The 144,179-nt window shown below is 38.9% G+C and overlaps 1 protein-coding gene across 1 annotated transcript; it reads right to left on the reverse strand.

Annotated features, from left to right (window-relative positions):
- Positions 1-29,330: 29,330 nt before the first annotated feature.
- LOC106092022 (homeobox protein araucan) lies at positions 29,331-105,279 on the reverse strand. Its single transcript, XM_013258761.2, has 5 exons — positions 104,828-105,279; positions 60,837-61,412; positions 46,950-47,074; positions 40,684-41,048; positions 29,331-31,030 (listed from the first exon to the last, which is right to left on the reverse strand). The coding sequence occupies exons 1-5, from the start codon at positions 104,885-104,887 to the stop codon at positions 29,985-29,987; spliced, it is 2,172 nt and encodes a 723-aa protein (XP_013114215.2). The 5' UTR covers positions 104,888-105,279; the 3' UTR covers positions 29,331-29,984.
- Between the last annotated feature and the right edge of the window lie 38,900 nt (positions 105,280-144,179).

Consider the following 144,179-nt stretch of genomic DNA (forward strand, 5'->3'; position numbering starts at 1 on the left):
CCCATAAAAGGCGCATTTATAATCCGATTTCACTAAAATTTGATACAGTGACTTATGCAAGGCTTTTCGACATCCATGTCGTATATGGTTCAGATCGTTTTATTTTTAAATATAGCTACTAAAAAGACCAATATTTTGTTATACACAGTTAAACAATGACTTGTACTTATTAGTATTTGGTCCAAATCGGAACATAATTCGATATAACTGCTATGGGACATGAGGTATGCAATTTTCACCGGATTTTGATGAAAGGTGGTTTACATATATACCCCAGGTGGCCGAACTTAATTCCTTTTTACTTGTATATGTTTTGAATATTTCTGTAAAAGAAAATTTTTAATTCTTTAATTTTTTTAGACAAACTTTTGGTTTTATTCCAAAAATTTTTTCTAGAGAAATTTTAAACTAAAAAATAAAAAAACTTATTTTTTTATTTCCCACGTGTACATATAATCATAAGATTGCAGCACGCACTGGATAGCGATATCATGAGTAGAGTCACATAAAAATTTTACAAATGAGCTGGGTACATGAATGTGCATTTGGATGTGTACGTGAGAGTGGTAATAAACTCCTTTGTGACAGAGAGTTCTTTTGCTTTTGTAGGCCTAAGAACATTTGTTTTCTTTTTTTTTTTTTTGGCATAGGGCATTTCATTCTCGTACATGTTCAAGAGCATTTTAAACTGTTATCGCAATGTCGGAATCTCTAACATTTCAAAAACAATCACAGATACGCGCAAAATCCTGCAATAATACAAGTGAACTCACAAGTGAACCAACAACAAAAACGGTATTTGCGGCAGTTGACATTGACCATGATCACATAACGTATCCTTAACATTCAACAATCTTTTCAATCCCCTTCATGTGATCTTACATAATCTCTAAAAGGGCAAGAAATAAGCGTTACAATGTATTAAATTGTTTGGCCAATAGACGAGTCGCGTCGACTTTGTTGTAGGCTACAGAACAGTTTTGTGCTTTAAGAAACAATCATTAAGTCAAAATTTGATATATCTATGAAGTGTTTGCAAAAACAACAGCAAACAAACAATTAGCATAGGCTTCGGCAGCCATACACCAAAATCCCGTTTACACCGCTCTTTAAATCCGGATTTAATGGCTCAAACATCTCTTTTGTCCTCTTATAAAATCAGCTGACGAGAACCTTAAATCCGGATTTAATGAGCAGTGTAAATAGGGTGAAACTGAAAACACAACTTCGCGTATGGCAACACAGAATGAAGCTCGATTTTTTGGTGTTTCTCGAATTTCAGACTCTCTTATACTCGTCTGGCAATCTCAGCTTAAGACCGTTATGGAATCCATCAGACTAGATCCCCAAATCCCCCTAACTCTATTTTGGAGAAACTATGCTAGTCTCATTCCAGCCAAAACAGAACTGTGGCCATACTCATCCTCCTATATATATATATGTTTTTCTGCCCAATGTGCTTAAGTGGCCACCCCAAATATTGTACGCATTAATTTTTGCGCGGAGTAGCTGCAAATGCGGCAGTCAGCGATTTTCGAGAGGAGAGTCTCAGTAAGGAGTCAGGTGGCACTGGCTCTTAATTAAATACTCAAGCCGATGATACTCGAGACGACATGGCGACTTAGTGGTGCCTTCGAATAACCAATGGCCAACATCAGCGTCTGTTCCCAGGTTAGGGGCGGCTGGCTGCAACGAGGGATACATGTGCGATCCCACAAAATCCATGCCGTTGGGGCGCTGGGCCAGTAACCCGCCCCCGGAAAACTATGAGAAACAAAGGAACAATAAAAACGGACCGTCTTATCTTTAACGACCCACGCAAACAAAAAAAGGACCATGATTTGGGGATCTGCACCTGGAATGTCTGCACTCTCTATATGCGATGTAGTAGAGAAGTACAAGGCAAATATAACCGCCTTACAGGAAATGGGATGGGAATGGCGTCACTAGAACACGAAACGGTGACGAACTATACTATAGTTGTCATTACACGAGGCATGAATTTGGCTGTGAATATGTGGTTAGTCGGAGACCGAAACACTTTGTCTCAAGCTTTCCTCCGGTGGATGAGAGTCTAGCCACAATCCGCATAAAAGCCAAATTCTTCAACATCAGCCTTATTTGTGCCCATTCCATGACGGAAGACAAGGACGAGCAGACCAAGGATATTTTCTACGAGTGCCTAGAGAGAGAAAATGACCGCTGCCCCGCCCATGATATTAAAATGATTCTGGGAGATTTTAATGCGAAGTTAGGGAAGGAAGCCATTTTTGGTCCAACAGTCGGAAAGTTTAGCCTCCACAAGATAATGTCCACTAGTAGGTTGAGGCTGATAGATTTCGCCGCGACAAAAAACATGGTAGTTAGTAGCACCAGATTTCAATATAAAAAAAATTCACAAAGCCACATGACTGTCACCCGAAATTGATCATGTTGTGATAGATGGAAGCCATTCATCCAGCGTGTTAGATGTACGATCGATTCGTGGAGTGAATATAGTTTCGTATCATTACCTTGTTGCAGCAAAGGTTCGCACCCGATTGAACATGGCGAGGAAAGTACGATCTGACACTGCGCGGAAGATTGGCATTCAAAAGCTGCAAACACAACAGCTGGCAACTGCATACTCCACTCGACTGACCCAACTGCTTGATAAAATCACTCCTTGTTCCGATGATATAATGGCGCAGTGGCAAACCACTGCTCACTCTATGGAAAATGCCGCGAAATCCATAGTTGGGTACCAGAAGCCACCCCACCACCCCAGCCACCCATGGAACGACCAAGAGTGTCGAGATGCTACTGAAGCCAAGAATGCGGCAAGAACAGAGCAACTCTGCAATCAGTAGCAACTCGCCAGATGAAGGACATCGAGAGAAAATAAGAAAGGGGAAACGTCTATTCTGCAGAAAGAAAAAGGAAATGGAAAGATTTGAGTTGAGTTCTACAGGAGCCAGAATGAAGTCCGGAAATTCTACCAAAGAATTAAACATCCAACCGATAGCTTTGGTGCAGAATGAGACAAAGAAGGTAATCTGGTAACTGACACAGGTACCATGCTGAGGATATGGAAAGAACATTCTACCCAACTGCTAGTGTCCGACGTTGGCGGCGAAGAGGATACCGCAGAACCAATCCCTGATGATGGTATAGAATGTTTACCTCCTAGTCAGAATGAGATCCAAGTAGCAGTGACCCGACTGATGAACAACAAGGCAGCAGGAGCCGACGGGTTACTCGCTGAAATATTTAAGACCGGAGGCGAAGTCTCCTCCCCATCTAGAACAAGATACTCTCCAACGTACTGTGTGCAAAATTAAAACCTACAGTTAATGAGTAAATTTGGCTCTATCAATGTTGCTTTAGACCTGGTAAATCCACCCTAGACCAGATATTTACAGTGCACCAAATTCTTTAAAATACCCGAGAAGGACAAATCAACACCTACCATCTCTTTGTTGACTACAAAACCGTTTTCGATACCCCTTTACGTTCAAAGGTATTTCAAGCCATGTCTGAGTTTGGTATCCCTGGAAAATTAATACGACTCTGAAGGATGACACTTGCTGATATGCGTTCCTCAGTAAGAATAGGATAGAACTCTAGGAACAATTTGATACCAAACGAGGTTTAAGACAAGGAGACAGCCTATCGTGTCATCAATTTAATATCCTACTGGAGAAGATTACGAGTATACGAGATGCAGATGTGAATAGATGTGGCTCACTAATCACAAGACAACAAATGCTATTCGCCTATGTCGACGACATCGACATCATAGATCGGTCACCAGAAGTAGTAACTGCGGCCTTCGAAAGAATTGAAAGAGAGTCATTGAAAATGGGTCTGGCAGTAAATGGAGATAAGACGAACAGATAAAGTAACTGGGGAAAGTCGGGAAACATAACTTTGAGATAGTCAGCAACTTTATCTACCCCGGCACCGCGGTAACCGAAACGAGATAACGCGAAGAATAATACTGGCTAACAGATGCTACTTTGGATTAAGTAAGCAGTTTAAAAACAAGGCCACCTCTCGACAGACGTAGACACTGATTCTAACCGAGTTTTTATATGGTTCTGAGGCATCGGTACTTATGAAAGCAGAAGAGTATTTTAGAGAAAAATTCTGCTTAAAATATATGGCCCAGTTTGCGTTAATGGGGAATATAGGCGTCGTGTGAACCACGAGCTGTATGACATAGCATAGTCACAAGTATCTAAATACAATGGCTGTGTTGGGTAGGTCAAGCTGTCAGAATGGATGGAGAAGCTCCAGCAAAGAAGTCTTTTGAAGGCAAACAGGGTTGTACACGCCAACCGGGACGACCAAAAGCCCGATGGAAAGATCAAGTGGTGGGAGACACCTCGAAACTGCTTGGCATGGTCCACAGTCAGAATGCCTAAAAGCTCGAAAGAGTCCATCATCGACATACAGATCTTCGTCGGCCGTATGGATCGCTGAAGGAATGGAGGTGGGGGATTAGGCTTCATGATACACCATTCCGTGCAGTTTACACCCATCTCGCTTGCGCCTGACGCTAGTGACCCCAACATGGAGTGCATGGGGATAGGTCCGGTACTGTCCAAATAGATTTATACAACATACCACCGGTTGATAGTTGTAACCCAGTTAATCTCCAAGCGTAGACACTGATTCTAACCGAGTTTCTGAGGCATCGGTACTTGTGAAAGCAGAAGAGTATTTTAGAGAAAAATTCTGCTTAAAATATATGGCCCGGTTTGCGTTAATGGGGAATAAAGGCGTCGTGTGAACCACGAGCTGTATGACATAGCATAGTCACAAGTATCTAAATACAATGGCTGTGTTGGGTAGGTCAAGCTGTCAGAATGGATGGAGAAGCTCCAGCAAAGAAGTCTTTTGAAGGCAAACAGGGTTGTACACGCCAACCGGGACGACCGAATGCCCGATTGAAAGATCAAGTAGTGGGAGACATCTCGAAACTGCTTGGCATGGTCCACAGTCAGAATGCCTAAAAGCTCCAAAGAGTCCATCATCGTCATACAGATCTTCGTCGGCCGTATGGATCGCTTAAGGAATGGAGGTGGGGGATTAGCCTTCATGATACACCATTCCGTGCAGTTTAGACCCATCTCGCTTGCGCCTGACGCTAGTGACCCTAACGTGGAGTGCATGGGGATAGGTCCGGTACTGCCCAAATAGATTTATACAACATACCACCGGTTGATAGTTGTAACCCAGTTAATCTCCAAGCTTACAAGCCTGACATAATTGGGCTACTCGTCTGGTTTTAGGAGACATTAATACGCATCACGTTTCATGGCATTCCTCCCTATTTAACGAGGGGGAGGGGCATAGCTTTGGCAGAGCAGATGGAAGGCTCCACTTTATGCACGGTAAATGAGAATGCCCTTACTAGGAATCCGAGGAGGTGTAACAGATCGCCAGACATTTCCATTGCATCCTCTGATCTCCTAAGTGACGAAACCTGACAAGCCGCCAATTCTTTGGGATCAGACCAGTTCTCACCATCGACCGACCGACTTCATAACTTCTCAGCGCCGGGCGTTTATCATTCAATCGAAGGGCGATTGGGCCGGCTTCGCCATTTCAGTCTAGAATGTGCATGTTGCCGATAGGATATTCAGAGACATTATTTACGCAGCAGTAGATCGCTATATACCAGCCGATGAATACCTCAAGTGCGATCCAATTTTCAGGCACACGCAGTGGTACTCGCAGACGAGTGTGAAGGCATTCGTTGCACGGATCCCACTTACCCCAGAATCAGCGAGCTTAATCTAGAAATGAACAGGGTAGTCAACGAACTTAATCGCAATTTGTGGCTGGAACACTTGGAGCAATGCCTAGGTGCCGGTTAAGGCAAGCTGTAGTCTACTATTAAGTCACTCTCGAACCCCGGTAGACGGGACGACAGGACTTCAGCCACTTTTGGCGACGTAACTGTGACTGATCCGAAGAGGTGGGACAAGTTCTTCAACCGTTAATTAATTGTGCATCTCAAGAGTGCCAGCGCTACAATGAGATCCGTACGTAGTATCCCAGCCTTACAACTGTCTTCAACCTCTCTTTGAACACCCCTATAATAACAGAGATGCGCAGAGAGATTCCGCTACTAAGGCCTGGAAAGGACCAGAGTTAGGTTTAGTTTACAGACCGATCTCGCTTGAAGTACTACTCCTCCCGAGCCTCGTTGGAGAATTTCCATTCGCCGAGCATCAGCATGGATTTCGAAGACTGTATAGCACAACATTTCATGACTTCAATCTGCCCAGGGCATGTGATACGACGTTCCTCGTGACACGGAACCTATCGAAGGCATTCGACACGGTCAACCATTCCAAACTATTTGAGGACTACGCCAATACGTCCCTCCAGCCAGGCCTGAAACTCTAGGTCGCGAATTATCTGTGTGGTCGCCAGTCATATGTGAAATTTAGGGATAAGAAATCGAAACACCGTAGAGTGAAACAGGGAGTTCCCTTAAGGCGGGTTGATATCTCCGGCACTGTTTAACCTATACCTTAACCTATGGTCCAGATCAGACTATATTTAGATATAGCTGCCATATAGACCGACCAATCCGCATAAAAAGCGGAACTGTTGCTCGATGTCACTGAAACTGTGACTTGTTGTGCCGGAGTTCTCGGGACCTCAATCAAATATGGTAATGGAGTTGTTATAAAAGAGGATGGTTAATTTATTCATGGTGGTGGTAATCCACGGCCGAGCTAAACTCGCTTTCACTTCACTTTAGTATTCAGAGTTCACAATAAGACGAATACTTAACCTAGTGGATATTGTGGCTATATACATTGCAGCGGCCACTGCTGTGAAGCTAAGGGAACTTTATCGTTGGTCATGTGGCGTCTACACTGTGCTATACGTGATACAATGCCCGTGGATTACACACTTCTTAAGCCGTTTTTTGATAAAAAAAAAAATATTGTGCCACTATACTGATAGAATCTGATGGAACTACAATATCCCGGGTAATAGAAGTCACTTTGATTTCTTTGCGCATGGTTTCAAACTAGACGATCTGGTGGGTTTTGGGGTGTGTACTGAAAAACTTGGATTGGGCATATCGAGAAGGTTACCCAACAACTGTAGTGTCTATCTATCGGAGATCCTTGCAAATAAAGATGTGGTGCAATGGTTAAGGTAAAACTTCATACTGACGATTGCCATAAATATCTTCTCAGGCAGCCATTAAATCTTTGTAGATCACATTTCTGAATTCAAAAGCAACCCTTGACTGTTGCAGACTATCTCTCTCATTGAGATGGCTCAACAGTTCAAAACTCACCTGTTCTGAGTGCTGGGCCACACGATATTCCAGGGAATCGTAGAGCAGACACGCTTGCGATACTAAGAACTATTCCAGGGGAACTGGAATGTGTTGGCACGCCTGTAGCTATATTTAAGCTAGGTCTTCAGGGTCAGACCCGAAGGCGACGAATGACAGATATTCACACAGTGGGGGTTGTGAAGGCTCCATATTATGTGGCTTAATCTAGACTTGAAGAGATCTACCGCTCTGCTGTCTAGAACAGCCGTCCCAGTCGTTGTGTCCGTCAGGGCAATTCACTATCTGAGCGAAAAACATGCTGACTGAAGGTTGCAAGTAACAATTACTGCTGCAGAAAGATGGTTCAACGGTAGGATTTAGAAAGCATATTTCTTCTCCTGTTCCTGTGATTTCAAAAATGACAGACAGCCACTTAAACCTAACCTAAGTCGTGATATTGAGGTCGTCTTCGCAGGGTGTGCCTGTTCTTTTTAAAAAGTTTTATATGCCAAAGGGGTTAACCGCAACTGACTTTTTATCTGATATTGTTCTGAAGACCGAGAAAATAAGCCGTAAGGCACTGTGCGCTTTTTATACCCTCCACCATAAGATGGGGGGTATACTAATTTCGTCATTCTGATTGTAACTGCTCGAAATATTCGTCTGAGACCCCATAAAGTATATATATTCTTGATCGTCGTAAAATTTTATGTCGATCTAGCCATGTCCGTCCGTCTGTCCGTCCGTCCGTCCGTCCGTCCGTCCGTCCGTCCGTCCGTCCGTCCGTCCGTCTGTCTGTCGAAAGCACGCTAACTTCCGAAGGAGTAAAGCTAGCCGCTTGAAATTTTGCACAAATACTTCTTATTAGTGTAGGTCGGTTGGTATTGTAAATGGGCCATATCGGTCCATGTTTTGATATAGCTGCCATATAAACCTATCTTGGGTCTTGACTTCTTGAGCCTCTAGAGTGCGCAATTCTTATCCGATTGGAATGAAATTTTGCACGACGTGTTTTGTTATTATATCCAACAACTGTGATAAGTATGGTTCAAATCGGTCCATAACCTGATATAGCTGCCATATAAACCGATCTTGGGTCTTGACTTCTTGAGCCTCTAGAGTGCGCAATTCTTATCCGATTGAAATGAAATTTTGCACGACGTGTTTTGTTATTATATCCAACAACTGTGCCAAGTATGATTCAAATCGGTTCATAACCTGATATAGCTGCCATATACACCGATCTGGGGTCTTGACTTCTTGAGCCTCTAGAGTGCGCAATTCTTATCCGATTGGAATGAAATTTTGCACGACGTGTTTTGTTATGATATCCAATAACTATGCCAAAAATGGTTCAAATCGGTCTATAACCTGATATAGCTGTCATATAAACCGATCTTGGGTCTTGACTTCTTGAGCCTCTAGACGGCGCAATTCTTATCCGATTTAAATGAATTTTGGCACGACGTGTTTTGTTATGATATCCAACAACTGTGCCAAGTATGGTTCAAATCGGTTCATAACCTGATATAGCTGTCATATAAACCGATCTGGGATCTTGACTTCTTGAGCCTCTAGAGGTCGCAATTATTATCCGATTTGCCTGAAATTTTGTACGACGGATTCTCTCATGACCATAAACATACGTGTTTATTATGGTCTGAATCGGTTTATAGCCCGATACAGCTCCCATATAAATCGATCTCTCTATTTTACTTCTTGAGCCCCCAAAGGGTGCAATTCTTATTCGAATTGGCTGACATTTTACACAGGCCTCCAACATATAATTTTATTGTGGTCCAAACCGGACCATATCTTGATATCGCTCTAATAGCAGAGCAAATCTTTTCTTATATCCCGTTTTGCCTAAGAAGAGATGCCGGGAAAAGAACTCGACAAATGCGATCCATGGTGGAGGGTATATAAGATTCGGCCCGGCCGAACTTAGCACGCTTTTACTTGTTATTTCTGCAGGAGAAAGTTTGGTTGGAAGTGGGGGGTAACTCGCAAGATGATTTATTGGAAGTATACGGCCATAGTGATACCAGTACTGACCTATGGAGCACTGATATGGTGGAATGCCGTAGAGAAGAGGACGCGTGCGAGGAAGTTCGAGAAGGTCCAGAGATTGGCCTGCGCCGGGGTTACAGGGGCAGAGATCCGCACCGCAGGTATGCCTGGAAGCGATGCTGGATATGCAGACCATTGAGGCCTATATTCGGAACTGCGCCGACAGGGTCGCGCTTAGACTAAGGGAGCTGCGCATGCTGAAGGAGGATGGTTGCGGGCATAGTTAGATCCTGGCTGTCATTGATGCGAAGGGTAGACTAAGGAGGATCTCCTTCTATCTGGCACCAGTACCGACTGCAGTGAGGCCATTCGCGGTTCGATTTCCTGACAGGGATGAATGGAGGGCGAATGCTGTACTTGAGGAGGATGAGACCTCCATCTACACAGATAGTTCCAAGTATATCTCTGAGACTGCCGGACGAGTGTACCGTCCTTCAGACAGAAGTCTGTGCCATTGCAGTGGCCTCAAGAGAAATTCCGGTTTGGGATTTACCGCCCTCGAAACTCAGAATTTATGTGGACAGTATGGCGGCGCTCACGGCCTTGGGGTCGGATAGGCTCCGGACCCACGATGTGATGCTGACATGGGTTCCTGAACATGAGGACGCACTAGTCCGCCCAGGGAATGAGAGGGCGGACTAGTGCGCCAGAAGGGGTTCGTCTGCGTCTGGCGAAATGGGATGGGATGGCCAGGGCGACGTCGGCGGCGAGGTGGGTTTCGGTGGATGGTTGCCGGACAGCAAAGGCGCTGTGGCCGGTCATCGACCGGAAGAAGACGAGCGAGTTGCTGGCGTTCGATAAGAGGTCTATGAGTACCTTGACAAAGGTCATAACCGGACACTGCTCCATAGGCCGCATGACGGCGCGCATGGGAATATCGCACAATGACTTCTGTAGGAGTTGCCTCGATGAGGATGGGGAGGAGACTATCGAGCACTTGGTGTGTTTGTGTCCGGGTGTGCAGGGACGTAGGCTCCCCTTTCTGGGGAAGCGTTTCTTCTGTGATCTGGGTGGACTTGCGAAAGTACCTCTGGTAGGTCTCCTGAGATTTGTTGAAGGACCAGGTTGGTTGGGAAGGGGGGTGCCATAAGCCCTGGAGTAGGTACATCCGTTTCTTCACCCCTCGTTCTCCATTCCTCCTGTCTTTATTTTATTCGTGTATAACCTCTAGCACGAGGTCTCACATCTTCTTTCTCTTCCTTTTCTTTCTAGGTTACCACAATGGGCCAGACTGGCCTCCGAGTGAACTCACCTTTGGTAGGCAACCCACTCAACTTAACCTAGCCATGCCCGTCTGTCTGTTGAAATCACGTTACAGTCTTTAAAAATATAGACATTGAGCTTAAACTTAGCATAGATTATTTTATATCCATAGGCAAGTTAAGTTCGAAGATGGCCTATATCGCACTATATCTTGATATGGACCCCATATCTGCCGATTTATGGTCTTGGGCCCATAAAAGACGCATTTATTGTCCGATTTTGCTGAAATTTGAGATAGTGAGTTGTGTTAAGCCACTCGACATCCGTCATTAGTTTGGCTCAGATTTGGATATAGCTGCCATACAGTTCGATTTCTCGATTTAAGGTCTTGGGCTAGTTTTATTGCCAAATTTTTGATACTGATTAGATTTTATAATCTCTCGATCACAAATTCGTCTTATGCCACCCGCTGTAGCTTTACTCTACACAGCCATTTGTATATCTATTCAACATCTTAAAAAATCACTTTGGCAATGTCCACCTGATGATCACTGGGGAAAAAATGACCATCATTAATAACTCAACCTGCAGTCAATATGGGCACACACATTCAACAGCATACATCCTTCGGTGAACTCTTTTTTTTTAAGATGCTCACAGTGGTTTTAAAGTTGTGTTTTTTTTTTCATTTTCATTTCATTTTCAATCTTAACGTTAAATAACATCGAAGGATGTGAATATGTGGCTTGTTTGAGTTTGTTGTTTCTCTCATTTTCATCCCTTTTTCTCATAGTCACAAATTTTATACTTACAGTTGCCCTTCATCTTCTTTTAAGATCATATTAATGATTTTCAATTAATTTAAAATAAAAATACAAAAAAAACATAGACCTTTGGATAAAACAGAGGGAAAACTGTCACAAAATTCCAACGAAGCACATTCCACTGAATGATTCATTGAAATGGCCAACATTTCTTCTATTACCTACCTGAGGGCAAGGAATGAACAACAGGGAGTGTTGTGACAGCGCCAGGAAAAGGTATGAAATGTGTGACCGTCTACTGAGACCATAGATTTGACATCAATGAAAAAGAGTTGAAAAAATGTGTCCAGTGCAAGTGAAATTCCTAGAAACAATTTAATTTTATTTAACATCTAATAGCCTGGATCTAAGTAGTTTGGTATTGGAAAATGCTCTAGAAATGGTGTGATTTTTTATTTATGAAACTGTAATCAAGTCTTGGAATTAGAAGCATACCATCAGATACATATTTAGGTTAAGTTAATGGTAAACAAGTAAAAGCATATGTGACCGGGAAGAATCTTTTATGCCCTCCATCAGGGATCTTCTACAACTACTTCATGCATCGAAAAACGTTGACCATGCAGTTTTCCTGGATACAAACGAATAAGAATATACCACAAATGAGTCAAATAGAAACGAACCTGAATAGATTCAATGGGATCGTGAAAGACAAACTTCATTAAAACTTTTAACAGTCATGGCCTATTAAACGTTATGGCGGATATAGGAAAGGCTATTTCTACTCTAGAGATATCCTTGAAAGCATGTTTGTAAAAAGTGGACGTCTAAGTAATCAAAACTACAAAAAATGTAAATGCAAATTATTAGAGCTGATGGTGATATCCGTAAAACGATATGCTTCGGTTAGGATTAACTGGCAATCTGCAGTCAGACTCACTTTGACTTTTTCGTCCATTGTAATCAATATAAGCTTAAGGACTACAAAAAGCCATGGCTAGTTCAAAGGAACAATCTTGGATTGAATTGTGTAGATCTAAAGAGCACCAAGGACACAACCAGGTTCAGAAAATGAATGGCAAAGTGTAGGGTTAGGTAAGTTTGAGAAGAGAGAGTGGATAGCATTAATCCGTCCGATGCGATTATGGACATACCCCTAAGCTAGTAATCGGCTTGTTGTGCGATCTACATACTAAAAAAAGAAACCTGGAAAAGAAAATCTAAGTTAGGAATTCCGTGCTACTAACAAAATCCCCAATTGTTCTCCTCCTCAATCCACTAACATTGTTCATCTCTGGCATTGTGTCCTCACCTAAATGCCATTATCTGTTAGCCACAAAAGCCGGTCAGTGACATAGGAAATGCTCCAACGTCTTCTTATCTTTGCTGCCTACACATTCTATCACTTGTAGTACCGATTTTGCATAAGTGAGCTCGCCCCACCTTCTTACTTCCTTTCGGAAAGAGACTCGTCTTCTTATATTCAGGATGTCCCCAAAGGATTTTTGCAGTCCTACTGACCGATTCGCTGTTCCACAAGGTTATATGAGCATTTGTCGCCCACGCCCTTAGCTCGGACAGCGTCGACTCTAAAGGCTTCGGATTAAACAAGTTAATCGACGCCAGTTCTCTGGCTCTCACTGCCAAATCGTCTGCTTTCTCATTCCCATATTCTCTGCTGTGACCCGGCACTCCAACGAAGCGAATCGTGCTATCCTCAAAGAAGGCGTTAACTTCCTTCTAACATTTCAAGACTGTTCGTGATCTTGCCGTCCTGGTTGTTTTTGCCCTTATGGCCTGTTTACTGTCCGTAAAGTTGTTCATACTCGACGTCCTCGCGTTAACACCACACCACCTCACTCACTCCGTGATTGCCCGGATCTCGTCCTGCAGGACCGTATTATGCTCAAGCAGTCTAAAACAGATTACTAGAGTGGCAAACGTGCCTTCTGGAAGCTTTTCTGCGCACAGGTCAAAAGCGTTAAGACGCCGCCAAGATGAAAAAGTTTCTCTCAAAAATCCATGTCGAAACAGAAACGTTATAGACAACATGGGAGTGAGAGCAGAGACAACGAAGGACATGTTGAGACTTTTAAAGAAAACCCATTCTCCACAGGATACGAAGGGACTCACGGATAAACCGGAATCTTGGATTAATGAGGTTGATCGGAGGCTTATCATAACGGAACTTATGGTCAAGGAAGCCTTGAGGAGCTTAAAACCGTTTAAGTCACCCGAACCTGATGGAAGATATCCGGCGTTACTACAAAAGAAGGTCGACTATCTATCGCCTCATCTGGCCACTATTTTCACAGTATGCGTAGGACTTGCATATACTCCGAAAGCCTGGTAGGAGGCAAGTGTGGCAAAAAAAGTTATGGGACACCAAAGGCCTACAGACCCATAAGCCTTACTCAAAACCATGGAACGTATTGTGGATACCATGATAAAGAGTACGTCATCCAGCGAACTGCTCATATACAAACAGCATGCCTATGTCAAGAGAAGTCTGTGGAGATTGCCCAGCACGAGGTTGTACATAAAATAGAAAAATCCTTCGACGCCAAGACGTATACATTGGCGGTATGCATTGACATCGAGGGCGCGTTTAACAATGTGCTGACCGACACATTGATGGAATCCTAAGGCCAGTACCGGGTGGACCTGGTTCTTAGAGACTGGATAAACCATATGCTAAGGAACAGGTGAAAAAATTCTCGGTCTTATGACATAAACAGAAAAGAGAAAGTGACACAGGGCACGCCACACGGGAGTATTTTATAGCCACTCATATGGGTGACCACCATAAACCACCATCCCGGCATGGAATAGAAGTGAACATCACACAGGCAGGAACATTGAGGTCCGATCTGTGTGGTGTTCAATTCTGTCACGAGAAGCTGCAACTGCATTCGCGGACAAACAGCGGTATCGATCGGAGTCTTTTAGAGAGAGTTCGAACGGCACCTGCTCCTGCACAATTACTGAGTACCTATGATGTTCGATATGACATGGCGAGTTATTGGCGCATTTAAATGACCAATGGATACCTTGTTCCCGTGGCGATCGGTGGGCTGAAACGAGATTGCTCACTTACAGAAGCTTGACGAGGATCGTCACGCCCACATGAAAATGTGGTTACGGTAACAAGAGCCACCATAAAAGACCTATAACGGATGCTGACTGAGGCGAGATTTGAACTCGACGAAGTTTTAATACCTCTAAGAGGTAAGGATCCGAACTAACTATGCAGAAGTGCCGAAAGGGTCTACGACTGTCCTTAACCCAGGGTTTTAATGTTAACTCAGAGAAGACAAAAATCTGCACGAGTAAGACGAGGATGGGCCAATTTGACGCGTAACGTTTCCTCTATGGAACGATTTCGATAACTGACAAAGTCAAATACTTAGTAGTGATTTTGGAGAGGAAACTGAATTAGATGTGACACATTCCGGAGCGTATTGAAAAGGCTTACAAATGTTGTAGGCTCGAAATCCGGTTTCACAGGAGCGTGACCTGGAAAATATTTGACTTTGTCAGTTATCGAAATCGGCTGGACTCAAAACGGCTGGAGGCCGCCCGTATAGACTCAAAAACGGCTGGCGGCCGCCCCTGCCCAAAACCCCTTAAAATAGGTTTATTTGACGATCATAAAAATATGGGACTCAAATGAAAGGTATTCGGGAGTAGATTATGAATATGGTCAGGAAGTAGGAATAGGCTATATAATTTATTGGCAACGGAAGGGGGCGGACCCTCCACCGTTACCCCAAAATCAAAAGTGGACCGATAAGGACAATATGGGTATCAAATGAAAAGTATGCGGGAGTAGATAACGAATCTGGCATCACCCCGCCCCACAAAAACGCCCAAAATGGGCACATTAGCCAGACACGGATATGGGGGACTCGGTTTGTTTGTTCCGTGTAGACTGAAAAACGCAGAACCGATTTTCTCGAAATGTTCGCATATTGTGTAGGTTGGTCTGGAAGGAAACATAGGGTATATAATTTTTCGGTATCGGAAAGAGGACGGACCCTCCCCCTTATGCCAAAAACACAACCCAAAATCAAAAGTGGACCGATCGGGTGATGGTTGAAATTTGAGTCTAAGTACCCATCGGGCTGCCCCATCCCCAAAACTCCCCCAAACAGACATATTGGGTTGCCCAAAAATTAATTGCGGATTTTTCATATAGTCGGCGTTGACAAATTTTTTCACAGCTTGTGACTCTGTAATTGCATTCTTTCTTCTGTCAGTTATCAGCTGTTATTTTTAGCTTGCTTTAGAAAAAAAGTGTAAAAATGTATATTTGATTAAAGTTCATTCTAAGATTTATTAAAAATGCATTTACTTTATTTTAAAAAATCCGCAATTACTTTTTGGACAACCCAATATTATACGTTCATTTCAATATGGAGCTGAAAGGTATAAGGGGTCACGCCACCCCTCAAAAACACCATTGGACCCATTATGACTATATGATTAGACCCATTATGACTATATGATCAATATGGGGCTCAAATGAAAGGCATTAGGGAATAGATATCGAATCTGGCATACAAAATCGGATCGAAGTATAGGGGGTTACGCCACCCCACAAAAACGCCATTAGACCCATGATGACTATATCATACTTGGCTGAACCGCTGTTCTTAAAATTTTCATAGATTGTGTACGTTTGTCTGAAAGGAAACATAGGCCATATAATTTTTAGAAATCGGATGGAGGGAATAAAGAACGAATTTATAATCTATTTTCAGTGCAAAGTTCCGGTGGCCGCCCCCGCCCCAAAACACCCTCCAAACGGTTCATATTTACCGGCCATGGCAATATGGAGCTCAAATTAAAGGGATTTGGAAGTGCAGCAGGAATTTAATATCCATATTTGAGTCGAAATGTCTGAGGTGCCATCCCTCCCCTAATGAGAACATCACCCTAAGGAAGAACATTACCACCAGGAACCGAGAAGGTTCAAAGTTTCTCAATGAGTGCTTTCCGATTCATGTTTAAACTCAACCTTTTTTATAGCCGAGTCCGAACGACATCCCGCAGTGCGACACCTCTTTGGGGAAACTTTTTTAAATGACTATATATGGCTTAGGTAAGGTCACGAACAGTCTTGCCGTGTAAGAAGGAGATTAACGCCTTCTCTGAGGATGGTCCAATCCGCATCGTTTGGGTGCCGGGCCATCATTGAGAAAGGGGAAATGAAAGTGCAGTCGATTTGGCGGTGAAGGCCTGAGGACTGCCGTCAATAAATTTGGTTAACCCGAAGCCTTTCGGGTCGACGTAGTCCGAGTTAAGGGAGTGGGCGACAAATACGCACGCAACATTGTGGAACAGCGAACGGTCGGTAGGACGGCGAAAATCCTATGGGGCGATCCAGAAGACGTGAGAAGACGAGGCTATTACTGAAAGGAGGCAAGAAGGAGGTCAGTATAGCTATTGGTATCATAACGGGATACATAGGACTAAGGATTTTGTAAGTAGCACGGATTTCCTAACTTAAATTTTTTTTAAGGTTACTTTATAGTTTTTAGATCGCACAACAAGCCGATTACTGGCTTAGGTGTATGTCCATAGTGGCATGGGGCGGATTAATATCTGCACCCTCTTTTCAACCTAACCTATATGGCTTTTTACCTCGCAAATGTCGCCAACATTAAGAAGGGATAAACACCGCTTTGTCCGATGTTCTCGCCAGGATTCGAACGCGTTCAGCGTCATAGGCTACAATGGCAAGAATTCGATATCCGCCTTCAGGGCGAAGTGTCCCCAGCCTAAACAGATATTAGAGAGTTAAAGAGGGCGCAGCTGAGCGGGCCTGGTTCGGCTAGTAAAGTATACAATTGATTGTCTCAAAGTTCTGAGTCGATCCAGCCATGTCCGTCCGTCCGTCTGTATATGATTCTTGATCGTCTCAACGTTCTGCGTCGATTTAGCCATGTCCGTCTGTCGAAATCACGATAGAGGTCGAAAGCGTACAGCTAGCGGCTTGAAATTTTTCACAAATACTTTACATTGATGTAGGTCGTTGGTAATTCCAACTGGACCATATCGGTTCAGATTTGGATATAGCTCCCATATAAACGGGTATCACGATTTCAGTTCATGAGCCCACGGAAGCCACAATTTTTGTCCGATTTGGATGAAACTTTTCACGTAGTGTTCTGTTATACTGTGCCATGTACGGCCCAATTCTCTCTCTTATATAAACCGATTTCCCATTATGACTTCTTGAGCCCCTGGAAGGCGCAATTTTCGTTTGATTTGGCTGAAATTATGATTTCTAACAACTGTGCCGGGCACGGTCCGAATCGGTCTATAATCTCATATTGCTCCCATATAAACCGATCTCCCGATTTGACTTCTTGAGCCACTGGAAGCTGCAATTTTTGCCCAATTTGTTTGAAATTTTACACAGTGTTTTGTTATGACTTTCAACATCTGTGCCAAGTACGGTTCATATCGGTCCTATATATTGATATAGCTCCCATGTAAAATGGTTTCTCTACCATCCTTGTTCGGTTTCTAAAAACTTTAATTTTTGCTGATTTGACAGAAGTTTGGTACGTAGAATAAATATGTAGAATAAAATTATGCCCTGCAACTAAATTTATTTTGTATAAGCAGCAGAATCCATGGTGGTGGGTTCCCAAGATTCGGCGCGGCTCAATTTAGCACATATTTGCTTGTTTTCTTTTCCTTTTGGGTATTACAACCAAATGCACTAAGTCATTATACCCTGTACCACAGTTGTAGTGCAGGGTATAATGAGAATCAATAAGCGATTAAAATTTTAAACAGATGGTCATTTCATAGAGCCCACCGTAGCGCAGAGGTTAGCATATCCGCCTATGACGCTGAACGCCTGTGTTGGAATCCTGATTTTCCCATCCTAATGCTGGCAACATTTGTGAGGTACTATGCCATGTAAAACTTCTCTCCAAAGAGGTGTCGCACTGCGTCACGCCGTTCGGACTCGGCTATAAAAATGAGGCCCCTTATCATTGAGCTTAAACTTGAATCGAACTGCACTCATTGTTATGTGAAAAGTTTTCCCCTAAAAAGTTTTCCTTTGGGCAAAATTTGCATTTGCCTTTTGGTCATGTCCGTTAGTAAATAAGAAATGTAATTTAGATGTCGCTTCTTTATTTTATAGTTTTGGTTCGGTTTTAAAAAAATCTTACATTTTCGGCCAATTTTAGTTTCAGTGTAAACATCCATCTTTTCCAAAGGTAGGATAATAAAACAACAGTTTGCTTATTGTTTTATTATTTTTTTGTTTTATTTTATTTATAAAGATTTTTTTTGTTTATTCCAATTACTAATAGTTTTATAACTTTACATAGTGTGGTATTTTTGCTATATAAATGAAAGAAATATTTTTATTATAATTTTTTCAGTTTCTTATTCAAATTAATCTTTATATAAGTGTATATATTTATTTATTAAATACATTATTAGGATTTTTTAATTAACAGTTAAATACTTGAGTTTTGTTTTTTTTATTATTTTATTATAATTAATTCATTTACACATATATACTATTAGTGTGTTCTCATATACATACATACAAATACAATTATGATAGCTTATAAATATTTTATTATCACAGTTTTTTTTATAAAGTGGTTTTTTAAAGTAAGTTTTTTGTTATTTTGTTTCTTACACATATTAAAGATGAGTATGAATGAGAGAAAGAGATAGAGAGTAGAAGTAGTGAGACATGTAATTTTATTTTGGCAAAAACAATAATTACTTTTTGTTTTTTTTTTATGAAATTAAATAACATTTTTCTTGGTAATGACTAATTAATACATCATATAATAATTATTTTTTACATGCATTAACTTTTAGTCAGTCACTCATTTGTTTTTTGTGTTTTTTGCCATTGCATTCGCCGCAGAGTCAGTGTACGCAGTTCTTGTTGTTATTGCTGTTGTACCTTTTTGGGTTTTACATTGCAAAGTGCTTTATAAGTAATTACGGTGTGACGTGATTTGATGTCGATGGCATGCAATGCGATAAGATGATTTTTTTTTTCATGAAATTCTAGACGAATAAATGTCTTTTTCACTATGTGAGTCTGTATGTTTATTTCTCTGAATGTCTGTTCACGTGCTTAATGTTTGAGTGATCAAACATTTGCACCCGCTTATGTGACGTTTTAACTAACCTTCAAAATCGAAATTGTTTTCCATCTGTATATATTAAGTTGGTTTGTTCGACTATGCATCTTTATATGATCTATTGACGTCCCAAGTCTATACTGCAATGTCTGTCTGTTTGTCGATAGCTAACTATATTACAAACGAATGAATCAATCTACATAAAGCTGTACGCCAATCTCATTGAGATAGGTAGGTTGAGATTGTAAACGGGCGCTTTTAACCCTCTAGATTCTCCGGACGTCTTATTTCCTAACCGATTTGAAATAGAGATTGCATCTAATGTTCTATTAAGACTTACACCATCCATCAATCTCATGTAAAGTCAAAAGACCTCATATACCTTCCGATTCTTATCCAATTTGGGAAAAAATTTGTTAACAGTGCCGGTGCGACTTCTAACATCAATGCCAGGATAGCCCCAACTTTTCCGATATAGGAAAATTTGGCCATGCAAGATTCTGGTGCCGAATCCAATATAAAGATATAAACCTACCATTGCTCTCATATGAGTTAATCTATCGATTTGGCTTTCTTAGCACGTGTAGGACGCTGAAGAATCGGATCTTATTCGTTTGTCTGTCTAAAAATTTACTTGAGTTTTATTGACCTATTATAGCTGCAAGAAGTATTGATTAATCGTTTGAAGCGATGTTTCCTATATTGGATCTGAGAATATGGCGTGTGATGGGAAATTAGGTTGTCGATGAGCTAGGAGGTCTTCCGTGCTTCTTTTTTAGGCAGAATTAATGCTTTCTACGATCACTTTAGCAAGAGATAAAAGGTGTCCAAGTTCATCTGGCCAGCTTTCCGAGGAGACAAACTTTCCTTATACTGGGCCTGAGGAGGCTTGAATTTAGGATGAAAGGAGAGGTGACAGGTCATTGCAATGTTAGATTGCCAACATCGAACACTGAAAACGCTCTGGTGGCAGAGTTGATAACGAGCATTGCTTACCAGATTGGGGACATGGGCTCGATTCCCCCTGTCACTATTGTCATATTACAACACTCTATTTACTGTTGCAGTGAGTCTATGACAAACTGCCACTGTTACTTAACCAAACATTGCACTGGACGCGGAAAAATACAGAAATCTGCAAGGTTTATGAGAATGGTTTTGAGGAGACCGGTCGAGAATCTTGTGTGCCAATACTTCACCCTGATGGAAAAGAGACAAAGGCACAACTTTTGCTCCTGTATTCAGTAGTGGAAGAAGGGCACGAGAAAATGTTTTCTTAATATGGACCCTCATGAACGCCTAGATTCGAATCCTTGAGTGACTATTAGAAAAAAAATTCAACGCTGGTTACCCCATCACTGATGCTGGCGACATTTGTGCGATATTCAGTCATGTAAAACTTGTCTACTGTCACTCTGTCGTACGCCATATTGATTACCTTTTAAAAAGAAGACTTTCCTATAATTATAGTCATAACTTGAAGTGTACAGCACTGATGGGTAGGAGTAAAGTGTCGCCTTTGTTCTGTAAAGATGCTATTACATGATCAGACGCGTCGTATGTAATTTGAAAAATAGCAACTCTGAATGTTATACACAAATGGATTTTGGAATAAATACGCAACTATTTAGATTAAATCGAACTTTTAATTCAGCAAACATCCATGTTTATATGTATGTACATATGTCTATAAAAATGTGCAATACATATGAGAATACATGCCCATTCGAGCGCGCTCTTTTCGTATTTGACGTACATATGACAAGTCTTATGAATACAGAAAGTGACAGCTCATATGACATGCCAGTTCGTGAAATAGCAGCTATAGGGAAAGTTCGTGAGCACCCAATTATCTGTATATCTGTCTATCTGCCGTTCTCAACCCCGATCGCCCTGATGTTGCCATATGGCAACGCAAAAATTTTTATGAGATTACAATATTTTAACTATAAAATTGAAATGGCGTGACATTATGATTTACTTTTGAAAGTTTTTGACAGGTGAAAAGTGCGTCTTTCAATCAAAAGGTAATTTTTATTTTTGAAATAGTTTATGCTAAGAAATGAGACAAGAAAAATCGTTGAAATATAAATTTAGCAAAAAGTTTCAAGGCGATTCGGGTTAATAACGGAAAGTTATGGAGGCCATCGTAGCACTGAAGTTAGCATGTCCGCCTATGACGTTAAAAGCCTGGGAGTGAATCCTTGCGAGAACATCATAAACAAAAAAATTCAGCGGTGGCGACATTTGCGAGCTACTTTGCCATGTAAAAACTACTCCCCAAAGAGGTTTCGCACTGCGGCACGCCGTTCAGATTCGGCCATAAAAATGAAGCCGCACATAATTCAGCATAAACTTGAATCGGACAACATTCATTGATTTGTGAGAAGTTTCAACGGCCATACAAAACTTCGCCACTAAGAATTGTCTCTCTGCGGCAAGGATTTCGGATTGAAAGGATTCTTTCCCCCTCTCCTATCGTTAACTATCCTCTCCAACGCAATGCACTGCATATATAGGGGACATCCCCTGCGTGTTTGTTGATTAAAAAAAAACTTAGATCGCTTTTACTTGTTTTTTTATCCGTTTATCTTCCATTCTTGTTGTTGTAGCCACAACTCATGTGGAGGTGACGATCCTCGTCAAGCTCCTATAGGTGAGCAAGCTCGTCCAAAGGGCAGATCGCCGCCGTAACAAGGGCAGATCGGTTGGTTATTAAAAAAAAAAAAGAGTTAATTTAAATTTTCCGATATGCGACTTAAATATGGTTCACATGGGACTATATTTAGATATCTGACCGATCTGCCGATTTGGGGTCTTAAGCACATAAAAGCCGTAATTATTATCCGATTTCGCTGAAATTTGAGGAAGTGAAATCATTAAAGCCTACTGATATCCGCCCCAAATATGGTTCAGATCGGACTATATTTAGATATAGCTGTCATATAGACCGATCTGCCGATAAAGGGTCTTAAGCCCATAAAATCCACAATTTTTATCCGATTTCGCTGAAATTTTAAATAGTGAGTAGATTAAAGCCTCCCGATATCCGACTCAAATATGTTTCGGATCGGTCTTTATTCAGATTTTTTGAAGGCCACCACAGCACGGAGGTTTGCTTGTCCGCCTATGACGCTGAATTCTGGTGAGACAATCAGAAAAGATTTTCAGATTTTGTGACGTACTTCGCCATGTCAAAACTTCTCTCTACAGAAGTGTCGCATGTTCGGCACTCCGTTCGGACTCGGCTCGGAGGCTTCTTATCATTGAGCTTAAACTTGAATCGGACTGCACTCATTGATATATAAGAAATTTGGCCCTGTTCCTTAGTGGAATGTTCATGTGCAAAATTTTCCTTTGCTAAGTTTTTTTTTTTTTTTTTTTGATTTGTCTGTCTAGTCCTTCCCTTCGTTTGTCGAACCAAAAGAAGTGTAGACTAAAACCACTTTACACTGATTATTATAACCTGCTTTAAAGGCTCAATGATAGGGGGCCTCCTTTTTATAGCCGAGTCCGAACGGCGCGCCTAACATGCGACACTTCCGCAAAGAGAAGTTTTGACATGGCGAAGTACCTCACAAAATCTGAAAATCTTTTCTGATTGTCTCGCCAGGGTTCGAGCCCAGTCTTTCAGCGTCATAGGCGGATATGCTAACCAATGCGCTACGGTAGCCTATAACAAAAAATTATGGACGGATTAAAGATATAAATAACGATATAGATAGACTTTGGATACGTAAAAAGATGGACCGACACACGTTTGAGCAGTCAACAAGTAAAAAAGTGTTAAGTTCGGTCGTGCCGAACTTTGGATAGAAGTTGGAGAGAAGTTTTACATGGCATAGCACCTCACGTTGAATCATTGAGCTTAAACTTGAATCGGACTGAACTCATTGATATGTGAGAAGTTTGCCCCTGTTCCTTTGTGGAATATTCATGGGCAAAATTTGCATTGCATTTGCTTTAAAGGCTCAATTAACTGTTTTCCCTTTATAAAATCAATAGCCTTAAATTCGGTTTTAATTAGCAGTGTAAACGGGGTTTAATGGTTAGGTGTAAGTCTGTTTTTCCGTTTATTATCCATATCCACTTCAGTAACTATCTGTCTGTCCTTCCGTTTGTTTATCTATCTAAACGTTGTCTTCAATTTGTCTGCTTGACTGTCCGTCTTTCTCTATTTTCGTTTTATTATCTAACTGGCCGTTTGTGCTCTCCTGCGTCTATGTAGCCTTTCGCATTCTTCGCCACTTATTAAGTTGTAGTCGTCAACATTTAACTGTCCGCTGCTTAGGAAACCAAAAAAAGTAAGCAAAGTTTTTTTTTATTATAATTATAGCCAAGAACAAAAAAAATTGAGTGTCTTTTTTAAGTAGATTTTTTATGGCGATATAATAAATTATCCCAAAAGATATATTAGTCAAGCGTTATTTGCTTGAGGACAGACAGACAAACAAACAGTCAGACACACCGAAAGACAGACATACACATTCGCACTTTATTCATTCATTGTTATGGATTTTGCATGGCTGTAGTATAAATTTTTCCTTTTTGTATTAAAAACATTTATAAATTTTTTTTTTGGTTTTTCTTGGTGATTAAGCTCGCAAAAACAAAATACACACTCGGTTATAATGTCTTAAGTCGTTTTAGGTTTATTTAACACAATTATACGACATATGTGTCTGTCCAGCTAGCTGGCAATTCATACATTGGCCATGCGCCTTTCTTTAAAGTGCTAAATAATTTTAGAGACATTAAACATTTCAGAGTCTTGCGCGTTGTTGTCAACTTTGTTCGTCTGTCGGTTGTTGATTGTTTATTTGTTTTTTTTTTTTTTTTTTGCAAACAAATTCCGAGTGCTAACGATCACCTGCAGTTTTCCCCCTGAATGTAAGTAAGCAGTAATGCAATTAATTATATATAAATTTGCTGGCAAATAATTTACGAAATAAAAAAAATGAATGTTAAGTGTTGTTCTGCTATTTCAAGCTTTTCGCATGAAGCCCTGACTGAGCATATGTTTTTTTAAGTGTTTTCTCAGTATGGTTTTTGGATTTTATGACGACTGACTATGAAAAAGCCCAAAAGCTGATGAAGAGCAGGGTTGAGGTGTTTTTTTTTTTGTGTTTCTATATAGGGGAACAAGTCATTAAAAAGTGCTTATATCTATATTTAATTGGTTTTTTGTTTTTGCTTTTCTTAACAAATGGGTTTCTCACAAATTTTGTTAATTTTGTTTTTTTTTTTTTATTTAAAACTACATATATTGTAAGAAAATTAACTATTTACAGTTTAAAGAGTTTCTTTTTGTTTTTAAATAATAATTACATGGTAATCCCTTTTTAAGTGCTTATGGTAGAAATTGGTAGGTGATTGCACTTGCAAGTGCTATTGCAGTTTTCTTCAAAGTTCTATGGAACGCCTCTATAAAGCAGTAAATTGAATTTAAGCTGAGATATATGGGAACTTGTAGTTAGATAAGCTTGCCTTAAGCCTTTAGTTTGGCCGTAATTAACTACGGATACATCCACCACTATGGGTACCGCAACCTGGGTAAAACAAGTAAAAAGGCATTCAGTTCGGCCGGGCCTAACTTTGGATACATAACAGCTTTGTGTACATATAGTCTGACCTCCTCCACATTCAGAAAGAATATGTAAGGTTCTAACACAAATTATTGTATCAAATTCGTCGTACCAATACAAAACTCAGTGTGCCTTATTTCAACAAAATCGGTTAATTAACTCACCTTTCATGGGTACAAAATCTTAAGTCAGTATATGTGGCAGCAATATCCAAATCTGGACGGGTATAGGCTAAATTAAACAAGGATGTCGAAAAGCCTTACATAACACACTGTCTTAAATTACTGCGAAATCGGCCAATAAATGCTCCTTTTATGAGCCCAAGACTATAAATCGAGATATCGGTCTATATGACAGCCATATCTAAATTCGAACCGATTTGAGCCGTATTGATAGGTCTAACACAACTCACTGTACCAAATTTCAGCGAAATAGGATAATAAATTCGCCTTTATGGGTCCAAGACCTTAAAACGAGTGATTGGTCTATATGGTAGCTATATCTAAATCTGAACCGCTCTGGGCCAAAATAAAACAAGTAAAAGCGTGCTAAGTTCGGCTGGGCCGAATCTTATATACCCTCCGCCGTGGATCGCATTTGTCGAGCTCTTGTCACGGTATCTCTTTTAACACAAACAAAAGATAAAAGGTTCATTTTGTACCATAATTGAACTGAATATTAGAGACCATAGTAGAAGTCATTGTGTAAATTTTCAGCCAAATCTCGTAAGAATTGCGCTTTTTAGGGGCTGAAGAAATAAAATAGGGAGATCGGTTTATAGGGGAGCTGCATTAGGCTATAAACCGATTCATGCCATTTTCGACACGAATGTTGGAGGTCATGAGAGAAGCCGTTGTACAAAATTTCAGCCCTATCGGATAATACTTGCGCCCTTTAGAGGCTCAAGAAGTCAAGATCCCATATCGGTTTATATGGCAGCTATATCAGGATATGAACCGATTTGAACTAATCATAGCACAGTTGTTGAAAGTCATAACAAAACACCTCATGCAAAATGTTAGCCAAATCGGATAATAATTGCGTCCTCTAGAGGCTCAAGAAGTCAAGACCCCAGATCGGTTTATATGGCAACTATATCAGATTATGGACCAATTTGAACCATTCTTAATACAGTTGTTGGAAGTCATAACAAAACATGTCATGCAATATTTCAGCCAAATCGGATAGGAATTGCTTCCTGTAGACGCTCAAGAAGCCAAGACCCCAGATCGATTTATATGGCAGCTATATCAGGTTATGTACCTATTTGAACTATTCTTAGCATAGTTGTTGAAAGTCTTAACAAAACACCTCATGCAAAATTTCAGCCAAATCGGATAATAATTGCGTCGCCTAGAGGCTCAAGAAGTCAAGACCCCAGATCGGTTCATATGGCAGCTGTATCAGGTTATGGACCATACTCAGCACACTTGTTGGAAGTCATAACAAAACACCTCATGCAAAATTTCAGCCAAATCGAATTAGAATTGTGCCCTCTAGCGGCTGAAGAAGTCAAGATCCCAGATTGGTTTATATGGCAGCTATATCAAAACGTGGACCGATATAGCCCATTTACAATCCCAACCGACCTACACTAATAACAAATATTTATGCAAAATTTCAAGCGGCTAGCTTTACTCCTTCGAATGTTAGCGTACTTTCGACACACAGACGGACGGACGGACATGGCTATATCGACTTAAAATGTCATGACGATTAAGAATATATATACTTTATGGGGTCTTAGACGAATATTTCGAGGAGTTACAAACAGAAAAGCTAAATAAGTATACCCCCATTCTATGGTGGAGGGTATAAAAAAAGGTGTCGAAGGGCCTAAAACAAATCACTGTCCCAAATTTCAGTCTCCGCAAAATGGTCGATAAGGTGCAGGACTTTGCGGCGGTATTAATATTGGCGGCGCGATGAAGTGGCCCAGAGAGTAGCGCTAAATGCGATATTCGATATGATGCACAGGCTTTGGATTGAGGAAGGCAGAAACCTAAAGCACCACGAACTTCGAACACTTTACCATTTTTCAAGGAGCTGCACAAATTGAACGGCTGATCAGTATAGTGCAAGCAGTTTTCTTTTTCACTGGCAACTTAGACGTCATTTTCCCAGAGCGAGGAATAGAGTTAGGCCGTCGGTCCCCATCTTCTCTGGATATTGGCATAACGGGCTGCAGTTTTAAGTGAGTTCTTGAAAGCTAGAACTCACGCTTTGGGGTAGCGGGCAGTAGCGCAGCTGGTGAGCTGGCCGATAAGGGTCGCTTCGCTATATCCACCACTTTTTGAGGCCATTGGTGCAATAAACACTTTCACCGATGACTATTCGAAAAGTTTACAGGTTGGCCAAAGCCCTTTGAATGAGTTTCTCACAGATAAACAGAGAAAATGACATTTATATATGGGCTGACGTAGTCCGATTTAAGAACGAGGGCTACGAACGCGCATGTAATACTATGGAAGCGAACCGGTCGGCAGGACGACGAAAATCCTTTGGGGAGATCTGGATTGTAAGAAGACGAGGCTATTACTGAAATGAAGCAAGCAGGAGGTCAGTAAAGTATCGGTATCATAACAGGACACATACGACTGCGAGCTCACTTATGCAAAGTCGGTGCGGCAAGTGACCGCATGTGTAGGGCATGTGGGGAAGATGATGAGACATTGGAGCATTTCCTATGTCATTGCCCAGCTTTCGCTTTTAACAGACACCGGCACTTTGGTGGGGACACATTGCCAGACATAAACCAACTAGGGGTGTGGTATGGAAAACACTTGGGGATTTTGTAAGCAGCGCGAAATTCCTGACATAAATTTTCTTTCTCGAGGTTGCTTTTTATTAATTGGGGCCCCTTTTTTCAACCTAACCTAAAGTAAAACCAACAATTCAAAATGAACAAGAAAAAAAACCTTTAGTTTGGCCGCAATGAATTATGGAGGCCTCCGTGGCTCCGAGGTTAGCATGTCCGCCTATGACACCAAACGACTGGTTTGAAATCCCAGATGGTGTCTGTTGCAACCGAGTTTCTTACACAGAAAGACGACACTTACGTATGGGCTAAAGAAGCATGACCTCGAGCAACAGATACTTTGAGAGCATTGCAAGGTTAGGTTTTTGAAGTCTGGTTTAAATAAGCAAGAAGCATCATGGCATTGGTTATCAGGCGTATCTTGATTCTGGACCCTCAAGATGAGGTGAAAAATCATTCACTGACGAGCTAATCTGAAATCGGTCGCGATGAGTATTGGCCGTGCTGCGAAATCAGTGAACCAACCCCTGTGCAAGCTTCTTGGCATGGCTGCTACGGAGAAGAACAGCTTTTATCTTAAGGCTGAAGAAGCATGTCCTCGGGCTACTGATAGGGGTTTTGATTGATTATAGCTTTGTCAGGTTTTTTATGTGAGGAGAGTCAGAATGCTGCTTTCTTAGATTACTATGGAAATACGACGTGGCCTAGTGCTAATGGTTGCAAGGCAGTCAAGGTCTGATGGCCAAGTTTCACAAAGAGAAAACTGGCACTTGAATTATGAAGCACGCCCTCGACTTACTTATCCTGACTGGCCATTTCAATTTCAGGTTTTTGACGTCACTCAACTGGTGAAGCTATTTTTGCAAGGTTTGTGGGCATGAAGTGGAGTTAGAGACGGCTAAGCTTCTATTGTCTCAGTGCCCTGTAATCGCGGTCCCAGTTTCTCCTCAAAGCTGTGAGCACCAAATACAAGCTGGAGCATTGAAGTCCGATCACTGTGGTGTTCATTGCGGTCACGAGAAGCTTAGCTGCGAGCTACCGGGCAAGTCCACAGGTTGCGGATGGTGGAATGATTCATTCGGAGCAGCTGCAAAGGCAGTCGCGGACAATCAGCGAGAGGTCGGGCGACACCGGCTCTTGCACAAATACTGAGTGCCTATGATACTCGATATGACGAGGTGAGATATTGGATCCATTAAAAACCAATGGCCACCCTGTTCCCGTGGCGATCGGTCTTTGGACCGAAACGAGCTTGCTCAACTACGGGAGCTGGTGAGGATCGTCACCTCCACATGAAAGTTGTGACTACAGCAACAACAGAGCTTCTTTGACAGTCTTTATTATCTTGCGCCTGATTCTTTCGCTTCTGTTTTTGCACCAATATCTTACAGTATAATCAATCTGTACGCTTCTTACACTTTTCTATCTTCTAGGTACTCTACAGGACCCGAGGTTCAATTGGTGGGCCACATAGTTTGGTTACCTCATCTTTGTTCATATTGTCATCAGAAATACCTCTCTCTTTCACCTTTTTTCTTTTTTTTTCACCCTCTTACTCTATCTTGCATTCCCCCTTGTCATTTACTTTGAGGTACTTCGCATTGGAAAAGCTTCTTCCCAAAAAGGTGTCGCACTGCGGCACGCCTTTCGGACTCGATTATAAAATGGAGCCCCTTACCTTTATTTAAACTTAAACTTTACTCGGACAGCACTCGTTGATAGGTGCGAAGTTTGCTTCTGTTCCTCAATGGAATGTTCATGGGCAAATTCGAATGAGTGATCATCTAGAAAATTCTGGCTTCACAAAATATTTCTCAAAAACTCAGCATTTTTTAACTCCATAACTACTTTATATTTTACAATATAGGGCACTCCATACCTAGGTAACTTGCTTTGCTTGATTTTACTTTCTCTAATAAAAACTCAAACTCAAAAAAAAAAAAAAAACTAAACGAAAACAATTGACAAAAAATCGAAACAATTACGCTTTTCTTCTCATTAATCTAGGAAAGCTATGCGGGGTAGATAGATAGGTAGTTAGTTTATAAAGCCTACGTACTATGCTTACATAGGCTAAAGTTGCACGGAACCCTTTTAGGAATATAAACCTGCGTCAGGATATGAAACATGAAAACATGAGTGCGACCCTTCAAGGGTCTGCTGCAAACGCAGTAATTATTGCATTTCTAGGCCCGTTCGAGATGATGTTGAGACATCACTGCCATATGAGGTATTCAAGCTGCTGTTGCCACCTGCCACATAGGCCAAAGAGCTGGGCGGTGTATTGCCCATAAGGCCGCCACTGCTAGCACTACCATTCATGGCATTGGCATGTTTCATGTTAGGCGGTGTCTGAGGTGGGGTGTCCGGTTGGATTTCAGGAAACCCCAAACGACCCTGTTGTTGTTGCTGGTGCTGCTGATGAAGATTAGAGGTACCACCTGAGCTATACTGTTGCTGCTGCTGTTGTTGGTGTTGTTGCAGTTGTTGTTGCTGGGCTGCGGTCATATGCATCATATTAGAGGCAGGTGAGATTGACGTATTCATTTGTGGGTAATTGCCGCCGGCGGCTCCACCATAGCCTGCCGTGGCCGGCAAACGCGAATAGGGTGAGGCATTCACATAATTACTCATCATGGAGAGAGGTGAACCATTGGAGGCCAGCTGATTGTTCATGGCCAAGTTGTTGGAATAGTAGGCTGCTGCTGCAGCGGCAGCCGCAGAGGAAGCAGCATTGGTGGCCTGTGGGACCATTGATTGTTGCTGCGCTGCTTGGCCATTATTCATGTATCCGCCGGCTCCCACCAAGGAGGGCGGTGGTGTTTTATTAGCTACCGTATCGGCCACACTCCAGATTTTGGGCTTTGTGGCCGGTATTGGTATGCCACATTCATCTCGGCCCCCATAGCCAACTAGACCACCTTGTTGTTGTTGTAAAAGCTGCTGTTGTTGCTGGTGATGATGTTGTTGCTGCTGCTGTTGATAGTAAAGGCTCTGTGATGAATGCGAAGGATTGTGGCTTTGGTAAGGATGATAGGCATTGGGATGATGGCCTCCGGGAGCAGCAGACGTTCCACCTCCATATAATGATGCGGTATTGTAATTCTCCAATTGTCTTGTAGCGGTTAAATTCTCTGGTTTACGGTCTTCCTCATCGTCATGCTTTAGATCATTATGCTTGACACTGCTGTGGTGGTCACTGGCTTTGTGTTGCTCATGTTCTGCAAATGGCAAAAGAAAAAATAAACCGGAAAACAGGAAATTAGAGGCTTAGAAAATACAAAAAAGGAAAGAATTTGTTCTTCCCAAAGCTTCTTAGAAACCACAGTTTTTCTTGAAAAAAATAAACCTACTTCATGTTTGTCATTATGGATGAGCATCCCTTGGATGGTTGGAGTAAGACAAAGTGTCCTTATACTAGACTGCGAGTGGAGGTTTATCCTTAAGTCAAGTGCTGTCAACTTCCGGAGCATTTTTAATGCTCTTTCCCTTATGTCTTCTTCATAAAACTCACTTGTAAACTGAATTGGGCTTGGCCTTGGCAAAGGACAGACATACGGAAGACCAGGTTATTCAATTCATTTGTTATTTAAAGGTGGTGACTTTTCGTTTTGTTTCATAAGCCAAATCCCACGACAGTGCAAGTGGAAATTTTCCTCCCCCATAAGCTGTGGGTGGATATTTAGAAAATTTATTTCCTTTTTTTTGTTTGTCTTGTTCTTGATTTTATTGTTTAATTTCACGCGGGTCATTTCCTAAGATGGTGTGATATGATTAAGTTTTTATGCCAAATGACTTTAACAGTATGAGAAATAACATATTTTAAATAGGGAGATTTGCTTTCGCAGCCAAACACAAATCTTCCATTAGACTGTGCTTATTGTGCAGTTGGACTTTCTCAAAGCTTATTTCATCAACAAGGACATTTTAAATTACATAGTGTTTTAGAATGTCTTTGGATTAGGATTGATATTCAATTTTCAATTTATTTTTGATTCTTTGTTAAATCCCGAACTTTTCTGGGAAAAACAGGATCTTTAATTTTTGGGCATACTTTTTATCCCATGATTTTTCTTAGTATTTTTGAAATTGAAAAAATGTTTGCTTTCATTACTAAAGTTTTGAGCGCATTATGGCCTAGAGGGAAACATTTTCGATATTTATAAAAAAAAAACTGGCATTAAGAGGGAGTAATCGCCATTGCAGAGAGTGTATTTTCCAGGAAGAGGTGCGACGGCTGGGCCGAATCTTATATAACCTCTACCATGGACCACATACTTATCAGCAAACTCTTTCTGGGTTCACTGTGATGGATGTGAAAATTACACGACGACCCGACATCGATAGTGACCACTTGCTGTTAGTGGCCACTCTACGTCTACGCTCAACCGTCGAGAGAGGGACTGCAACAAAAAGCACAATGTTCAACCTCTTAAACCTAAAAGACCCCGAAACAGCGCGCGAATACAAGGCAACATTAACAGAGAAGCTGCAAAATAACACCCATACATGTGCCGACATAACAACAGCATGTACGGGGACGGCCACCTCTACCATAGCCATTGCTCGACGATCTCAAAAACCAAGGATAAGCAACGAAACTATAGAGGAAATAAAACACCGGAAACGTCTACGAAAAAGTCTGCTTCGGGCAAAATCAAGTGTAACGAAAATCGCGGCCTGGACTGAATATCGCGCCTCCGCCTCGCTGGTTAAGCGCCTAGTTCGCAGAGATAAGCAAATACAGCTAATATTGGAAACATGTGTGGTGTCTACGAGTCAATAAAATAAACGAGCGACAACAATATAAGGCCAAAGGCAATAATAAAAGATGAGGACAGATCGGAATTAACAACTCCCAAACAGCAATTAGAGCGATGGCGCGATTTCTTCAGCTCCGAAGGACCAGCAACCGAGGATGTAAGCTCCGACCTTCTTAATCTCCCTGTGCGACGAAACTCACGCAGGGTTTCCCACCCCCACCCACCTGCGAAGATTTTGAGGCCGCTCTGGTCTCACTCAAAAACGGCAAATCAGTCGGCCGGATAATATTGGGTTGCCCAAAAAGTAATTGCGGATTTTTTAAAAGAAAGTAAATGAATTTTTAATAAAACTTAGAATGAACTTTAATCAAATATACTTTTTTTACACTTTTTTTCTAAAGCAAGCTAAAAGTAACAGCTGATAACTGACTGATAATTACAGAGTCACAAGCAGTGAAAAAATTTGTCAACGCCGACTATATGAAAAATCCGCAATTACTTTTTGGGCAACCCAATATACCTGCTAAACGGTTGCGGTATGGGGCATACCACATAACTCAAGCGATCACCCCAATAACCAGAGAGGCCTGGGATACAAACACTGTCCCCACGGAATGGAAAAAGGGGCTCATGGTCACAATCTCAAAGAAGGGTGACTTCACTCAGTGTAAGAACTGCAGCGTATTTCGCCTGCACTTGACAGCATTTTAAGGAAGCAACAGGCAGGTTTGCGGCCTGGACGTTCTTGTGCCGACCTTATTAACTCCCTGCGCATAATCATTGAACAGTCTGCAGAACTTAACACACACACCTTTTATTCATCGACTTCCCGCGTGCTTTTGACACAGTTTCGTGAAGTTCAATGTGGAGCACGCTCTTGAATCGTTACACTAAATAGGGAGCTGCATAGGAATGTTGAAGTTCCAATCCGTTTCAATGGAAAAGAGAGCCGACCTTTCGGGATCGACAAGGGAGTGAAGTGGGGTTGCATTCTGTCACCCACGCTATTTTTAATTTTATTAGACTCCGCATTAGAGCAACTAAAGATGAGGCATCCTATGGCATATTAACGACTTACTCGGAAACCTCGACTACGCGGATGATATATGCCTCTGCGCATCGCTTCGAGCACATTTAGGCGAAACTGGAACGGATGAATGAAAATTTTGCCAAAGTCTGCCTGAGGATGAACATAGCAAAGACCAAATGGAGAGGATAGGAACACCAAATCTGACACCGCTCACTATAAACGATCATATTATTGAAGACGTTGACAACTTATCCTATATTGGCAGCAAAATAACAAACGAAGAAGGATCAGAGGAAAACATCTGCGTACGTATCAACATGGCTAGGCGCGCCTTTCTTAAACTCAACAAAGTTTGGAGATGCAGTAACATCTCTCATAATACAAAAGTCAGAATATCTAACAGTAGTGTGAAATCTATTTAATTTTATGGTTGCACAACTTGACACAAGCGACTACCGTTAAATCGCTGCCTACGACAAATTCTTCGAACCGTATTTCAAATGAAGAATTGCAAATAAGAACAAACACTTCACCTGTCGATGTAGAAATCCAGAAGAGACCAGTAAGGAAGGGCAAAAGTCGGGCGGTGCCGACTGTATAGTACCCTACACCTACCCTATAAGCACAATGTGCTAGCTATATCCAATTCTGAAACAATTTTGATGGACCTCGGCGGATGTTTCAGATTTGGAGTAAATATTTAATAACTACGGTTGACAATTGACATATGTATGGGAGCCATACCTAAATCTGAACCGATTTCGAGCACACTCAGATATTGTGGTAGTAGTCGACGAAAGCGTTGTACAAAATTTTGGCAAGGCCGGTCAATAAACGCGCTTGCAGTGGCTCTACGAGTGAAAATCGGGCGAAATACATATATGACAGCTATATCTCAATCTTGACCGATTGCTATGAAATTCACCAGTAGTGTCGAAAGTCATAAGGAAATCCTCTCTGCTAAATTTCGAGAGAATCGGTTAACAAATGAGCACTTTATTGCAAAATTTCCCAAAATTGGACGAATATATATATATGTGAGCTACAATATATATAAATCTGAACCAATTTCGAGCAAACTTTATAGATATTGTTAAAGTCGCCAAGGAAAGCGTTGTACAAAGTTTTGGGAAGATTGGTCAATAAATGCGCTTGCAGCGACCATAGAAGTGAAAATCGGGCGATTAATATATATATATACTAGCTGACCCGGGCCCGCTCCGCTGCGCCTTCTTTTACTTTATATGGAACAAAAGTTTCCTTGGAATATTTATTTTCGACAATTAAAGATCTTTTAGTGAAATACCATGCTAACTTGACTAACAGTTTAACAATATAAGTGCCTTTATCTGAATCCCATATGATCTTTGTTGGTCTACGAATTTAAGTTTGGATGTAAGGTGTACTCCATTCTTGAAATACTTCATTTCAGCCCGATATTCTCACGTTGTCTGATTTAGTGGTGTTTTCGGGAGAGAGGTGGTCCCCCAGATACTTGGCCCTGAAAATATATCAGCATCGTGCTCTTCTCTCAAATACTATTTATTTAAACCCCATATTGCCATTGGCTTAAGACGAGTTTACAGGATGAGGTGTCCCCCAAAAACATATGGCCCCAATTGAGCCATACATTGGATTCGTGTTCCACTTTAAAAACCCTCTTATTTGAGCCTCATATTACAATAGTCAGAAAATACTTACTATTTGGGTGGTGTTGTGGGGGTGGGTAGCCCCATAGACACTTTTCCCGAATATTGATGTCAAATTCGTGCTTTACTCCCAAAGACCTTTCATTTGAGACCCATATTGCTATGGTCGTAAATTTTTAGTGAAAGGCGGCCCTCCAAAACACTTGGTCCCATATTTCGATATCAGATTCGTATTCTACATTCAAATATCTTTTATTTAAGCCCCATATCCCCATGGTCAGTAATTCAGTCCTGATTGGGGGTGTTTTGGGAAAGGGGTGGACCCCCTGAAACGTGGTCCCACATTTGGAAATCAGATTCGTATTCTACTCGCAAATTCCTTTCATTTGAGTCCCATATTGCCATGGTCGGTAAATATGTCCGATTTGGGCGTGTTTTGGGGGTTGGGGTGCTCCCCCTAGCACTTGGATATCAATTAACAATTGGGTATCAGATAAGTTTCTTTATCCTAAATACTTTTCATTTGAGTCCCATATTGTCGTGATTGGTCTTAACATGTGTTTGGTAGGTTTTAGAGTGGGGCAGCCCCCCTAGGTACCACATCCGAAATTTGGATATCAAATTTTTATTTTTAGGGTACTATATGAAAGCACACAAAATTCCGCTCAAATCGCACCTCCCATCTCCGAAATCTGGCGTTTCTGAAAATTACGGTAAGGGGGAGGGTCCGCCCCCCTTTAGATATCAAAAAATCTAACACCCTATTTTCACCACGGGGTCATTATGCACCATCTGTGAAAATTTCAAGAAAGTCGGTTCAGCCGTTTGTGAGTCAATAAGGAACACACAAACAAACAAACAAATCCACAAACCAACACAAAATGATTTTTATATCTAAGAAGATATATGGCAGCTATATCTAAATCTGGACCGATTTCTATGAAATTCTCCTGTAATGTCGAGAGTCATAAGAAAATTCGTTCTGTCAACTTTCGAGAGAATTAGTTTACAAGTGACCATTTTATTGCATTATTACTGCAAATCGGACGAATATATATATGGGAGCTATATCTAAATCAGAACCGATTTTTTCCAATAGGCACCGTCTCTAGGCCGGAAAAACATGCCTATACCAAATTTGAAGACAATCGGATGAAAACTGCGACCTGTAATTTGTACACAAATTAACTTGGATAGACGGACAGACAGACGGGCAGACGAACAAACAAATTTACTAAGTTATGATACCACAGTAGTGGTGTAGGGTATAAAAATGGACTTGGTTGGGTCATATCCTACGCCGACCGTAGGATATGACCCTGCAAAGACAGCGAAAACCCGAAAAACACATGGATCCGCTGTACGAAAAGAGAGTTGGCTGGGTAAATACCAACCGTGTGTTTTTAGTGGAAACAAGCCAATGCTTTGGCCAACGATAGAGCTCGATGGAGATAGCTTGTTGATGCCCTATGTTCACAATGAACAATTTATTATTGGCCATATTTTATTGAAATATGTTTAATATAGTCCAATTGTAAATAAAGGAATTGTAATAAATGGAAATCGGGTTATAAATATATCAGGTTTTGGTCCGATTTAGACCATACTTGGTACATCTATTGAAAGTCATAGACAAAGTCATCATGCACAATTTCAGCCACGTCAAATAGGAGTTGCTGCATCTAGAGTCTCAAGTAGTATGTTCGGAAGATTGGTTTATATGAGAGCTAATCACGCTATAAACCAATTCAGGCCACACTTGTTACATCTATTGGAGATTATAGAAATAGTCATCGTGCAAAATTGCAGCCAAATCGAATAATAATTGCGCTCTCTAAAAGCTCAAGAAGTATAATTTGAAGAGTGGTTTATATGGGAGCTATGACTGAACATGGACCATTTTGGCGCATTAACAATGTCAACCGACTTACATTAGTAAATAGAAGTTATGCAAAATTTCAATCGTCGAACCTTACTAGTTCGAAAATTTGCGTGGTTTCAACAGACGGACGGACGATGAAGAATATGGCGATCAAGAATATATATGTTGTATGGTATCTTAGACGAATTTTTCGAGGTGTTGCAAACGGAATGACTAGATAAGTACACCCACCATCCTTTGGTGGTCCGTTGTGCACTTCCCCCGTACCTGGAAACCGTAGCAGATGCAGTTTTTAGTTTCCCATATCCATGAAAACTTCTCTAAACTAGCAAATGGGAACATTCACAAGTAATAAGGTCTATTATAGGTAATTCTTCTCTTGCCTATCTGTCCTCAAGTTTCCCTTAATGTAAAATAAAAGCCTAAATATTTCTCACGAATTTCTGCTGAATTTCCATTTTCTGCAAATAATTTTAAAAGATTTAGAAGAAGAAGATTAAGAAGATTTTCAAACAAATTGTTTACTAGATTCGTACGCTACACCCTATTCGGTCTACAACAGCGATGGCCATATGCACACATTTGAAATTATTTCCAGGTGTATGGTCCATGTTCTTACTTTCGTACACAATGAAGTCCAAAGAGTGTGGGTATGTTTGACCGTCGCTGGTTGACATACCAGTTGGGAAAATTTCGGACTGAGAGCGGCTCCGCCTAGGTACTAAGACCTAAATTTCGATGTTAGATTCGTAGTCGGCTCTTTACTTCTAAATACTTAAAATTTCAGTACCATATTATCTTGATGGGGTTTGAGGAGGAAACCCAAACCCAAAACTACTATGTCAAATACGAGCTCTATCTACATTCCTGTTGCAAGTTATATTTATTACGGATATAGATAATAAATCGACGTAAACATTTACGACAATTTAACGATGTCCTTGCTGAAACTCGGAATCTTAATGACGATCTCTTCCGTGTTTATGAGTGGACCAAGGCGAATGGTCTTCATTTGAATCTTCAGAAATCGAAGTGTCTGATTGTCCATAGGAGTAAGAGATTGTCGTTCCACGATATTGATGTGATTGTTAATGATGAATTTGGGGTGATCTTTAACATCTCTCTGAGCTGGACAGATCACATCAATGCTTTTGTTAGTCGGACCTTCGTGAAACTACCGGTATTGTGGCTAACTCACTCGTTCACACCGCATAACATTTTTAGTGCCAGGTTTGATATACCGTTGTGAGCTATTTGCTCACTGCGACTCGCAGAATTCGCGCAAGATAAATGTGCCGTACAATACTATTATACGGTATGTCAATGGACTGAGTAGAATGCAATATGTATCGTCTATTACCAACTCCCTTTATGGATTCAGCTTCGCCACACTTCTCAATATGACAGCATTTCAATGCCTGCACAAGATTAGCTTCAGACAGAGACCAGGGTATTTATACGACCGACTCAGGTTCGCGAGATCCAATAGCGGAAAAAATCATACAATTGAGACGGCGAAGTCTAGCATCCGAATGGAAATTTTATTTTGGTACAATCCATCTTTGGAATACTTTTCCATTTAATTTACATTTAGAATCAGACTTAAAAGACTTTTTCCTAGAACATTGGCTTGTTCCTTTCTCTACCCCTCTGCTTTGAGCTTGTTCACACAGCTGGACGTAGAAAGAGTGCCTCTAACAGTTTTCCAACAACTTGCCATGCAGCTTGTTCGCTAGCTCGGATCGTAGGGGGGTTCTTCCCACTCGCGGAATTTCCCTTACAATCTCACAACCTCTCCTTCGCCTTGTTCGCTCAGCCGGACTGTAGCAAGTAGTTTTGGTACATTCTTACCCGAAAATAAACTGCTTGGGTTCACAAAAGGTTAACGTAAGTTGGATAAGATGTAACACATGGTGATGGGATACAAAGTTCTGTACGGCCTGACTTAATGCGTACTTGTGGTTTTTTGGGCGTGGGATTCTATTCGTGCTCTACAACAAATTATCTCCTTTTGTTCGTTACCCTATTGACTTGGTAGATTTTGGTCCTAAGTGTAGACGTAATGAACAAGCAAGCCCCCCTCTAGATTCGACTGAATCAAGAGCAGTAGCTGAATTTTTACAGTGCCGTACACCACAACACAACACCATGTAATATAAAACTAGCCAGTAGATGTCACGCGGTTTGAACGCCCCGAAACATTTGCCGATTACATTTTTACAGGTGTATAGAGCCACATATTCGCCAAAAGTGTTGGATTTGAATTTCAATTTCCTGTCCAGCAAAATACCTACAGTAGCGACAACGTAAAGCCTCCTATAGAAATCGGTACTGAATATTCTTTTAAAAAACAAAATTACCCAATCGAAATAAAAGTGAAAACTAGAATAATTAGTAATTTAGGGATCTTGGATATATATCCGATGGAGCTGCGGAAGTCCATTCAAGATTTGTTCTGTGCTTTTTCAGCTCACCCTAGCATTTTCTTAGCTCAATCGTATAGGTTTCTCCGTGGTGACCTTGTGATTTTCGCCTTATTGAAGAGTGCACTGCAACCAGTAGATGAAATAATTGTGCTAAAGTCGGCTATAATAAGCATATTTCTCATTGATATAGAAATCGCCTCGTATTTACTTTAATTTGTATACCCACCATCGGATGGGGGTATAATAATTTTGTCATTCTGTTTGCAACACATGAAGGTTTTGGTCGTCGTTAAATCTAAGACGATCTAGCCATGTCCGTCCGTCCGTCTGTCTGTCTGACCGTCCATCTGTCTATCCGTCCAACCTTCCGCCAGTTTGTTTGTCCATCTGCCCGTTTTTGTCCGTAGGCAGGTTAATATCGAAGATGGGCTATATCGTAATACATGATATGGTAGATACAGGCCTCATATAGATCGATCTCCCGAAGACGACGAGGCCCCTTGAAGTCTATACGAATATGGTCCAGATCGGCATATATTTGGATGTAGCTGCCATATATTTCGATTTCCCAATTTAAGTTCTTGTGCCCATAAAAGTCGCATTGATTAACAGATTTCGCTGAAATTTGGCACAGTGAGCTGTGTAAAGCTCTTTGTACCAGATAGGTCTATATTTCGATATGGCTGTCATATATACCAATCTTCCGATTTAAGGGCCATAAAAGGCGAATTATTACTCTATTTCGCTAAAAATTTGGTACAATCAGTTGAATTAGACACCTACACATCCAGAACATGGCGTAGTCGAACTACATTTGATATAGCTACCATATAGACCAACCTCCTGTGTTATGGTCTAGGACAGTGAATAGTATTAGACCCCCTCCGACGTACCTGGCAAGTTTGGTCCAGATGCGTTTTTAATTTTTTTGGAAACTTTTAATTTTTTTTTTTTTATACTGACAAACAAATCTGAAAGAATACCAACTGAAAAAGGCAATTTGCTTTGTTACGTTTCAGATACTACCAAACTTAGGTTAATTCAACCATTTATGCAAAAAGTTTTTACAGCACATGTCCCATTCAAATCGTATTTCACACCCTTTTGCAAGTGTTACAACTTACCTTTGTGCAATTGTTGGCCATACATTGATCCAGATCCTGAATTACCACCACCAGATAATTTGTTCATGTCACTCTTCTCGAGTTCTTTCTCATCCTCCGATAGCATTGCATCATCGTCATCATCTTCGGTACGATTCTTTGGTTCCCAAGTCATTTTATTCTCCTTCTTCAGTCGGCGACGAGCATTAGCAAACCAAGTGGAGACCTGTGTCAGTGTCATTTTGGTGATGATGGCCAACATGATTTTTTCGCCTTTAGTGGGGTAAGGGTTCTTTTTATGTTCATTAAGCCAGGCCTTTAGGGTGGCGGTAGATTCGCGGGTGGCATTTTTACGTCGAGAGGCTAGATCATAAGAAGCGCCATAGCTAAAGGGAGAAAAAAGAAAATAAATTAAATATTTTTATTAAAATCCTTCAAAATAAACATTGCTTGTTAAACATTCTACTAAAAGGTAAAATTTTAAAGGCCCATTTTGAATGTGAACCACACTTAAACGTTTTCTCTGCGTTTCATGAAATATTTCTCAATTTCAGACAAACTCAATTTGAACCATGAAAAGATACACAATCGAGCAATGCGTCACAGTTATTTAAAATAATAATAGGAAAACCAGGGTGTGCTTCGCTACACCCTTAAGTGTTTGGGACTCCCTTCCGACATGGTCCAAATTTGAAAGAAATAATAATTTATATTCTAATTGACTCTCAAGTACCTTTCATTAGAACACCATATTGTCTCTTTTGTTATACATTTTGGGGCATTATTTTGTGGTGGTGCGACTTCCCGGTAATTGACTCAAATTTTTCATTTTTACTTAATTTTCGTATTCTACTCTCAAATACCTTTCGTTTGAGTTCCATCTTGTGGTATATAATTTCGGAATAGATTCCAAACTTTAATATTAGTCTACTCCTAAGTACCTTTCGTTTGAATCCCATAATGTCCCGATCGACCTAATGTCCGTTTGGGGGTTTTTTTTTTGGGGCAAGGCGCCCCCCTGGGACTTGACCCCACATTTTATAAGTTTGATATTTTACAACCAATTACCTATCATATGATACCCATATTATCCCAATCGGTAAATATGCCATTTTTGAGCGGTATTTTGGGAGTGGGGTGGGCCCCCGGACACTTGTGGCCAAATTGGTATGTCAAATTCCTACTCTGCTCTAAAATATCTTTCATTGGATACCCATATTTTCCCAATTGGTAAACATGTCAGTTTGGGCGGGTTTTTAGGGCATGGGGTCCCCAAAGTTTTTTAAAAATTTTGTCTTTTTGGGTTACCATAAGGTGCCGTAAAAAAATTTCACTTAAATCGTTGCGACGACCTCCGAGATCTGGCGTTTTTGAAAATTTAAGTTAGGGGGAGGGTCTGCCACCCACAAAATAAAGAACCCTAAACTCTACCATATCATGAAAATTGGTTCACCCATTTTTGAGTCTATTCGGAACAAACAAATCGCAACACTTTAATTTTTATATAATAGACTATAGGATATAAAATACAACTTTCTTATCAATTACGTTTCTTTTAAGGTCAATGATAAGAAGCTTCCTTTTTATAGATGAGCCCGAACGTCGTGTCGCAGGGTGACATCTTTTTGTGGAGAAGTTTTTACATGACTGCCATACCAAATGGCATAACCACCGCTGAAAATTTTTATGATGTTCTCGCTGCACTCGAACACAGGCGCTCAGCGTAATAGGAGAACCTCTGCGCTACGGTGGCCTCCCGTATGATAACATTCATTATTTTCTGATTATCTTGTTAGAACTACCATAAGTTATTCCCCCAGTTCCTCTTGTTTTTTTTTTTTTTCTTCAAAATTTTAGAAAATTTTATCTAAGATAGCTTTCTGTGGAAGCTTGTCCCAGCGTAGGAGTGTAAAAAAACTGGATATAGCCAGAGTTTAGCTATATCCATGGGCAACTTGGAAGAACAGTGGGGAAAAGCATATGATCAACTATGAGTGCTCTACCGCTCTCTCTACTTCTTTATTCGGATTGACGTTGCTTTTCAAATGGTTAATATCCTCCAATAGATTGTTAGTGATGCTCGCTGTTTATGCTCTTCACATCGTCATCACTTTGTCCATTTTTAAACTAAATCGAATTTCCACTTTTGTCGGTCTATCTATTGCCATCTTCGGTAATAGCACTAAAGGCCTGGGTTCGAATTTTGGCATAAATATAAGAAAACATTTCCAGCAGTGGTTATCCCTTCAATAATAGTAGCGACAGTTGTGTATAATCAAGACATGAAGATATCAGTACAAAAATTTATTACTTATCGGCATGAGTTGGACTCTACTCTAAAAAGGAAGCTTCTTATAGTGGAGCTTAAATTTCGATCACTGCGTTTTCGCTTTCAAAACGTGGAAAAAATTTAATTCTATGGTTTTGGGTATTCCCTTTTAACTGTTAATCACAAACTGGGATGTTCGTACTCTACATGATCGGTCAATTAGCCTATTTGCGGTAGTTTTAGAAACAGAAACACCTCCCAGATGCATGGACCGAAAATAGTTGATTTCTATTTCTGTAACAGCCATAGTTAATTTCTATTTCTATAACAGATATCGGCAATTAGGTGGGGACACAATACCTGACATGAACCAACTTAGTGCGTGGCATGGAGAACAATTACGTATTTTGTAAATAGCACGGAATTCCGAGCTTAGATGTTCTTTTTCGAGGATGTTTTTTTTAATATTTAGAGCTCACAACAAGCCATTTACTGGATTAGGTGTATGTCCGTAGTGGCATGGGGCGGATGAACATCCACACCCTCTTTTCAACCTAACCTAAACTAACCTAATTTCTATTTGTCTGTTATGAGAGGTTTCGAGGTTTTGGCAGCCCCACAAAATTTACTATCAGACGACACGATTTGTACACCAAATCCTTTTATTTGAGTCCCATATTGGCATGATAGGTCAATATGTCTATTTAGGGGGTTATTTGTATTGTGGGTGTGAGTGAGCTTTCAGACACTTAGTCCCGAAAGTGAATATTAGTTTTGTGCTCTACTCCATAAATATCTTACGGTTACAAAAATTGGCTGTGCAATCCAAAACTATGTGGCCTAAACTGTTTTCTACTGTTTCCTGTCATTGGCTAGAACAGACGTCTCAGTCATTGTGTCCGTCATGACAGGCCACTGTCTAATCGGAAAACATGCTGACAGACTGAAGGTTACCAGAAACGTCATTTGCAGAAGCTGTGAGGACATCGAAGAAGAAGGGAAGGGAAAAGAACACCTTCTGTGAGTTTGTCCCACACTAGCAGTTAGAACGAGTTCCACTTTAGGTTCTCATTTCTTTGAGAACCTGTCTGATTTAGCGGATGTGAAAATTCGCAAGTTATAGGGCTTCTTAAAGCGATCTGGATAGTTCAACGGTAGGAACTAGGAGGCATATTCTGTTTCTGTGGTATCACAATGGACGAAAACGTCTAAGTGAGTCTGATGTCAGAAACTACTTAAACCTAACCTAGTCTTTGTGCTCTACTCCCAAATATCTTTCATTCGAGTCCCATATTGTCCCAATCGGTGCAATTTTATTTATGGGTCAAGCTTTGGGGTAAGGGAAAGAGTCCGTCCTCTTACGATATCAAAAAATTATATAGCCTATTGCTCGTTCCGGACCAAACTACACAATCTGTGAACATTTCAAAGAAATCGGTTCAGCCTTTTTTGAGTCTATACGGAATAAACAAATTTACGATGCCACAAACAAAGATACAAACATCATAGTCTTCCCGTTCATCATGTTCCCCACATGCCCTACACCTTCTATCACTTGCCGCACCGATTTGCCATAAGTGAGCTCGTAGTCCTATGTGTCCCATGACACCAAAAGCATTACTGACCTTCTTCTTACTTCCTTTCAGTAATAGCCTCGTCCTCTCACGATCAGGATCACCCTATAGGATTTTCGCTGTCTTGTCGTTTGTCGCCCACGCCCTTAAATCGGACTGCGTCGACTCGAAAAGCTTCGGTTTAACCAAGTTTATCGACGGCAGGTCTCTGGCCTTGACTGCCAAATCGTCTGCCTTTCATTCCCCTTTACTCCCTTATGGTCAGGCATCCAAACGATGCGGATTGCGCAATCCTCAGAGAAGGCGTTAATCTCCTTCTTTTACTGCATGACCTTACCCTCCTCGTTGTTATTGCGCTTATGGCCATTTTACTGTCCGTAAAGATGCTCACACTCGACGTTCTCGCATTAGTACCACACCACCTCACGCATTCCATGATCGCCCATATCTCCGCCTACAGGACCCTATTATGGTCAGGCAGTCTAAAACAGATCTCAGTTCCTGGGTTCTCAATGTAGACCACCAGGCCCACTCTGTCCCCTAGCTTTGATCTATCTATGTAACATGATCTTCCAGACGGCAATACTAAGGTTCCGTTAGACCAAGACTGTGACGCAGGCAGCAGTGCCTTGCAAACAGCCTCAAGTGTCGTCTCAGGTATTCGGAAGGAAACCTCTTCCAGGTTTACTATCGTCGCCCCGATTATACCATCCTTAATCCGTTCTTCCATCGCCTTAAGAGTCAAAGTCGCAGTGGCTGCCTCACATTTAATCTGTACGTCAATGGGTGGGATATCTAGAATAGTTTCCAGTGCCCTAGTGGGAGTGGTCCTCATCGCTGCGTCTATACCAAGACAACATGTACTCTGAACTTGTTGTATTGTCCTAAAGTTGCACTTTTTCTCCATAGCAGTCCACCAAACTACTGAAGCGAAAGCAAGGATCGGTCTAATCATGCTTCTGTAGAGCCAGTGGACTATCCTCCGATTCAGGCCCCATTTCGAGTCTACGACCCGTCTACATAGTGCCCAACATCTGTTAGCCTTCTCAGTACGCTCCTGAATGTGACACTTCCAATTAAGTTTCCTATCCAAGATCACTCCTAAGTATTTGACCTTTTCAGATATCGAAATCGTTCTATTGAGGAAACGTGGTGCTTCAAACAAACACAAATTAATTTTTATATATATAGAAGATGAAGGAATTCTAAAATTACTTCTATCATAGTTAATTTATTTTTTTATTTGGTTGTATTTAACTTTTTTATTTTATATTGTTGTATTTTAGTTTATGTTATTTTATTATATTTAAATTTATTTAATTTTATTTCATTTCACTGCATTTCATTTTCTTTTATTTTATTTTATTTTATTTTTTTTTTATTTTATTTTATTTTATTTTGTTTTATTTTGTTTTATTTTATTTTTTTTTTATTTTATTTTATTTTATTTTGTTGTATTTTATTTTATTTTATTTTATTTTATTTTGTTATATTTTATTTTATTTTGTTTTATTTTATTTTATTTCATTTTTAAGGGTAATCATTGTCTTCACATATGGTCACAAATATTTTCCAATCACCTTACATCAAACACTTGTTGAACTTCAGTTATTCCACATAGAATAGACAAAGTGTGAAAAACTTCGTCAAGCTCAGTGCTACCTAACTTATGTTTTTGGTTTGCTAGAGCTAAGGAACAAGGGCATGGACCCTCACATTTATCTTTTACCCAAAAGATAAAATATAGGGGAGATGTTAGGCAAATATGGTTGCTATAGTCAACCACCATGAAGCCAGCTACTTCTTTTAGTTTTGCTTTGCCACTGCCACACAGAGAAGACTGATATTGGCAAAGTTGCTTGGCTACTTGCTTCTACTTTTGCTAAGGTTAAAGCAGCAGACTGTAATAGCCCAAAGGGAACAATTTTATTCAATAACACTTAATCCCCCAACCAGATTTCTTCTTGCTATAGGAAAAAAAACACAATTTGGTTTGATGTCGTAAAAGTTTGATTTACTTTGGAAAAGATTGCAGAAGGAAAGGGCAAAGTATAAATAAATCCTATCTCCAAGTTTGTAACAACTGATAATAAAATAAATCATTGCAAGTGCTTTGGTTTTTTTATTTTCATTTTTATCCCTACACATAGCCGCTTAATCATAAAGACACGATTTATTTATGAAGTGTTGAAAGATTTGTCGAGAATTTAAATGGGAAATAAAACAAAATTGATAAGATTTATAGCATTTTTCTGCGCTTTTTTAATTCATTGTGACTAAGTCTTTCTTTAAATGAAATCACAATATTGTGACTTGAGATTTAAATTTCGTTTTAAGATTCTTATTATAATATTTGTCCATCTGATAATAAATCATTGGCGGTGGTGGTTTGGTGGTGCATTTGAATTATGTTTGGCCGTTTTAAATTTGACACTTTGACTTACCCATATGCAAATGTTGGGTCGTATGAATAATAACCAGTAGTTGGTTGCAAACCAGCTGTGGACCAGGCTGCAGCCGCTGACATTTCTGAGCCGGTTGTAGTTTCTTTGAGTGTATAGGGATTTCCCTGTAATTAGAAAGAGAAAAATTGATTTAAATCACTTATGTATAGAAATATTAAAATTAACAGAAAATATTTTATGAACTAAAGGCAACAAATCGGAAGAACGATAGCTACCATAAATAATTTATATATGTTATAATATTTCTGAGGAATAGGGATCAGAATCAGCTATGCAGATAGGCTAAAATGGTCTTGGAGATGGCATACGACTAGGCTACACCTAGGGTCTCAATATTAACCCAGAGAAGGCTAAACTGTGCCTGTTCACGAGATGACTGTAGGTGAGTCAATTTGACGCGCCACGTTTTCCCAACATAACGATTTCGATGTCCGACAATGTCAAATAATTAAGTGTGACCTATATCAGGAAACCGAACTGGAAGTGTCACATTCAGGAGCGTATTGAGAAGGCTCACAGATGTTGGGCACAAAGTAGATATGCCAGGCCAGCCTGAATCCGAGGATACTTCCCTGGCTCTACAGGAGCGTTATTTGACAAATAATAAATAGACATACGAGGCCACTACGGCTATGAAAATTAAGGATAGAGGATAAGAGCAGGTCATACCATCGTAGTATTATCGAGGCTACTAACCTAGTTGGAATTGAAGATGTTGTGGCTACCTGAGACGACACTTGAGGCCAAACAAAATATACTGGTAACAATGTCATGGTCTTGGATTCATGCTACACGGATGAATCAAAAGGACGGAGTAGGCCTGGGGATCTACATTGAGAACAAAGGGACTACGACCTGTTTCCGACTGCCTGACCACAATACCGTCCTGCAGGAGATCTGTGCGATCATGAAAACGTATGCACTGATAGAAAAATGACAGTAATTTGCCAATACCGCCTGGTATTATTATGTTTGCGTCACTGGCAAAGATTTTAAATACCATTTGGTATCAATCCAATACCAGACAATGGAGGCTATTAAGAAGTGTTGTTGAGCTTTGTACTTAATATATTGATGCCATTATAAAATATTTGTTAAATCGGTCAATAAACTGGTATTCCCCCCAATATAAAACCCATTGAATTCTTGAGTCCCTAGACCCACAAAGACTACTGCTATAACTTCCAGCGTTTGTGGAAACTATGATTCGAATCTGTCTACATACTGATATAAGTCCCATGTAAACCGATCATCTGATTTTAGTTCTTGAGCTCCTGAGGCCTCAATTTTTGCGTTTGAACCAATTGTCGAAGCACTTTTACCACTCTGGTTGAGGTATCTCCAAAACATACATTCTGAACACATCAACCGCTTTTTCAAGTGTCGAAAAACGTTGGGCCCACTAAATACCGGTGCACTGATATGACTACTTCAGACCATAGCAGTCACAACCAATTCCCAAATTGATGGACAAACTGAATTGACAAAGGCAAATTTTTTCATATTGGTGGGTAACAAAGATTCGGCCCGTCCGAACTTGGCACGTTTTAACTTGTTTTGTTTTTTGCAGAATGTTGATACATCAATCAAATCTTTTCATTCTGAATTCTTTACTTTATTTTTTATTGAGTCTTAAAAAGTCATGCAAACAATGCTTTTCTCTTTATTGAATTTTTATCATATAAAAATTCCCCGCAAACAGCCTTTTTTCATACCACATAGCCATTGTGCATTCTTTGTATTCTGTCAAGCATCACTGCATTTTATACAGAAATCAATAAAATAGAAACAATATGCGGTAGTCAATGTGCAAACAGAACTTAATGCAAACCTAAAAAGTAAAAGAAATGAACATCCTTTTTTTTAACAATTTATTAACAAGTTTAATTGAAGTTCATTCACAATGCACTGAAATATTTTTGTTGTAGTGAAAAAAGTCTGCTTTATATTGGAATACCGCCATGTTCCTAACTCATGAGGACAAACATTTATATAAACCTTCTTGTTTTTTTTGCATCCATAGCATGTAGGAGCTAACCGCTATTAAATAACAACTATAGCTTACTATCAACTGTGTGGCGTTGAAGTGACGACAACATAAAAAGCTAGAATATTATGTCTGGATGGTGCAATTGTGGGCGTTTGGGTGGGTAACATGAACATCAACGACGACCTAAAACAATAATTGAATAACTTAAAACAAATTCTAAACCAAACACACATACCATGACTTGTTGTTGTTGTCAATACGAAAAATTTTTTGTACCCACCACCATAGAATGGGGGTGTACTAATCTAGTCATTCCGTTTGGAACACCTGGAAATATTCGTCTAACACCCCATAAAGTTTATATACTCTGGATCGTCTCGACATTCTGAGTCTATCTAGCCATGTCCGTCTGTCCGTCTATCGAATCACGATATCGGTCGAAGACGTAATCCCAACGGCTTAAAATTTTGCACAGATGCTTCTAATTGAAGTAGGTCGTTGGGGAGACCTAATGGGCCATATCGGTTCAGATTTGGATATAGCCCCCATATAAACCGATTCCCCGATTTGACTTCTAGAGCCTCTTGAAGCCAATCAATTTTTATCCGATTTGGCTAAAATTTGGAACAACGACTTGAGTTATGCCAAGTATGATCGGAATCGGTCAATAAACAGATATAGCCCCTATATAAACCAATCCCCGGATTTGACTTCTTGAGACCTTAGAAGCTTCAATATTCATCCGATTTGGCTTTAGAAGCCTAATTTGCGCCTGATTTGGCTGAAATTTTGCGCAAAACCCTATCTTATGACTTACAACATTAAAGCCAAGTTTTATCCTCTAAGTAACGATATCCCGATACGACTTCTTGAGACGAACTCAGCTAAAAAGGGTACATTTTTAGCGGAATCCATAGTGGTGGGTATCCAATATTCGGCCCCGCAGAACTCACCACGCTATTTCTAGTTTTTAACCATGTATAGAAAGAGAGAGCCGTTAGATTCGGCTGAGTCGAATTTATTAAACCTTTAGCGATTTGTTTTTCCAAACTAGAAATCGGTTTCGCTAAGCGCCAGGAGTTTATGGGACCGACCTAACCCCATAAATGTGCTGAAGAAAATAAAAGCCGACAGGAAAATGGTCCTCAAATGTTTGGAATAGAAATGAAATTGGCTACCAACCGGATATCGAATTTTAAGACGTGTTAAGTTCGGCTTAGCCGAATCTAATATACCTTCCTCCATGGATCGCATTTGTCATGTTATTTATAGGCACAAACTAAAATAGGATAATGGGCGGTCACTACATGAAATCGAGGTCGATTTCTTCAGGTGCCACCCATTGCACCTGAAGAAATTGATCTCCCCCGGCAAACCAGAGTAGTTCTGGCTCAATTACGTTCCGGCAGATGCAGCCGCCTCAATTCCCATAGAGCTAGGATTGATGCCGACGTGCAAGATGTATGTCCCGATTGTAACCAGGGACCGCACGATACACGTCACCTGTTTAACTGCCCGGCCAGACCCACTCGACTCAGACCCAGATCCCTGTAGACGCACCCCATCTTAGTCGCGAAGTTCCTGGGTCTTGACACTCAACAGAATCAAGCAGACGAAAGATAGTACACAATAAACTGCTACAACAACAACAACATGAAATCCCCATGGGTTTTTTCTAAGCTTGGAAAATAATTGCTTTCTGTGGGTGCTCATGATGTATAATCGAAAGATTGGTTTATATAGGACCTACATCAGGTTATACACCGATTGAGACCACAACTCGGAGGCCATAGCGAGAGTCATCGTGCACAATTTTAGCCAACTCGGATACGAATTGTGCCCTCTTTTGGTTCATGGAATAAAATAGGGTGGTTGGTTTATATAGGAGCTATATCACGTTAAAGACCAATTCCGACTATTCTTAGAATAACTGTTGGAGGTCGTATGAAAAATCATAGTGCAACATTTCAGTCAAATCAGATATGAAATAAGCTCTCTAGAGGCTAAAGTAGTATATTCGGGAGATCGATCTATATGGGAGCCATATCAAGTTCAGAAGCGATTGGCTTTGGCATATCCGTTGAAATTTATAGAAAAATTCATCGTTCAAAGTTTCAGCCAAATGGGATTTGAATTATCCCCTTTAGAGGCTCAAGAGGATGGTTTATACTCGGCATATGGGAGAAATAGCTCTCATAAGTGCAGGTGTCTATTAGCCGCGAATGCCGGGCAATGACTTTGGACTGACTTTGGAAATGCTCAAAAGTCTCATCATTTTTCCCACATACCATCACTTGCCGCACATATTCTACAAAAGAGTGCTTGTAGTCCTATGTATCCCGTTATGAAGCCCATACTGATCTCCTTCTTATTTCCCTCATCCTCTGACGTTCCAGATCACTTCATAGGATTTTCGCCGTCCTACCAACTGTTTCGATGTTCCACAGTGTTGCATACGTGTTCGTCGCCCACGCCCTTAACTCGGACTGCGTCGACCCGAAAGGCTTAGTATTAACAAACATTATTAACGACTGTCCTTTGCCCTTCACAGCCAAATCGTCTGCTTTTTTCATTCCTTCTTTTTCCGCTATGGCCCAGCACCCAAACAATTGTGTCGTCCTCAAAAAAGGCGTTAACCTCCTTTTTCTACAGTTTATACTTACCTGGTCATTCCGTTTGTATGGACCATATCGGTTCAGATTTGGATATAGTTCACATATAAACCGATCTCCCGATTTGACTTGTTCAGCCCCTGGAAGCCGCAATTTTTGTCCAACAACCGTGGCAAGTACGGTCTAAATCGGTCTATAACCTGATATAGCTCCCATATATACCGATCACCTGATATGACATTTTTGTCCCAATTTTTGTCCGATTTGGCTAAAATTTTGCATGTAGCGTTCTATTACGACTTTCAATAACTGTGCCAAGTACGATCTTTAACGTGATGTAGTTACCATATAAAACGATCTCTCGAAGAAACTTTGATTTATGCCGGGTTTGGCAGAAATTTGGTACGTAGAGTAAAATTATGCCTTTCAACTAATTTTATTTTATGTCAATTTTACGCAGAATCTATGGTGGTGGGTTTCAAGGATTCGGACCGGCCAAACTTAGCACGTTTCTCCTTGATACACTTCAAGACAATTCGGGACCTTACCGTGCTGGTTGTTACAGACTTGATGGCCAGTTAACACTATACCACCTCATGCATTCCGTGATCGCCCGGATCTCCGCCTGCGGGAACGTTATATTTATTAATTTTAATTATTTATATTATGGGCAGGCAGTCGTAAACAGATCCCAGTCCCCGGTTTTTCAATGTAGACCTTCAGGCCCACTCTATCCTCTAACTTTGATTCATTCGTTTACATGGAACTTTCAGATAGTGCTGCCAGACTTCCATCAATACTAAACTATGTCGCTGGCAGCAATGCCTCTCAACCGACCTCCAATGTCGCCTTAGGTATCGGATCGAAAACCATCCTATCGTCGTCTAGACTTTTACGCCATGATGTGCTCTGCTCCTACACCATTCTCACATCGCCTTACGTCTCATAGCCGGATATCGTGAATAGTAATGGGCGTGATACTTATCAATTCGCCTATGCCAAGAAAACATGTTCTCTGAACCTGTTATATAATCCTTACGTTGCACTTTTTCTCCATCGCAGTCCACCAAACTACTGAGGCGTAAGTAAGTATTGATCTAAGAAATTTTCCTGTAGAGCCAGTGGACTATACTCGGATTCAGGCCTCATTTCGAGACTACGGCTCGTCTTCGTAGTGTCCAACATCTGTAAGCATTCTCGGTATGCTCCCGTTAAATTTAATGTCCAAGATCACTCCTAAGAATCTTATATACCCTCCACCATGAATCGCATTTGTCAAGTTCTATGCGCGGTATCTTTTTTTAGGCAAACAAAGCATATTGAATAAGAACTGTTATACTAACGGAGCTATATCAAGTTATAGTCTGATTCGGACCATAAATGAATGCTGAACATTGTAGAAGTCATTGTGTAATATTTTAGTTCATTCGGATAAGAATTGCCCCTGTGGGGGCACAAGAATCAAAAATGAGAGATAGGTTTATATGGGAGCTGTATCAAGCTATTGATCGATTCAGACCATATTAGACACGTATGTTGATGGTCATGAGAGAAGACGTTGTACAATGTTTAGGACAAATCGGATGAGAATTGCCCCCGCTAGAGGTTCAAGAAGTCAAGATTCCAGATCGGTTTATATGGCAGCTATATCAGGTTCAATACGGATTTACGCCATATTTAGCACAGTTATTGGAAGTAACATAAGAAAACAAGCAAAATTTCAGCAAAATCGGATGAGAATTGCGCGCTCTATTGGCTCAAGAAGTCAAGATCCAAGATCGGTTTATATCACAGCTATACCAGATTATGAACCGATTTGAATCATACTTAGCACAGTTGTTGGAAGTGATACCAAAACACTACGGGCAAAATTTCAGTTAAATCGGGCGAGAATTGCGCCCTCCAGAGGCTCAAGAAGTCAAGACCCAAGATCGGTTTATATGGCCGCTATATCCAAAAATTTACCGATTTAAACTATACTTAGAGAAGTTATTGGAAGTGATACCACAACACCACGTGCAAAATTTCAAATCGGAAGAGAATTGCGCCCTCTAGACGCTCAAGATCCCAGATCGGGTTATATGGCAGCTATATCAAAACATGGACCGATATGGCCCAGTTGCAATCCGATGCAACCGACCTACACTAATAAAAAGTATTTGTGCAAAATTTCAAGCGGCTAGCTTTACTCCTTCGAAAGTTAGCGTGCTTTTGACAGACCGACGGACGGACATGGCTAGATCGACTTAAAATGACATGACGATCAAGAATATATATACATTATGGGGTCTCAGACGCATATTTCGAGGTGTTTCAAATAGAATGACGAAATTAGTATACCCCCATCCTATGGTAGAGGGTATAAAAATATTTCGGCAGTTGGTTTGAGCGCGTGAGCATGTGTTTAAGTGTATAAAATCATGCTGGTGGATACTTCGAAGGACATTGAAACCGTTTTTAATTTACAAAAATTGCATTTTCATGATTATATTGGGTTGCCCAAAAAATAATTGCGGATTTTTTAAAAGAAATTAAATGCATTTTTAATTAAACTTAGAATGAACTTTAATCAAATATATTTTTTTTTACACTTTTTTTCTAAAGCAAGCTAAAAGATACAGCTGATAACTGACAGAAGAAAGAAAGCAATTACAGAGTCACAAGCTGTGAAAAAATTTGTCAACGCCGACTATATGAAAAATCCGCAACTACTTTTTGGGCAACCCAATCATCAATCAAAAATTCATATAGCAGCCCTCGTATATCATATGCACGGTTGATGTTCGTATTTTTTTTTATGGTGAATTAAACATGTCTATCTGTTGTAATCAAGCAATATTCTTGGTAGTCTCATATCAATATGCAGATATGCGCCAAACGGAATGACAAAATGGACATATTCATTGTCTCTTTCGATTTCCATGGTGTTCATGGTGATGGCGGGGTTTAAAAAAAGAGGAGGTATTGTCGTATTTTTCATATCGCTGTGTTTCCTCACTCTCAATGATATTTTTCCATCATGGGTATCTCAATGGTCGGAATTCGTTGGGGATGTGACGTATGTACGTGTGTGTGTGTGCTGCTTTTTTTCTTGATTTACATTTTATTTTCTAGACACACTTTTTGTAATCGTCAATGACTAACTATAAGTAAACATGGCGTGGTATTGAAAAATAAAGCGACAATAATAATAACAACAACAAAAAATTACTTTTATAGAGATGTTCGTACATGTGTTAAACATTTCCAATAGTAATAAAATTAAGAGGTTTTGTGTAAAGTAATTGAGAATTGGTAACAGAAGATCGAAGGTTGAAGAAGAGACAAAAACAGGAAAAGGAGAGCAATAAAAGATATGAAAACAAGTACAAGTGTGCTAAGGAACCCACCACCATAGATTCTGCTGCTTATACAAAATAAATTTAGTTGAAGGGCATAATTTGATTCCACACACCAAACTTCTATCAAGCCTGCAAAAATTAAAGCTCTTAGGGACCGAACAAGAATGATCGGTTATAGACTGATTTGGACCGTACTTGCACAGTTGTTGGAAGTCAAAGCAAAACACCACATGCTCAATTTCAGCCAAATCGGACAAAAATTGCGGCTTATAAGGGCTCAAGAAGTTAAATCGGAAAATCGGTTTATTTAGGAACTATGTCAGGTTATAGACCGATTTGGGCCGTACTTGGCGCAGTCAGGAAGTTCTAGCTCAATTAACAAAAAAGGTAACAAAAAGTACCAATTGGGGTACAAAACGTATTATTTGTCCCACTTTCGGTACGATTTTGTGATTTTTTTGTCACCAAATCTTGATGAAATGATGAAACCGTACAAGGAGTGGAAGAAAATATGGCACATTCTTTATAAATTGGGCTACAGATCCGAAATTTTTCATACAGGCACATCTTGGCAGTATGTACCGGGCGAAAAAAAGATGTTGTTGATATTCGTACATTTTGGTACTAAAACGTACAAAGTGGAACCTTCGTTATGGATTGAGGTACAGCTCTGAAATTTGGATTATAGGTACAACTCGGCAGTATGTACCAGGCGACTAGAATATTTTGAAGATGTTCGTACACTTTGGTACTAAAACGTACAAAATGGTACTTTATTTACAGGCAAAGCTATAGGTCTGAAATTTGGTATACAGGTACACCTTGGCAGTATGTACCGGGTGACAAGAAGATTTTTTTTTAAATCTGTACATTTAGGTACTAAAACTTACAAAATGGTACCTTACTTGCGGATTGAACTACAGCTCTGAAATTTCAAATGTAGTTACATCTAGGCACTATGTACCGGACGACTAAATGGTACTTTCTAGCTACCTGGGATACAGGTACATCTTGGCAGTATGTACCGGATGACTAGAAGATTTTTTTTCAAATTTGTACATTTAGGTACTGAAACGTAGAAAATGGTACTTTATTTACATATTGATCTATAGATCTAAAAAATGCGATACAGGTACAGCTCGGTAGTATATATCGACCGAATAGATTTTTTTAATTTGTTCATTGAAGCACCAAAGCTTTTAAAATTTTATTTTCTTTACGGATTAGCCTAAAGCTCTTAAAATTGCGATACGGTTACACCTTGATATTGGATGTACCATCGGGGTCAGCGAAGCGACCGGGAATATGATAGTAGCAGTATATTGAGCAATGTCTTTGTGCCAAATTTAAGCCAAATGAGGTAAAAATGGAGGTGTCGGAAAAAACTTAGGTTTTTAGGAGCTCAAGTAGACACATCCAGGATTGTATGTGGGCAATATCGGTTTATAGACCGATTAGGATCATACTCGGCACTGATAGTGGAAGTCAAAACCCCAGTTCAAATGAAAATTGAGCTCTCTAGGGGCTCAAGAATTCAAAACTGGGGATCTGTTTATATGGGAGCTATATTCAAATCTGAACCGATATGGCCCATTTGCAATCCTTAACGACCTACATCGATAAGAAGTGTATGTGCAAATTTCAAGCGGATATCTTTATTTGTTCGTACGCTATAGGGATTTCGACAGAAGGAAGGAAGTACAAACGAATGGACAAACGGGCGGACATGGCTTAATCGAGTCGGAAAGTCAAGACGATAAAGAATATATGTACTTTATGGGGTCTCGGGTCAATATTGCAAGATGTTAAAAGTAACGAATGACAAGATTAGTCTACCATACATCCCATGATGGTGGATATAAAAAGAAAATTGTATTAAAACCACCTTCTTTTTTCTTATATTTTGGTCAAATATTTTCCAATGCCATTAGCATGATTATTTCCCGAATACCATTCTCCAAATCCATGTGGCATTGGCATGTTACTAATTTGCTAGGCGCCCATTGGAAATTCTTCCTAATTACGTTGTAGCTGTCAAATTGTTAATTGGATTAGTTTAGTGTATTTGTGGCTAACTTTGGCTACGTTTGCATTTATTTAACACAAATATACCCAACTCAACTCATTTGCGCAAACACACACACACGAAGATACATAGATTTTATCATGCTCATGGTATGTTACACAAATAGGTCTAAAGCCAGTTTTTGGCCAATTTGTGTTGTGTTCTGTGCGGTTATCATTATTGGTGTGTCCGCATTAAGATAGCCTCAATGATGATGATGATGATGCAAGTCATGTTGATGGCAATGTTCAATCGTTCTTGTGTTAATCCTTGCTTTAAATGGCTGATAACTATGTATGAGAGCGCATTTTCAACTTCCTTTTACACAGTGTGTGAAGTTATTTCTGAGTTTATTAGGCTGAATTAACATTGGGTTTGAGATCTGGGATCATGTACCAACGCCTTCACGTCTTTGGAATATAGCCATTAACACAATATTATTAACTATGGAAAAAAGTGTTATAATAACGAAGTGGCTATCCCGGTTAATGAGAAGCGCTACGCATGAAGGCGCGGTGGGCGGCCGTTTACTAGGCGCTTTACCGGACCGTTTACTAGGCGCTTTGCTGGACAGCAAATTCAACTTCAAATCCAAAATTTTTTGAAACAGACGCTCTAGTTCTCATTTTCAGACCTATAATGCTATATGGTATTGTGATGTTGTGGACTGCGTTTGAAAAGTCCAACTACTATTCAATTCTTAGCCGGGTCCAAAGGATGGTTGTTTGTCTGAGGAATATAATGCTACACCTAATGCATCTGGTCATTGTTGGAAGACAAATTGCTGCGAGCACTGCTGTGGAGCTAAGGGAGCATTCTCCCTTACACATTGCCCAAGCAGCTTTTTGAATAAAAGTACTATACCACTATTTCTGATAGAACCGATAGAAACTACGATGTACCTGATGGTAAAAATTACATAGACTTCCATACGGATTGTTCCAAACTCAATGACTAGATGGTTTGGAGTGTACTCTGAAGAACTAAGACTGGTTGTATTGAAATGGTTATCTGACCACTGTAGTGTGCATCAAGCGGAGATCCTTGCAATTAAAGAAATAGTGGAATGACTAAGATATAATGCCATACCCACGATTGGCATAAACATCTTCCCACACAGCTTTGCATTCATCAAGTTTCTGGGGACCATATTTCTGAATACAAAAACCGGCCTCGATTTCTCAACGACATGGCTGAACAGTTTAAAATTCATCTGTTCTAGATGCCGGTCACAGAGATATCCCAGCAAGTTGTAGAGCAGGCGAGACTGGGAACCACCTTGCGGATTCTAATGCGAACTGGAATCTGTGACTTACTCACTTACTCACAAAGAGAGGTTTGTGAACATTCCAAAATTATGTAGTGAGTCTACCGCTTTGCTGTCGCTGGCTACAACAGACGTCTCACTCATCGTATGCGCCATGACCAGCCAATTTCTCATTAGAAAACATGCTGATAGACTATTTCGACGATTTCTGCTAAAGCTGTGAAGACGTCGATCAAGAGGAAACAATGGAGCATTGACACGAGAAAGAAGTTCCAGCTAATGTTGTTATTTCTTTGTGGGCTTATCTTAATTTGCGGAAGTGAACATTCGCAAGTTATTAGGCTTTATAAAGCAATCTGACTATATCAATGTTAGGAACCAGAAACACATGCTCTATTTTTTTATTAATTATTTAGGATGTGCTTTTTAACGACTCCTAACGGTGTTGTGACTGTCGACTTCGGGAGGTCGTTAGAGGAGTACCCAACTCTGTTTAGTCTGTCTGTTTTTCATACCCAACAAGTCCCTTAGGACCGAGGATTCAAGTGGGAACTACTCTCAAATGACCTGAGTAAGCAAGTTCTTCCTTACACTACGAGGGCTGCTATATAATTTACTAACATTTCGTTAGAAAGTTTGACATTTTCTCACATAATCGTAATCAGAACGTTTAAACGTAAGACCATCATTTAGGTTGTTTACGGTGAACATTTTCGAGCGACCATTTTTCACAAATTTCGACGTGGATTATCAGGACGAGAGTGCATTGATGGCGATGAAGCACCATCTGATAGCACTGTAAAAAACTGTTTTAATGAATTCAGTTGTGGCCGATGCTCGCTCAAAGTCGAATTTCGTGAAGCTCGTGCAAAACGGCCGTTGTATCAGAGAACATTGATAACTTTTAATGCAATATCGTCATGTGACATGCCGTAATATAAAGGCATTCTTGGGCATTTCTTCCACCAGCTTACATTTGATACTGTATTAACAGCTTGCAGCGAAAAAGGTCTGTTGTCGTTGGATTCCGCATAATTTGTGAATTGGTCAAAAAAGATCCGTCGATTAGTGCTCAATTTGCAGAAAATGCAATCGCGGTGCTTCAAAATACGTTTATAAGATCGTCATAGGTGGCAAATAGTGGATCGATGAGTATGAGCCCGAAACAGAACAGCAATCGACAGTGTGGGTCTTCGAAGATAATCCAAATCCAATGAAAATTGTTCGTGAGAAAGCACTTCGAATCAAATGGCCGCCTGTTTCTTCGGCAAAACTGGTCATGTGGCGACTGTTTCGTTAGAGCAACGTAGGACGGTTAATTCTGAGTGGTACACCACAATTTATGTGTTTGAAATCTTGGGAGTAATTCAAAAAACGAACAAGAGAAGATGAACCATTGTACAACATGACAATGCGAGCTTTCAAGCCGTATAGCCCTGACTGGGAACCCAATGACTTCTTTTATTCCCGCATATTAAGAAAAGAATATCGTGGTCAATGATTTCCGACACCAGAAAATGCTGTTGAAGTGTTCAGTAACCATGTTTTAAGGTGTCTTAACCGGAGTGGAAAAAGTGCTTCGACATTTGGTTTGAGAGCAAAATTCAATGCGTTTGTCTTTGGGATGTGATATGAAAAATTTGATATGTGGAAAATAGGTAACAAATGCGATCTCCACTTTGATTACAAAAAAGAACTACAGACAGACAAACGGTACAAAATGGATACGGAAACAGATGAACTTGGCTAAGCCTACTTTTAAGTCAAATCATACACAGCACCACAGCCACAGTAGTGGCGAAGAGTACAATTAACATTTTAACCATAAATGTGTACTTCCTCGGACCTAAAATTCGGATTCTCGTTAACGCATCATCATAATATTGTATTTTATATGTTGTCTATTGGATTAAAAGGAAAAAATGGAGAGTATGCGTTCTCTATTTGCAAAACAAAAATTCTTCCTCTCCAGTCTATGGTACACCTTAGTATAATGTCGGATTACGGAGCTACTTACTTTTCACTCGGAATGCCAATAAAATTGACTGATCGAGGGTGTTTGCGGGGTGCAGTAGTCAGGGATAGTTATAACAAGATATAGAATCTATTGGAAGATACTGAAGGATGCGGACATGGTCATAAGCTTTGTTTCTGCAGCTTCCAAGAGGGCTTATTGTTGCCAAAGGCCATTGTGGGAGTGCAGTAGTCAGAGCAGGTAATCATATCTCTGGGATTACCTCTTCAGCTTCCAAGAGCGCTTAGACTTGTAGTCATATTTTTCACTGTCGATAACCACTCCATCAATTCATATTGGGCATGATTACAATGGGGTATATCCATGCCATCAACTTGGGTTTGAGACACAAAAAAATTTCTATGACAAGTTTGAAGATGATCGGATGAAAATTGCAACCTGTACTTTGCTTAAAAATGAACATGGACAGACAGAATGTGATCGACTTCGAATCTCTTCCGTATACTTTTCTCTCTTCACTTCACTTTTCTTTTCTTTTATTTCCTTTTCCTTTCTTCTCTTGTAGTTTGTGACTTTTCTTTCTTAACTCTCATCATTTTCATATACTTCTACTTACCAAAGGTGTGTAAAACGCTGAACTATCCACCCCAATACTGGGATAAGGATTTTGCTCGGTCGAAGGGTAGGCTGTGCCATAAACTCCCACACCGGCTGTGGGCATTCTCGAATAACTTGATAAAGCCAAACGTGCCGAATCATATTGGCAAGAGCAAACAGTCTGGCCCGAGACAGGATCCGTCATAATAGGACGACCATTTTCACAACAACCACCGGCACCACCCGGTCCACCAACCATGGCAGAGCCTGCTGTGATCGAAAGATTTCCGCTTGTTTGCGAAGCATCTGCATTGTTGGCACTACCGCCTGTTAGAACTGTAGCAGCAGCAGCAGCAGCTGAGCCTGACTGTGGCGGCACACTTCCCGCATTGTGTGTGGATGTTTGCGACATTGCTCCAGGACTCAAAGGACCATTGGCTGCCGATGATGTGGACGATGCGGAAGAACCTCCTGAGGGACTTAATGAGTTCTCATGTGATCCTCCCGACAGTGGTGAGGGTGCATTATGTGACATAATTGATGATGATGAGGTTTGGCCAATATTACCGCTGCCGCCACCACCACCACCAAGCAACTGCAATGGAAACAAAACAAAAGGAAGACGTCATCGAAAAGAACACACTCTCAAAATTATTAGTATGTGGATCAGTTGGGCTGAAAGCAAATGGTGAAACACTGCACTCTGGGCCAGACCAAAAGGCAAAGGCGGAATTTTTCAAACAGGTATGCGCTGACTTAACTTGGTCAAGTATGTTTACCTTGGAAACAGGGCACATGCAACAACAAAAAAAAAACACAAACTAAAGGCCAAGAAATGAACCGCAACACAAGAAACGCAAAAGAAAAGAAAATACTTTAAAAAAAGCAAGTCTACCTAAATCAACCAACCCTATAGCAGAGGTTTGAACCTCTGTCTGTCCTTGCTTGGACCTCTTCTGAGTCTTGTCGATCTGTCTGTCTTTCCATCTGTTTTCTTTGTATTGTCTTATTGAATGCCGTTGTAGGTCTCTTTTTTTCATTTCTTCCTTTCCCTCTTCCTTTCCTAAAGTCAACCAAGCAGATTAAGACGATAACTCCAAATGTCAAAATATTTTATTGGCTTTGGCGCAATTTGCGATCCGTTCCATCTATTTTCACTTCATTAATTTTCAATTTATCACTCGTCCAGATTTCTGATTGTGAAGTTTGGAGTGCATGTGTGTGTGAGTGAGTGTTGTGTGTATCAATGCGCGAAGCCGCATGTGACCCTTATATAAATACCTGCCTACATTTCAATGCTTATGGAGTAGGAATCAATGGATTCCTTTGGCTTGCTTGGTTTTTTAGAGTTGTTTCCCAGTTTCTTGATTCTTTTCTTCTTATCCCAAGCAATTTCATTGCTGTTTACTCTTTTTATTCTAATATCTGATAGTTTTACTTGGAAAAAGAGTTAAACTTTTAAGATTTTTCTTCAAACACACAAAAATTGGGATTTTTGGAAGTTTATTTTTGATAATAAAAAACCTGTGCCGAATGACCTATAACAAGTAAAAGTGTGCTAAGTTTGGCTGTGCCGAATCTTGGGTACCCACCATCATGGATTTCACAAAAAAATTAACCTTATTAACTGAGTTTGTATTGGAATTATTTTGACTTTAAGAAGTCATATCGGGATATCGGTACAAAGGGGGTCTACATCACCATATTGTTCGATTCGGGTAAAACTTGGCACTGATATTGTAAGTCATGAGATAGGTTTTTGGGCTAAATTTCAGCCGAATCAGGTAAAAATTTAGGCTTCTAAGGGCTGAAGAAGACAAATCCCATCTGTTTAAAAACCAATTCGGTTCTTACTAGGCAAGGATGTTGGACATCATATCACAAGCCCTTATTTCAACTTTCAGCCAAATTGGAGGAAAATTCAGGCTTTTAATGGCTCAATAAGTCCAAAGTTCAACCAAATCGGACGAAAATTGAGGCTTTTAAGGCCTCAAAACGTTAAATCCGTGGATCGCTTTATATGGGGTTTATATATGTTTATAGATCGATACGAATCACACTCTGCATGTATGTTGGAAGTCATAACACAAGTCTTTGTTTCAAATCTCAGCCAAATCAGATGAAAATATGGGGATCGGTTTATATAGGGGCTATATCTGTTTATAGACCGATTCGGATCAGACTTGGTGTGGATGTTGGAAGTCACAAATCAAGTCTTTGTTCCAAACTTCGGTCAAATTGGATGAGAATTGAGGCTTCTAAGGGCTCAAGAAGTCAAATCCGGGGATCGGTTTATATAGGGCTATATCTGTTTGTAGACCAATTCAGATCATACTTGTCATGGATGTTGAAAGTCATTCCACTAGTCTTTTTTCCAAATTTCAGCCAAATCGGATGAAAATTGAGGCTTTTAAGGTCTCAAAACGTTAAATCCGGGGATCGCTTTATATGGAAGCTATATCTGTTTATAGACCGATTTAAATCATACTTGACACGAATGTAGAAAGTCATAACCTAAGACTTTGTTTCAAATTTCAGCTAAATCGGATGAAAATTGAAGTTTCTAAGGGCTCAAGAAGTCAAATCCAGGAATCGGTTTCTATGTGGGCTTTGTCTGTTTATAGACCGATTCGGATCGTAGTTGGCTTTGATGTTGGCAGTCATGACACAAGTCTTTTTTCCAAATCTCAGCCAAATCGGTTCAACATTGAGGCTTCTAAGGGCTCAAGATGTCAAATCCGGGAAACGTTTTATATGGGGGCTATATCTGTTTATAGACCGATTCAGATCATATTTAGCGTGAATGTTGAAAATCATACACAAAGTCTTTGTCCCAAATTCCAGTCAAATAAAATGAAAATTGTGGCTTATGGAGGCTCAAGAAATCAAATCCGAGGATCGATTTATATGGGGGCTATATCATTTTATAGCCTGATTCGGATCATACTTGGCATGGATGTTGGATGTCACAAATCTAGTCTTTGTTCCAAATTCCAGTCAAATCAGATGAAAACTGGGGCCTCTAAGGTCTCAAGAAGTCAAATTCGGGGTTTATATGGGGCCATATCTGTTTATAGACAGATTCGGATCGTACTTGGCATGGATGTATGTTGTCATAACTCAAGTCTTTGTTCCAAATTTTGGCAAATCAGATGAAAATTGGGGCTTCTAAGGGCTCAAGAAGTCAAATCCGGGGATCAATTTATATGGGGGATATATCTGTTTACACTCCGATTCACATGGATGTTGGATATTATAACTCAAGTATTTGTTCTAAATTTCAGCCAAATCGGATGAAAATTAAGGTTTCTAATAGCTTGAGAAGTCAAATCCGGCAATCAATTTATGTGGGGGCTATATCTGTTTATAGACCGATTCAAATCATATTTAAATGTTGAAAGTCATGACTCAAGTCATTGGTCCGAATTTCAGCCATAGCGAATGAAAATTGAGTCTTCTAAGGGCTCAAGTAGTCAAATCCGAGGATTTGTTAATATGGGGACTATATCCAAATCTGAACCGACTTAGTTCATTTGCAATCCCCATCGATCCAAATAGATATAAATTATCTGTGCAAACTTTCAAGCGGCTAGCTTGACGCTTTCGACCGTAATCGTGATTTCAACAGACGGACGGACATCGTTTTCTCATTGAAACTATTTTGATATCTAACAAGGTCAAAAACTTAGGTGTGATCTTGGATAGAATACTAAATGGAAGTGTCACATTCAGGTTCACATAGTTCACTTGCTCTACAGGAGCGTGATTAGACCAATAGGTACTTACGCCTCAGTAGTTTTGTGGAACGCTATGGAGAAAAAGTGTAACATAAGAACCATACAACAACAGCGATGAGCACCACGCCCACTAGGGCACTGGAGACTATTCTAGATATCCGACCCATGGACATGCAGATTAAGTGTGAGCCAACCACTGCGGCTATGAGGCTTAAGGCGATGGGAGAATGGATTGAGAATGGGAGCACCTCATACCATCGCGGTATAATCGAGGCGACGATAGGAAACCTGAAAGAAAGGGAAGAGGTTTCCGATCGGATACCCGAGACGACACTTCAGGTCGATTGCAAGGCACTACTGCTAGCAGCACAGTCTTGGAAAATCATCTTACATGGATGGATCGAAGCTAGAGGACAAGTGTACATTGAGAACGGAATGCGTGAGGTGGTTTGTTGCTAACGCACCAAACAGACAGAAAAGTTACCATAAGGGCAATAACAACCAGGAAGGTAAGGTCGAGAACAGTCTTGCAGTGTAAAAAGGAGATTAATGCCTTATCTGAGAATGGCAAAATCCGCATCGTTTGGATCTCAGACCATAACGGAGTAAGGGGGAATGAAGAGGCAGACGATTTGGCGGTGAAGGCCAGAGGACTGCCAGCAATAAACATGGATAATCCGAAGCCTTTCGGGTTGACGCAGTCCAAGTTAAGGGCGTGGACGATGAATGCGCATGCAATCCTGTGGAACAGCAAAACGGCCTGTAGGACGGCGAAAATCCTATGGGGGGATCCAGATTGTGAGAAGACGAGGCTATTAAAGGAGATCAACATAGCTCTCGGCATCATAACGGGACACATAGGACAACGAGTTCACTTATATAAAGGGTGATTTTTTTGAGGTTAGGATTTTCATGCATTAGTATTTGACAGATCACGTGGGATTTCAGACATGGTGTCAAAGAGAAAGATGCTCAGTATGCTTTGACATTTTATCATGAATAGACTTACTAACGAGCAACGCTTGCAAATCATTTTCAGTGAATGGGCCCTAGAAAAGTTGGCAGAAAATCCGCTTTTTTATCGACAAATTTTGTTCAGCGATGAGGCTCATTTCTGGTTGAATGGCTACGTAAATAAGCAAAATTGCCGCATTTGGAGTGAAGAGCAACCAGAAGCTGTTCAAGAACTGCCCATGCATCCCGAAAAATGCACTGTTTGGTGTGGTTTGTACGCTGGTGGAATCATTGGACCGTATTTTTTCAAAGATGCTGTTGGACGCAACGTTACGGTGAATGAACACATTTCGAACCGAACACTGATTTTGGTAATAAAATTCAATGATTTGCAAGCGTTGCTCGTTAGTAAGTCAATTCATGATGAAATGTCAAAGCATACTGAGCATCTTTCTCTTTGACACCATGTCTGAAATCCCACGTGATCTGTCAAATACTAATGCATGAAAATCCTAACCTCAAAAAAATCACCCTTTAAAACCGGTGCGGCATGTGATAGCAAGTGTAGGGCATGCAGGGAAGATGATGAGACGTTGGAGCATTTCCTTTGTCATTGCCCGGCTTTTGCAACTAACAGGTGCCCGCAATTAGGTGGGGGCACATTACCTGACATCATCAATCTTAGGGGCGTGGCATTGAAAACAATAAAGGATTTTGTAATTACCACGGAATTCCTAACTCAGATATTCTTTTTGTACCCACCACTATAGGATGGGGGTATACTATTCTAGTCATTCCGTTTGTAACACCTCGAAATATTGATCTGCGACCCCATAAGGTAAATATATTCTGGATCCTCTCGACATTCTGATTCGATCTAGCCATGTCCGTCGTTCGTCTGACGATATCGCGATAGCGGTCGAACGCCTAAAGCTACCCGCTTGAAATTTCCCACACATACTTAATATTGATGTAGGTCGTTGGGGATTGCAAATGGGCCATATGACTAAGAGTTGGATATAGCTCCCATAAAAACCGATCTCCCGATTTGATTTCTTGAGCCCCTGGAAGCAGCACTTTTTATCCGATTTGGCTGAAATGTTGCACATAGTATTCCCTTATGATCTTAGCATCTGAGTCAGATACGGTCCAAATCGGCCCATAACCTGGTATAGCTCCCATATAAACCGATCTCCCGATTCGCCTTTTTGAGCCCCTGGAAGCCAAAATTTTCATCCGATTTGGCTTAAATTCTGCATTCTTTAACTTTCAAATGGGTCCAAAACCGGATATAGCTCCCATATAAACCGGTCTCTCGATTATACTTGTTCGGTTCCTAGAAGCTTTAATTGTTGCTAGTTTGACAGAAGTTTGTTATGTAGAATAAAATTATGCCTTTCAACTAAATTTAGTTTGTATAAATTTTTAGCAGAATCCGTGGTGCTGGGTTCGCAAGATTCGGCACGGCCTAGCTAATTGCAAATTGGCTTTAAATTTGATTGCAATAAATTTTGTTTTTTTTTTTGTACACCCTACAACATAAGCTATGCAGTATAGTTACTTTTCCATACTCTCAATTTTTGTCTAAGGCCCTATAATACTTGAATTTATTGGTCGCTCGCTAATTTGTATACTTTTTATTTTTTATATAAGGCTCATTGAAGACTTTAGATCCTTTGTTTGCATTTAAAAATCTGTTCTGCATACCTTCTGCCCTCTTTAGTTTACTGGCCAAAGCTTAATGGTCGTTAAAGGAATGAATTGTGTATCCTGGATTCCCTTTTGGCCAGCTACACAACAATATCAGTTCGTGCCATATAAAGAAGATCTTAATGTGATGATTACTATTAACGTCAACGAGTATAGAAGGATGGTAAAAAAAGATGGTACAACCTTAAGCAGCATCATCGTCAAACGCAAGCAACAGAGCTGGAATATGCAAATTATATGGCGATGACACTAAAAAACCATAAAATTTTGCTTTTTATTTTATTCTCATTTAAACTGCCCAAAAAATCTACAATATACATATCATATTACACAAATTTGTTGTTGTTGCGATTGTTTTGTTGTTTTTGAAATGATGGTTACTGCGATTTGAGCATGAAATTTATGGTCAAAATGGCATCTTTGTCATCTGTATGAGTTAAGGGGAACTACAACAAAAACACATTTTTTGGCCTTTAAGCCAACCAAGTTGAATTCAATTTTTTTTTCGTTGACTTTAAGATTTATGTTCGCCACCATCAAGATATTCTGTCATTGGTTAATAAAGACCGGAAGTTTAAATTTGTTTTCTTTTGTTTTCATCATCAGATTTTCTCATGCTTAGCTACAGTAGCTAATTTTTATGCGCTTAGGCTTTGTTTGTGGATGGCCAATACAATATATCTAATCTTAATTAGGTGTTGGGCATAACTACCATAATGATTGTACAATATTGACCATGTCATCACCATTCTAGACATCGTTGGCTGACGACTGTGATTGTTGAATATCTTAAGGCTTAACGTTTAAAGAAGTTATCTTAAGCTGACGCCAAGTTATTGGCAACTGAAATACTTCGAGATAAAAGGATATAAGGCATGCATATGAGAGGTGTATTACAAAGTAAAAAGAAGATCACGTTAAGTTATGTTAGGTATCTGCACCCAGACTCACTTAAAAAATTGAATCTCTTATTACTGGGGCATAGGCTTTCCAAACTAGGGAAGCGGTTCACGTGCCCCAGAGTCTCTGACTAAGACTGGTTTGATTCGACGAGGAACACAAAATGCTGTCATATGCGCAGACGCGGAGCGCCTCTGCTTGGCACCTGGCGTGAGAATACTTGAGTGAGTGTGGGCTTACGCTCCGGAGAATCTCGCGAGGTGGTGGCTTGGCGGATAGGCACTTGCTTCCTATTATAATTCTATATTTCTTGTATTTTTATACACTACACCATAGGATGTCGGCAAACTAACTTCGGTTTAAGTCATTTAAGTCGATATAGCTATGTCCGTTCGCTCGTCCTTCTATACTTGAATTTTTGCACAAATACTTCGCATTAGTGTAGATCGGTTGCTATTGTAAATGGGCCAAGTCAGTCCATATTTCGGTATAACTGCCATATAAACCAATCTCGGATCTTGACTTGTTGGCCATCTAGAGGGCGCAATTCTTATCCGATATGGCTGAAATTTTGTATGCAGTGTTTTTTTAGGATTTCCAACAATTGTGCTTAGTATGGTAGAGCTGACAAACTACCGATCATCCGATATTTTCAATAATAAATATCGATAGTATCGATACTATCGTTAGTTTCCCATCTTAAATGAAAATGAGAAGTAAAAATCGGTCGAGTTTTGTAGAAGCAATATCAATGCTGGACGACTAAAAGCCCGAAGGAAAGATCAAGTGTTGTGAGACACTTCGAAACTTTGTGTCAGAGATTATAAAATGAGCGCAGAAGATTGAGGAGCTTGGAATTATTATATTATTCTACGTTCACCTAGTAGAAATAGTGTTCTATTATAACCAATTAAAGCAAAGTAATATCAATGCCCAGACCGAATAAAACCAAATTTAATAAAGTCAGTTGAAAGTCATGAGAGCAATCATTGTACAAATTTTAGCCCAATCCGATGAAAAATTTGCCCCCTATAGACGCAATGTAGCTCCTAGAATGTTGGATCCCTTATTTTTGTTGAATTTTCTAAAAAAAAAAACAAGTAAAAGCGTGCTAAGTTCGGCCGGGCCGAATCTTATATACCCTCCACCATGGATCGCATTTGTCGAGTTCTTTTCCCGGCATCTCTTCTTAGGCAAAAAAAGGATATAAGAAAATATTTGCTCTGCTATTAGAGCGATATTAAGATATGGTCCGGTTTGGACCACAATTAAATTATATTTATGTTGGAGACCTGTGTAAAATGTCAGCCAATTCGAATAAGAATTGCGCTCTTTGTGGGCTCAAGAAGTAAAATAGAGAGATCGATTTATATGGGAGCTGTATCGGGCTATAGACCGATTCAGACCATAATAAACACGTATGTTAATGGTCATGAGAGAATCCGTCGTACAAAATTTCAGGCGACCTCTGGAGGTTCAAGAAGTCAAGATCCCAGATCGGTTTATATGGCAGCTATATCCGGTTATGAACCGATATGAACCATACTTGGCTCAGTTTTTGGATATAATAACGAAACACGTCGTGCAAACTTTCATTCCATTCGGATAAGAATTGCGCACTCTAGAGGCTCAAGAAGTCAAGACCCAAGATCGGTTTATATGGCAGCTATATCAGGTAATGGGCCGATTTGTACCATACTTGGCAAAGTTGTTGGATATAATAACGAAACACGTCGTGCAAAATTTCATTCCAATCGGATAAGAATTGCGCACTCTAGAGGCTCAAGAAGTCAAGACTCAAGATCGGTTTATATGGCAACTATATCAGGTTATGAACCGATTTGAACCATACTTGGCACAGTTGTTGGATATCATAACAAAACACGTAGTGCGAAATTTCATCCCAATCGGATAAGAATTGCGCACTCTAGAGGCTCAAGAAGTCAAGACCCAAGATCGGTTTATATGGCACCTATATCAAAACATGGACCGATATGGCCCATTTACAATATCAACCGACCTACACTAATAAGAAGTATTTGTGCAAAATTTCAATCGGCTAGCTTTACTCCTTCGGAAGTTAGCGTGCTTTCGACAGACAGACGGACGGACGGACGGACGGACATGGCTAGATCGACATAAAATTTCACGACGATCAAGAATATATATACTTTATAGGGTCTAAGACGAATATTTCGAGTAGTTACAATCAGAATGACGAAATTAGTATACCCCCCATCTTATGGTGGAGGGTATAAAAATACTTTTCCGATAGTATCGATAGGAAAAATATCAGACGATATTCAGACAAAAAATAAAATATCGATAGTATCGATAGTGCCATCTCTATATTTTTCCAGCTCTAAAGTAAGTTCCAAATCGCTTCATAACCTGATATAGTTGCAATATAAACCAATCTCGGATCTTGGCTTTTTGAACCTCTAGTATGGTCTTAATCAGTTTACGAGTAAAACATGTGCAAAATTTCGCACGTTTCGTGTTTGGTTTCACTGTCAAATTTCTTCAGTTTGGTCTATAATATAACCATGAATCCTCTTAGAAACGAACAACGCTTGGAAACTATTTAATTTTGTTATCAAAATGCGTGCCCTGTTAAAAAAGTTCGTCGCGCGCTCCTTCCATCTTACGACAAAGCTCATTTTTGGCTCAGTGAGTACGTAAATAAGCAGCATTGTGGATTTTGGAATGAAGATCAGACAGAAACATTGCAAGAGCTACCAATGCATCCAGAAAAATTCACAGTTAGGCGCAGTTTGTGGGCTGGTGGAATCATTGGACCGTGTTTCTTTAAAGAAGATGCGAATCGTAACATAACTGTGAATGGTGAGCGCTATCGTGAGATGATATCCAACTTTTTGTTGCGAAAGTGCAAGAGCTTGATTTGCATGACAAGTGGTTTCAACAAGACGTTGGTACATCCCACACGGCACGCGTAACAATGGACCTATTGAGAGGCGAGTTCGGTGAACATTGTATTTTACGTTCGGGACCGGTCAATAAGCCACCCAGATCGTGCGATTTAACGCCTTTAGACTTTTTTTTTTGTGGGGCTATGTTAAAGCTCAGGTCTATACAGACAAGCCCGCTTCAATTAACGCATTGGAAGACAACATTGAATCATTTATTCGTGGAAACCGGCCGGAATGTTGGAAAGAGTATGCCAAAATTGGACTAAGCTGATGGACTATTTAAGGCGCAGTCACCGTCAACATTTGCATGAAATAATCTTCAAATCGATTCAATCGATTCAAATAAAGATTTCATGCACTTTTCTGAATTTTATGTGTTCTTTTTTGAAAAACTTTCATTTAGCTCTTAAAAAAATCACCGTCTATTTAATTATACTTTGTACCACCTTACAATTTCGTCATTCCGTTTGAAATACATCGAAATATTGATTTGAGACTCAACAAAGTATGTATGTCCCTGATCGTGTTAACATCCTTTTGCCATGTCCGTCCGTCTGTCTGTCGACAGCACGCTAACTTTCGAAGGAGTAAAGCTAGGTGCTTGAAATTTTGCACTAATACTTCTTATTAGTACAGGTCGGTTAGGATTGTTAATGGGCCAAATCGGTCCATGTTTTGGTAAATCCATAAGGACCGATTTTGACTTTTTGAGCCTCTAAAGGGCGCAATTCTTAGCCGATTTGGCTGAAATGTTGCGTTAAGTGTTTTGTTTTAGTTTCCAACATCTACATCTTTCAAAACCTGATATAGCTCCCATATAATCCAATCTCGGATCTTGACTTCGTAAGCAGCTAGAGAACGCAATTATTATCCGATTCGGTTGAAATTTTGCATGAAGTGTTTTGGTTTGACCATCAACAACTGCGCTAAGTATGGCCAAAATCGGTTCACAACCTGATATAGCTCCAATATAAACCGATCTCCCGATTATACTTCTTGAGCCTCAAGAAGAAGCCATTTTTATCCTATTTGGCTGAAATTGCATAACGACTCCTTAAACTTTCGTGTTAAATATGGCCTGAATCGGTCCCATAAGCACAAAGAATTCCACTTTGGTCTCCAACAGCCTATAAAGACATATCGGCAAAGAACTTGACAAATGCGATCCATGGTGGAGGGTATATAAGATTCAGCCCGGCCGAACTTAGCACGCTTTTACTTGTTTATATTTTATTTTATTTCATTTCGTTTCATTTCAATTATTTTATTTTATTTTTTTTTTATTTTATTTTATTTTATTTTATTTTATTTTATTTTACTTTACTTTACTTTACTTTATTTTATTTTATTTTATTTTATTTTATTTTATTTTTAGTTATTTTATTTTATTTTAATTTCATCTTATTTTATATTTTCTAAATCTTTTCATAACAACCCCACCATAAATTGAGCTGTAGTTACTTTCAACAAACAACAGACGTTTTTCCAAACTGCGAGCTGGTTTGAAATGCCAAAAATTTTGCTATAACAGCAGAACTACTGTGAGCAAAATGAACTACAAACATTAAGTAGACTGCGTTCGCTATTGGACAACAGACTTGAGCCTTTTTCTTCAAACCAACCACTTCTATGCACATTTTTCCATGAACATTCCATACCGGCAGAGTTCGGTGATTATCAACCGTTGACAATTTTTTTTTTTTTGATAATCTCGTCGGGATATAAGTCCAGAGCTCAGCATCAAAGGGGGACATGCTACTCTCCGAGTCACGGTGGCCCCGCTTCTACACTCTTTCAATTGCACCTGTTTTGAAATCCTTAAAATACAACTTCTTTAGCATTTTGAGCCAAATTCAATTAAATGGCCCATTCTGCCAAAGGTGGTCGGGTCCCGTCTCAAAGTCTTTAGAATCGCATTTAATCGAGTGAGTAGTAGAGGGATTTTCCTCTTTCAGCAATCGTTTAGAACTGCTGACATTAGTTATTTGGAAGTCCCCAATCATCCGCTCCTTACTTCACATTGTTGAATCAAATTGCAAATTTTGCCCATGAACATTCCACTAAGGAACAGGGGCAAACTTCTCACATATCAATGAGTGCAGTCCGATTCAAGTTTATAAGCTCAATGATAAGGGGCCTCCTTTTTTTTAGCCGAGTCCGAACGGCGTGCCGCAGTGCGACACCTCTTTGGAGAGGGCATAGTACCTCACAAATGTCGCCAGCATTAGGAGGGGAAAACCACCGCTGAAAATTTTTTTTCTGATGGTCTCGCCAGGATTCGAACCCAGGCGTTCAGCGTCATAGGCGGACATGCTAACCTCTGCGCTACGGTGGCCTCCCACATTGTTGAATCACTCCTTTATAATTGTTGAGGTATTCCAGGTAGTTGGTATTTAGTACGAAAACTTTATGCGAAGTAATAACTAACTCTTGACTTAATCCAATGCTGCTCTTAGCCAAATTTAACCAATCTTTTTGAGCGCACATATTGATAGTCTTAATAGAAAGTAGCATACGAATTTTCAATCAAATCATGTCAGAATTGTTTTTTCCTAAGGTTAATAAGTTAAATCGCCATATCACTTAATATGAGATCAGTTTTAATGTGCTGACGGATATGGCCCTTTTTACCAATCACTAAAGTAACTTCCATTTTCTCCAACTTATTTCTAAAAGAGGCACGAGTCACTCCAGCCAACGGTTCAAAGGACTTGCAAAATGGAGATAAGTTAAACGAAAATATTGGAAAAAAAAACCCGCTGGACTTTATTAAAAAGAATTTAGGCACTAAAGTTGCGTGCTGATAATAATCCAAACGGCTTAAACACAGTCCTTGTTGCATAAAAAAAAACTTCCTTCACACCTGCTACACAATGGTAGCAAGCACTGAGTATTGGCCGTTTGAAAGTTGTCTCCTCTTCAAATGTTCTTTTTGGGGATTTTCAGGCTTTTCTCCCCTGCTTTTGCGGTATAAAATCACAAGTTATGAGTCCTTTGGTGTCTTGTCTGCGTTAAGCTATCGCAATGAACGGGTTTCCTGTCTGCTATCAGTGATGGGCTGCTCATTGTCTCTTTGCTATCTAAATTGGTGTTGTTTGCTTGTGGTTCAATAAAAATAAAATATTTATAATGCCACTTGTTGGCAGTTTATCCATCCCCCTGGCCCCCTTGCACCCTTTGGTGTTGTAAGGCCTTTGTTTTCATTTTGGCGAAGAAGGAATGATTATAAATATTTTCATTCATAACACTAACATAAACTCTCTGCCATTCATTGATTTTGATTCGTTTCGATTGGATTCGACACAGGAAGGGGGGGCGAATTAACCCCAATGAATAAATATTTGTTTTGCTTTTGAACATTTATATTTCCCTTAGAGGTTATCATTAATTCCTATTATTATTATTTCACAAAAAAGGTGTTGGTTGGTGCAAAGACTCGCCACTCCCTGCTTTAGCCTTTGGATATTTGTTGAAATCCAAGATATAAGGGGTTGCGTATTATAAAACGGTTAGCGTATAGTTATCAGAATAATTATTCGATTATGATTCTTATTTTGTTTGTTTGTTCGCCTGCCTTTATTCTTTGTGCTAATAGTGGGTTCCATTATAATCACTTTATTTTTTGCTATATTATTTGTTTTTGTTGTTTTGTTGAATGGGGTAGCCACTTTTCTGTTTTGGTGTATTATTATGGGTGTGAAATTTATGTGCATACATAACAATTGATCAATTTGGTGGGTATTGGTAGTCAATATGGCTTTATAAATGTTCGATAATAACAATTAAAGCTTTTAATAGAACTGAAGGGGGCAAAAAGAGATTAAATTGTTATTTGAACTGATTGTTGATTTGAACTGGGGGCATATGAATAAAATATTTCATAGGATATGTTGGGTAGTAGAGGTAAGGCTTATCCAGGCTTATATTCAAAGCTATAGGAATGATTTCTGTGCGAACGAAATAATATGAAGTTGGTAATTGTACTTCTCACATATCAATGAGTGCAGTCCGATTCAAGCTTAACCTCAATGATAAGGGTCACACCAGGATTCGAACCCAGGCGTTCCGCGTCATAGGCGGACATGCTAACCTCTGCGCTACGGTGGCCTCCTTATTGTTCTCCTTAACTCGACAAATGCGATCCATGGTGGAGGGTATATAAGATTCGGCCTGGCCGTACTTAACACGCTTTTACTTGTTTTATTATATTTATTATTTTATTTTATTTTACTTTAATTTATTTTATTTTACTTTATTTCATTTTATTTTATTTTATTTTATTTTATTTTATTTTATTTTATTTTATTTTATTTTATTTTATTTTATATTATTTTATTTCATTTTATTTTATTTTATTTTATTTTATTTTATTTTATTTTATTTTATTTTATTTTATTTTATTTTATTTTATTTTATTTTATTTTATTTTATTTTATTTTATTTTATTTTATTTTATTTTATTTTATTTTATTTTATTTTATTTTATTTTATTTTATTTTATTTTATTTTGCTGTTTTTAATTTTATTTTTTCGTGATTTTTCGAACATATTTACATTTTCCATAACGAGATCAAAAACTTGTAAAAGTTGGCCACGTGTGTGTTGTTATTCAAAACTTTTTGACTGGCTAGTAGATCATGATTTCTGATAGCCATGTATCTTCATCAACACCTTTATCAAATTGATTAATGTGCCCTCCATACGCAAAAACTTTTGAGTACGGTGTAAGGCACGCTTTTGTTTTGAAACAGGATTGAATAAATTCTCTTATTTTCCTTAGCGCAGTAAGAGAGAAGAAAGCTTTACTTTCCACTATTCCGATACAAACTAATCATTAATACTTAGAACAACAAACACATCAGCATTGCCAAACTCTTTGTACCCACTTTGATATAGGGTATTATAACTTTGTGTATTTGTTTGCAACACTAAGAAGAAGAAGAGTTAAACCCGTCGATAAGTATACCAATCGGCTTAGAATCACTACCTGGTTCCATTTAGCCATGTCCGTCTGTCTGTCCATGTACACTTGTAATCAAGGTACAATTCGCAGTAGTTGTTCGATTGTCATAAAATTGCTCACAAGTCATTTTTTGTTCCAAGGACAAACGCTATTAGTTTTGAACAAAACGGGATGATATTTAGATATAGCTCCATACATATATTTCATACGATATAGCTTTTTAAACCTTTAGTAGCCACAATTTCGTTGCGATCTTTACAAAATTGCGAAAGATGTTTCATTTGACGTCCTAGTAGGTGTGCAATTTCATTAAAATCGGATAAGATTTAGACATATATATCTTTTATCCAATATGAACTTTTATGGCTGTAGAAGCCACCATTTTGGTCCGATCTTTATAAAATTTTGCGTCAGATTTTTTATTTGATGTCCCAGTATGTGTACAAAATCTAATCGGTATAGATTTAGATATAGCTCCCATATATATCCGATATGGCTGGCCTTTAAGGCTGTAGTAGCCATAATCTAGATCCTATCGTAAGAAGATCTTACGTGGTTCAATTCGATATTTCAATAGGTATCCAAAATCAAAGTTTGACTAGATTTCGACGTAGGTTATATGTATAAAAAATAGTAGTACATAGTACATAGACGGTGGTGTAGGGTATTATATAGTCGTTGCTGGTTTTATTGTGCACATGATTATTCTTTGAATGTCACTGCAGTTGCTTTTGTGCTAAGGCCACATTGACCTACAGACCAGCGACGGACCGGTTCGTTTAGTTTGTCTGTTTGCGCTCTTTTGTTTCGGTCTTTAAAATCCAAACTCGATTTTTCTCTCATATTGCAGCTCGAGATCATATTCAATGCTGTCTATTCAAAGAATAGCATAGCAGAGATCTTATAAAAAGTTTTTTATTTTATTTTTATCAAATTGTAGAAAATTAGAAAAATTTTCCGCTATATGCCTCTGAATTGCACACCTTCGGGGAGAAGTTTTTACATCGTTGCCATACCAAATGGTACTGTACCTCACAAATGTTGGCAGTATTAGGAGTGGAAAACTACCGCTGATAATTTTTTTCAGAGGCGGACATGCGTACTATTGCGCTACGGTGGCCTCCTATACGGCTAATTTCAGATTTATATCATCTGAAAACAGCAGAAGTGTTTGTTTTCTTTAGCAGCAAGCATTTTTGCTAGCTTGACTAACAAATGTCTCTGAGTGTATTTAAAATTAATAGATAAAATATAATATACAAGTTTTTAAAGTACACTTGACATATTAAGGCTACAATCGATATTTTCCCATCTGCTTTCAGCAGACTTTTTGCTGTTCCAGCAAACATGTTTTTTTTACTAACACATTTTTCTGAGTGTAGCGTAATCTATACACCAAAGCCCACATGGAAAATCATCCGTACAGAATCTACGTACCTTCTTTATCTAGTACCCTGACATATCGGGTATTGTATCGAAACGAAGCTCCCTCAACCTCAAGGCATTGATTGCAGTGAATTGTCCAGCCAAAAAATGCAGAGGCTCTTAGAGTAGCATTAAGTTCTGTGCATCATATAATGTCACCCTCAGTGCAGCTGCAATGCACGCTAGTCTAGTTCATTGGATCCGGCTGAGTATTAGACAAAAGGTGGATTTTTGAAGCTACGTCCACCAGACCCCGAAACTATACGGCGATAAATATTGTGTCAGACAATTGCCGACTTGCCAACAGCCCTTTGGCGAGCACCTGGTACCATTTTTTAATTAATAATAATACGCTACTACGGTTAATACGGTACGACGGTTTTCAGGAAGCCTTTGGATTTTCTGTCTTTAGCTTAACATTCAAGAACCCTCTACCTTTGAGACTGTGGCTTAGACCTTAATCACTTAAGCTCAGTGCAAGTGTAAAAATGAGGTTTAGTTCACATGTTTGGAAACAAACTAAAAATTTCCCGTACAAGGCTGGCAATGCAGTAATGCTGGTTTTGATGGCCGCATATAACTTTTCAACAAAATTGCCTTTAATTTCTGGTAGTGTGCATGCCAAAACGTTTGTCTCCTGAACAACATTTATTTCCATTTTTATATTATAAAAATATTAATTATGAATATTTGTGCAAATTCAATAAACACCACAAACGTCCCTCTCCTACCCATAACCATCGACAAGGCGTCAATGCAGAGCGAAGAATCAAAGTGGTGCCATCAGCAGCACCCATAGTATAGGCTGTCACATACCAACGCTCGCAAGAACGACAGTGCAGTACTGCAAACATAAATACTTTGACATCCCCAGCGTATATTTCACGCATTACATAGCAAAACAGAATTGTTTGCATTCTCACATATAGCGTTGAATGCGATGCACACTCGATTTGTGTGTGTACCAGGCAGACTCCCATGCAGGCAAACCTTGGTGGCCGGGGAGGGAAATGCCAAGGACAAGGAGTAAGAAAAATAAGCAAAATTTTATAAGAATGGGTCATGAGCAACTAAAAGTTCCAACAATCATAATACTGTCTGTCTGTCTGATGGTGACAGCCATATTTACCAAGTTACCACACATTCATACATCCAATTTATACGCATTATAAAGTGGCAAAAGACATCCGCCTTGGTGTAGTCCACAAAACAATCCTTTTGTTTAACTGCATTTCTGTTGTCCTGCTTTTCATAAAAAGGCCAGACGCCAGAGCCACCAATAAAAGTTGGTTTGCTATGTGTTTTATTTATTTTTTTTTTGTTTGTTTGTTCTTAACTTGGCTTTGCTTTTGGCTTGGGTGGCTGTTTGGATATGGCCTTATTAAAAATCTTTTAAAAAACAAAAAAAAAATACCATATTCCACGCCAACTTTAACTTCCAATAAAGTTAAGAACTGTGCCCGGTAGTTTGGTAAACGACTGACTACCAATAAAAGTGTTTGATCTCTTCTGATGCTAGCATGTAATGAGGTTAGAAAACCCGAACCAAACCAACTTTTGCGAGTAAAGTAAATGGGGAGCAGTATGTTAAAGACAGGAAAATTGCAAACAGAAAGTCTAACGTTATTTAACTCTCGGCAAATACTTTCAGAGACTAATTTTACGGTCTTTTTGAAAGTTTTTGGTGTTTTTACATCATTTCGGCAACCCACTACGCTCTGCATCTTCATAGTCTACAAACCGAGTTTGAGTACTAAATCGCTGTTGACACCATAATGCTTTAAAAAAACCAATGAGATCATTCAGCTGACTGAACTACTTCGTTCAGTTATTTCACTAGTTTAGTAATCCCACTAGTTCAGTTAATTTACTAGTTAAGTTAGCTCTCGAGGTACTAGTTTAGTTAGATGACCAGTTCATTTTGTTCACCCAATCATTTAGTTAACTTGTTCAGTTAGTTAACTAGTTCCATTAGTTTATTACTTCACTTAGCTAGTGTCTGTCAGTATTTCAGTTCATTAAGTTCAAATGTACAGCCTACTAGTTCACTTAGAATTCTGGTTCAGTTCTTTCTCTGACTCATTTGGAGTTTAGGTAAGAGTGGCAGTCCTCTACAGATTTACTAAGACAATGTTAAGTCCATTGTGATACCACACTATCGACAGACTAAGGCCTCTTGTGGGAATTGAACCCACGACCACCGCACTGGTAATCCGAGCCCGCTACCAACTCAACTACCAGGGCACCTGTAGAGCTAAGTAGGCTTATTTGCATTTTTTCCGGCTATTAGCTGTTGCTATTGAGAAAAAGTGCAACATAAGGACCATACAACAGGTTCAGAGAACATGTTGTCTTGGCATAGGCGGAGGCTGGGCTATGAGACTTAAGGAGGTGGAAGAATGGATTGAGGATGGAAGCAGCCCATACCATCGTGGTATAATCGAGGCGACGATAGCAAACCTGGAGAAAAGGAAAGGGTTTCCGATCGGATACCTGGGATGAACCTTGAGGTCGAGTGAGAGGCACTGCTGCCAGTCTTGGATTGTCGGAACCCTAGTATTGGCATCTGGAAGATGTTACACGGATGGATCCAAGCTAAAGGACAGAGTGGGCCTGGGGGTCTACATTGAGAACCCAGGGAATGAGATCTGTTTAAGACTGCCTGACAATAATACGGTCTTGCAGGCGGAGATTCGGGCGATCACGCAATGCGTGAGGTGGTGTGGTGTTAACGCGAGAACATCAAGTGTGAACATCTTTACCGACAGTAAAATGGCTATCATGGCAATAACAACCAGGACGGTAACGTCACAATCAGTCTTGCAGTGTAAGAAGGAGATGAAAGCCTTATCTGAGGATGGTAAAATCTGCAGTGTTTGGGTGCCGGTCCATAGTGGAGTAAGGGAGACCAGAGGACTGCCGTCAATAAACTTGGTTAACCCGAAGCCTTTCGGTTCGAAGCAGTCCAAGTTAAGGGCGTTGGCGACGAATGCGCATGCAACCCTGCGGAACAGCAAAACGGTCGGTAGAACGGCGAAAATCCTAGAGGGGAATCCAGATCAGAAGACGAGGCTTTTACTGAAAGAAAGTAAAAAGGAGGTCAGTATAGCTATTGGTATCATGACGGGACACATAGGACTACGAGCTCATTTATGTAAAATCGGTGCGGCAAGTGATATTATGTGAAAGGCATGCGGTAAGTTGATGAGACGTTGGAGCATTTTCATTGTCATACCGGCACTTAGGTGGGGACACAATACCAGACATGAACCAACTTAGGAGTGTGGCATGAAAAATAATTAAGGACAATTATATAGTAATTACAAAGCTAAGTAGCACGGAATTTGCTTTTCTTTTTCGAGGTTACTTTTTTTTAGTATTTGGAACGCACATCAAGACGATTAATGGCTAAGGTGTTTGTTCATAGTGACACGGGGCGGATTAACATACGCACATTCTTTTCAACCTAACCTACAACTGCTGTAGTTTAGGTTAGGTTTAAATGGCAGTCTGCCATTAGACCCACTTAGACGTTTTCGTCCATTGTGCTACCACAGGGACAGAAGAAGGAAGATGCCTTCTAGTTCCTACCGTTGAACCATCCAGATCGCTTTAAAAAGTCCAACAACTTGCAATTGTTCACATCCGCTAAATCATACTAATTCTCAAAGAAATGAGAACCAAAAGTGGAACTCCTTTTGACTGCCAGAGCGGAACACACACACAGTAGATGTTCTATAGTCATCGTAAGGATGCTGCAGAAGTCGATGCTTGCAACCATCAGTCTTTCAGCATTTTTATCGATCAGACAGTGACCTGTAATGATGGACAGGTCACTGCCTGGGATCTAATCCTAAGGAGAATATCATGAAAATTTTCAGCCCTGGTTTTTCCCTCCTAATGCTGGCGACATTTGTGAGGTACTGTACCCTTTGGTATGGCATCCATGTAAAAACATCTCCACAAAGAGATGTGGCACTGCTATTCGGACTCGGCTATAAAAAGGAGGCCCACTATCATTGAGCTTTAACTTGAATCGAACAGCATCCCTGTTCCTTAATGGAATGTTTATGGGCAAATTTGCATTTACAACACCACTGTGGTACAGGATATTATAACTTAGTGCATTTGTTTGTAACATCCAGAAAGAAGAGAAATAGACCCATTGATAAATATAACTGCTATTTATGAAAAGGTATGGAGGCCACCGTAGCGCAAAGGTTAGCATATCCGCCTGAACGGCTGGCGGGAACATCAGAAAATTTTTCAGCGGTGGTTATCGCCTTCTAATGCTGGCAACATTTGTGAGGTACTTTGCCATGTAAAAATTTCTCCCCAAAGAGGTGTCGCTCTGCGGCACGCCATTCGGACTCGGCTATAAAAAGGAGGTATGTGAGAAGTTTGCCCCAGTTCGTTAATGGAATGTTGATAGGCAAATTTGCATTTTTGCATGTGGATATATCTGCGCCACTGTTTGTTCGTCCGATTTTGAGAAATATTGCAAAAAAATGCTCATTTGTTAACCGCTTCTCTCGAAATTTGGCAGAAGGGATTTTCCTATGACGCTCGACTTTACTGGTGAGTTTCATAGAAATCAGTTCAGATGTATATACAGTTCTTATATACATGCTCGTCAGATGTTGGCAAACAGTAGTTATCACAGTTTGAATATATTTGCTCGAATTTAGATACGGATTGTTTAATAACTCATCTGAAAACATCCACCGAGGTCGATCAAAATTGGTTCAGAATCAGATTTCGCTTTTACTTTGTACTTATAGGGGAGATGTAGGGTATTATACAGTCGGCACCACCCGACTATTAACTTTACCTACTAGTTCTCAGTATTTTCTTATCTCAGTCTTATAGACATACTAGTCATGTGATGCCCTTGAGAACTTTGCCCTGCAACCTTTTCTTAGACCAACCACCACCCTTTCTCAGGGTCCACCATGGCGGTCGCTGTTTGACCCTTGGTTGGGCTCTACGACATGCTGACATAAGCGAGTCAATCGGGGTCTATGTGGTCCGCTTGACCATTATGTCGACCTTCACCGCAGTTTCCACTTCCTTTTCTGATCTAGAGAGAAAAGTCGTGCAGAATGTGTGGCGAAATTTATCCCAATCGCTTTTCTCTGCTTAGTCGAGGGACCACTTCTGCAATATTTTCTCCAAGGGTGAAGCTTATATAACGATACTCCTTACGCTGATATTCTCTGATACAAAGGTCAAATCACAACACAATCTTCATACAATGATATTAGTAGCAAGTAGTTAAAATGGCAATGGCGAAAAGAAACTTATCCACGTTTTTGTCATGCACTTGGAATATTTTTTTAAAAAAATTTATTGAAAATTAAAAAAAAAAAATTAACTCGATTTACCCCATTTCTTTGCACATCGTCTTAAGTTCAGCTAAAGCACCAAACCTACACATAACACTAAAAGTTGAAAATGACAAAAAGAGAAGAAAATGCGACAAAAAAGACTTCGCCAACAAAAAAACCGCTCCAACAAAACTAATAATATTTTCATGCACACATTCCATAATTGATTTATGAATTTTTAATGCAAAAGGTTTTTTCCTCCTACCCCTTCCAAGAGTCAAGGGCCCAAACTGCTGCAGCATTTGCACTGAAGAAATCCCAAAAGCAGTCGAGATTCATGCAGCACAAGATGAACAAGAGAAAAAAAATGTTGGAGAAAAACACTCCTCCGACCAACTACGCAGCCAAAGAGTATACGAACGAAACGCATCAAAAGACAATACCCAATACAACAATTATAAACAATGACATGTATGGCATTATAATAAAAAAGCACAAAAAACAACAATAAATGAAATTGCTTGCAACTGCTGCTGCTGTTGACGTTGGTTGCTTCTTGCCACAGTTCTGGGCAAACTAAGTGGGCATGCATATCCTTGTTATCATGGTACAGTGGGATAAGAAAAAAACATGGTAAAAAGCGAAAATTTCAAAGCAAATTGAGTCCAAAACGGATTTACTTAAAACATTAAGGTACCAAAATCCTTTTACAATTTTAACAGGATATAGTCCAACTTTAAACCTCATTATTTCTTGCTTATGTTTTACAATAGCGCAAAAACCTTTTAGAAGGCAAGCCATCATGTACTGTTAGGTACAGGAAGTACATATCAATTTCACTGGACAAAACAGGTCATCAGTCGACTTGCCAAATGGACTAACTTGCCTTCATCTGGCATGGATTCATGTCCAAAAACTGGGGGAAATTTCTCTTATATCAATGAATGCTGTCTGCTTCAAGATCTAGCTCAATGATAAGGGCCCTTTATTTTAGCCCAGTCGGAATGGCCTGGGGCGCAAAATACAATAATTGTGTGTTTTAGTGGACAGCAAATTGAACTTCAATCCAACATTTTTTAAATTGTACGCCACTTAGTAGGTTCAAGTCGGGTACCGAACCCAAGTGTCTCATAGCCGCGAAAAGTTGTTGTATTTTTGCTTACGTTATTATGTGATGGGTCCCACATGTTTTAAGGTAAACAAGTAAAAGCGTTGAAAGTTCGGCAGGGCTGAATCTTGGGAATCCACCTCCATGCATTGTTAAAATTTGAGAGCTTTATCTGGTTATAAATTGATTTGGACCCTACTTGGCACAGTTGTTGCAAACACTACATGCAAAATTTCAGCCAATTGCTATGCTATTGAAGATATATCAAGTTATGGTCCGATTCGGGGAAGTCAAGATTCCGGAATGGTTTATATGGGAGCTATATCAGGTTATAGGCCGACATGAACCATATTCGGCACAGTTGTTGGAAGTCAAAACAAAATACGTCATGCAAAATTTCATCCAAATCGGATGAGAATTGCGCTCTGTAGTAGCACAAGAAGTCAAGATCCAAGATCGAGTTATATAACAGCTATATCAAAACATGCTATATTTATATGGCAGCTAGTTGTTGGAAGTCAGAACGAAGCACTTTATGCAAAATTTCAGCCAAATCCGATAAGAATTGCGCCCTCTAGTGGCTCAAGAAGTCAAGATCCAAGACCGCGTTGTATGACAGCTATATCAAAACATGAACCGATATGGCCTATTTACAATACCAGCAGACCTACACTAATAAGAAGTATTTGTGCAAAATTTCGAGCGGCTAGCTTTACTCCTTCGGAAGTTAGAGTGATTTCGACAGACAGACGGACGGACATGGCTAGATCGATTTAAAACGTCATCACGATCAGGACTATCTATACTTTATAGGGTCTTAGACGAATATTTCGAGGAGTTACAAACAGAATGACGAAATTAATATACACCCATCCTATGGTGGAGGGTATAATAATGCCCCAATAAATGATCGATTGGTTTATGTCCGGCAAATATTTCGAAATATGCTGTTCGCTGTTTTAGTTGAAATGTTTGTGAAAAGAAATAAAGCCCGAAAAATAAGGTTTGGGGTTTTTTTTTCATTTCCAAAGTTGAAGACTTATTTCATACGAAATTAAGCCCTAATAGTTAAAATGAAATAAACCCCATAAATCGAAATAAAGCCGCAATTATCGTTGTTTTTTTTTCATTTATACGATTTTGGGGTCTTATTTAATTTTTCGTTAGGGACTTTAGTGCATTGGGTCTTATTTCATACTGCCTTTAAAATAATCATGTGATGAAAATAGGGCACTTCATATTTCAATATCAGAAGGGGGTTGTGGGATTTGGATTCAACTTTTAGAGAGTTTTACCCCAAAAGGCACCAACGGACATGGAGCTTTACAATGACAATATTGGGCTCCAATTCAAGGTATTTGAGAACAGAGTAGGAATTTGACATCGAAATTTTGGGTCAACAATCTCAAGGGCCTGCAAACCTACTCAGAAAGACATGTTGCCGATTTAAAAAAAAATCAGTTCTAAGTAAAAGGGTTTAAGCCAATCACAGGCGCATTAATTCTTCAAGTTCCCTGAAGTTTGGAACAGTAAGTTGTAATTAAGCCCCGATGTCCGGTTTAATGATGGCTCGTATCAGACCATATTCAGATAAAGGTGTCATATACCCCGATGAACCGACTTAGGGTCTTAAGCCCATAACAGGCGCATTTATTATCCGAACTCGCTGAAATTTGGTACAGCGAGTAACCGTAGGCCCTTCGATATTGAAACGGAATATGCTCTAGATCGTACAATATTTATTTATAGCTGCTATATAGATCGTTCTGCCGATTATTGGTCTTAAGCCCATAATACCCGCAGTTATTTTTATGCGATTTCCCTGAACTGAAGACCGGTAAGTTGGACTAGGCCCCACTTTGTCCGATTTGAATAAATTTTTTTTAATAAAATAAAAACGGTTGAAGATATCAATAAGATTCGTTCGATACCATTATACAAGGCTACCACGTGTATGCCTGCACAAGTCCAGACGCTGAACCCTTTTTCGAGGGGTTTTAAGCATAAATCGGCCGATACTGCTGCAATTTCAAGTTCGATATTCGTATGAAGTTCATCGACCGTCGCTGGCTTGTTGGCATAAACCATAGATTTGACGTAGCCCCACAGGAAATAGTCTAAGGGCGTCAAATCGCACGACCGAAGCGGCCAAACGACTAGACCAATTCGGGAGATAACACAAACAAACAAACTTGGTTTCAAATAAATTGATTGTAACATTCGCTGTGTGGCTTGTGGCGCCGTCCTGTTGGAACCACATATCCTTCAAGTCCATATCATCCAGTTGGGGCCAAAAATATTCTGTTATCATTGAACAGTAGCGTGCCGGTCTTGATCATCACGGAAGAAGTGCAGCCCAATGACACCGTCGGTCCATAAACCGCACCAAATGGTGCAATGATGAATCATGAAGTACGTGTGGATTGCTGTCTGACCAATAACGCATATTTTGCTAATTGACCAAGCCATCAGCCAGAAATGAGCCTCGACCATAAATTGGACGAGGCGCTCTTAACGTTGAAGCCACTGACACCGAATTTCGGTAGTAAATTTTAATAATTACGACTCTTTGTTGGCTCGTATATCTTTTCATCATGAAGTGGCAAACCCCACTAAAGAGAAATGTCAAAAGAGCGGCAAAAAATAAGGCGTCGTTGCTTTCCGTTTACTTTTGTAGCGTCCCTAAAAAAAACCCTGTAGCAGCCATATAAACCGATCTGTCGGTTCAGGGTATTAAGCCCAAAGTCACATTTTTTACCCGATTTCGCTGAAATTTCGAACAGTGAGTTAGATTAGGCCCCCTGATACCTATATCCAAGGTACCGTTTTGACCGATCTGTATATTTTGGATCTTAAGTCGCTTTTATTAAGCTGCTATTACACGACCAAATTGTCATTTTTAATATCAACAAGTAAAAGCGTGCTAAGTTCGGCCGGGCCGAATCTTATATACCCTCCACCATGTATCGCATTTGTCGAGTTCTTTTCCCGGCATCTCTTCTTAGGCAAAAAAAAAAGGATATAAGAAAAGATTTGCTCTGCTATTAGAGCGATATTAGGATATGGTCCGGTTTGGACCACAATTAAATTATATTTATGTTGGAGACCTGCGAAAATGTCAGCCAATTCGAATAAGAATTGCGCTCTTTGTAGGCTTAAGAAGTAAAATAGAGAGATCGATTTATATGGGAGCTGTATCGGGCTATAGACCGATTCAGACCATAATAAACACGTATGTTAATGGTCATGAGAGAATCCGTCGTACAAAATTTCAGGCAAATCGGATAATAACTGCGACCTCTGGAGGCTCAAGAATTCAAGATCCCAGATCGGTTTATATGGCAGCTATATCAGGTTATAGACCGATTTGAACCATACTTGGAACAGTTGTTGAATATAATAACGAAACACGTCGTGCAAAATTTCATTCCAATCGGATAAGAATTGCGCACTCTAGAGGCTCAAGAAGTCAAGACCCCAGATCGGTTTATATGACAGCTATATCAGGTTATGAACCGATTTGAACCATATTTGGCACAGTTGTTGGATATCATAACAAAATACTACGTGCCAAAATTCATTCAAATTGGATAAGAAATGCGCCCTTTAGAACCATACTTGACACAGTTATTGGATATCATAACAAAACACGTCGTGCAAAATTTCATTCCAATCGGATAAGAATTGCGCACTCTAGAGGCTCAAGAAGTCAAGACCCAAGATCGGTTTATATGGCAGCTATATCAAAACATGGACCGATATGGCCCATTTACAATACCAACCGACCTACACTAATAAGAAGTATTTGTGCAAAATTTCAAGCGGCTAGCTTTACTCCTTCGGAAGTTAGCGTGCTTTCGACAGACAGACGGACGGACATGGCTAGATCGACATAAAATTTCACGACGATCAAGAATATATATACTTTATGGGGTCTAAGACGAATATTTCGAGTAGTTACAATCAGAATGACGAAATTAGTATACCCCCCATCTTATGGTGGAGGGTATAAAAATAGCAACTCTGAAATATGATTTTGGATTTTGGTATAACTACATAATTTTTTTATTTAATCTGGCTTTTATCTCATCGAGCACACATGTAGACGCAAGTCTCTAAAAAAAGGACAATACATGCCGCAGAGCGAAACTTAATGCATTTATACTTGTATTCTTTCAACTTTTAAACACTGTGCATTGACATAATCATATCCCTTGATTTGGCAGCAGTAGTTGTGGTAGTAGCAACATCACCACCAACAGCAGCAGGGCCAATATTAACTACCAACTTCAATGAGTTGCATTCCCTCCTAAGAAAAAACCCAACAAAATTGGGAACTTTTGTTTAGCTTGGTTTTGTTTTTGTTTTGTTCTCATCACAGACTGAAGCCAACAACAATGTCCAATGTGAGAATATGTGTGTTATTCATAATCATGCTGCCACTTTGGGACTTCTGTGTGGTGTTATTGTTCTTTTGGCTCTTTCATTTGATCAAAGCTGCCATGGCAAGGCTCAGTTTTTGGTTTTGGTTTTTGTTTTGTCTTTGTAGGTTTTCATGCTAAGCCTTTCAAATTGAGTTTTGTGGCTTGCCAGGCATAGGCCTTCCTTTTTAATCAAAATAAATAAACAACAAATTTAGCATGAAGTTGAAAGAACGAAAGCTTCTTATGAATAACTTCTGAAGAGCTTCTAGACTTTTGGAATGAAAATTTTCTTTTATTAAATTCTCAATTTCCTATATGTACTAAATTGGCATGATTAGTAAAGAAAATGAATGAAAATAATTTCAACTCTTCAACCTTCATATCTGGTTGAGATGATTTACAGACAAAGAAGGAGAGCAAGACTGAAGACATTTCCAACTTCCTCTACTCTGTTGTTAATTCAATTACAAGCCTCAGTGAAAGAAATTTGTAATAGCAACCAAACATGACACTCTCTGCTTCTTGATTTATTTCTATCACATAATTTTTACATCATTTAAAAATTGGGTGAAATAATTTAAGCCTCAATAATTAGAAAGCCGGCTTAAACGCCTACTGACATATACACGAGGTAATATGTATATTAAGCCATTTCTTTAATCCATCACGCAACTAAAGGTATGGACTCATGAAGGTCTACATCAAGAACATATTCTTGCTTTAACGTGTATGAAATGGGGAAGTTTATGAGTTTCAACAATACAATTTTATGGAAAAGTTTAGGAATTTTGTTTACCTATGAGAAATGCAAGGTATTCTAAAGGGTAAGCTCTCGAGGCAAATTTCTGTCGACGAACAGCGACATGGAAAAGTCGCAGATATAAGTGGCAATTTTTAGACTACCGTCTTCGGACGATCTTCGCAGATGGCTGCAAGATGGAATCAGGGAATGGGTTGGGGGTTTACTACGGGGCACACAACATTGGTTTGTCGGTGAGCCTGCCGCGCAGGTGCAATAGTCTGTGCCATATCGGGAGAAAAGAAGCGAAAAGAAACGTCAATTCCGCAAAAATTAAAAGGAAATGGAAAGACGTGAGGGTGGGCGAATTGAGGTGTACAGAAGTCAGAATGAAGTCCGGAAATTCTACGAAAGAATTAAACATCAAACCGATGGCTTAGGTGCAGGCACATCCTTCTGCAGAGACAAAGAAGGAAATCTGGTTACTGACACAGATGCTGGGGATATGAAAATAACATTTTACCCAACTGCTAGTGTCCGACGTTGGCGGCAAAGAGGATACAGCAGAAGCCGATGGGTTACCCGCTCAGCTATTTAAGAGGCGACACGCAGATAAAGCATATGCATAAGATTATCTGCGCAATCTGGCTAGAAGAACACATACCCGATGATTGGAGCCTCAGCATAATATGTCACGTACACAAGAAAGGAGACAAGACGGAGTGTGCCAACTACAGAGGAATAAGTCTCCTCCCCATCGCATACAAGATACTCTCGAGCGTTCTGTGTGAAAAATTAAAACCTAAAGTCAATGAGATAATTGGTGCCTATCAATGCGGCTTTAGACCTGGTAAATCCACCATAGACCACACTGCGCCAAATCCTGGAAAAGACCCGAAAAGGAAAAATTAGCACCTACCATCTCTTTGTTGACTACAAAGCCGCTTTCGATACACCTATACGTACAAAAGTATTTCAAGCTATGTCTCAGTTTGGTATCCCTGCCAAAATACATAAGACACTGCAGGATGACACTAGCTGATACGCGTTCCTCAGTAAAAATAGCAACGAATCTCTCGGTACCATTAAATACCAAACGAGGTTTCAGACAAGGAGACAACCTATCGTGTGATCTCTTTAATATCCTGTTGGAGAAGATTATGCGAGATGCAGCTGTCAGAACACAAGAGAACACATGCTATTTGCCTAACCGGAAAGACCAAAAGCACGAAAGATCAAGTGGTGGGAGACACCTCAAAACTTGGTTTCAGAGATTTTAGAATGAGCAGAGAAGATTGAGGCGCGTTCGGCTAGTGAAACAAATGTTCTGTCATAGCCAATTAAAGTAAGTAAAGTAAGTCTGCGACATAACTATAGTCGCAAAAGTAATTCTGGAAAGAGTCTTCAGTCTGCGAAAAACAGGATTTGTGGACAGGATTTATGTCCACGAACTCAAGATCTTGATTTCTTCTTTTTATACCCTCCACCATAAGATGGGGGGTATACTAATTTCGTCATTCTGATTGTAACTACTCGAAATATTCGTCTTAGACCCCATAAAGTATATATAATCTTGATCGTCGTGAAATTTTATGTCGATCTAGCCATGTCCGTCCGTCTGTCCGTCCGTCCGTCCGTCTGTCTGTCGAAAGCACGCTAACTTCCGAAGGAGTAAAGCTAGCCGCTTGAAATTTTGCACAAATACTTCTTATTAGTGTAGGTCGGTTGGTATTGTAAATGGGCCATATCGGTCCATGTTTTGATATAGCTGCCATGTAAACCGATCTTGGGTCTTGACTTCTTGAGCCTCTAGAGTGCGCAATTCTTATCCGATTGGAATGAAATTTTGCACGACGTGTTTTGCTATGATATCCAACAACTGTGCCAAGTATGGTTCAAATCGGTTCATAACCTGATATAGCTGCTATATAAACCGATCTTGGGTCTTGACTTCTTGAGCCTCTAGAGTGCGCAATTCTTATCCGATTGGAATGAAATTTTGCACGACGTGTTTTGTTATGATATCCAACAACTGTGTCAAGTATGGTTCAAATCGGTCTATAACCTTATATAGCTGTCATATAAACCGATCTTGGGTCTTGACTTATTGAGCCTCTAGAGGGTGCAATTCTTATCCAATTTGAAAGAATTTTGGCACGTAGTATTTTGTTATGATATCCAACATTTGTGCCAAATATGGTTCAAATCGGATCATAACCTGATATAGCTGTCATATAAACCGATCTGGGTTCTTGACTTCTTGAGCCTCTAGAGTGCGCAATTCTTATCGGATTAGAATGAAATTTTGCACGACGTGTTTCGTTATTATATCCAAACACTGTGCCAGGTATGGTTCAAATCGGTCCATAACCTGATATGGCTGCCATAAAAACCGATCTGGGATCTTGACTTCTTGAGCCTATAGAGGTCGCAATTATCATGACCATTAACATACGTGTTTATTATGGTCTGAATCGGTCTATAGCCCGATACAGCTCCCATATAAATCGATCTCTCTATTTTACTTCTTGAGCCCACAAAGAGCGCAATTCTTATTCAAATTGGCTGACATTTTACACAGGTCTCCAACATATAATTTAATTGTGGTCCAAACCGGACCATATCTTAATATCGCTCTAATAGCAGAGCAAATCTTTTCTTATATCCTTTTTTTTTTGCCTAAGAAGAGATGCCGGGAAAAGAACTCGACAAATGCGATCCATGGTGGAGGGTATATAAGATTCGGCCCGGCCGAACTTAGCACGCTTTTACTTGTTTGACATACATATTTTTCACTTTTCCCTCTTTGCCCACACTTTTTTTTTACTAAGGTATCACAATGGACCAGACTGGTCCATTGTGATACCGAACGAATTCACCTTTTCATAGTGGGCAATCCATTCAACCTAAACTTAAACCATTCACCATAAACTGTAAGAAATTACTCATAGAAATCATTTATTTTGTAAATAAACATTTTTGGTTTTGAAATTTGTTGAAATTTCAAATTTTTTCAGCTGACACGAAAACGCAACGTACAATTTTGTTTTTACTGGATTCTACTTTCCGGTTACGGTGGACAGACATTCCGTAATCATTTGCATGTTTTTTCATACGGCAAAACAAAACAGCCGACACGTTTTCCTACATTTACGGCTTGTTGTGCGCTCTAAATACTAACAAGTAAAAGCATGCTAAGTTCGGCCGGGCTGAATCTTATATACCCTCCACCATGAATCGCATTTGTCGAGTTCATTCCCGGTATCTCTTTTTAGATAAACCAAGGATAAAAGAAAATAATTGCTTTGCTAATTGAATTTTGGAGACCACAGTGGAAGTATATGTGTAAAATTTCAGCCAAATCGAATAAGAATTGGGCCTTTTAGGGGCTCAAGAAGTAAAACAGGGAGATCGGTTTATAGGGAATCTGTATCAGGCTAAAGACCGATTCAGAAAGAAGCCGTTGTACACAATTTCAGCCAAATCGGAAAATAATTAGGCCTTCTTGAAGCTCAAGAAGTCAAGATCCCAGATCGGTTCATATGGCAGCTATATCAGGTTATAGACCGATTTGAACCATATTTGTCACAGTTGTTGGAAGTTATAACAAGACACCTCATGCAAAATTTCAGCCAAATTGAATGAGAATTGCGTGCTCTAGTGGCTCAAGAAGTCAAGATCCCAGATCGGGTTATATGGCATCCATATCAAAACATGAACCGATATGGCCTATTTACAATCCCAACCGACCTACACTAACAAGAAGTATTTGTGCAAAATTTCAAGCGGCTAGCTTTACTCCTTCGAAAGTTAGTGTGCTTTCGACAGACAGACGGACGGACGCACATGGCTAGATCGACATAAAATGTCATAACGATCAAGAATATATACACTTTATGGGGTCTTAGACGAAATTTTCGAGGAGTTACAAACAGAATGACGAAATTAGTAGGAGGGTGTAAAAATAACCTCGAAAGAGAAAGTCTAAGTGAGGAATTCCGTGATACTTATAAAATCCTTAATTGCTTTCCATACCACGCCCCTAAGTTGGTTCATGTCTGGTACATGTCTGCCAAAGTTAAAAACAATTTCCAATATTTTCAACTTTTTCTGCATTTTTCCAAGCATCAAACGTACCATAAGTTCTACTGGAATGAATAACAATAGTGACATTATGTAAGCCCCATATACGTACATACATATAGAGCAAAGCCACTGTTTGGAATTCTTTTTATTCACATTTTGTCAACACATGTTTATGTATCACCTTTTCCTTTCACTCAACATGATCTATGCAATTTATGACCAGCTCTGGCCACCTCACCTTGTGGCCCCGTTTTTATTATTATTGCCTAAAAACAAAGACACCCTAAATACGAACGTTCCTATAGACACAACAGCCAAAGCATTCAGAAAATGTTTTTGCGCGCGATTTCGTGCTTCGAAACATAAATCATAAAATTAATAACCGTAAAGTGACAGCTTCGAAGAGTTTTTCCATAACGTTGTGCATGTGTGTGTGTTTTTTGAGTTTAGTTAGCAGCATTTTTGCTTCAGTTGCGCGGGACGGGCCCACTGAGTCTGTCTATGATGGTTGTTGGTGTTAAGACTTTTATGTGAAGTTGGCTATAAAAATCATATGAATTTTCTGGCCTAACTATATTCATAGAGAGGTAACCTTACAGACAAACAGACAGGCATATAGGCAACGGGCGGATGAATAGTTTGCTTCGAATTTTCTGCCTTGCGCTCTTGCCAAAAGTTGATTCTGGTTGCTTGATCGCTTAGAACAAAATTTCATTAAATGATCTTTTTTTCTCAGTTTGTTTTAATCATCGCAATAATGGCAATGCCAGATAATAGTATCATCAGCAGGTTCACTAAAACAAATACAATTTTTTTAGGTAATTCCATATGATATGATAGACTCTAACAAAAATTGTTGGCAATACCGCATTGGTTCATATTAGACTTAGTCGTTGGAAGTCATAACAGAACACTACATACAGAATTTCCGCCAAATCGGGCAAAAGTTGCGGTTTGTGAGGGCTCAAGAAGTCAAATTGGTAGATCGGTTTATATAGCTCCCATATAAACCGATATCAGGTTATCAACCGGCAGCTATATCAGTGTATATACCGATTTAGACCACACTGAAAACAGTTGTGGGAAGTCATACAAAAACGACATATGCAAAAGTTTAACCATATTGAATAAGAATTGCACCCTATAAAAGCTCAAGAAGTCAAGACCCAAGATCGGTTTATATGGCAGCTATATCAAAACATGGTGCAGAAGTATTTGTGCAAAATTTCAAGTGCATAGCTTAACTCCTTCGAAAGCTTGCGTGCTTTCAACAGACGGACGGATATGGCTAGATGGACTTAAAATGTCATGACCATCAAGAATTTATATACATTATGGACCCCAGATGCATATTTCGAGGTGTTAAAAACGGAATGACGAAATTAGTATACCTCCATCCTCTGGTAGAGAGTATAATTGCTGTTGGGTATCCCAAGTTCAGCCCGATCGAACTTTGTGCGTTTTTACTTGTTTTCTAGTTTCTTCACCAGACATTTTCAGTTAACACACAGACTTTTCAGCAGTTCGCGTGCTGTTCTAAAATTGTTAACATTTTCCCATAACTGCAGAATTAATGAAGAACTACCAGCAAAATTCGCAACTAATAGTAAGTCGACAGTGTTTGCTCTTATCAAATGTAAATTTGCCCATGAAAATTCCATTAAGGAACAATGAGTGCTGTCCGATTTAAGTTTAAGCTCAATGATAATGCGTCTCCTTTCTATAGCCGAGTCCGAACGTCGTGGCGCTGAGTGACACCTCTTTGTTGAGAAGTTTTTACACGGCTGCTACAGTACCTAACATATGTTGTCAGCCTTAGGAGGGGATAACCACCGCTGAAAATTTTTTCCGATATTCTCGCCAGGATTCGAACCCATGCGTTCAGCGTCATAGACGGCCATGCTAACCTCTGCTGTTATCAGCACACTTTTTGCTATGCGTGCCAAAATTGTAATGACGTCATCAGTTATGATCAGTATCTATGCCAAGTATGGTCCATTTCAGTATATGCCTTGTTTTGGCTCCCATGTCTCCATATAAATTCTTGAACATTTTGATCGCAATTTTCTTTAGAATAAATTAATGATTTTGAAAAGGATATTGTCGAGCTTTATACAACATTGTTTATTTTATAAAAACATTATTAAAATGTTATTAAGATAATTCCTTTACAAATTCATATTACCAATATACCTACGTTTATTTCAACTTTATTTTTTTTTTATTTTTCATAGTTTTGTCTCTACTCCTACAAAAACACATGCAGATAGATATCGCAGAAAGTAAAATGTTCAATACCACCGACAAAAGCTAAAAACCAAATGTTTTCTTATGATTCGCTTCATAAATATTTGCCCAGAGTGTGGCTATTTCAGTTGAATAGTTTCGTTTCCAATAATTTGTGCAAAGTGTTCACACTAATAGCTTTTTGATCTAAAACCGCTTTTAGTGGAGATGGTTAAGTTTTTTTTTTTTTTCTTTATGACTTGCTTTTAGTTTTTAGTGATAGAAAATTCCTGGAAATCTGCGCTAATGATTGGTGGTTTGTTGAACTTTATTCTGCCAAGACATGCGGAGAGCAAATAGTAAGCCCCAAAGTGTATGGCATCAAAGGGTTAATGCAGAGTAAAACTGAAGGAATTTGCTTTGTTGCTATATTTAAGAGCACCAACTTAAATTTCCTTAAAGTGCATCGGTTTAAATTTCAAATAATTGGCCCACTAGCTGTTATTAGAATCAGTTGATGTATGAGGGCGTTAGCCTTGCTGTGCCTAATCTTTGAATTATTTATGCATAAAGGAAATGTTGCTTAATTTAGGCTATTACATGTAGGTAACAAAAGAAACCGGGAGAATAGCAGGGCGACCAAACAACTAACCAACCAACCAGCCAACCGACCGACCAACCGACCTTACACCAAACTATGTAGACATTGAACAAGAATACAAAACGTCTTTATGCCTTCGACCATAATAGACCATTATTATAAATGCTAACGTTCTTGTTGTTATTGTTATCTGTTACAACTACTTCTACAAAGTGCTTCCCTGCCTGCCAGCCTGGTTCTGAGTGGAAAGGGGTTCACTCTTCTTGTGTGTGCGCCCCAAACTTTTGGCCACTTGAATGTGTTAGCCTGAATATCCTTTTGTGACCATGTTTTGTAAAATGTCTGCGTTTTAAACTGATTTTATGTATAATTACTTTTGTATGGAGGGCTGCCTGTGTGCGCTAATGAACAAAACACACACACACACTAACGTACTTAGATATTGCATTTCCATTCACTGCAAGCATATGGCAGGCTTTACTAAGAGAAATGGCTGTGTGAGGAGGAATGCTTTTATAAATGTATGGTGGCCAACAAAAGACGTTTTAACATAAATTTGAATAAGAATACAAATGTGTATATGGCAAATTGTATGCGGAGGTGAGGGAGATGGAAAGGCAGATGAGTGGTCTTATATAACTACAAGTATTCGTACGTGTAAATCTATCCCAGTTTGAGGATAGTTTAATGAGACAAGTCTTTAAAAGAATATTTTGCTTTTATTTAAAATCGTCGTTTTCTTGTTCCAAATTTCGGCAAAATCGGATAATAATTGTGGCTTTTATGGGCCTAAGACCCTAAATCGGCGGATCGGTCTATAGGGGGGCTATATCAAGATATAGTCCGATATAGCCCATCTTCGAACTTATCCTGCTTATGGACAAAAAATAATCTGTGCAAAGTTTCAGCTCAATATCGCAAATTTTAAAGACTTTACGACGTAAGACGTGATTCTAACAGACAGACGGACATACGGACGGACAAGGCTAGATCGTCTTAGATTTTTACGCTGATCAAGAATATATCTACTTTATAGGGTCGGAAATGGATATTTCGGTGTGTTGCAAACGGAATAACAAAATGAATATACCCCCATCCTTCGGTGGTGGGTATAAAAATACCATGTTTCCAAATAATAAATAAGCTATCCCTGTGGCAAATGTCAACTAAATATTAACTTTGCACGCTTTTACTTGTTTCAATATTATAATTATTGAAGTTCGAAGAAGAATTTGAGCACGTCATTTGAGCAGAAAGTAAGTGTTTTTTTTTATAAAAATTGATAAAAATTTATTTTCTTGAAATGCACCTAAAAATAATATTTGGTTAATGTTTTCAGTTTGTGTGCGTAATATTTATACCCTACACCACTACTGTGGTACACGGTATTATAACTTTATGAATTAGTTTTTAACACACAAAAGGAAGAGAGATGGACCCATTGATAAGTATACCGATCAACTTAGAATCACTTTCTGATTCGATTTAGCTATGTCCGTCTGTCTGTCCGTCTGTCCATGTTAATTTGTGTACAAACTACAGGTCGCAATTTTCATCCGATCGTCTTCAAATTTGGTATGGGCGTGTCTTTCGGCCTAGAGACGAAGCCTATTGAACTTGGAAAAAATCGGTTCAGATATGGATATAGCTCCCATATATATGTTCTCCCGATTTGCAGTAATACTGCAATAAAATGGACATTTGTTAACCGATTTTCTCGAAATTTGGTATGGGCGTGTTTTTCAGTATAGAGACGACGCCTATTGCAATTGGAAAAAAATCGGTTCAGATTTGGATGTAGCTCCCATATATATGTTCGTCCGATATGCAGTAATACTGCAATAATATGGTCATTTGTAAACCGATTTTCTCGAAATTTTGGCAGGAACGATTTTCTTATGACTCCCAACATTACAGGTAAATTTCATAAAAATCGGTTCAGATTTGGATATAGCTCCCATATATGTGTTCGTCCGATTTGCAGTAATAATGCAATAAAATTGTCATTAGTTACCCGATTCTCTCGAAATTTTGCAGGAACAATGTAATGCCTCTCGCCATTACGGGTTAATTTCATGGAAATCTATTCAGTATTAGCTATAGCTCCCATATATATGTTCGTCAGATTTTGGGTCGTTTGCAATAATGTTGTCATTTGTCAACCGTACTTATTACAGTTTGTACATATTTTTGCTCACCGAGGTCCATCAAAAATGGTTCAGAATTGGATATAGCTCCCACATTGTACTTATAGGGTAGGTGTAGGGTATTATACAGTCGGCACCGCCCGACTGTTACCCTTCCTTACTGGTTTATGGCATTTAAAACCAATTGTCGAAATCGGGACAAAATTTTGATGAAATTAATTAATTAGCCAATTTGAGACAAATTAAAATAAGTGGAAACTATAAGTTTTTACAATATTTAAGAACAACAAAAAATCGTCATCAAAATACTTGCCAGGTCGCCAAAATGTTTGACAAAATAACTGAACAGCCTAATTATACCCTACACCACTACTTTGGTACAGGGTATTATAGTGAATTTGTTTGTAACACCCAGAAGTAAGAGAGATTGCCCCATTGATAAGCATACCGATCGACTGAGAATCACTTTCTGATTCGATTTAGCTATGTCCATCTGCCTGTTTGTCTGTCCGTCTGTCCATGTTAATTTGTGTACAAAGTACACGTTGCAATTTTCATCCGATCGTCTACAAATTTGGCACAAACATTTTTTGGGCCTAGAGACGATGCCTATTGAAATTGGAAAAAATCGTTTCAGATTTGGATGCAGCTCCCATATATATGTTCGTCCGATTTGGACTAAAGTTGCAATTACATGTTATTTGAAAACCGATTCTCCACGAGTAATTGATTTATAAGTCTCGACATTATTGGTGAATTTCATAGAAATCGGTTCGGATTTAGATATAGCTCCCAACTGGAACGTAGCTAGGCATTTATTTTGTGGGGGCGGTGGGGCTCCCTATATTTTCTTAAAATGGAAAATTGCCAAAATTCTAGTTACTGTGAAATTGATAAAGATACCTCAATTTTTTTTTAAGTTGTGGTAGCTTTTGGGTGTTGGAACTGTCAAATCGGCGGTGACATTTGGTCATAAAGTCAGAGCTGAATTTTACACTGATTGCCAACACAGTGCAAATATCTTTTGGAAGTTATATTAATGGCTTCGAACGCTAAACAACGGCAAGGAATGTGGCCAGGTTCGCATTATTTTTCCCGTCATGTTTTGGGGGAAAATGGGCTTGTCAAAAGTCGGCAATTTTTTATATCCCAAAAATCAAACGAAAAAATTTCTCAAAATTCTTAGAAGTGTGATTTCTGGAATTCGTTTTAATGTCTTTTTGCATTTGATGGTTTCCATAAATAATGTTCTATTCTATGCCAAAATCATTAAATCGAGCTTTCTTCGCTAAATGTTTAAAAGTTTTCAAATAAGTGAAAAAATGTCGCTTCGGTGCCCCCGATGGTACACCCAATATCAAGGTGTGACTGTATCGCAATTTTAATAGCTTTAGCCTTATCCGTAAAGAAATTACATTTTTAAAGATTTAGTGCCTAAATAAATGTACGGATTAAAAAAACTAGTCGCCCGATAATTACTGTCAAGGTGTAACTGTATCGCAATTTTGAGATCTTTAGTTCAATCCGTAAAGAAGGTGCCATATTGTACGTTCTAGTACCAAAATGTGCAAATATCAACAAAATCTTCTAGTCATCCGGTACAAACTGCCTAGATGTGCCTGGATCCCAAATTTCAGATCTGTAGCTCAATCTATAAAGAACGTACTAAATAGTACCAATAACAGCGCTTAAGTACTTTTTATTCCACTCCTGGTACGATTGTAACATTTCATAATTGGTACAACTTATCCTACATTTGTCAAGAGATCGATCATTTTTAGGATTTTTTTTTATTTTACCCCTCTCCGTTCACTGTAAAAGTAAATAAGCTATTTCGTACTTTTTGGTACCAAAATGTATGATCTGTTAAAAAATCACTTAGTCTGCCTACACATATTTCTTAGTAGAATCTACATGTTAAATATCAGAGCTCTAGTTCAAACCGTATAGAAAGTATGAAATGGTACCAAATACGGTACTAAACGTACATTTCTTCCGTTCTAATACAATTTTTCTTATTTTTTCTATCTACCCCCTTTATTTCGCAACAACAATCATATAAGCAAAATTTCGAAGTTCTAGTTCTACCCGTTCGCCCTTTGCAGTTTTCACCTATTTCGTACCTTTTTTTGGTACTTTTTTGTTTCTAAGTGTCCAAAAACTCTATTGGCATCCCAATTAAGGTTGCCATAGTGTAACTAAATTGAAAAATTCAAAGCTCTAGCTCAATTAACAAGCAAGGTACCAATTGCGGTACTAAACGTACCATTTTTTCTACTTCCGATACTATTTTGGGAAATTTTTGTCACCAAATCTTATTTTTCCGAGACGCTTTTTAATTTGAGCCCAAAATCATAATTCTAATTGCCATAGTGTAACTAAATTGAAAAATTCAAAGCTCTAGCTCAATTAACAAGCAAGGTACCAATTGCGGTACTAAACGTACCATTTTTTCTACTTCCGATACTATGTTGGGAAATTTTTGTCACCAAATCTTATTTTTCCGAGACGCTTTTTAATTTGAGCCCAAAATCATAATTCTAGCCCCATTAGTTCGCGCAGGCTAAAAAGTCACCACCATTTCCTACTTTTTAGTACCTAAACGTACGAATATCACAAAACCCCGTCTTATCGAAAAAAATTTTAAGGCGGCCCTGGCTTCAGCAAAATGTTGTCTTTGTAGAATATTAGAAATAAGAAATTTTTTCACTATAAAAAAGTCTAATAAATTTTTGTTTAGAATAAATTTAATTTAAATTTTTTCTTTAGGCCTCGTGCCCGAGGGCCCCCTCCCTGGCAACGTCCCTGATGGAACATATATCAAAAGCCGAAGTGAACCGTATAAAGCACGGATGTCGAACATCCTAACATAGGTTACTGTGTCGAATTTCAGCGAAATCGAATAACTAATGCGGCTTTTATGGGCCCAAGACTTTAAATCGGGATTTCGATCTATATGGTATCTATATCCAAATAAAGTCCAATTTTGACTATACTCGGTACGAATGACAAAGAGCCTAACGCAACAAATTGAGCCAAAAGCGAAATCGGATACCAAATGTGACTTTAATAGGCCTCACACATCAAGTTGGCAATTTAGTCTATATGGACGGACGGACGGACATGGCTAGATCGTCTTAGATTTTTACGAAGATCAAGAATATATATTCCTTATAGGGTCTTAAATGGATATTTCGATGTTTTGCAAACGGAATGACAAAATGAATGTACCCCCATCCTTCGGTGGTGGATATAAAAAATGTCATCCATTTGACCGTCGGTCTTTCGAAATTACGTTAGCGTTTGAACAACTTAAGCTATTTGTTAGAAATTTCGGACAGATACTTTTAATGAGAAATTGTTCATATCGATTGATATTTAGATATTACTCCCATATAAACCGATGGATTCTTCGATTTGGCTTCTTGGAAAGTAAAGTACTTTCATAACTTTCGTCACATTCATCAAATAATTTCAAAAATTTCCTATAGAGGTCGCAATTTTCGCCCGACTGGGCTAAAATTGTGTTAAGTGATTTTTTTTTTCATGACTTTTAACTGACTTTATTAAATTTGGTTTTATTCGGTGTGTGCATTGATATTCCTTCTCTATAAATCGATCTTCTGATTTTTACTTCTCATTTTCGTGTGATATATAACGATAGTATCGATACTATCGACATTTACTATTAAATATCGAATGGAGCGATTATCGATAGCTTGCCAGCTCTACAATAAATCCTTAACATTGCGTCTTATTATTTAAGACAAAAATTCAAAATGAAGATCAAAATATGGTTGAGAGTTAGAAAATTGAACTTGGGACAAGTCAACAGTGAACCGTAGTTAAAGGCGCAACATAGCTTTACAAATAGGAGCGTCTTTAAATATTTTATTTTAAAAACATTTTTCCAAAAATAATAATTGGACAGTCTTCTATGAAGTAAAATAATCAGCAAACAAAATTTGAAGCGGATGGTCAAGTCATTTAGTAAATAGGAAATCAAATTTAAAGATAGCAACTTTATTTTGAAGTTTGGGTTTCATTGCTAAAATCCCACGAATCTTAAATTTTGGGCCAACTTTTTTTCAGTGTAGAAAGATTTATGGACAGACATAGCTCCATTGTTTCATACACAGTTGTTCTCAATCCCCTTAGTTGACATCTAGAATACTAAATGTTTGGCTGAAATTAAATTTGTAATGAACTCTCATACTCTCCAGCACTCAAACATAATAAAAACAAGCGTTGGCGTTTTGGGCTTTTTCTACGGATGGATGGGCCATTTCGATTTTGGTAGATTTTTAGCGAAATTACATTTTTATATCCAAAGCCATAGGTTAGTGGGTATATTAACTTTAGTCGATCTGTCTACAACACTTCAAAATATCCATTTCTTGATCGTCCTAAAAATGCTAAGACCATACGTCCATCTGTTGTAATCAAGCTACAGCCTTCAAAAATTTAGATATTGAGCTTAAGTTTGGGTGAGTGGTGTTAATATCCCCAATGTGCGCGTGGGGTATGGCCTAGACCGGATTGTATCTTAATTTCTCATATGGATTGATCCCCATATTAAAGGCTTAAGGCCCAAAAAAATCGAATGTATTGTTCGATTTCTCTGAATTTTGACACAGTGAGCTGTGTTTTACTCTTTGACATCCATGCAAATATGGTTTAGATCGGCCATTTTTGGGGTTTTGCACCACATAGGCTGAACTACCGGTAGAAGGTCTTTCACCCATAACTGGCCTTTATGTTACCCGATTTTGCAAAAATTTTATACAGTGAGCTAATGCAAACCCTTCCCCTAATATTGCGCAGATAAGAACATATGTGGATATAGCTGCCATAAATCTGCGATCTACTGATTAACTGTCCTGAACACATATAAGACCCATTTATTACCCGATTGTAACAGTGAATTGATGCGAGCTTGGTCTAGAACAGATCATACATCGATTTATCTGATATGAGTTAATAAGTGGTGCATATTTCACCGGATTTTGTCGAAATGTTGTTAGAATATACTCGAGGTCGTGCGTATCCAAAGTTCGGTCTGACAAATTTTATATCATTATACCCTACACCACTACTGCGGTACAGGGTATTATAACTTAGTGCATTTGTTTGTTACACCCAAAAGGAAGAGAGATAGACCCATTGATAAATATACCGATTGACTCAGAATCACTTTTTGATTCGATTTAGCTATGTCCTTCTGTCTGTCCTTGTTAAATTTTGCACAAACAACAGGTCGCAATTTTCATCCGATCGTCTTCAAATTTGGTACAGGCATGTTTTTGGGCCTAGAGACGAAGATTATTAAAATTGGAAAAAATTGGTTCACATTTGGATATAGCTCGTCCGATTTGCAGTACTAATGCAATAAAATGGTCATTTCTTAACTGATTCTCTCGAAATTTGGCAGGAAGGATTTTCACTCCTAGAGCTATTGCAAGCGCATTTATTGACCAATCTTCCCAAAACTTTTGTAAAGCGCTTTCCTTGACGACTGCCACAATAACTGAGAGGTTTGCTCGAAATTGGTTCAGATTTAGATATAACTCCTATATATATGTTCATCCGATTTGCAGTAATAATGCAATAAAAAGCTCATTTGTTAACCGATTCTCTCAAAATTTGGCAGGACTCTTTTTATGACTTTCAACTTAACTGGCGAATTTCATAGAAATCGGTCCAGATTTAGATATAGCTGCCATATACATGTAGCCCGATTCTCACTACTATGGTGACTGCAAGCGCATTGACCATTATTCCAATATTCCCAAAATTTTGTTTTTAGTTTGCTCGAAATCGGTTCAAATTTAGATATAGCTGTCATTTATGTGTTTCGCCCGATTTTCACTTCTAGGATCACTGGCAGCGCATTATTGCTAATATTGCCGAAATTGTGCACAACTCTTTCCTCGACACCTTTCACAATATCTAAGAAGTTTGGTCAAAATCGGGTCAGATACATGTGATCGCCAGATTTTGGATAATTTGCAATAATGTTGTCATTTGGCAATCGTATGAACATATTTGCTCGAAATTTAACACGGATTGTTTAATAACTCATCTGGAAACATCCGCCGAGGTCCATTAAAATTGGTTCAGAAGTAGAATTAGGGTAACTAATACCAAATTTTAGAAAAAGATTGCTCGTGGTTTAGCTAAGAGTTTTGGTCGGCTGGGAAATTGGTAGGTCTTGGTCGGAAATTTTTTTTGTTGTGGCAACGCTGCTAAAAACATAAAACGATGTGCTGATTTGGCTATTTAAAACCTAATAAATTCAAAATGAAAATGTTAATTACACTTCTGCCCTCAAACACCTGCACCAAATGAGCTCATAAATAGAGTTAGCCCCATAAAATCAATATCCTTATTAGATTCGTTAAGCACCTACAGGCCCAGATTTTTGACCTGATACAGCTTAAATTTGTTACTTAAGTTAAGGGTTTTACTTCCAAAACTCACACCGTATCAAGTATCGGCCGAATACATTCAAAATTAAATAAAGCTCATCATATAAATCGATTCCTCCATTCATTCCTTATTCAGCTCTTAGAAGTCTCAATTCAAATATTGACTGAGTAAATGAGAGTAAAATTTTGAAGGAGTCCATTATACTGGGTGCCAAAGGTCCAGTCCCGTTGAACATTTCCTTCCTCCGATTTGCTTTACCTGATTTCAAACTTGATCACTTTATCGCTATCAAACTTTAACTTACCTGATTAGCCGTCGGATAAGAGCCATATCCAAATTGTGTGTAGGCAGCCATGTTGCTCATTAAGTTGGTAATGGTTTTTGTTGTTTTTGCTTTTTTTGATAATTTATCTTTTGTTCTAAATGGTTGATGTTATTGTCACTGCTACAACAACCAAAACGTGTTTTAATTATTCGGGGAAAGAGAATAATCCTCCCAAAAAAAGAACAACAACCAACAAATCCTTTGTACTTTTTGTAGCACAAACAAATAAAACAGCTGCACAAGTTCACTGTAGTCCCGAAAGTATGAATGTCACCATAAGCTTTTTTTCCGAGTTTCTTTTAAATTTCTTTTTAATTTTCGCTGTTTTTTTAAAGAAGGTTAACGCACAAAACAAAAACCGAGCAAGTCCTTTCAAGAATGTCAAGCTGGGTTCTCCAAAAAATGTGATGCTGAGATTTTCTATTGTGTCTCTTTTTTATACCCTCCACCATAAGATGGGGGGTATACTAATTTCGTCATTCTGTTTGTAACTACTCGAAATATTCGTCTGAGACCCCATAAAGTATATATATTCGTGATCGTCGTGAAATTTTATGTCGATCTTGCCATGTCCGTCCGTCTGTCCGTCCGTCCGTCCGTCCGTCCGTCCGTCCGTCCGTCCGTCCGTCCGTCCGTCCGTCCGTCCGTCCGTCTGTCTGTCGAAAGCACGCTAACTTCCGAAGGAGTAAAGCTAGGCGCTTGAAATTTTGCACAAATACTTCTTATTAGTGTAGGTCGGTTGGTATTGTAAATGGGCCATATCGGTCCATGTTTTGATATAGCTGCCATATAAGCCGATCTTGGGTCTTGACTTCTTCAGCCTCTAGAGTGCGCAATTCTTATCCGATTGGGATGAAATTTTGCACGACGTGTTTTGTTATTATATCCAACAACTGTGCCAAGTATGGTTCAAATCGGTCCATAACCTGATATAGCTGCCATATAAACCGATCTTGGGTCTTGACTTCTTGAGCCTCTAGAGTGCGCAATTCTTATCCGATTGGAATGAAATTTTGCACGACGTGTTTTGTTATTATATCCAACAACTGTGCCAAGTATGGTTCAAATCGGTCCATAACCTGATATAGCTGCCATATACACCGATCTGGGGTCTGGACTTCTTGAGCCTCTAGAGTGCGCAAATCTTATCCCATTGGAATGAAATTTTGCACAACGTATTTTGTTATGACGTCCAACAACTGTGCCAAGTATGGTTCAAATCGGTCAATAACCTGATATAGCTGTCATATAAACCGATCTTGGGTCTTGACTTCTTGAGCCTCTAGAGGGCGCAATTCTTATCCAATTTGAATGAATTTTGGCACGTAGTATTTTGTTATGATATCCAACAACTGTGCCAAATATGGTTCAAATCGGTTCATAACCTGATATAGCTGCCATATAAACCTATCTGGGATCTTGACTTCTTGAGCCTCTAGAGGTCGCAATTATTATCCGATTTGCCTGAAATTTTGTACGACGGATTCTCTCATGACCATTAACATATGTGTTTATTATGGTCTGAATCGGTTTTTAGCCTGATATAGCTCCCATATAAATCGATCTCTCTATTATACTTCTTGAGCCCACAAAGGGCGCAATTCTTATTCGAATTGGCTGACATTTTACACAGGTCTCCAACGTATAATTTAATTGTGGTCCAAACCGGATCATATCTTGATATCGCTCTAATAGCAGAGCAAATCTTTTCTTATATCCTTTTTTTTTGCCTAAGAAGAGATGCCGGGAAAAGAACTTGACATATGCGATCCATGGTGGAGGGTATATAAGATTCGGCCCGGCCGAACTTAGCACGCTTTTACTTGTTTTCTTTAGGGGATAACGGATATTTCAAACAACCGGCAACATATCCCAACAATAACAGTGAACAGCAAACAACAACTCCAACATAGATGTGCCGAAAAAAAGAACTGCGTTAAAAACGGCGACAACAATGATTATTATGCTGTTGTTACAGGATCACAAAATCCGTTACACATTCGAACACCCGCTGTTGGCCTATAAAAATGTCTGTTGTTGCTGCCTTGCCGAATGCCAGAAGTTGTTGCAAACCGAACCAATGCTGATGACTGTTAAAATGTGGGGTTTTGGGGATTTTGTTTTTGTATGTTTCACCAGAGTTGTATGGACTTAAGGGATTGGCAGCGACGGTTGTTTTTGGAGTTGAATAAGTTTTTGTTATTGCCTTTAGTCTGGCTAGGCAAACAAACAAATTGTTGTTAAAACCGTTAAGGGGATTGGGGAACTTTGTCAATGGGGCCTCTGGTTAATATCGTGAAATAACGTATTTTTTTTTTTGTTTGATTTTTTTTTATATACGCTGAGGGTTGGTGACTTTATTTGTTTATAATTGCCTTAAATTGTTTTTATGATTATTGCGTTTTAATTATTTTGTTTTTTTTTTTTTGTTTGCTTTCTTGGTTTAAGCGGTTGGCTATTTGATGATTTATGAACTTTGAAATTGCCATAGGTTAAATTTTGAAAAGTTTAATTTTTAGAAAATATATTGAAAAACATTTTTGTTATTGTTTAATTTTAAACATTTTTGTTTTTCGTTTAAAAAACCTTGTTTCAAAAGTTTCTTTTGCAAATTCTCAATTTTTTAATTCATTTTTTAAATTTTCTTTAGTATTTGTTGCCTTTAATTCTTTTTGTTTTTAATTTTCCTATTTATTCCAATTGACATCGGTTCACGAGATTATTCTTCTTAAACTTCTTTAGTCAATGTTCACTTTATTCCTCCGTGCTATTGTCTCTCGCAACAGACTACCGATGCGTACTTATCCACGTTCGAACACAAACTGGTTGTATACCGAACACGGCAAACAAAAAATGTGTCTGACTATCGAGTCATTGAATGGGTCGTGGGTCTGGTTGTGTGTGTGGTTGGTTTGCTTCGCTCGCTAGATTGGCCCTCTTAGTCATTGTTGTTGCTGCTGACAAATGATACAAGCACATTCAATACTAAAATGAAAAGAAAAGGAACAACAACCACATGATTAAACAAAGCAGAGCATGCGACTCAGTGCTATCGTTTTATTCAACAGCCTTTAAACTTTTATGCTAAAGGAGTAAAAGAGATAGCTATACCATTAATGGTGAAAAAACAACAACAATGCCTTATTTATGTGTCACTGGGAGGAGCTGAATGGTGTTTATACACCTAGGTGTTCATGGTACTCGTTGGTTGTTCAATCACTCGTTATTGTCTCTGCAGCCAGAGAGTTAGTGTGAGTAATGTCCCTATGAAAGGTGGTTTTATGAGGGTGTTTTCTTTTTTGCTTCTTGTTATCTCCTCTGTGAGGGGTTTAATTCAAAAACACTCTACAACTCGTTGCTTTTCGCGTTTAAAGAGAGAAAGAGAGTTAACTTTCCTTTGAAATTCCATATTTCCCCTTAATGTTGTTGCATGGTTGCACCAGTTCTCATTTCCAATCACTGGAAATCCCATGATGGCCTTTTTGTACTTGTTTGGCTTTATGCACACTTGTTTGTTGTTTTTGTTTTTGAGCTTTTTTTTTGTAAGAGGAGGAGTGGTGGTGTTGGCTATAGTGGTGGTATGTTTACATTTCTTAGCCTATCCTAGCCCATTTAAAGGCCATTGCAGCATAGTGCATGTACATTCATTCATGTGTGTAGGATTGAGTAGTGCCTAACTAAAGCTATTTTCTTAAACCATTTCGTATTGTTTATATCACACCTTGTCTTTTTTTTTTGCTTCAATTTCTTGTGTCTTATGAATTGAAACAAAATCGAAAACCATTTTAATTTTCTTTTTCCTCTTTTGCTATTTTCTACTTTTAACACCAGGTGTGGTTTCATTTTGTTATGTTGTATCTTTTTTTCTGAACACGCCTTCTTTTCATTGTTGCTGCCTTCAGCTGTTTTGTATCGTTGATCATTATGGTTGAGGGTCTGTTCCTATTTTTTCTTATCGTTTAGGTCGCTTATGAAAAAGGCCTATACAGCAATATAAAAAAGTGTTGTTGTTTCGGAAGAAAATGCAGAATTTCTTTGTTACCTATCTTTGTGTCGCACTTATATTTTCTTTATTGTTTTGTTGTAAATACACTTGGCATCCTATACCATTTTACCTGTTTTCAAGTTTATTTTTTAAACTTGTTCTGTTTTGCAATAAAACCTTGAACGATTTGCTTGAGGAAAGGATATATTGCTAAAGATTGATTTTAAAAATATTTTTAAAATAAATGTTCGATATAAACTCCTCTACCTATAACCGGCCTTTATCTGACTTAAATGAGATGAGCCATTTAAATGACTGCCAACTGAACATAATTGGAGTAAATATTATAAAATAATGATAAAATGGTTATTCAAAGATTTGTTTTACCAAGGGTGCTGTTATAGCCAGTATAAGGTATTAATTGTGATCCAGCCCCGTTTGGTATAAAAGTACCGTTTGGTATCAAAAAAATTAGCACCGGATAATATAGGATAAAATAATATCAGCAGATATTGGCGCAGGACTACCGCTAAGAAAATTTTAAAAGTGATAAAAGCAAGAACATTTTTCTGGAAAGAATGTTTTATTCCAATATTTCCCTAAGACATCAAAATTATCAATATCAAAAATAAAAAAAAAACTCAAGTAAAAGCGTGCTAAATTCGGCCGAGTCGAATCTTATATACCCTCCAAAATGGATCGAATTTGTCGAGTTCTTTTCCCAAAATCTCTTTAGACAACCAGAGGATAAAAGATACGACTTGCTATGCTATTGGAGCTTTATCAAGTTATGGTCCGATTCGAATTGAACTGAATGTTGGAAATCATAGAGGAAGTCATTGTATAAATTTTCGGCCAATTCGAATAAGAAATGCGCCCTTTAGGGGCTAAGAAATAAAATAGGGAGATCAGTTTATATGGGAGCTGTATCAGGCGATAGACCGATTCAGACCATATTTGACACGTATGTTGAAGGTCATGGAAGAAGCCGTTTTACAAAATTGCAGCCAAATGGGATAAGAATTGCGCCCTCTAAAGTCTCAAGAACTTAACATCCCATATCGGTTTACATGGCAGCCACATCAGGTTATGAACCGATTTGGACCATACTCAACACAGTTGTTGGAAGTCATTACAATTGTTGTCGTCTAAAATTTCAGACAAATCGGATAAGAATTGCGCTCTGCAAAATCTGATTGTAAAGATTCAAGATCGGATTATATGGCAGCTATATTAAAATATGGACCGATATGGGCCATTTACAATCCCAACAGACCTACACTGAAAAGAAGTATTTGGGCAAAATTTCAAGAGCCTAGCTTTACTCCTTCGAAAGAAAGCGTGCTTTCAACATTCAGACGGACGGGCGGACATGGCTAGATCGACTTAAAATGTTATGACGATCAAGAATATATATACATAAAGGGGTTTCAGGCGAATATTTCGAGGTGTTACAAACGGAATGACGAAATTAAAATTGTACAACAAAAAACAACAATATGGAAAATATATAAGAAAAAATATGGATCAAAAAAAAAAACTCATGGAAGTTGTGTCAAAATTGTATTGTTCAAACTTAATGTATTGTAGAATTAAACGAGGAAAGCGTTGTACAAAATTTGCAGTGGGTCTAGGAATGAAAATCGGGCGAGATATATATATATATATATATATATATATATATATATATATATATATATATATATATATATATATATATATATATATATATAGTTGTATGCAGTTTTTTGGGCTGATTGGTCAATAAATGCGCTGGGAGTGGCTCAGGAGTGAAAATCGGGCGATATATGTATATAAGAAAGCTATATCTAAATCTGAGCCGATTTCCATGAAATTCACCAGCACTTTGAAGAGTCATAAAAAAACTTTTTTACTAAATTTCGAGAGAATTGTTAACCCATTCTCTCGAAATTTATGACCATTTTATTGCATTATTACTGAAAATCGGACGAACATATATATATGGGAGCTATTTCAAATCTGATCCGATTTTTACCAATTTCAATAGGCTTCGTCTCTAGGCCGGAAAACATGCCTGTACCAAATTTTAAGACGATTAGATGAAAACAGATGAAACGACCTGTACTTTGTACACAAATTAATATGGACAGACGGACAGACAGACAGTCGGGCATGGCTAAATCGAATCAGAAAGTTAATTTTGTGAAATTTTAAATTAAAACAAGTAAAAGCGTGCAAAGTTCGGCCGAGCCGAATCTTATATACCCTCCACCATAGATCGCATTTGTCGAGTTCTTTTCCCGATATCTCGGACCCGAGTAAATTTTTAACATCGAACTTTCTTCATGAACCATTGCTTCACTAAAAATGAATGCAAATGCAAATTTACTCATTCCGTTCGCAATTAGTCATTCCGTTCCTAATTTAGTCATTCCGTTCGTAACACCTCGAAATATTGATAGGTCCCCAAAGAGTATATATATTCGTGATCATCTCGAAATTCTGATTCGAACTAGCCATATCGGTTCAGATTTAGATATAGTTCCCAAATAAACCGGATTTGATTGAGCCCATACAAGCCGCAAGTTTTGTCCGATTTGACTAAAATTAAGCATGTCGTGTTCTGTTCTGTTACCAGGAAAACCTTACCGCACGAAGGCGAAAGATTTTCTTCCTATTAGTCTGTCATCCTTTATGCTGAAGACTCTTGAGTGGTTGATAGAAACATTACTTAGGGCAAAGATCCCTGGGGATCGCCTGTCGCGGCAGCATCACGCATATAGTAAAGGCAAATCCACTGAAACAGCCCTTCACGACCTAGTCGGCTACATAGAGTATTCTCTTGCTGTCAAGGAATATGCAATGGTAGCATTTCTTTACATTAAAGGTGCTTTCAGTAATGTAAAAGCGACGTCAATCATGAGGGTGTTGGAGTTTCTGGGCATATACTCTACCGTAAGAAATTTTATTTATAACTTACTGACTAAATGATGGATTTCGGCAGGCTTGGAATCTGTGGATCTAAAAAGATGGGTCAGCAGAGGAACACCTCAAGGGGGTGTTCTGTCTCCTCTACTTTGTAATACAGCCATTAACAATATATTATTGTCTCTTGAAGAAAAAGGTGTAACAGTGGTCGCGTATGCTGATGACGTCGCAATTTCGGTTAGGGGAAAGTCTCCCAGCACTCTAAGAGACATATTTCAAGCTTTACATGCAACAGTGAAATTTACTGCCGAAAGTGGTCTAGGCGTAAATCCGTGCAAGACGGAAGTAGTTCTTTTCAGCAGGAGATATAAGTTACCTACAGTGGCACCTGTCTCCTTGGGAGGAGAGAATGTTCTGTTTACTGAAAATGCAAAATGTCTGGGTGTTTTGCTGGACAGGAAATTGAACTTCAAACCCAACATTTTGGAAAGAGCATGAAAGGCAACTATTGCTCTATACACCTGCAAGAAAACCATTGGCAAAAGTTAAGATTTTAGACCGCGTGTCATGCATTGGGTATATACTGCAGTTGCCAGACCTATAATGCTATATGGTGTTGTGGTCTGGTGGACGGCGCTTCAACTTCAACCTACTGTTCAATACTCAACCGGATCCAAAGGATGGCTTGGTTGTGCATCACAGCTGCACTGAGGACGACACCATCTGATGCACTGAATTCAATGCTACATCGTATGCCTCTGGACATTGTAGCTAGACAAATTGCAGCGACCTCTTCCGTGAGGTTAGGGTTAGGTTAGCTTTCACATTGGTCATGTGGCGGCTACGAACACTGTGTAATCCTTGATACAATATCCAATGTTCCAGGCAGTGTGTATTACACTCTACCTTAGCCGCTTTTTGATAAAAAGTGCTGTACCACGATTTCTGATAGAACCGATTGGAACTACGATATCCCTGGTAACAGTAGTTACATAGACTTCTACACAGATGGTTCCCAATTAAACGACCAGGGGGCGTTGGGGTATACTTTAAAGATCTACCCGACCACTGCAGGGTGTATTAAGCGGAGATACTTGCAATTAAGGATGTGGTGGAATGGCTACGATATAATATCTTTACGACGATTGGCAGAAATATCTTCTCAGACAGCCAGGCAGCCATTAAATCCCTGGAAAACGTATTTCTAAACACAAAACTCGCCCTCGACTGTCGCAGATCTCTCAACGAGATGGCTGAATAATTCAAAATTTACCTGTTCTGGGTGCCGAGCCACAGAAATATCCCAGCGAATTGTAAAGCGGACGAGCTTGCGAGACTAGGAACTACCCTACACATTCCAGGAATACTGGAATCTGTTGGTATGCGACATATAAACTAAGTTTTCATGGCAGGGCTGTGAGCGTTCCACTGTGGCCTAATCAAGATTTGTAGGGGTCCACCGCTTCGTTGTCATTGGCTAGAACAGACGTCTCATTCATTGTTTCCGTCATGACGTCTAATCGGAAAACATGCTGACAGACTGAAGGTTGCCAGCAATGACTTTTGTAGAGAAGCTGTGAAGACATCGAAGGAAAAGAGACTATAGAACACCTTCTGTGTGTGCGTCCCGCACTCGCAGTCAGAAGAAATTTCACTTTAAGCTCTCATTTCTTTGAGAGCCTGTCCGATTTAACGGATGTGATCATTCGTAAGTTATTGGGCTTTTTGTAGCGATCTCCATTGTTCATCGGTACGAACTAGAAGGCATCTTCCTTCTGCTGTTCCTGTGCTATCACAATGGACGAAAACGTCTAAGTGAGTCTCATGGCAAACTGCTATTTAAACCTGACCTAACCTATCCTATATCCGGCAATGCAACAGAAATATTAAATTTAACGAACGATTTTACCATCGAGGATATGGAAAGATATATGGAGGCCACCGTAGCGCAGAGGTAAGCATGTCCGCCTATGACGTTGAACGCCTGGGTTCGAATCCTGGCAGGACCATCAGAAAAATTTTCAGCGGTGGTTTTACCCTCCTAAAGCTGACGACATTTGTGAGGTTCTTTGCCATGTAAAAACTTCATCCCAAAGAGGTGTCGCTCTGCGGTACGCCATTCGGACTTGGCTATAAAAAGGAGGTCCCTAACCATTAAGCTTAAAATCGAATCGGACAGCGCTCATTGATTTGTGAGAAATTTGCCCCAGTTCCTTAATGGAATGTTGACGGGCACATTTGCATTGCATTGGCATATGGAAACATCGATCAGGTGTAATATTGCTTTCCAATTTGCTGTTTTGTCCGATGATTGTAGGACATATGCTACAGATTAGGCTCAGAAGGAAACTAAAGAATGATTTTTAGGAGCTTTAGGAAAGTTTGAATAAAATCACATAAAATTCAGAATATGCAAGAAATCTTAATTTGAATGTATTGTACGGTCATATAATTTAATGTTTGAAGATTATTTAATGGAAATGTTGACCGTGACTGCGCCTAAAACGGTCCATCCGCTTAGTCCAATTTTGGTATGCTCTTTCCAACAGTTCGGCCGGTATCTCACGAATAAATGCTTCAATGTTGTTTTTCAATGCTTCAGGGCTTGTCTTTATGGACATGAGCTTTAACATGGCCCCACAAAAAATAGTCTAAAGGCGTTAAATCGCACGATCAAGGCAGCCAATTGACCGGTCTCAAATGTGAAATTTATTATTCACCGAATTCACTTCTCAATAAATCCATTGTTACGCGTGCTGTGTGGCATGTGACACCGTCTTATTGAAACCACTTGTCATGCAAGTCAAGCTCTTGCATTTTGGGTAAAAAAAAAGTTAGATATCATCTCACGATAGCACTCACCATTCACAGTTATGTTACGATTCGCGCCATCTTTGAAGAAGTACGGTCCAATGATGCCACCAGCCCATAAACCGCACCAAACTGTGACTTTTTCTGGATGCATTAGCTCTTGCAATGCTTACCTGGCTTCTGGCTGATCTTCACTCCACAATCAACAATTCTGCTTATTTACGTACCCATTGAGCCAAAAAAGAGTTTCGCCCATAAAATGGAAGAAGCGCGCGATGAACTAGCTTAACAGAACACACGTTTTGATAATAAATAATCAATAATTTACAAGCGTTGTTAGTTTGTAATACGATTCATGGTTAAATTATAAACCAAACTGAAAATATTTGACAGTGAAACAAAACACGAAATGTGTATAGATAAAAAGATCACCCTTTATTTGAGTTTCAAAATTTGAAAAGGAGGAAAATCATAGCCTATTATCAATCTTAAAAGTTCTTTTTACCATAACCATTGCCCATCAATAGAACTTATGTCATTCAAGAGGCAGAAATAGAAACCAAAAAAAAACCCTTAAATCTCTGAAGTGGTACAAATACTTGTTTCCAACAAACTCCTCTCCATTACTATCCACTTGGAGTGAATATTGATTCGGCAACACCTACACTAAATCCTCATAACATTGATAAGAAGCTCAAAGTGTTTCGGTAAATAACAAAAGTAATTATATTCTATGAAATACACGATGATGAGGGAAGGAGACACACTACACGCACACACATTGCTAAACAGATGACAGCATTCATATCCTTGTGTTTGGCTGTATGACCAATGTGTGCTCTCAGTCGGCAACATGTGTAACAATTCCCAGCACTTACTTTGCTACGCTCTCTGCCAACGCTGAGATTGTATTAAAAGCAAAAAAAAAAAAAAAAATCACAGGATGACAACTCAATAAGTGCGTTTTACCATACGCATCAAAGTGAAATTTTGGAAAAAGAGCAAACGCAAACATTTTGTTTTTAGGTAAATTGGAAAAAAAATCATCTAAAAAAGTCGATGAGGAGAAGAGCCAAAGTCCTTTGGAGGAGCTCCTTGATGTATGATATAACTTTAAACAAAACCTTCTTAATACTCGAAGTTTCTACAACATAAGTTGAAGAGTCGGTCAATGTTGACATTTTAATCCCCTACACCAACTATCGCAACCACATTAAAATAATGATTTAATTTAAAGGCAAAATGCAAATGTTCTGCTCGCCTTGGCTGCCCTCTTGATCCCTTTGCATAGGTTGAACTGTTTACTTTGGTAGGTAGGTGTTCTGCTATTGTAGCAGTAGTTCTGCTGCTATTGTAGCAGTGGTTCTGCTGTCACAACAAAATGTTTGCAATTTCAGACTAGAAAATGTCTGCTGCTTCATTTATTTTTGAGCTGCAGACAGAGAAAAATGCAGCAAAAATAAAATCTAATAAAACAAGTAAGAGCGTGCTAAGTTCGGCCGGGCCCTCCACCATGGATCGCATTTGTCGAGTTCTATGCGCAGTATCTCATTTTAGGCAAACAAAGAATATTGAATAAGAATATGCTATTGTGTAATATTTCAATTCATTCGGATAAGAATTGCGCCTTGTAGGGGCTCAAAAGCAAAATCGGGAGATCGGTTTTAATGGGAGCTGTATTAATCTATTGATCGATTCAAACCATATTAGACACGTATGTTGAAGGTCATGTTGTACAACATTTCTTCCAAATCGTATGAGAATTGCGCACTCTAGAGGCTCAAGAAGTCAAAACCCCAGATCGGTTAATATGGCAGCTATATCAGGTTATGGACCGATTTGATCCATTTTTAATACAGTTGGTGGAAGTCATAACAAAACACGTCATTTCAGCCAAATCGGATAGGAATTGCTGAATTGCTCCCTGTAGAGGCTCAAGAAGTCAAGACCCCAGATCGGTTTGTATGGCAGCTATATCAGGTCATGGACTGAATTGAACCATACTCGGCACAGTTGTTGGAAGTCATAATGAAACACCTCATGCAAAATTTCAGCCAAATCGGATAAGAATTGTGCCCTCTAGCGGCTCAAGAAGTCAAGATCCCAGATCGGTTCATATGGCAGCTATATCAAAACATGGACCGATATAGCCCATTTACAATCCCAACCGACCTACACTAATAAGAAGTATTTATGCAAAATTTCAAGCGGCTAGCTTTACTCCTTCGAAAGTTTGCGTGCTTTCGACAGACAGACGGACGGATATGGCTAGTTCGACTTAAATAACATAACGATCAAGAATATATATACTTTATGGGGTCTTAGCCGAATATTTCCACCATCCTATGGTGGAGGGTATAAAAATAAGACAAGTAAAAGCGTGCGATGTTCGCCCGGGCGGAAACTTTTATACCCTCCACCATGGATCGCATTTGTCGATTTCTTATCTCGGTATCTATTTTTAGTCAAATAAAGAATACAAGAAAAAAATTCCTATGCTACTGTAGATATATCAGGTTATGGTCCGGTTCGGACCATAATCGAATTGAAAGTTGGAGACCGTAATAGAAGTCATTGCGTAAAATTTCAGCCAATTCGAATAAGAATTGTGTCCTTTAAGGGCTCAAGAAGTAAAATAGGGAGATCGGTTTATATGTGAGCTGTATGAGGCTATAGACTGCTTCATTCATTTGTCACGAATCTTGAAGGTCATGGGAGAAGCCGTTGTACAAAATGTCTGTCAAATCGGATAATAATTGCGCCCGCTAGAGGCTCAAGAAATTAAGATCCAAAATCAGTTTATATGGCAGCTATAGCAGGTTGTGGACCGATTTGAACTATATTTGGCACAGTTATTGGACACTATCTGCCAAATCGGGCAGAAATATATATTTAATTTATGGGGTCTTAGACGAATATTTCGAGGTGTTACAAATGGAATGCCCCTGTTCCTTAGTGGAATGTTCATGGGCAAAATTTGCATTTGCATTTACGAATGGAATGACTAGATTAGTATACCCCCATCCTAAGGGGGGTGGGTATAAAAAGTAATGTACCACTGTTCCAGATGGAACCAATTAGAAGTACAATACTGCTGGTATTAGAAGTTACATTGACTTCTATACCAAACTAGACTCCCAGGTTAGTTTTGGGATGTACTTTAAAAAACTAAGACAGGTCATATTGAGAATGTTACCCGACCACTGTATTGTGTATCAAGCGAAAATCCTTGCAATTAAAAAAGTGGTGGAACAGTTGGCATAAATATCTTTTTTGATAGCCACTCAACCATTAAATCCTTGGACAACGCTCGTCTGAATTCAAAAACCGCCCTCAACTGTGACAGATCTTTCAAAAAAATGGCTGAACAGTTCATAATTCACCTGTTCTGGGTGCCAGGCCACAAATATATCCCAAGGAATCGTAGAGAAGAAGATCATGCAAGAATAAAAACTACCTTACACATTCAAGCAGAAATGGAATCTGTGGTTATGCCTCTATATAAGCTAAGTCTTCAGGATGAGGCCCGAAGGCAACGAATGACAGTTGCTAACAAAGCAGTGGCTTTGGACACTCTAAAATTATGTGGCCTAATCTAGACTTGAGGCCTTGGACCGTACATGGCACAGTTGTTAAAAACCGTAACAGAACACCACATGCAAAAGATAAGCAAAATCGGATAATGCGGCTTGTAAGATCTCGAGAAGTCAAATCGGGAGATCAGGTTCATGCCCGATTTGAACAATTGAGGCTTTCAGGGGCTCAAGAAGTCAAAGCGGGAGATCGGTTTATATGAGAGCTATATAAGGTTATAGACCGTAGATCACCGCATGCATAGTGTCAGCCTCAAGATGTCAAAGTGGGAGATCTGTTTATATGGGAGCTATATCAGGTTATAGACCGATTTGGACCGTAACAGTTGTTGCAAGTCATAGTATTGTAGATCACCGCATGCAAAATGTCATCCAAGTCGGACAAAAACTGCGGCTTGTAAGGGCTCAAGAAGTCAAAGTGGGAGATCGGTTTATATGGCAGCTATATCAGGTTATTCGGATCGTACTAAGCATACCACATGCAAATTGTAGCCAAATCGGACAAACATTGCGGCTTCCAGAAGTTCAAGAATTCAAAACGGGTGATTGGTTTTATATGGGAGCAATATCTTAATCTGAACCGATATAACCCATTGGCAATCCCCAAAGACCTACATCAATATTTAGTATTTGTGAAACATTTCAAGCGGCTTGCGTTACGCGTTCGACCGCTATCGGGATTTCGACAGACGGACGGACGGACATGGGTAGATCGATTCAGAACGTCGAGACGATCAAGAATATACATACTTTATGGGGTCTTAGACGAATATTTCGATGTGTTACAGACATAGCGACTCGATAAGTATACCCCTATCCTATAAAAACACAAGTAAAAACGTATTCAACCGTGCCTAACTTTGGATACCCACCACCTTGGATATATTTATTATCCTATTTTATTATAATCCTACTAAATCTATATTAATGTCTAAATGTGGGCCGATTTGGATCATATTCTGTTCAGGTACCGAGAAGTTTATATAAATCACAGTTGAAAACTTCAACTTTTATGGCTTAAGATCACAGATCTGCAGATCAGTCCATATGGCGGCTGTTCAAATAATGTCTGATTTGGAGCATACGCGGTTCGGATATCGGGGGGCCTAGTGCAACTCCATATTCCAAATTTATATCAAAGTATGGTCCGTTCCGATTTCAGCGAAATTGGAAAATTCGGCTTTTTATAGGCTTAAGATCCTAAATCGGTAGATCGGTTTATATGGTAGCTATATCCAAATTTGGTACGATCTGGATTATGTTCTGGTAATCGTTGGGGCTTTAATGGGTTTAAGATCATAAATCGGCAGATCGGTCTGTAAGACAGCTGTATCTAAATACAGTTCGATCTGGATCAAACTCGTTGCGATTGTCGACAGTATGTTACTGTTCTAAATTTCTACAAAATCGGTCTAATGGTAGATATATATAATTATGACCCGGTATGGACCATATTCAGTTCGGCTATCGGGTGCCTTAATAAAACCCGCGGTTTATAATTTCAACGAAATCGGATAATAATTGCCGCTTTTCTTGGCTTAAGACCCTAGACCGGGAGATTGGTATATATGGAAGCTCCATCTAAATATGATCCGATTTTGCTCGTTCAAGAACTTAACCTGCGTATAGACAAACTAGGAACCTGTGCCACACTTTAGCACATTATCTCGATTTTTGAAGGTTGTAGCGTGATTACAACAGACGGAAATACATAGACATCTTTACATCATCATAGAATTTCACGACGATCCAGAATACATATACTTTGTAGGGTCGGAAATGGGTATTTTCACGCACTTGGCTCGTTTTCTATTGTTTTGACTTTAAATCTAAATCTATTAAAATTGGTACAAATCTGTTCTATAATACGTTTTCAAAAACGATTAAACGAATGCTTACCCTTAAGTTATCTCATGTTAATTTAATAATTCTAAATTCTTGTTTGATTTCGCCAAAATAACAAGTTCGTAAACCAAAAAAGTGTGTTATTAAAGATTTTTGTTTTATAGGAGCGAATTGGATTTTTCATTGGAAACTGCTCCGCTCCGGGTTCAAAAACATTCACTCCCGCTCCTGCAAAAATTGGCTTGCTCCGCTCCGGTTTATTGGACGATAATGACAATATGGGACTCGAATGAGAGGTATTTGGGAGTAGATTACAAAAATGGTCAGAAAGGGGAAAAGGCTTTTTGGTTTGAAGATATTGGAAGGGGGCGGACCCTCCCCCGTTACCCCAAAACCACTACCTAAAATCAAAAGTGGACCATAGGGACAATATGGGTATCAAATGAAAGGTATTGGGGAGTAGAATACGAATATGTTATTAAAAATTGGGATGAAGTATGCGAGGGGTCGTCCAACCCCAAAAACTCCCCCAAACAAACATATTGGACGTAAATATCAATATGGGACTCAAATGAAAGGTATTCGGACTAGACTACGAATATGACATAAAAAATGAGGTCCAAGTAATTGGGAATATAATTCGATCCTAGCTAGATGAGCCTCAAATTAAAAGCATTTGGCAGCAGATTACGAATATGACATTAAACTTTGTGTCCAAGAATCTAGATGGTGCTTTACCTCTCCATTAAAACAATGGGATAGATATTTTTAAGTGGAGTGCGTCATTCAAATTTGTGCTCAAGTGGCAAATGGAGTGATGCGTCCCCCATGAAACGGCTGTATGCACCAATTATGACAATATGGGGTTAAATTCAAAGTATAAGGTTGTGGACTGCGAATATGATATCTTTATTCTGCTCTTATATCTAGCGAACCAACTCACCTGGAAATAGTTGATCAATTATAATGACCTTACAGGACATTGCCGCCGTATGACGTTCAGTTGCAAACCTTAATATAAAGACTGGCACCTAATATAAAGACTGGCAAACTAGTTCTCTACCACTGAGAATCGTTTAATATGGCAATTTGATTTGATTAAAAAAAGACTAAATAATGACTATTCAACAGGTAGCCATATAGTCAGTTATAGGCAACTAACACATGGTGACCAATGTTATAGGCGCTCAGCCGCTCCAAGCGAGTAGTAACATAGACAAAGGAAATCTATAGACTCATAGCATATGTTCAAAAAAGCTCTAACAGGTGGGAGAAATGTCAAATTCTCAGTCGTTATATGTGATTGCGCAAGCATCCGTGGCGACATGGAACGGAGAACTTTTAAGTTATTTTGTTTGTTGTTTGTATGATCCAGCAGCTGTTCACGCAGCAATTATCCAGAAATTAATTGAATAGTCTGAATATCGATTTTTAAAATTTAATAACAATTCCAGAACGAATGAAGAAAAATGTATATCTAAGTTTGTTGTGAAGAAGTATCTTACAAACAATTCCATTAAATTTCAAAATGCAAGGTCTATGATAATAAAAATCATATTCACAACACTGATCGTCGAACGAAGTTCGTACCACAGTTCCATATTACATTACTTTAATTGACTGTGACAGAACATTTTTCCCATTTCCCGAACGTAGAATAGCGTTCCAAGCGCCTCGATCTTCTGCGCTCCTTATATAATCTCTGACACCAAGTTTCGAGGTATCTCTCATCACTTGGTCTTTGCAACGGGCTTTTGGCCGTCCCGGTTTGCGTGTACCATCGTAATCACCTTCAAAAGACTTCTTCGCTGGAGCTTCTTCATTCATTCTGACAACATGACATAGCCAACGCAACCGTTGTATTTTGATACGTTTAACTATGCTTCGTTATACATACAGGTCGTGGTTCATTAATACAAACTAGCCTTAAATCTTACAAAGAATCTTTTTCTCAAACTCTGCCAGCACTCTAAGAAAACGAATTTTGAGGTCAAATCTGATATATGCAAAAAAATCTGATATATGCAAAAATCTAAGTACTTTTGTGGTTATAAATGTCCTCTTTTAACCCATTTTTCTCTAACTGTATTCTAAGAATCTACTAGGTCCAAATTTGTATCGGTCTCTCGATTTAGGGTCTTAGGCCTATAAAAGCCACATTTATTATCCCGGTTTGGCTGAAATTTGGAACAACGAATTGTGTTTAGATCTTTGGTATCTCTGCCGAATATGGTTCAAATCGGTATATATCTTAGCATAGCTCCCATATAGACCGATTTAAGGTTTTAAGCCCATAAAAGCCGTATTTATTACCCGGTTTGGCTGAAATTTGGCACAACGAGTTGTGTTTAGTTCTTTGATATGTGTGCCGAATATGGTTCAAATCGGTGTATATCATAGCATAGCTCCCATATAGACCGATCTCCCGATTTAAGGTCTTAGGCCCTTTAAAGCCGTATTTATTTCCCGATTTCGCTGAAAATTGGCACAATTAGTTGTGCTTAGATTTTTAATATCTGTGCCAAATATGGTTCAGATCGGTCTATATCTTAGTATAGCTCCCATATAGACTCATCTTATTATTTAAGTTGATCAGATTCTTAAAAATTTGCCTTCCGCATATTCAATGTATCGGGATTATGCAAAAAAAGAAGCCGTTTCTTTAAATACATTTTAATATTCGTATATTTGAATTGATTTTTATAATATAAATATATAAAGTTTATAGGAGTGAAAGTAATTTAGATTTGAATATTTGTACAGAAGAGATACTTAAATAAATTTTTTTTTTAAACCATGTCTTTAAATTTTTAACAAGTTATTTGTTCTTAAATATTCATTCATATTTTTAATAACGATATTTATTAAATATTCGTAGGTTTGAAATTTTAGATATATAGAGGAAATAGGAACTAATGAAAATAGGATTTCAATTTTTGTACAGAGGAAATACCAAAAAAAAAAAAAAATAAAATATGCAAAAATTTCTTCGATTTTTCTAAGCCTACATTCGTTAAAACGAATTTCTGTGTTTTCAAATTTTTTTTCCGATGCTCCAAAAAATATATGTATCCGCTCTCTACTTATCATATATAAATAGGCGACAAGTTACTAAATATGATTGCCCATTGTCTGTCGCTTCGACAATGGGATTTATTGTTTTTTTTTTGATTCTGTTGAGATTCAAAATAACATGGCTGCTCACATTTCCGTGAATTTTTCCTATAATGGAATTTGCAAAGCCATCCTCTACTCCTGAAACGATATCTTGCTCAGATTCGAAACTATGCGGTTGCCGTCTAGACTCCTCGCAATGTCTTCTCATTGCATTAACTTCAAAGAGAAAGGCTTTTAAATCCTTCGGATAGATTATTCATGGTTTGAGCTTAAGTGCCAACAATTCTTCCCAAATTATCTGTGGTTGAATCTGACACTGTTGATTCTTTAACACTTGCAATTTCATTGTCTTCCTGCAACACTTCCCATAGATTTTCTGCAAAATGCATTAACTAGCGATGCTAAATTTTTTTTTTGTAGTTTCCTAATCCAAAGTTTCAATAAAATATCAGTACTAAAGTTTGTCCCAGCAAGAAGTGATAAGGATATAAAAACTCTGAAGCTTTGCCATCACCAGTTTCCGTGTTAGACAAAATTTAGTCTAGCCTTTTGTTTCCACTAATGGTTGTTGTTGTTGTTGTAGCAGTGTATTGTACACTGAGGCGGCAGCCCTTGCCGATGAAGTGCTCCATCGGTGTGACACTCTATCAAAATGCGCTTTATGCTTTCGTACCAATCACAACCTCCTGGGGCAATGCTGAGACAATGTACTCGTACTTTTTATTTGATTGCGTAATCCCTCTGGTAACGAATTGCATCTCTGCGTGGATACACAATGCCTCAGGACAACGCCCAAAATTGAGGCAGTTTCGCCGTGGCCGCAGTTATTTCAAGACTAGCTAAAGTTGTTCTCTTTTTTAACGGCTGGCCTGTTAACCTAATTAAATGGATATACATAGATGATTATGCGAAATAATTTAATTGTATGACTCACGACAGCTTCTAAATGAGGATCCTAGATTTTTTTTATTGACGTTTTTAGTGCTTAATTTGGATTCTTATTCCAAACGGTTTTGATAAATTGAATTGATAACGAATAATCCAAATTCCAATTGCTACATAGGGATGGTAAGACCAATTTGGGGAAGCTCATATCTTTCCATTTCTGTATTCTTCCTGCGGAATAAACGTTTCTCCTGGAGGCCACCGTAGCGCAGAGGTTAGCATGTCTGCCTATGATGCTGAACGCGTGGGTTCGAGTCGTGGCGAGAAGATCAAAAAAAATTTTTTCAGCGCCGATCGTCCCCTCCTAATGCTGGCGACACTTATGAGGTACTCTACCTTTTGGTATGGCAGTCATGTAAAAAATTTGGCACGCCGTTCGGACTTGAACTTGAATCGGACAGCACTCATTGATATGTGAGAAGTTTGCCCCAGTTCCTTCATGGGATGTTAATGGTAAATTTTGCATTTTCCTATCTATTTTTCTGCAGATGCTTCTCCATCGCTTGATGCATTGCAACTTGCAGCTGTATTTGTAACACCACGGCAATCCAGGCCATAATATAAGAATGCGTTTGGTACCCAAGTACTGATTGTCCTTGCCTTGCTACACCATCGGGGTGCATAATTTAAGCAATTGGATCAGTCAATTTTTACTAACAACGATCTTTTGACCTTTCTGAAGAGATTTTTGTCTTTTATAAGAAGATTCAAAAGTAAGCATATATTAAACTAACATTTAAGATAAACATTCTTTCATTAACAAAATTATTTCCTTAAAAAATTGGGCACCCTCAAATTAAGTTCGTTATCTTTGGCTCGAATCTTTCAATGAAAGTATCGTCCAAATTAGTATATAAAGGGTGATTTTTTTGAGGTTAGGATTTTCATGCATTAGTATTTGACAGATCACGTGGGATTTCAGACATGGTGTCAAAGAGAAAGATGCTCAGTATGCTTTGACATTTCATCATGAATAGACTTACTAACGAGCAACGCTTGCAAATCATTGAATTTTATTACCAAAATCAGTGTTCGGTTCGAAATGTGTTCAAATTTTGACAAATTTTGTTCAGCGATGAGGCTCATTTCTGGTTGAATGGCTACGTAAATAAGCAAAATTGCCGCATTTGCCGCATCAAAGTCTAAACCTTTCCCTTATTGATGGCAGCACTAACATTTAAATAAGCGCCATCTATTCTGTTTGGAAATGGATCAACTGAATGGTGACGCCACCACGAACAGAGATGGGGCAGAGTGGTAAAAATTTATCATGCAGCATTTATTTCTGTTATGGCTACCAATCGGTCCATAAAAGAAAGAATAATGAAGTCTAGGAATTTTGTTGCGGTTGCTTGCAGTACTATTTTTTGAAAATTTCCCACCCAAGTTTGTGTTAAACTGTTAGAAGGGAAGGCTCAACGAACGTCCACAGAATCAGAGCTATTGGAGAGTAGGTTACGTTACACAGGTGACATTTTTCTACGGTTTGAAAGCGAAAGCTCAGTGGAGCGGGTTGGATTGAAAATTTATCTCAAAGATAAGAAGCCTCCTTTTTAAAGTCGAGCCCAAGTGGCATGCCGATGTGCACACATTTTTTCGTTTTGTCACTCGATTCGTTCGCCAAGTCATTGAAAACAGCTGATTTTATAAAGGGAAAATAGCTGTTTGCAATGACTTGGCGATCGAATCGACTGACAACAGTAAAAGTGGGAAACGTTCGGCCCAGCCAAATCACACATACCCTCTACCATGGATCTCATTTGTCATTTTTTTGCCCGATATCTCTTTAAAGGCAAACAAAGGATAATGGATAAAAATTGCAAAGCTATTGGAGCTATTTCAGGTTATCAACCAATTCGGAACATGCTTGGTTTGGCTGTTGGAGACCATAGTAGTTGTCATTGCGCAAAATGTCAGTAAAATTGGATAAGAATTGAGCCCTATAGTGGCTTAAGAATTAAAATCGGGAGATCTGTTCCTATGGGAGCTATTTCAGGTTATCGACTCAATCAGACCATATTTGGCACGTATGTGGAAGGTCATAGGAGAAGTCTTAAAATAATGTTTAGCCAAATCGCATAAGAATTGCACTATTTAGAGGCTCAGAGAGCCAAATTAAGAGATCGGTTTATATGGGAGCTACACAAAGTTGTAAACCGGTTTGAACCATACTTGGTACAGGTGGAGGAAGTCATAACAAAATATCTTACACAAAATTTGAGATAAATCGGCGTTTAGGGGCTCAAGAGGTCAAGATCCAAAATCGGTTTATATGTCAGCTATATCAAAACATAGACCAATATGACCCATTTAAAATCCCAACTGACCTACACTTATAGGAAGTATTTGTGCAAAATTTTAATGCGCCTAGCTTTATTCCTTTAAAAGTTTTCATGCTTTCGACAGATGGACGGACCGGCTAAATCGACTTAGAATGTCAAGTAGATCAAAAATATACATATACACTTTGTTGGGTCTCAGATGACTAATTCGATGCTTTACAAGCGGAATAAGGAAATAAGATCATGATGGAGGGTACGTACGTACGTTTTTGTACTGAAGTTAAAAATGGATAATGATTATTGTCGAAACTATTATAGAAGGAATATCCAGTGCTCAATTTTTTTTCTGATATTTTTGGCATGTGTAAGCCGAAGATGCTTACCCATGCGCAACGGTGACATTAGATAGGCCGAAAAGTGGAATTTCGATTGAATTTAAAAATAGACAAAATGATAACAATGTGATTGGAAACAACAGCGAGCATCATCAACAACAAATTTAGCGCCATCTATTGGGAGATAGAAATTATTTGAATAGCCAAGCAAACCTGAACAAAGAAAAAGATCGCGAGAGGAGAGTGTGTTCATAGTTGATCATATGATTTTCACTACTGTTTTGGCAAGTTGTCTGACCTTCAAATAAATAAAATAAAGGAACTAACCTTTGACTGTTTTCGGCATTATTTGTTTAGCCCTCCTACCCTGGGACAAGCTTTCACAATAGTCCAAAAGTTCTATATAAACATGGGCGCAAAATATATACGTAACTTAGTGAATGCAAAGAAGAGTAATTGAAAAGAAAGTTGTAATTCATATGGTGTAAACGGAAGCGCTGCGAAGCGGGCCGGGTTCAGCTATCTTATATATAACAAGTAAAAGCGTGCTAAGTTCGGCCGGGCCGAATCTTATATACCCTCCACCATAGATCGCATTTGTCGAGTTCTTTTCCCGGCATCTCTTCTTTGGCAAAAAAAGGATATAAGAAAAGATTTGCTCTGCTATTAGAGCGATATCAAGATATGGTCCGGTTTGGACCACAATTAAATTATATGTTGGAGACCTGTGTAAAATGTCATCCAATTCGAATAAGATTTGCGCCCTTTGTGGCCTCAAGAAGTAAAATAGAGAGATCGATTTATATGGGAGATGTATCGGGCTATAGACCGATTCAGACCATAATAAACACGTATATTGATGGTCATGAGAGAATCCGTCGTACAAAATTTCAGGCAAATCGGATAATAATTGCGATCTCTAGAGGCTCAAGAAGTCAAGATTCCAGATCGGTTTATATGGCAGCTATATCAGGTTATGAACCGACTTGTACTTTATTTGACATAGTTGTTGAAAGTAACAATAAAAAACGTCTTGCGAAATTTCAGCCAAATCGGATAGAAATTTCGCCCTCTAGAAGCTCAAGAAATCAAGTCCCCAGATTGGTTTATATGACAGCTATATCAGGTTATGAACCGATTTGCACCATATTCGGCACAGTTGTTGGATATCATAACAAAATACTACGTGCCAAAATTCATTCAAAGTGGATAAGAATTGCGCCCTCTAGAGGCTCAAGAAGTCAAGACCCAAGATCGGTTTATATGACAGCTATATAAGGTTATGGACGGATTTGAACCATACTTGGCACAGTTGTTGGATATAATAACAAAACACGTCGTGCAAAATTTCATTCCAATCGGATAAGAATTGCGCACTCTAGAGGCCCAAGAAGTCAAGACCCAAGATCGGTTTATATGACAGCTATATAAGGTTATGGACCGATTATAACCATACTTGGCACATTTGTTGGATATCAGAACAAAACACGTCGTGCAAAATTTCATTTCAATCGGATAAGAATTGCGCACTCTAGAGGCTCAAGAAGTCAAGACCCCAGATCGGTTTATATGGCAGCTATAACAGGGTATGAACCGATTTGAACTATACTCGGCACAGTTGTTGGATATAATAATAAAACACGTCGTGCAAAATTTCATTCCAATCGGATAAGAATTGCGCACTCTAGAGGCTCAAGAAGTCAAAACTCAAGATCGGTTTATATGGCAGCTATATCAAAACATGGACCGATATGGCCCATTTACAATACCAACCGACCTACACTAATAAGAAGTATTTGTGCAAAATTTCAAGCGGCTAGCTTTACTCCTTCGGATGTTAGCGTGCTTTCGACAGACAGACGGACGGACGGACATGGCTAGATCGACATAAAATTTCACAACGATCAAGAATATATATACTTTATGGGGTCTCAGACGAATATTTCGAGTAGTTACAATCAGAATGACGAAATTAGTATACCCCCCATCTTATGGTGGAGGGTATAAAAATCAATTTGTGCTAGTTTGTAGGTTTATTTATTTGTTTGTTTGTGTTCCTTATAGACTCAGAAACGGCTGTACCGATTTTCTTGAAATTTTCACTGATGGTGCATAATGATCTCGTGGTAAAAATAGGGTACTACATTTTTTGATATTTGAAGGGGGGCGGACCATCCCCTTACCCTAATTTTCAGAAACTGCAGATCTCGGAGATGGATGGTGCGATTTAAGTGAAATTTTGTGTGATATGTTATAGTTAACTACAAACAAAAATTTCATATCCAAATTTCGGATGGGGTATCTAGAGGGGGATCCCCACCCCAAAAACTACCAAATATATATATACACTAATCACAGATGAAAGGTATATGATATCCCCAAAAACGTATATGATATCCCCAAGTGTTTGGGGGACAACCCCAACCCCCAAAAACACCCCTAAATCGGGCATATATACCGACCATGGCTATATGGGACTCAATTGAAAGGTATTTGCGAGTAGAATACGAATCTGATATCCATATGTGGGACCAAGTATCTGGGGGTCCACCACTTCCCCAAAAAAATGACTTATTTACTGACCATGGCAATATGGGGCTTAAATAAAATGTATTTGAGTGTAGAATACAAAGCTGATATCCAGATGTGGGACCAAGTATTTAGGGGCCGCCCATCCCCGAAAACATCCCCAAAGAAGACAAATTTGTGACCATAGCAATATCGGCCTCAAAAGATCTTTGGAAGTAAAGCACGAAAGGTCTTTGGAAGTAAAGCACAAATCTGATGTCAATATTCGGGAAAAGTGTCTATGTCTAACCCCATAACACCACCCAAATAGGATGTATTTGCTGACCATGCAATATGAGGCTCAAATAAGAGGTATTTTAGAGTAGAACACGTATCTGATATATATTTTCAAATCCAAGTCACTGAGTGGGCGCCCATCCCCCAATACACCCCCCGGTAGTGTTTGCCGACTATGGAAAATGGGTCAATGACATTAAAAAACGTTGATTATATTGGCCCCAATAAATTTTGGGGCCATGTGTTTCGGGGACGCCTCATCCTGTAAACTCCCTTAAACCAATGGAAATATGTGGTTTAAATAAATGACATTTGAGAGAAGAGCACGATGCTGTAATTTTTCCAGGGCCAAGGGTGGACGACCTCACCCCCGAAACACCCCTGATCAGACATCATGAGAATATCGGTCTGAAATAAAGTATTTTAAGAATGGAGTACACCTTACATCCGAACTTAAATTCGTTGACCAATAAAAATCATATGGGATTTAGATAAAGGGACTTATACTGTTAAAGTTTTAGTCAAGCGATATATTATTTTCGTAGCATGGTATTTCACTAAAAGCTCATTAATTGTCGAAAATGAATATTCAAAGGAAAATTTTGTCCCATGTAAAGTAAAAGAAGGGACAGCGGAGCGGGCCCGGTTCAGCTAGTCTTATAAAGGGTGATTTTTTTGAGGTTAGGATTTTCATGCATTAGTATTTGACAGATCACGTGGGATTTCAGACATGGTGTCAAAGAGAAAGATGCTCAGTATGCTTTGACATTTCATCATGAATAGACTTACTAACGAGCAACGCTTGCAAATCATTGAATTTTATTACCAAAATCAGTGTTCGGTTCGAAATGTGTTCAAATTTTGACAAATTTTGTTCAGCGATGAGGCTCATTTCTGGTTGAATGGCTACGTAAATAAGCAAAATTGCCGCATTTGGAGTGAAGAGCAACCAGAAGCCGTTCAAGAACTGCCCATGCATCCCGAAAAATGCACTGTTTGGTGTGGTTTGTACGCTGGTGGAATCATTGGACCGTATTTTTTCAAAGATGCTGTTGGACGCAACGTTACGGTGAATGAACACATTTCGAACCGAACACTGATTTTGGTAATAAAATTCAATGATTTGCAAGCGTTGCTCGTTAGTAAGTCTATTCATGATGAAATGTCAAAGCATACTGAGCATCTTTCTCTTTGACACCATGTCTGAAATCCCACGTGATCTGTCAAATACTAATGCATGAAAATCCTAACCTCAAAAAAATCACCCTTTATATAAAATTCAATTTGTGTTTGTTTGTCGGTTTGTTCCGTATAGACTCAAAAACGATTACCTTGAAGTTTTCACAGATTTGTCTGGAAGGAAACATAGGCTATATAATTTTTATACCCTACACCACTACTGTGGTACAGGGTATTATAAATTAGTGAATGGGTCTATCTCTCTTCCTTTTGGATGAGAGATAGATAAGTATACCAATCGACTCAGAATCACTTTCTGATTCGATTTAGCTATGTCTGTCTGTCTGGCTGTCTGTCCGTCCGTCTGTCTGCCCGTCTTTCTGTCCATGTTAATTTGTGTACAAACTACAGGTCACAATTTTCATCCGATCGTCTTCAAATTTGTTATGGGCATGTTTTTCGGCCTAGAGACGAAGCGTATTGAAAGTCGAGATTCAGATTTGGATATAGCTTCCATATATATGTTCGTCAGATTTGCAGTAATAATGCAATAAAATAGTCATTTGTTAACCGATTCTGTCGAAATTTGGCTGTCTGGTTGTCTGTCCGTCCGTCTGTCTGTCCATGTTAATTTGTGTACAAACTACACGTCGCAATTTTCATCCGATCGTCTTCAAATTTGGTATGGGCATGTTTTTCGGCCTAGAGACGAAGCCTATTGAAATTGGAAAAAAACGAGATTCAGATTTTATATAGCTTCCATATATATGTTCGTCAGATTTGCTGTCATTATGCAATAAAATAGTCATTTGTTAACCGATTCTGTCGAAATTTGGCAAGAAGGATTTCTTATGACCCTCAATATTACTGGTGAATTTTATAGAAATTGGTTCAGATTTGGATATAGCTCCCATATATTTGTTCGTCCGATTTGCAGTAAACTGCAATAAAATTGTCATTTGTTAACCGAAGGATTTTCTTATGACTCTCGATATTACTGGTGAATTTCGGCTAATACATTTATATTGGTTGACCACATTCCTCGCTTTGGGCTGCTGATGTAGCGGGTTCTACCAGATGCACTGTTGACTTGGATTACTACGCATGTCAGTTCGTCCCTGTTATATAGCGATAACTTTTTATACCCTACACCACTACTGTGGTATAGAGTATTTTAACTTAGTGCATTTGAAACTCGTTGTGGCTATTCAATTGCATTTGTGTTAAACATCAAAGTCCTTAAAACCTCAAAAAACTGACTATTCAGTGAGTTGAATTGATTTTGGCGCCAACAAGTGCCCATCATGATTAGTCTCTGTTCTGCTGAAATCATCCTTTACCATTTAAGTTCGATTTTGCTTTCCAACATACTGCTTCTAATTTGAAGAGAAATGAGAAATATATGCAGGTTAACACCCACTTCCAAATATTGTAAAATGTATGAAATTTATTTACAAAAATCTCACTTTTCTCCAATTCCTAGGAATTTTTCTTGTTATGCCCTCTTTTTTCTAAAAACACTACATATCTCCTCGAATTACCATAAATCACCAAATAAAGGCTCCGAAGAAGGCTGCAAGTCGATTTATACTAGTCGTTGGATGACTGAAGGGGATACCCAATGTAATGTGATCCCAAAATAAGCACACTTTAAATGATATGCTCATCACGGCAATTAGCACTCGTCCTAGAATCCTGTGCACCATAGCCTGGAAAAAAATAGAATGCTCACAAACATGTGCGCAGAGTTCAGGACTGTGAACAAAGTCATATTGTGCGGTGATTTTTTTTTTTAGTCAAAAATTAGCTCTAAACCACAATACGTGGAATTAACATAGAAACATGTGTTTACGACAAGTAAAACAAAACAAACAAGAACAAAATATAATAAAAATGAATAGAAAAAACCCAAGTTGACTGCCAAATCAAACAGTTTTAGCGACATAAAAGAACATCGTAATTTAGACTTCCTTAGTAACAAAAAAGAACTTTCTCTTAGTGGCTCATATTTGACAATGATGTTGGAAGTGAAACCTTAACCACATGCAAAATATTCTCTTAACCAGACACACTGTGACAAAGTTGTTCAAGAAATAAAATTTTATCGGATCTTATCATGTTATAGGGCAATTCCGATTACATTGGGCTAGGATGTTAAAAGCCATAACAAAACATCAAACATTTAAATACAAAATAACAGCTAAATTGAACAAAAATTTTAATCAAGTGATCAAATCTCAATCAGAATGGAGGCCACCGTGGCGCAGAGGTTGGCATGTACGCCTATGACGCCGAACATTTGAAACATTTTCAGCGATGGTCATCCTCTTGCTAATACTGGCTACATTTGTATGGTGTACTGCGATGTTAAAACTTCTCTACCAAGTGATGTCGCTATGCGGCACCCCGTTCGGACCCGGCATAAAAAGGAGTCCCCTTATCGTTGACCTTAAACTTTAATCGGACTGCACTCATTGATATGAGAGAAGTATCCTCTGTTCCTTAATGGAACGTTCGCGGGAAATTTTTTTAGTATTACATAAAATTCGAAGAATAAGGTCCTCAATTCCGAAGATAGACCAAAAGTTCTGCACGAGCGTGATTAAACCACTACTAACTTTCCTCTCAGCAGTTCGAAGGACTGCTATGGAGAAGCAGCGCAACGCAACGTTGCACAGTGGGATAGATATGAAAAAAAAATGTGTTTTAAGCTCAGTTAAAAATCTGACGTTTGATATATCCCTTTGAAATTTTAAATGGTTACAGCTGAGGTGGTTATGAGATCAAATACAAAATTTAGGTTGTCCGGATGCCATTTGAAAACTTTCGAAAACTTGTTTGGGCTGCCAATTCATTTGTAGTTCATCTAAGATCAACTAATTCCTTAAAGTTTTGCATATGATCTATTGTAGTTTATACCTCAGCTCTATCCATTTTTCCAATTTTGAAAGAGATATCTTCATGCGTTCTCAAACGGCAGATTTTTTACTTCTCTTTTTCTATTCTATCCCAAAATGTAACGTAGTGATATTACAGCAGGTTTGAGATCGGATACCTAAGACGGCACTTGAGGTCGAATGCGAGGCATTTTGTCAGCGGCGCAATCTTGGATTGTTGGAACTTTGGTATGCCATCTGGAAGTTCATGCTACACGGATGGATCAAAGCTAGAGGACAGAGTGGGCCTAAGGGTCTACATTGCGAGCCCAGGGACTGATATCTGTTTCAGGCTGCCTGATCATAATATGGTTCTAAAGGCGGAGATGCGAGCAATCCTCACAATGTCATCTTAGAGTGTAAGAAGGAGATTAACGCCTTCTCTGAGGATAGCACGAACTGCATTGTGTGGATATCGGGCCAAACCGGAGTAAGGGGGAATGAAAATTAGTCAATAAAGTTAGTTAACCCCATGCCTTTCGAGACGACTCCGTCCGAGCTAGGGGCTTAAGCGACAAACACCGTGCTACATGCACTGTGGAACAGCAAAACGGTGGGTAGAATGACAAAAATATGACGAGCCTATACATAAGTATCTTCTCAAAAAGCCAGGTAACCATTAAATCCCTGAAGAACGTTTTCTGAATTAAAAAACCACCCTCGATGCCGGGTGCCGGTCACAGATATATCCCCGGGAATCGTAGAGCACATAGCTTACGAGAATAAAAGCAACCTAGCACATTCCAGGGGAACTCTAATTTGTGGGGATGCCTCTAGTGACATATAAGCTATGTTTTCAGGACCAGACCCGAAGGACAACGAAAGATAGATGGTCTCAAAAAGGAGGTTGTGGGCATTTCCACGCCGGAGCTTACGGCTCCTCCCGTTGGAACCATCCTGTCCCGTCCTCAAATCTCAGGAGACCTAGCAGAGTAACGTTCGCAAGTTCACCCAGATCAAAGAAGAAACGTCTCTGCAGACCCGGACATGAACACAGCAAGTGCTCAATAGTCTCCTCTTCATCCTCATCGAGGCAACTCCCACAGAAGTCATTGTGCGGTATTCTCATGCGCGGCGCCATACGGCCTGTGGCACAGTGCCCGGTTATGACCGCTGTTAAGGTACTCATCGACCAAATTAAAATTTTGATCGCTGATTGGTTCTTATTTTACTTCATAGAAAACTGTTCAATTATGGACAATAAAGAGTCTGTGCAAAGTTTCAACTCAATATCTCTATTTATAGCGTGATTTCAATAGACCGGTGGACTGACATGGCTACATCGTCTTAAATTTTTACGGCGATCAAGAATATATATTCTTTATAGTGTCGGAAATGGATATTTCGATGTGTGCAAACGGAATGATAAAACGAGTATACTCCCATCCTTCGGCAGTGGGTATAAAAATATCATTTTCAATTAAACAATTAAAAGCACGCTTAGTTCGTCCGGGCCGAATCTTATATACCCTCCACCATGGATCGCATTTGTCGTTTTCATTTCCCGGCATCTCTTTTGCTTTGCTATGGAGATATATCAAGTTATGGTCCGATTCGGACCATAATTGAATTGAATGTTGGATACCATTGTTGATGCCATTATGTAATATTTCAGCCAATTCGAATAAGAATTGGGCCCCTAAGGCTCAAGAAGTAAAATAGGGAGATCGGTTTATATGGGAGCTGTATCAGGCTATAGACCGCTTTAGACCATATTTCAATTTCGGCCAAATCGAATAATAATTGCGCCCTCTAGTGGCTCAAGAAGTCAAGATTTAAGATCGGTTTATATGGCAGCTATATCAGGTTATAGACTGATTAGAACCATGCTTAGCACAGTTGATTAAAGTCATAGCGAAATACGTCGTTCAAAATTTAAGCCAAATCGGATAGGAATTGCTCCTTCTAGAGGCTCAAGGAGTCAAGACCCAAAATCGGTTAATATGACCGCTATATTAGGTTATAGACCGATTTCAACAATACTTGGCACATTGGAAATCATAACAAAGCACATCATGCACAATTTCAGCAAAATCGGATAAGAATTGCTCCCTCTAGTGGCTCAAGAAGTCAAGATGCATATAGGGGTTTAAATGAAAGCTATTTGAGATTAGAAAACGAATTTGATATCCAATTTTGAGGCCAATGGCAATATGGGGTTCAAATAAATGATATTTCAGAGTAGACCACGATGATGATATATTTTCAGGGCTAAGTGTTTGGGGGACCACCCACTCCCCAAAACACCCCTAAAGCGGGCATATTTACCAACCACGTCAATGTGGGGCTCAAATGAAAGGTATTCGGGGTCTACCCCTTCCCTAAAACACCCCACAAACAACAATAATTTACTAAACATCGCAATATGGAGCTTAAAATAAGGTATTTGGGTGTATAATACGTATCTGATATCCAAATGTGGGACCATGTATTTGGCGCACCGCCCCTTTCCCAAAACACCCTCCAAAGAGTACACATTTTGGGGCCAAATATTTGAGGATGTCTCATCGAATGAACTTCCCTTAAACCAATGGCAATATGGGGTTTAAATAAATGGTATTTGATATATTTTGGGCCAAGAGTCTAAGGGACCACCTCACCCCCGAAAACACCCCCTAAATAGGACATCATGACAATATCGAGTTGAAACAAGTAAAAGCGTGCTAAGTTCGGCCGGGCCGAATCTTATATACCCTCCACCATGGATCGCATTTGTCGAGTTCTTTTCCCGGCATCTCTTCTTAGGCAAAAAAGGATATAAGAAAAGAGTTACTCTGCTATTAAAACGATATCAAGATATGGTCCGGTTCGGATCACAATTAAATTATATGTTGGAGACCTGTGTAAAATTTCAGCCAATTCGTATAAGAATTGCGCCCATTGGGACTCACGAAATAAAATAGAGCGAACGATTTATATGGGATCTGTATCGGCCTATAGACCGATTCAGACCATAATAAACACGTTTGTTGATGGTCATAAGAGGATCCGTCGTACAAAATTTCAGGCATATCGGATAATAATTGCGACTTCTAGGGGTCAAGAAGTCAAGATCCCAGATCGTTTTAATTGGCAGCTATATCAGGTTATTAACCGATTTGAAAATTATTTGACACAGTTGTTGAAAGTAAAAATAAAATACGTCATGCAAAATTTCAGCCAAATCGGATAGGAATTGCGCCCTCTAGAGGCTCAAGAAGTCAAGACCAAAGATCGATTTATATGGCAGCTATATCAGGTTATGGACCGATTTAAACCATACTTGACACAGTTCTTTGATATCATAACAAAACACGTCGTGCAAAATTTCATTCTGATCGGATAAGAATTGCGCCCTCTAGAGGCTCAAGAAGTCTAGACCCAAGATCGGTTTATATGGCAGCTATATCAGGTTATGGACCGATTTGAACCATACTTGGCACAGTTGTTGGATATCATAACAAAACACGTCGTGCAAAATTTCATTTCAATCGGATAAGAATTGCGCACTCTAGAGGCTCAAGAAGTCAAGACCCAAGATCGATTTATATGGCAGCTATATCAGGTTATGGACCGATTTGAACCATACTTGGCACAGTTGTTGGATATCATAACAAAACACGTCGTGCAAAATTTCATTCTGATCGGATAAGAATTGCGCACGCTAAAGGCTCAAGAAGTCAAGACCCAAGATCGGTTTATATGGCAGCTATATCAGGTTATGAACCGATTTCAACCATACTTGGTACAGTTGTTGGATATCATAACAAAACACGTCGTGCAAAATTTCATCCCAATCGGATAAGAATTGCGCACTCTAGAGGCTCAAGAAGTCAAGACCCAAGATCGGTTTATATGGCAGCTATATCAAAACATGGACCGATATGGCCCATTTACAATACCAACCGACCTACACTAATAAGTAGTATTTGTGCAAAATTTCAAGCGGCTAGCTTTACTCCTTCGGAAGTTAGCGTGCTTTCGACAGACAGACGGACGGACGGACGGACGGACGGACGGACAGACGGACGGACATGGCTAGATCGACATAAAATTTCACGACGATCAAGAATATATATACTTTATGGGGTCTCAGACGAATATTTCGAGTAGTTACAAACAGAATGACGAAATTAGTATACCCCCCATCTTATGGTGGAGGGTATAATAAAGACTTTTAATAATGGAGTATATCAAACACCGAAATGTTAATGACCCTAAACCCTCCGAGCGAATTCATAGACCAGTAAAGATCATATGGAAATCAGATAAAGGCATTTATATTGTTATGCTTTTGCGATATACATATGTTATTTTCGTAGCATGGTATTTCACTAAAAGCTCTTTGATTGTCGAAAATAAATATTCAAAGTATAATTTTGTTCTATATAAAGTAAAAGAAGGCGCAGCGGAGCTGGCCCGGTTCAGCTAGTTTAAAATAAAACAAGTAAAAGAGTGCCAAGTTCGGCCGGCCCGTATCTAATATACCCACCACCATGGATCGCATTTGTCAAGTTCTTTCAATGACTTTTTCAAATAGAAAAACACCAGTCATAAAAAAACACCACCTGCAAAATTTCAAATCGATTAATAATTGTGCCCTCCAGAGGCTTAAAAAGTCAAACTGGGATATCGGTTTATATGCCGATTTAGACCATACTTGGAACAGTTGTTAGAAGTCATACTAATAGGACATATGCAAAATTTCAAACGTATTTTATAAGAATTGCACCCTCTAAAAGCACATGAAGTCTAATCGGGAGATCGGTTTATATGGCGGCTATATCGGGATATGGACTGATTTAGACCATAGTCGACACAGTTGTTGGAAGTCAAAATAAAACACGTCATGCTAAATTTAAGCCAAATTGGAAAGGAATTGCGCCATCTAAAAGGTCTAGAATTCACGACCCAAGGCCGGTTTATATGGCAGCTATATCAGGTTATCAACCGATTTAGACAATACTTGGAACAGTTGTTGGAAGTGATACCAAAACTCCACGTGCAGAATTTCAGCCAAATCGGATTAGAATTGTGCCCTCCAGAAGCTCAAGAAATCAAGACCAAAGATCGGTACATAGGGGAGCTATATCGAAACATGGACCGATATTGCCCATTTATTTGTGCAAAATTTCAAGCACCTTGCTTTACTCCTTCGAAAGTTTGCGTGCTTTTGACAGACGGACGGACATGGTTAGATCGACTTAGAATGTCATGACGATCAAGAATATATTGGGTTGCCCAAAAATTAATTGCGGATTTTTCATATAGTCGGCGTTGACAAATTTTTTCACAGCTTGTGACTCTGTAATTGCATTCTTTCTTCTGTCAGTTATCAGCTGTTACTTTTAGCTTGCTTTAGGAAAAAAGTGTAAAAAAAGTATATTTGATTAAAGTTCATTCTAAGTTGGGGTTTTTTTTTTATGGGGTCTTAAGCGCTTATTTTGAGGTGTTTCAAGCGGAATGACGAAATTAGTATACCCCCCTCCTATGGTGGAGAGTATAAAAATCCTTAATATGAAGGAATATAGTTGTCAGCGAAGGAAATGTTTCCTAAGAAAGTAGGAAAATTTATCAACTTTAAAATAAGTTTGCTTATCTTTGGATCGAATCTTTAAAATAAGGTCAAACATTTTTTCTGTCAAATTGGGAATAATAATTGCAACATTCTATTTGCAGCACATCGAAATATTGATCTGATATCCAACAAAGTATTAACTATAATTTTGATTGTCTTAATATTATATCGGTCTGTATGTCTGTCGAAAGCACGCTAGCTTTACTTCCGAAGGAGTAAAACTAGAAGCTTGGAATTTTGCACAAATACTTCCAATTAGTCAGTTGGGATTGCAATTGGGCCATATCGGTTCATATTTTGAAATAATTCCCATATGAACAGATCTCCCAATTGCACTTTTTCGAATCCGATTTGGCTGACATATTGCACGGTGTATTTTGACTTCTTAATAATTGTGTCCAGTATGGGCCAAATCAGTGTATAGCCTGATATAGCTGCTATTTGATATCTTGAACCTCTAGAAGGTGCAATTACCACCCGAGTTCACTGAGATTTTGCACATAGTTTTGCTATGACTCCGTCGACTCGATGTATGTCGCATTTATTTGAATAAGTCATGCAAAGAAAGTGCCAAATGCGATCCATGGTGAGGGTTATATAAGATTTCGGCCGGCTAAAGTGAACCCGCTCTTACTTGCTATTCGGTCAGTTGGATTTGCAAATGGACCAAACTGATGCTTATTTAGATATAGCAGCCATACAAAAATCACACTCCGACTAGCATCCCGGTAGTCCACTTCGCTAGCCCCCTTTAGGACTCCCAAAAACCTACGTAGTCAAATTATAAAATTATGAAGTTTTGTAACAATTCGGTACAAAATTTCAGAAATCTATCCCCTTCTGTAAAGAAAGTACCAAATAGTATCAAGAATAACCATACATCCGAAAAATTATTTATGCGTCCAATATAAATTGTCAAGGGATATATATTAATCCCAATTTCGAGTGTTTTAGCTCAATTTGTAAAGAAAGTACCATTTTGTACGTTGTAGCGTTTAAAAGTATGTTTTTTAATAATCTTCTGGTCACCCAACATTTATAGTCAAGGTGTACTGATGTACCAATTTTGGGAGCCATTTTGTACATTTGAGTACCTAAATATATAAATAAACCAGTAAGGAACAGCAAAAGTCGGACAGTGCCGACTGCATAATACCCTACACCTACCCCATAAGTACAAAGTAGGAGCGATCTCTTATTCAAAGCAATTTTGAGGACCTCGCTGGACGTTTTCTGATGGGTTATAAAACATCCGTATTACATTTCGAGAAAATATGTTCAATGTGTAATAATTACGGTTGATCATTGCAAATTACACAAATTCTGAAAAAAATGTATGTGGGAGCTATATCTTATTCTGATCCGATTTCGACCAAACTTCGTAGATAATGTGGTTATTGTCGAGGAAAGCGGTGTGCAAAATATTAGCAAGATTGGTCAATACATGCGCTTGCTCTGGAAGTGAAAATCGGGCGATATGGTAGGTATATCTAAATCTGAACCAATTTCCATGAAATTTACCAGTAATGTCGAGAGTCATAAGAAAATCCTACCTGGCAAATTTCAAGAGAATCGATTATTTATTTTTTTTATTTAAGTCTGTAGATAATAAATACCCTTACAGACTTATAACAATTTATTTACAAATGTATTAACCTAAAAATTTAAAAATAATATAATTTTCCTTTTTAAACTTTCTCGATTTTCAGATAGATCTATTAAATCTTTCAGTTGATTAAATTGATAACATAGGTGCCGAAAAGGATCATTATTGGCATAGTTGGTTTTATAATAAGAAATTTTCAAAAGATCAAAATATCTGGTAGGTCTGATAGGACGTTAAAGAAAATTCGACTCAAAAGAAAGCAGGAATCTATTTGACCATGAAGTAATTTAGTCAAAAACGTAATGTTTAGCATGGTTCTACGACTTTTTAATGTAGGAAGCTTTATAAGATTTAATCGGTACTCCTACGAAGGTAATGAACTTCTGTCGCACCCATTTCGACGGAGACAAAATAGTAGAAATTGTTTTTAAACCGATTGTATCAAATTAGAATGAATATTGTAGTACGGATCCCATACCACTGAACCATACTCGAGATTACTTCTAACTAGCGACGTATATAAGTTTTTCGTCACAGAGAAATCATTAAGCTCTTTACTCCAGCGTTTCATGAAGCCAATAGCACTACGTGCTTCTTTGTTAATTAATGAGCACTTTATAGCAATACTTCTCAAAATCGGACGAACATGTATATGGGAGCTATATCTAAATCTAAACCGATTTCGACCAAACTCTATAGATGTTGTACAAGTCGTCGAGAAAAGCGTTGTACAAAATTTTCGAAAGATTGATCAATAAATGCACTTGCAGTGGCTCTAGAAGTGAAAATCGTGAGATATGGCAGCTATATCTAAATCTGAACCGAGTTCTATGAAATTCACCAGTAAAGACGAGAGTCATAAGAAAATCCTTCCTGCCAAATTTCGAGAGAATCGGTTAACAAATGATCACTTTATTGCAATATTTCTCAAAATCGGACAAATATATACATATAGCACCTATATTTAAATCTGATCCGATTTCGACCAAACATTTTAGATATTGCGAAAGTCATCGTGGAAAGCGTTGTACAAAATTTGGGAAAGATTGGTCAATAAATGCGCTGGCAGTGGCTCTAGAAGTGAAAATCGGGCGATATATAGATATATGAGAGCTATATCTTAATCTAAACCAATCTCTATTAAATTCACCAGATAAGTCGATAGTCAAGAGAAAACCCTTCGTGCCAAATTTCGACAGAATCGAATAACAAATGGCCACGTTATTGCAATATTAGTCCAAATCGGACGAACATATATATGGCAGCTATGTCCAAATCTGAGCCGATTTCTTCCAATTTTAATAGGCTTCGTCTCTAGGCCGAAAAACATGCCTGTATCAAAATTTGAAGACGATCGGACGAAAATTGTGACCTGCATTTTGTGCATAAATTAACATGGACAGACGGACATAGTTAAATCGAATCAGAAAGTGATTCTGAGTTGATCGTTATAGTTTTCAATGGATCTATCTTTCTTCCATCTGTGTGTTACAAACAAATGCACTAAGTTATAATACCATGTACCACAGTCGTGGTGTAGGGTATAAAAATATCTTTTAGTTGCCCAACATACTGTTTCACAATACCAATTACACCACAATTAGTACGTTTTCATCCACATGTCGTACTTTTGTCAACACTGCGATAATGTTAGCAAAATTGCTACATTTTAGCAGTCCCCGTTCGCTGTGGGCGAAAATAAGTTGTTTCGTACTATTTTGCACTTTTTGGTACCATAATGTACGAATTTTGAATGGATCATTTAGTCTACCATTATATATTTCCTTCTTGTGCATACACCCTAAACTTCAGACATCAAGCTCCGTCTGTAAAGTAAGTATCAAATGCTACCAAAATGTACAAGTTGTGAATAGATTATTAAGTCACCCATCATATTTGTCCTTGATGTTCCTGCATGCCAAATTTCAGACCTCTAGCTCCATCTGTAAAGAAAGTACAAAAATGTATGAATTTTTATTAGATTTTTTAGTCACCAATCATATATTTCTTAGTTGTACCTACATGCCAAATTTCAGACTTCTAGCTTCATCCATGAAGAAAGTAACAAATGGTACCAAAATGTGCGAATTGTGAATAGATTATTTAGCCACCTATCATATATTTTTTAGTTGTACCTACACGCCAAATTTCAGAACTTAAGCTTCATCTGAACAAAAAGTACCAAATGGCTCCAAAATGTGCGAATTTTTTAACAGAACACTTAGTCACCCATCATATATTTCTAAGTAGTATCTGCATACCAAATATCAGCCTCCAAGTTCCACCTATAAAGTAAGTGCGAATTTTTTAACAGAACACTTAGTCACCCATAATATATTTCTAAGTAGTATCTGCATATCAAATATCAGCTTCCAAGTTCCACCTATAAAGAAAGTACCAATTCTTATAAATTTTGGTTCCAAAATGTTTGAATGGTGAACAGATCATTTAGCCACCCATAATTTATTTCTTAATTGTACCTACATGCCAAATTTCAGACCTCAAGCTTCATTTGAAGAGAAAGTACAATGTGGTACCAATCTATTAGGTACCAAAATGTACGAATTTTGAATAGATCATTAAGTCATCCATCCATTTAAGTCAAATTTCAAACTTCTACCGTTATCCTTTTGCCCTGTATAAAGTTTAACCACTTTGTACTCTTTTATACTTTTTTTAGTACCTAAATATACAAATTTCAAAAAAATCTATAACTTACACTATAGATACCGAAATTAGGTTGCCATAGTGTACCTAAGTTCCAGAATTCAGAGTTCTAGATCAATTTACAAAGAAAGTACCAAATAGTACCGTACAATTTTCCTTATTTTTTCGCTGGACTTATTTGCGCTGGGCAAGTATGTACCATTTCGAACTTATTTATATATATATATATATATAAATATATATATAAGTTCGAAATGGTACATACTTGCCCAGCGCAAATAAGCAAATATATATATATATATATATATATATATATATATATATATATATATATATATATATATATATATATATATATATATATATATATATAGATTTGGCTTTCTATCCCTTGGGACGACACTCCTCTAATTCGATTTTACTGACATTTTACACGTTGATTTTGTTTGTTATGATCACTGTTTTGCCTTTTTGATTTTGGCCTTTATCACTGTGGGCGGGTAAAAAATTTGGCCCACTGAACTTTATATATCTTCTTAGCTTTGTCTCACTTCGAAGTGGGTCGCGGATTCAACGTCCACAAAAGTCTTTGGTATGTCGCAAGAAACAATATTTTCTGTAGATCTACTCTTCTGTTAGTATCTGGCTGGAATCTGTTACCCTATCTGCATTTTAAATTCATTACGAAGTCATTTCCTTGGTTCCAAATGATTTTCATTTTGCACATTGTCAAGGTACATTCAAAAGTAGGTACCCTT

This window comes from Stomoxys calcitrans, chromosome 1, assembly GCF_963082655.1.
Source record: "Stomoxys calcitrans chromosome 1, idStoCalc2.1, whole genome shotgun sequence".
In the NCBI taxonomy this organism is placed as follows: Eukaryota; Metazoa; Arthropoda; class Insecta; order Diptera; family Muscidae; genus Stomoxys; species Stomoxys calcitrans.

Coding starts and splice junctions, on each gene's coding strand:
- LOC106092022 (XM_013258761.2), bottom strand. CDS start 104,887: ATGAGCAACATGGCTGCCTACACACAATTTGGATATGGCTCTTATCCG. Junction 47,075..60,836: donor CAGCGTTTTACACACCTTTG/GTAAGTAGAAGT, acceptor TTCTAATTACAG/GGAAATCCCTATACACTCAA. Junction 31,031..40,683: donor TGGCCAACAATTGCACAAAG/GTAAGTTGTAAC, acceptor TGCCATTTGCAG/AACATGAGCAACACAAAGCC.